The sequence below is a fragment of the Sorex araneus genome, chromosome 3 (genome assembly GCF_027595985.1).
Source record: "Sorex araneus isolate mSorAra2 chromosome 3, mSorAra2.pri, whole genome shotgun sequence".
NCBI lineage: Eukaryota > Metazoa > Chordata > Mammalia > Eulipotyphla > Soricidae > Sorex > Sorex araneus.
Genome location: NC_073304.1, coordinates 93,760,371 through 93,893,315, shown reverse-complemented (window position 1 = coordinate 93,893,315; position 132,945 = coordinate 93,760,371). Strand labels below are relative to the sequence as shown.

The 132,945-nt window shown below is 44.9% G+C and overlaps 1 protein-coding gene and 1 pseudogene across 2 annotated transcripts; one reads left to right on the top strand and one right to left on the bottom strand.

Annotated features, from left to right (window-relative positions):
- The first annotated feature begins 45,129 nt into the window (after positions 1–45,129).
- On the top strand, positions 45,130–114,451 carry SECISBP2L (SECIS binding protein 2 like). Of its 2 annotated transcripts, XM_055130498.1 has the most exons (18): positions 45,130–45,381; positions 56,703–56,881; positions 60,147–60,471; positions 63,595–63,730; positions 70,141–70,370; positions 70,642–70,666; positions 71,192–71,307; positions 81,646–81,780; positions 84,279–84,359; positions 85,029–85,196; positions 85,335–85,476; positions 89,848–90,020; positions 91,079–91,211; positions 94,954–95,116; positions 98,582–98,802; positions 100,865–101,019; positions 103,840–104,059; positions 110,236–114,451. In XM_055130498.1, the coding sequence occupies exons 1-18, from the start codon at positions 45,358–45,360 to the stop codon at positions 110,916–110,918; spliced, it is 3,309 nt and encodes a 1,102-aa protein (XP_054986473.1). In that variant the 5' UTR covers positions 45,130–45,357; the 3' UTR covers positions 110,919–114,451. The 2 variants fall into 2 exon arrangements, with proteins under 2 accessions (XP_054986473.1, XP_054986474.1); XM_055130499.1 differs by lacking the exon at positions 56,703–56,881.
- Positions 77,496–78,469, bottom strand: LOC101556809 (high mobility group protein B2-like; annotated as a pseudogene).
- Positions 114,452–132,945: the final 18,494 nt, after the last annotated feature.

Genomic DNA, 132,945 nt, shown 5'->3' with positions numbered 1-132,945 from the left:
CATGTAGCCATCCTACTTAAATGCATTGTTGGAGATTACAGACTGAGGATTTTGCAAATTCTTTAAAGTGGAATCTGAGAAAATGTCAACATTTCACAAGCTCCATCCTCCTAGTCAACGTCCTATTTTGTCTTTTTTTCCCCCCGGAGCAGACAAATTCCCCAGTTATGCCACGTTCCCAACCATCCTGCATTTTATTTAATTCGAAGGATGAAAAGCTTTTTTCATTGCACCCCCACAAAATCTGTTAAGCCAAGCACCACACAGTCACACAGAGCTTTGAGTTCACACAATGCTTGTGATTGTTGCCCTCCTTCTCAGCTTCTTGCCTTTTGTCAGGCCTGCAATTTGTACACGTTATCTCCTCTTGATGTAGATTTAACACCGATGTGTGGGGCAGTCACACCTGCTCCTGGTACTTCCTTCAAGGTGCTGGGAAGTTGTTTCTCCCGGACCAGGCCCTAGCAAGGAAGGAGAGCCCGTCATCTTTAAAGCCATCAAAGCTGGGGCCGGAGCAATAGCACAGCGGGTAGGGCATTTGCCTTGCACGTGGCCAACCCAGGTTCGATCCCCGGCATCCCATATGGTCCCCTGAGCACTTCCAGGAGTAATTCCTGAGTGCAAAGCAGGAGCAACCCCTGAGCATCACCAGGTGTGACCTAAAAAGCAAAATAATAAAAAAAAAAATCCATCAAAGCTGGTTCTGCAGAAGAGGATGGAAGAGGCTAGTTCAGGGCTCTGAAGGTAGTATAGCAGGTAGGGCGTTTGTCATGAACACCATTGACCCAGGTTGGATCCCCAACATCATATAGCTCTATAAGGAGGGATTCCTGAGCACAGAGACAGGAGTAAACCCTAAGGACAGCCAGGTATGGCCAAAGGGGGCGGGGGGGAAAGGTCACCTAAGCAAATACTGACCAAGTATTCTGAAGTCCCAAAGCCCCCTAATTGGGTTAGGCCATCTCTCCCACTGGGATCATTTTAGCTTAGTAACCACAAAGATTTTATTCAGTTGCCTCTTCAGGTCGACTCATGACAGAGAACTTATTTGGAAGGGATTACTTTAAGTTTGACACTCTGGGCTATTTCTTGTGTTCGCTTCTGTTGTTCCAATGAAATCTGCTTTCAAAATATTCCTCCCCAATGTTCCCTCAGTTGCGCTGCCTCAGGGCAAGGACGGCGAGGCTGTGTGTAGTTGGTATTAGCCCAGAGCTGAGGCAATGGGGTCCCCTCAGTCAGTCCTTCAGATCTGACCAGCCCGAGTGAGGGCGCTGCCACCCTGCCAGCAGGTGAGAGTTGAGTCGTGCTGCGTCACCTCAGTATGGACCCACGTTTGTCTCACAAGGTCTGTGGGCCAGGTGACTGGGCACATTGCATGGCCAAGAAGATGAGAACCATCTTTGAGGCCCGCTTCTGGGAAGCAAAACTTGAAACACCTGCACTCATCTCAAGGATTTCTTTTTTCCACATAAGAGAACTTTGATTAACATCAACACCAAGGGTTTGTCTGCAGAAACGGCTGGAGGAGGGGGCTGGGCCATGGGGCAAGCCCCAGTCCACATTGCAGGAGGTGATTATGAAGGGGCATCAGAAGCTGCGGAGCTTCTAGAAGCCTCCACCCCTTTCCATCCTTCGGAAATACAGTTTGGAAACTGCCATCCTGACGGTCACCGAAGCAATGGTGAGTCCAGCGTTGAAGCCCAGGATCCAAGCACCTGAGTGGCTTTTTCATCCCATTTTCCACTCAGAGTTTCCTTTACAACTCTGTCAAGCACATTCTGTTTTTGTAAGCTGTCCAGACATTTTTTTTTCTTCTGGAGCTAGAAGTCAATAGCACTGTTGCACTGTCATTCCATTGTTCATTGATTTGCTCGAGCGGGCACCAGTAACATCTCCATTGTGAGACTTGTCATTAGTTTTTGGCAATACACAGCTTAAAAGCAGTGTATCATTCCATACTGAAAAGAGAGTTGCCTGGGAACTACTCTGCCTGGTGGGGGTGTGGTGGCAGAAGAAGGTTCACTGGGGATGAAATCCAGAGTGCGTGAGAAGCATGTGCTCTGCCACTGAGCTCCGTCCCTACTGAAATAGCCAGAATTCTTACATTGATGGGAATAAGAGACTAAACAGACGACACAGATATAATATCTAGGACATCAGTAAAAAGTATTCAGCTATCTTAAAGCACAGACAGAGGAAGGCAGGCTTTGTTCTCTAAACAATTTAATCGCAAATTGTTTTATCCTGATATTTGAACATGTGGAATATTGTTTTGTTTGGTAGATTTTTGTTTATTATAGATTTTCTTTGTTTGTATGGGGACCATACCTGGTGGTGCTCAGAGCTTACTCCTGGCTCTGCACTCACTCAGGGATCATTCTTGGTGGTCTCAGGGGACCAACGGGTCACTGGGGATTGAACCTGGGTCAACTTGTGCAAGGCAAATGCCCAACCTGCTATACTATGGCTTTAGCTCCTGTTTGGGGGATCATCTAAAAGTTTAGATTTGCTTTGGTTAGGATGCTACTAAGATGTTTAGTGGAGGAAGGAGGAGTGATAACTGGTTATTGCTACTTGAATGATAGAATAATATAACTCATAGGAAAAAAAACACTTGTGTTGTGATTTTTTTGGTAGGGGTGGGGTGGGGGGTTATTAGGTTATATGCAGCCGTGCTCAGGATCTTCTCCTGGTTCTTTACTCAGGGGTCACCTCTTCCAATGCTCAGGAGACCATATGTCGTGCCCAGGGATTCAAATCAGAGTCAGCCACTTGCAAGGCAAGTGCTTTACCTTCTGTATTGTTTCTCTGCCCTCCAAAGAAGGCTTTTTAAAGATTATTTGCTAAGGAAATGGTGATTTGAGGGAATGTCTTGCAGCCAGATTAATGGAATAGTACTATCAAACATGACTGGCAATAAATAACATATTTCTATGCTTACAAATATATCCCTAGCATGTCTTACTTATATTGATATGTGGTCTACAAGTTACATAAAATTGGGTGACAGTCTGAAGGAGAATAAAGACTCAAGGCAAATCTCTTACTACTAAGCCCCTAACTCTCAGCTTCCACCTTTCATTCTTGCTGGCTCCCTTGGATGATGAAGCCCGGGTGTGCTTGAATTTAGATTGAATTCTATGTTGAGATTCACCAGCTGGTCTAGGAATTTAATAAAAGGTTCAAACTCTTTTGAGCATGAAGCATCTAGACCACATCAGGCAGAGGTAGGACTAATATCAATCTCAGAGCTTTTCATTGTTTTCTATTCTTTACCAAAATCTTTTCTTTTTTCGTGGGGGTTGTGGTATTTGAGTCACACTGAGCAGTGCTCAGAGTCTATTTTTGGCTCTGTGCGGACTGGAGCGATAACACAGTGGGTAGGGCATTTGCCTTGCACGTGGCCAATGCAGGTTTGATTCCTCTGTCCCTCTCGGAGAGCTCGGCAAGCTACCAAGAGTATCCTGCCTGCACGGCAGACCCTGGCAAGCTCCCCATGATGTATTCGATATGCCAAAAACAGCAACAAGTCTCACAATGGAGATGTTACTGGTGCCCACTTGAGCAAATCGATGAACAAGGGATGACAGTGCTAGAGTGCAGACAGTGCTGAAGATAGAACCCAGTTCTCCTGCATGCAAAGCATGTACTAAACCCTTTGAACTATCTTTGCAATACTTGTGACATATTAATTTGTTATATTACAGTGTTGCCCGCATGGGCAGAGCTTGGCAAGCTACCCGTGGTGTATTAGATATGCCAAAAACAGTAACGATGGGTCTCATTCCCCTGACCCCGAGAGAGCTTCTAATCATTGGGAAAGATGAGTAAGGGGAGACTGCTAAAATCTCAGGGCTGGGGAGGAATAGAGACATTACTGGTGTCCGCTTGAGAAACTAGACAAACAATGGGATGACAGTGATACAGTGATAACAGTGTTGGTACATTTTTTTGTTGTGTTTTGTTTAGGGGCCACACCTGGCATGCTCATGGCTTACTCCTGCCTCTGTATTCAGGGATCTCCCATGGCAAGATTCTGGGGACAATATAGGGTGCTGGGGATTGGACCTGGGTTGTCCGTGTGCAAGGCAAGTGCTTTTTCCACTATATTATCATTCCGGCTCCTCATGCTTTTGTTTTTTCTTTTTTCTTTTTGGGTCACACCTGGTGATGTACAGGGGTTACTCCTGGCTCATGCACTCAGGAATCACTCCTGGCAGGGCTCAGGGGACCATAAGGGATGCTGGGAATCGAACCCGTGTCAACCTCATGCAAGGCAAACACCCTACCCGGTGTGCTATCGCTCCAGCCCCCTGTTTTTTCTCTTTCTTTTTTTCAGTCTATTGATTTTTGTTGCTGTGGGAGGGCCACACCTATTAGTGCTTAGGGCCACTAGAGTCACACCTGGCACTGTTGGAGGCAGTGGGAAGGGGAAATATGGCTAACTAAGATCAAAGTCAGGTTCCCACACAGACAGGCTATGTGTTCTGCTACTTGAGCCACATCCGTGAGCTCAATTTTAACTCTTGGGTTTACCTCTTACTCAAAAAAAAAAAAAAGGAAGGAAGGAAGGGAGGGAGGGAGGGAGGGAGGGAGGGAGGGAGGGAGGGAGGGAGGGAAAGAGAGAAAGAAAGAAAGAAAGAAAGAAAAGAAAGAAAGAAAGAAAGAAAGAAAGAAAGGAAGGAAGGAAGGAAGGAAGGAAGGAAGGAAGGAAGGAAGGAAGGAAGGAAGGAAGGAAGGAAGAAAGAAAGAGTGAGAGAAGAAAGGAAGGAAGAAATTTCTGTTGTGTAAATTGACGTTGTGCAATTTTTTCTATTTCACAAAATAAATTCTCTGTAATCTTGTTATCTCTTACAAAATTTGCTAATGGTAGAACAAACAGCTTAATAAAGGTTTTGAAGCACAATGCTCAATCTCCTTTAGTCTCCTTCAGGCATTTTCATACAATCTAATTTTATTTCCAACCCTATCTTTCAGAAAATCTCAACTATGGCTCTCTCGGAAGAACTTCCAGTGGTCCTTTCATCTGCGGGCCCAGCATTTACTTTTGATAAAAAGGCAACATTTTCTTGGCTTTCATTACTTTGGCTCAGCCCATTAGCTGCACAAACAATACACTAATTGTCAGTGAAATCAGCCCTTTATCTGTCACCCAGTTGCCCTCCTTTTTCTAGCCGATTGCAGTTTGGCAAGGATCAGCTCTGCTGACTTGAAATGAATTATTTCTTCTCGAACCTTCGTTTTCTCTGCAAAAAATGACTACAGTGACACATCTTAGGCTTATTGGATAAAATGAGTGTAATTCCTCCCATAGCACTCAATAAACCTGAGTTTATTTGACCTAAGTCAGGCCATTTGCAGGAAACTAGCAGCAAAACGAAGTCCCTAGCAAGCAAGAAGTCACCTCTGGGTCTTGGACTTACGTCCCAGCTTTGGCTCCCAAACCACATTTTAAACCTCTCAAACAACTCTCAAACTTTTTTAAAAGTAAGTCCAAGTTGAAGCTTAAAACCAAGTTTTATTTTTTTTCACTTGGGGTAGGGTCACACTTGCTTAGGCACTACTCCTGGCATGGTCCCCAGGGATCCCCCCAGAACCACCTGGTGCCAGTGATTAAACTCAGGATTTCAGCACGTGCTCCAACCCTTGGGGCCGTTTCCCCCAGATCTTAAGTACAAGATTTTTTTTTGCTTTTGGGGTCACACCCGGCGATGCTCAGGGGTTACTCCTGGTTTTGCACTCAGGAATCACTGCTGCTCAGGGGACCATGTGGGATGCTGGGAATCGAACCCGGGTCAGTCGTGTGCAAGGCAAATGCACCTGCTGTGCAACTCGCTGTGCTATTGCTCCCACCCCTAAATACAACTTTTTAACTTTGTCATCCTTGGGGCTGCAGATATGGCCCAGCAGCACATATATACTTGGCAGGCACGGAAATTGCTTGGATACCTGACACCACCAGAAAGGAAAAAAAAAAGCTTTGGACTTAGCCATGGAGCATTTCCCTTGCATGTATGAGGCCCTTGCTTAGAACCCCAGCACAGCGGGGTAGGGGCAGCCAGAGGACACTTACATTTTTCTCTCTCTTATTTGATTGAGTCACTGCCTGGGGGGGGGGGGGGTTGGCTATACCTGGAAGTGCTTAGGGATCACTTCTGGCAGTACTTGGTGTCCATATGAGGTTCCAGGCACTGAACTGAGGTCAGCGGCATGCAAGGCAAATGCCTTACCAACTGTATTCTCTCTCCAGCCTTCTAAGTTATTTTAATTTATTTCATTTCATTTCCCCTTGCCTTCCCTTTGTTGTGGTGGTGGTGGTGTCCAGAGGCCACAGACTTGGTTGTAGGATTCACCAAGGGTCACACTCTTCGTTGCAGTGCTTGTACACACCAGGCTGTATTCCAGAGATCACACACTTCGTGGCGATGTCGGGGATCCCAGAGAGCAGAGCTGCATGAACTGCTCTTGGCACATATGGATGGTACCAGGGATCAAACTCAAGGCCTCACACTTGCAAGACAAACATCTTTAGCTACTGGGGCAGTCCGGAGGGTCCTTAAGGCCCTCTGGAATAGGAATTCACATGGAATCTGGACATGTGAAGAGCTGACCGCTGATCCTGACTTTTTTTTTTTGCACAATTTTATAGTTACAACTTCATAAAAGATATGAACTCATATTTTTTTTTTTTAGGATACTCAGTAACTGTTCTTAAAACACATCCCTAAAGAGCAGAATTCCTTTCAAGTTTCCTTTTGGGTCACACCCAGCGATGCTCAGAGGTTAATCTTGGCTCTGCACTCAGGAATTGCTCCTGTTGGTGTTGGGCACCATATGGGATGCTAGGAATCGAACCCAGGTCTGCTGCATGCAAGGCAAACGCCCTACCTCCTGTACTATTGCTCTGCTCCCCCCTTTCTAGTTTCTTATTCAAAGTGAAAAAATGAACATTTTCTACAACTACATTAACACATCATATTGGATTAATTAATTAAAATCTACCAAAAAATTGCTCTTAAAATCTGTAGTATGGGCCAGAATGATACTATAGTGGGTAAGGTGTTTGCCTTGCACATGGCCGACTTGGGTTCAGGCCTCAGCATCCCATAGCATCCTGAGCACCACCAGGAGTAATTCCTGAATGCAGAGCCAGGAGTAAAACCTGAGCATCACCTGGTTTGACCAAACAGAAAAAAAACAAGCAATCCAAACTTTAGTAGAAGTGCCTTCCATAGAGTCAGGCAGTGGAAGGTAGAGGGAGCTGGAATGTTGGGGGTGGCGGGAGGGAAATTGGGGTACTGGTGATGGGAAAGGTGTTAGAACACTGTATGACTGAAACCCAATCATGAACAGCTTTGTAACTGTGTGTCTCTCGATGATTCAATTTAAAAAAATGAAGTAAAATCTTCAGTAAGGAAGAGCAAAGGATTTTAATCTGTAGTAAAACAAAAGAAACAAACAGAAAAAACCTGGGACGGGGAATGGAAAGAATGAATAAAGGGTTTGAATTCTTCTACTGGTTTTTTTCCTGGTCAAGCATGGGGTGCAGCCCCAGGGTGGGAGCCTGAGTGAGATAGGATCTTCGGACAAAGACTGCTCTTTTTCCATTGTTTCTCAAGTCTTTACAAGCTGGGTTGAGGACCTACGGGGATGGAATGTACGTAGACTAAACACTGAAGCTGGGGCTTTTTCTATTTCAAATAAATTTCTAAAGAACATGAGATTCTTTAGCTTTGCCAAAGTTTGGGGGAGGGGCGGGGAGGAACACGTCTAAACTGAATCAGAATTCTCTGATTTGTGTACTTAAGCATTGCATTGGAAGGGCTGAAGAGATAGCTAGAAAGGCCTGGGCCCAGCATGCAGGATCCCCGGGGTTAATCCTGATACTGCATGGTCCCCAGAGCACCACCAGGAGGAAAACCTGAGCCTAGGGGCTGGAACAATGGCACAGTGGGTAGAGCATTTGCCTTGCATGCTGCCGACCTGGGTTCAATTCCCAGCATCCCATATGGTCCCCCAAGCACCGCCAGGAGTAATTCCTGAGTGTAGTGCCAGGATTAACCCCCGTACATTGCCTGTGTGACCCGAAAAGCAAAAAACAAAAGCAACAACAACAAAAAAACCTGAGCCTAGGGGCTGGAGAGATAACACAGCGGGTAGGGCATTTGCCTTGCACGCGGCCGACCCGGGTTCCAATCCCAGCATCCCATATGGTCCCCTGAGCACGGCCAGGGGTAATTCCTGAGTGCAAAGCCAGGAGTAACCCCTGTGCATCGCCAGGTGTGACCCAAAAAGCAAAAAAAAAAAAAAATCCTGAGCCTAGAGTCAGGTAAAATCCCTGAGCACCCAGGCATGGCCTAAAAACACCCCTTTTCCCCGAAACCCTACATTAGGTGCATGTGGGAGACACTGGGTTCCGTCACTCTGTTTCTCCTCTAGCTCTGCTGAGTGTAGCCCAAGCAGATGCCAGAGCACTGCTGGGTGTGGCCACCAATTACACAAGGCATCACTTTGGTGGTTCTGAAGAATACACAATCCCAGGGTGAGAGGCCGAGTGCAGGGATGGCATGTTAACCCGCCTGCCATGGCATCCTCATGATGACCAATGTGTCGAGAGACTTGATTTCCAGACAGAGTGAGCAACTGGCTTTCAGCAGACTCTCCACTGGTGTTTGCTTCTCCATCTCCCACCAGCCCGTGGCTGAGATTCCCTTCCTGTGCCTCCATCTGTTTCTCAACCAGCCTGTTCATAGAAGGTTCACGAGAGGAGGATGGTCCCCAACTTATGTCCCATGTCCTTGCCTCTGAGTCCTATCTCTCAGTCCTCTTCTGTGGAACTGCTTGCTTAAGATGGCCTCACGATGGTCTCACATATTTCGTTCATCCATTGTCCACAGGCCCCACTACCGATGTCTCTCCAGCTTTTTTGCCCTGGGTTTCTGCATGAGCCACAATGACTATCTGAGACAGAAGTGAGAGTGGGACGATGGTGGAGGCCACATCCAAAGAGATGTGGTCTAGGAACAATTAGGAACTAGGGTGTTTGTTTGTTTATTTCTTTTGGTTATCCAACAGTGGAACCAGCAGTGCTCAGGGCTCAGGGACCATTCCTGGTGGGTTCAGGGGTCCATATGGGGTTCGAAGGATCAAACCTGGGTCGGCAGCATGCAAGGCAAATGCCCAACCCGCTATACTATCACTCCAACCCCATTAAGACATTTTTTCTCCTTGTTGTGTCACACCCAGCGATGCACAGGGGTTACTCCTGCCTCATGCACTCAGGAATTACTCCTGGTGATGCTGGGTGGACCATATGGATGCTGGGAATTGAACCCGTGTTGGCCACTTGCAAGACAAACGCCCTACCCGCTGTGCTATCACTCCAGCCCCGTTAAGACATAATTTATGTTTTGGAAATGCTCAAATTCTAGAGAAAGTTGAACAGGTGAGCAAAACACCCAGCAGTAGTGAACACTGAGCACCAGGGCAGCTTCTATAAGGGAGCTGCTACCCACAGGAGGCCCATCCAGGCAGGTGAGCGAGAGTCCAGTGGGAAACTCTGGGCTAGCTGTCCCCCACCAGATGCACAGCAGAGTCCCCTGTTCATGCTGCAGGCTGGGAGCAAAACATAGATGGCTGTTGGCACCAAGTCCATGGGGATTATTGGGAAGCAACAGACAACTGGAACCAGGAGGAAATGAATGAGTCCCTCCAGAGAGCATAGATGTGTAGAACATAGTTATAACACAATGAATTATTATTGTTTGGGGACACTAGCAATGCTCAGGGTAACTCCTGGCTCTGCACTCAGGAATTGTTCTATTTTATTATTATTATTTTTTTGCTTTTTGGGTCACACCCAGTGATGCTCAGGGGTTACTCCTGACACTGCTCAGGAGGACCATATGGGATGCCAGGGATAGAAATTGGGTCAGCTACGTGCAAGGCAAACACCCCACCTGCTGTACAATTGCTCTGGCCTCACTCAGGAATTATTCTCCTAGTGTTAGGTGACCGTATAAGATGCTGGGTATCAAACCTGGGTCAGCCATGTGCAAAGCTACTATCTCTCCAGCCCCACAATGTATGTATTATTTTATTATTTTATTCTGTATCATTACTATCATGGCAGAGCCTGGCAAGCTACCCGTGGTGTACTCGATATGCCAAAAACAGTAACAACAAGTCTCACAGTGGAGACGTTACTGGTGCCTGCTAGAGTAAAATCAATGAGCAACAGGACAACAGTGACAGTGACAGTGATCATTACTATGAAAGTGTATAAGACACATTCTATGTTGAGACCTGTGGCATTTTATCCAGCTTGATCCTCCAGGAGCTCCTGCTTACAATTCCTGCCCTGCCACATACCTTTCCTCCTCCCCCATTGGTACTCATGGCCACCTGGACTTGTCGGCGGAGAGCCCAGGATCCCACATGTGGTCCCTCCCCCTGGAATGGCCGGCACTTTCCTCACTGGCCTTGCTGCTTTCCCATGATTCTTTCTTAACTACTCTCTTACCCAACAGCCAGAGACACTTTTGGGTTTGGTTTCAGAGCACTCTGTCATACTCAGCTGTCACTTGCAGAGTTGTTTAGGGGATCAGGAGGTGTTGGGGATTGAACTTAGGCCTCCCGCACACAATTTCACATGCACTCAGTCATTGGGCCATCTCCCCGCCCCCACCCCTGGATTGAAAAGTATTTTCAATGTAGGATGCCTGAGAGGTATACGGGTATTAAGGCTCTTGCCTTGAATGCGACCATTTGATCTCCGGAACTACATATGGTACCCACTGGGAGTGACCCTCGAGGATATGTATATATCCAGGAGTAGCTCTGGAGCTACTTTGGGTGTGGCCCCCCAAAGCAAAAACATAAAGCCAATTAAATCTGAAGCTTTGGATGGTTCCATGACTTTGAGCACCTGCCTGGCAAACTTGAGGGCTAGGGTTCAATTCCCAGGGCTGACCACATGCACAGAGCAGCACCACAACAAAAGGAGTATGACAGCTGATAGGCACCAGACCGAGTGTGTGAGCACTGCAGCTCCACGCGGACCTGGCAAGTGTCACAACTGGCATGTAAGCAACACAGCCAGCTGTGTGTGTGTGTATGTATGTGTGTGTGTGTGGGGGGGAGATAGAGAGAGCCCTTGTCACCATAACAACTAAGAGGCAGCTTTTAAAATCCAACCTCTTTTCAGTTTGTTGCCAGCTCCTGCCCATGGGAGAAAGTGCCAGCCCTAATGGTGGCATCCCATCCTCCACGGTCTGCTGGCCCCCCACTTCCTGGCTCACCATGCTCCAGCTCCTCTGGCCCGCCTGTATCCTACCTGCTTTTCTGCCTCAGCTCCTGGAACATTCTGTTCGCTGTTTGTGCCTCTTCACTGGGTTAATCCCTCCTCATCCTTCAGGCATCAACATAGATTTTACTTAGGGAAAAACGTCTGAAGAAATGAGAGTTTGCATTATTATTTGCTCGTGACTTTCTCCACAGATGCAGGGATGGTTTCTTTGTAACTTGCCTTGACACAAGAATCACACTGATTCGCTCATATGTATCTTGGAGGAATTTAGGGTCGTACTGGGGAGTGCTCAGGGGTTACTCCGGGGGCTGCTGGGGATCGAACCCAGGTCTGCCACATGCAAGGCAAATGCCCTACCCACTCACTGTACTGTGGCCCAGCCCCTCGTTGTTGTTATTGTTGTTGTTGTTTTAAGTAGTTTGGGTTTCATATGAAACAGAGCAGAGAGGCGGGGCGGCCCTTGACTGCAGATACTCTGGCTGCCCCTGGGTGGGTGTGGGGTGCTCTGGGGAGCTGCACACACTGCCCCAAGTCCAGGCTTGCGGCAGAGCCATTCCTGGTGCCGTACATTCGACGGGCTTCACCAAATGGACAATGACAGGCGTCCACGGTCCTCTAGCAAAGCTTGGGGGGTGGGGGGGTCACTGCTCGGGCCAGCCATCCCCATCTCCTCACACGCCTCTGTGATTCACTCACTTACCACTTTCCTCTCTTCAGAGTTTTGCTTTTTCCAGAAATCTTACAGTTGGAATCACAGTGAGGTCAGACTCCTAGCTATTTGACCAACATATATTCATTATTTGTTTCTTTTTAAAAGTTGAGGTATAATGATTTACTACATCAGTACTGGGGCCAGAGGTCCCAAGGCCTCTCCCTGTATGCCAATATACTCCCTACATACACACACACACACACACACACACACACACACACACACACACTTGCAGTCTTGCAGGCTCAGTTAGGTTGGCAGAATCTCAGAGTTGATTTCCACTGGCCATTGTCTGCCCCTGTTTTGTTTCTTTATACTCCACACATGAGTGAGATCATCTGGTATTTGTCTTTCTCCCTCTGACTCACTTTGCTTAGCACGACACTCTCCAGTTGCATCCAAGTCGTAGCAAAATGCAAGCATTCATCTTTTTTTTTTTCCTTCCCCTTTCTCCTTTCTTGGGTGGGGGGGGCCAGTATGGGGGGCTGGGGGGTGGAGGCACATTATGTAGTGTTTAGGAGCTACTTTCTTTCTTTCTTTCTTTCTTTTTTTTTTTTTTTTGCTTTTTGGGTCACACCCAGCAATGCTCAGGGGTTACTCCTGGCTCTGCACTCAGGAATTACTCCTGGCAGTGCTTGGGGGACCATATGGGATGCCGGGGATCGAACCCGGGTCGGCCGCGTGCAAGGCAAACGCCCTACCCGCTGTGCTATCGCTCCGGCCCCAAGGAGCTACTTTCTGCTTAGTGCTCAGGGGTCACTCCTGGCAGTCCTCAGGGAACCGTATGTAATCCCAGGGATCAAATCCAGGCCACCAGGCCTCCTCTTCATGCAGCTCATGTGTTTCAGTCGCCAACGCTATCTCTTTGGCCCAGCCTGCTTTTCTTTCCATCTTTTGTTTTACTTTTCTTTCCTTCCTTCTTTTTTCCTTACTGTACTTGGGATAGAGAGCTGGAGTGATAGCACAGCGGGTAAGGTGTTTGCCTTGCATGCGGCCGACCCAGGTTCGATTCCTCCGTTCCTCTCAGAGAGCCCGGCAAGCGACCGAGAGTATTTCTCCCGCATGGCAAAGCCCGGCAAGCTACCTGTGGCGTATTCCAATATGCCAAAAACAGCAACAACAAGTCTCACGATGGAGACGTTACTGGTGCCTGCTCGGGCAAATCGATAGTAACGGGATGACAGTGATATATATATATGTGTGTGTGTGTGTGTGTGTGTGTGTGTGTGTGTGTGTGTGTGTGTGTGTGTGTGTGTGTGTGTATCTTTGGACTGGATCGATAGCACAGCCGGTAGGGTGTATTCAATCCCTTTCTGCCAGGTCTTGAACCCGTGTTGGCCGCATTCAAGGCAAGCGACTTACCTGCTGTACTATCCCTCCAGCCCTGATATAGGCCATTTATGCTACTGTCAGGTGATAGCTCTTGATCATTTTGATTTGCATTTCTCTAATAATCAGCGGCGATGAACACTTTTCAATCACCTGTTTAGCCATCTGTATGTCATCCTTGGAAAGTGTCTATTTGACAGCTCTTGAGTTTTTCAGGGTGGGGGGGACTTCCAAGAATTCTCTGCCAATTGGGCTTGAAAGTCAGTGCTAGGGCCCTGAGGTACAGGTTCCAGGGATCACCCAGGCCCCTTGGAGGATTCTCGGGGAGCCTCTAGGTTCACACCAGTGATCTTGGAAAGCCATGTGCTGACAATAGGCTGCAGGCAAAGCGTATGCCTTAGACCCTCTACTATCTCTCCAGGCTCTAGGAAGCATTTTCCACTGAGGGGCAGAGAAGTCACTTAGCTGGGAAGGCGCAAGCTGAACTCAGTGACTGAAAGATGTTCTTAGCTGCTGCAAGATAAGCAGACCGTCAGAGTCTGCAGTGATCAAGTAACAGCTGATGTCCTAGGAATGCAACCCAGGAGGTGAGGAAAAGGTTGAACACCATTAATCGAATAAGGGGGTGGTGGGGGCGGGGAAGACTTGATGTGTGATGTCTGCCTGTCGAGAGCGAGCAGAAAGTTCAGTCCTTCCTACCCCCACATATGCTGAGCTCAATCCTGGCAACCCTGCTGTCTGTGATCCTGGTATAAAAAACTAATTTCCCCTTTCCCTCCTCTCCTCTCCCCTTCCCCTTCCCCCACTCTTTCCTCTTCTCCTCTCTCCTCCCCTTCTCTGCCCTTCCCTCCTCTTTCCTTCCCTTCCCTTCCCTTCCTTCTTTTCTCTTTTCTTTCTTTCTTTCTTTCTTTCTTTCTTTCTTTCTTTCTTTCTTTCTTTCTTTCTTTCTTTCTTTCTTTCTTTCTTTCTTTCTTTCTTTCTTTCTTTCTTTCTTTCTTTCTTTCTTTCTTTCTTTCTTTCTCTCTTTCTTTCATCACATCCAGCGATGAACAGGGGTTACTCCTGGCTCATGCACTCCGGAATTACTCCTGGCAGGGACCATATGGGATGCTGGGAATCGAACTCGGGTTGGCCAAGTGCAAGGCAAACGCCCTACCCGCTGTGCTATTGCTCCAGTCCCTCATTTTCATTATTTTATTTGTTTGTTGGGAGGGGGTGCATACCTGGTGGTTCTCAGGGATCACTCCTGGTGGGGCTCAGGGGACCTTGTGTGGTGCCATGGATCAAACCCTAGTTGGCTGCGTTCAAGGTAAGTGCCTCACCTACTACACTAACAGCAGCAATTTCTGGCTGGACCACAACTAATGGGTGCCACCTGTGAGGACCACAATTTGAAAGCTATATGGGCACTGTGGCCACCAGCGCCAGCCCCCTAGTGAGCATGTGTGTGAGCATTGAAGTGGCCCCGGTAAGCACTCCCTGAGTGTGGGGGGATTCCTCCAGCCAGCATAAAAGCCGAGGGGGGTGGGGGGTGGGGGGAGGGAGAGAGAGAGGAGTGTGTGTGTGTTGTCCCTACCACCAACAGACACCCCAATAGCGCGCAGCCTCACAGAGGCAGGGAATGGTACACAGTGAGTTACACAGAGAATTCCTGAGCCACAGCACATCCTGGGGCCCTGGCCCTGATCATCTGTCCCAGTTGGTGAAGAAAAACTGGCAGGAGCCCTCAAGCCTTCTGAGTACCATTTGGGAGGCACCTCCTCCTCCAATTAAATCAGAAAAATAAAAGTGACCACTATAATTCACTCTCACAAAATTCTAAGCTGTGCAAATGTAAAACCCGGAAGAGAGAGAAAAAGAGAGAGAAAAGGAGAGGTGGGAAGAGAGAGAGAAAGAGAGAGAGAGAGAGAGAGAGAGAGAGAGAGAGAGAGAGAGAGAGAGAGAGAGAGAGAGAGAGAGAAAATGTGGCGGGGGAGGAGTTGGGTGGTGGTCAGAAGCAAACTGGGGACATTGGTGCTGGGAAATGTACCCTGGTGTAGGAGTGGGTGTTGGAACACATATGACTGAAACCCAATCATGAACAGCTTTTTAATGGTCTATCTCACCTTGGCAAATGGACAGCATCCCTGATTATTGATCATCGGCAGAGGTTGGAACTCCAGATTCCTTCTCTCACTTGAGTGAAATGTGATACTCTAAACATAGCTCTTTCGATTCCTTCCTCTTTGGGATACCCGAATAGTGTTCTCATCCTGTTTTTGTAGGGCCCAGGTCTCTGAGGCATATGTTAGTGCAGGAAGAATGGTGGAGTCGAAAAGATGTGCCCGGAGCCGGAGGTTCTTTGTCCTCTTCTTCAATGCTCTTGAAGGTGTTCCACGCCAGTCTCTTCTTCCTGAGCAGCTCAGGTGCCAGGCAGTTTGTCATGTTGAGTTCTCAACCTAAGCACACATAATTGCTGTATTCGGAGATGTTCTATTTGTTTGTGTGAGTACTCGTCAAACAAACAAATAGATAAATAAATCAGGTGCAAATATCTCTAAAGGGATAGGAAAGCAGTCAGTAATGTGTGTGATAAGTGGTGGTTTGTTGACTTTGAAAATGAATTCTCTATCACTTCACTTTTCTGTCACTGCTGTTGTGATGCCTACAATGTGTTCTTTTCCTTGTAATATGGGAAGACGAATGGCTCAGCCCTCTGTGAGAAGAGTGATAATTACCTCCTCAGTACCTCCTAGGGAGCTGGGACCTCACCAATGCTCTCACAGGGCACTGTATTCAGTTCAGTCTTGTTCCTTTCATTCTACTCTACTTAACTTGGATATTTGTCTTTTTCTCTCCAGTGGACTATGAGTAACTATGGGTCAGAAATTGTGTCTTCCACGAAGGTGCTGGAATATTAAACACATTCACTAGATAAATTATTTGGGGAGTAAGTGCCTCAAGGATTATAGGTGTCTTAAAGTAGCCTCAATAACATAAGACTTCCCTTATAAAAAGTTCTTCCCTTCCCTTATAAAATGGCAGGGTGAATTGCACCATTGCCAAAGTCTCCAGATGTTGAAGCAACATTTTTTTTTCTCAGACACTTGATATGTTTGAAAAGACTTACAATTCCCTTAAGTTTTCCCAAGAACCCACCCACTGTTGATTTAAGCATCTCTGCAGCTGAGGAATGAATCTGAAATCCCGGAGACCAGGATCTCTGTGAAGCATTGAAAACTGCAAGGAGAGCAGAGAGGATGGGACAATTCTTTAGGGAGCTACATTACTCCTTTCAATTTAAGTCACTCTAGGTGAATGGAGCCAAATTTGAAAGTTATATATCTTATAATTCCATTTAAATAAAACGTCCAGGATGGGTATTTCACAGAGTCAGAAGGCAGTTTTGTGGTGTCCCAGGGCTGTGGAGAAAGAAATGGGGAATGATTATTTCATCACACCCTTTGTGTAATGAAAATGGTTTTGAGTCAGATAAACATGATAGTGAATGTTCCAAATGTTCTAAAAGCACATGTTAAAATGTACATGATTTTCAAGCTGGAGAGATTGTAAAGAGGTTGCCAGGAGGGATAGTAAAGAGATTGCATTGCCAGGCTTGATCCCTGAGACCAGCCAGCCAGCTATGGCTCAAAAACAGTAAGATTTATTTATTTATTTATTTATTTATTTGGTTTTTGGGTCACACACACCTGGCGATGCACAGAGGTTACTCCTGGCTCTGCACTCAGGAATTACTCCTGGCGGTGCTCAGGGGACCATATGGGATGCTGGGATTTGAACCCGGGTTGGCCGCGTGCAAGGCAAACGCCCTACCCACTATGCTATCACTCCAGCCCCTAAGATTTATTTTATATTTGTGAATTTTACCTCAGTAAATAAAATTACAGGTCACTGATAACTTTCAGCTAATCCAAAATTTATATCAATGGGTAAGGTCCAAAAACTGTGTGATCAGATATATGTCAAACTTCATTCTGATGTTAGAAATAATACGCTGGTTTTTTTTTTTTGCTTTTTGGAGGGTCACACCCATTGATGCACAGGGGTTACTCCTGGCTCTGCACTCAGGAATTACTCCTGGCAGTGCTCAGGGGACCATATAGGATGCTGGGACTCGAACCCGGGTTGGCCGCATGCAAGGCAAACACCCTATCCGCTGTGCTATCGCTCTAGTCGCTGTTAACCAAAAGTTAGTGAAGAATTTACTTAAGACTCTTATTTGCATTGAATTTATAGCTGTGAAAAAATCTCTTTATTAATAGGATTTAAAAACAATAATAAGGTCTAGGATGTGCTTCAGCTATAGAACATTTGCGTTGCATGTGTGAGGTCCTGGGTTCGATTCTAGAGATTGACAAGAAGTCAAAAAAAGATTCTGTGAATAGGAAGAAAGTTTAAGTTTAAGTGATGGACCTTGAATTTAGTCCCTAGTACCCCTAACTGGACTAGAGCGATAGCATAGCAGATAGAGTGTTTGCCTTGCACGCGGCCAACATGGGTTCGATTCCTCTGTCCCTCTCAAAGAGCCAAGCAAGCTACTGAGAGTCTCCTGCCTGCATGGCAGAGCCTGGCAAGCTACCCGTGGCATATTCGATATGCCAAAAACAGTAACAGCAAGTCTCACAATGAAGACGTTACTGGTGCCCGCTTGAGTAAATCACTGAACAACGGAATGACAGTGCAACAGTGCAGTGTGACAGTACCCCTAACTCCTGAGTAGGGCTAAAACTGGTTCCAAAGACAAAACCTTCAAGCCTGCATTGCCAGCAGTCATGCTATTTTAAATGGTGGGAAAGGGGCCAGAGAGATAGTCAACATGCTGAGCACATGCTTTGCATACAGAAGGTCCCCACACTACATGGCCCTCCAAGAACCTCTGGAAATGATCCCCAAGCATAAAGCATGGAGCAGCCCTGAGTACTACAAAGTGTAGTTCTTTTCCCCTGCCTTCAAGAAGGAAATGATGTTAATAATAATTGTTAAAATTTGTTGTGCACTATGTTCTATATATTCCTGTAACCACCAGAGTGTTGACTCATTTAATTCTGACTATAACCCTATAACCTTATAACTGTATACCCCGCCACAGCCATGCTCAAGGCCACTCTCCACACGTTCGGACAAGCCTCATGCATGAAGGAACTGGCAGAGGAACCCAGGTGTTTGGGACCTGGGCCCGAGATCTCCAAGGTTGTTAGGATCAGGACTGGGCCTTTTCCACCCAGATTCCCATTTTCCAGTAGCTAGGTGGTCACACCCAGAAACTGCCCCCGGTGCTGTGGTAATCCCATCAACAGCCAACATACAGAGACTATAAAGCCAAGTTCCAAGAAGCGTTCGGCCGCACCTGATAGCCTAGTTCTCCCTCTTGGAGAACGTGGCAAGCTACTGAGATTTTACTGCCCACACGGGGGAGAGCCTGGCAAGCTCCCCATGACATATTCATATGCCAAATACAGTAACAATGCTGGGTCTCATTCCCCTACCCTGAAGAGCCTCTAATGCGGCACCATTCAGATGGATGAGTAAAGAGAGGCTGCTAAAATCTTAGGGCTAGGATGAATGGAGACGTTACTGGCGCCCACTCGAGTAAATTGATGATCAATGGGATGACAGTGATAACCCTATGAGGTAGGTACTGCCACCATGCCCGTCTTATTTAATATTTTTTTGCAGTACTGGAAATAGAGTCTCACACACAAGACACACATCACTGAGCCCCAAGCCCAGCTCATTATTTGCATTCTACCTCCCTCCACTGAAGTTTGCAGCCCAGAGCAGTAAGTGACAAAGCTAAACTCAAAACTCTGACTCCAAGGAGGCAGTGAGAGGCCCTGTGTCTTACATAGATCTAAGTTCCTGGGTTTGAACTGTTGGTATCCCTTTCTCCCTTCATCAAACATAAATAAACATATACTCCACAAAACTCTGGCCTGGCTACTCAAAGCTGTGCCCTTTGTTGATGATCCTGGGCACTCACGGATCCAGCACAAACCTCTTAAACTCCCACATGGAGTCACAAACCTGAATGTGGGAGGTCACAGAAACATGTCTGAAAATAAATTTAGTATTTATAAACAGTAAGTATTTGATCTATACATGTGCTTAAATGCCCGGCACTATGTAAACACTATATTATTAGGGTAAAAGAACTTACAAGTATATATAAATGGTTTAAGAAGTCCCTGATATTATATATGATGATTTGAAGATAACTTATTTGATAAGATAGCTAAACTTTTTATGTTTTTCTTTTGTGGGGGGAGGTAGGCAGGGTTTCTTGGCTCACACGCAGTGGTATTCAGGGAAGACTCCTGGCTCTGTGCTCAGAGTTGATTCCTGGTGGTGCTTGGGGTACTAAGTAAGGCTGGGGCAGGTGCCTTACCTCCTGGACTGTCCCTTTGGCCTCTCTTACTATGTTTTTTTTTTTATATTAAAAGCAAGCATATACCTTTCTAGTTTCCAGGAAAACGAGCGCAGAGCATTGGGGTCTGGTTGTTGAGCAATAACCTTGCAGGAGGAGAAGCCAAATAGACTTGACCCAGTTCGACAGACAAAGCCAAACGAGCCTTCCTAAGCTCCCAGTCTCTTGAGAAATCCTTTGAGAACTCTGTTGACACCTTTTCCGTCAGGTTTCTCAGTGCCACAGATGTCCTGTCCTGGCTCTGGGCTGCTTCCCAGAAGTCCTTTAGAAAGAACAAGTAATTGTCTGTGCAAAGGTGCCCTCGGGGAACTCAGCTGTGCGAACACGGTCAATGTTGAAGAGGTCCTGGCTTCTTCAGGAATTCGAGCACAACACCTCATGAGAAAATATTATCGGCAAAACCTTTATTGATTATTGAAATGCCATGGCTGAGAAAAATCTCCGTTCCTATGTGCAGGGCTGTTTACTAATCCTGTTTAAACCCTCTGAAGTATCTGAAGTACCCTGAGGCGCAGGTCCTCAGCCTTCTGAATGTGATGCAATCCTTGGACCTCAGTGTTCTGTGAATAATCCAGATCATCTGATGTCAGGTGATGTGGCTCAATGGCATGGTACTGGGCTCCTAGCCAGAGCGTTTGCACAGTCTGCTCTCCCACAACGGCCTATCCTCCTGCAGAATCCCCACGGCCCATCTCTAAAAAGGATTCACCACGAACTCCCAAAGTGGTTAGCAGGCCTGAAGAGAATGAATGGGACATTAGGGCACATGTATTTCATATACTCCCCTGCTTCTATTGGCCAAACTTTCTATCGAGATGATGGTCAACATTCAAAGGAGTGACTGTGCTCATTGGTCCTTCCTTGCTCTCATTACTCCCTGCTTTTTTCTTCAACTAAGTCAGCAGAAGTGATGATTCCTTGTACTTGTGTTCCACTTGGCTACAATTGAGAAAAAAAACGCATAGTGTAGAATATTAGGAATCCAGGGTAGAGGACCAAGAGGGTCTGTTGGTATGAGCAAGATAGGGACTGAAAGGTGGTGGTCGTTATCAGATGATGGATGTATGAGTTCCTCTGAGACAGCGCTAGAAGACATCAGGGAATCTAGCAATTTGCATCTGCACCTCTGTTTCTGACAGTCCTTCTTTTGACTCGTGTGGTTTCCAAAGGTGCACAAACTTTTGGTTTCCTTGGACCTCTGCCTCATCTCTTTTTGTGTGTTTCAGCCTGTGCATTTGCTTCTTCCTCTCCTTTGCTCTGACTCAGAGGCTTTCTAAAAAATGGCAATAACTTGGGCACCTGTTTATTTTTATTGAGGCGACACTGGTTTATAATACTGTGTTCTATGTACAGTTCCCACTTCCGCAAATGTATGTTATCATGTCACACGTTGGGACTCTTTGTAAAGGTCAAGTCTTTACTCAGGAGGCACTGTTGTTCGGCTGGAGTGATATTACAGCAGGTAGGGCGCTTGCCTTACATGTACCTGACCTAGGTTCAATCCCTGGAACTATATATGGTCTTCCAAGCATGGCCAAGAGTGATCCCTGAGCATAGAGCCTGGAGTAAGCCCAGAGAATCACAAGATATGGCCCAAAGACAACCACAGAAAAAGGGAGGCACCATTGGAAAATTTGGTTTTGAGTTTCCCTAATCTAGGTTATACTTGAATATCTCACTAAGGCTTCCCTGTGTATCACATCAAAACAGAGAGCAGGGGTCTGTAATGCCCTTGGTAGGAGGGACTTCCTTTTGGGAAATTCACATCTCTTAACTGTTGACTTAGTAAACTTTGCCTTCAATCAGCTGCAGGTTTGCCTTACAAGTGCCTACTTGGCACCTGCACTTGAGTGCCCCAGGGGCAATCTTAAACTTAATTTTTGGCTACATGAAATCTGGGCTTACTATAGTCTTTCTTCCAAATGTTCTCAGTCTCTGGGTCAGAGAAATCATACAGAAGTTAAGATGCTTGTTGTGCATGCAGTTGACCCCAAATGGATCCTTGGCACCTCATTTGGTGCACTGCCAGTGTAACCCCAAAACAAAACAACAAAAATGTTTTCTAGTCCCCATAACATCAAAAAGTATAGGAACAACCAATGCTGGTAAGGATGTGGGGAGAAACGGGCTCTCATTCATCACTGATGGGAATGCTGTCTGATTCAGCCTTTGTGGAAAACAATATGGGCATTCCTCAAAAAACTAGAAATTCAGCTTCCATATGACCCAGCAATCCCACTTCTGGGAATATACCCCAGGGTCACAAACACACACAGCAGAAATGACATCTGCACTTCTATGTTTCTTGCAGCACTGTTCCTAATAGCCAGAATCTGGAAATAACCTAAGTACTGGAGAACAGATGACTGGTTAAAGAACCTATGGTACATCTATGCAATGGGATATGATACAGTCACCAGGAAAAATGAAGTCATGAAATTCTTAGAAATGGATGGACATGGAGAGTATCATGCTGAATGAAATGAGTGAGAAGGAGAGGGACAGACAGAATTATTGCATTCATTTGTGGGATATAAAAAATAGTATGAGACTAATGCCCAAAGACAGTAGAAACAAGAGCCAGAAGGATTGGTCCACGGTTGGAAGGCTGCTTCAAGTACTATGGGAGAAGTCAGTTATGATAGAGAAGGGACCGTTATGACAGTGATAGTTGGAAATGATCACTCTGGATAAGAACGGCAGGCTGAAAATAGGTAAAGAAACAGACATGATAACCTTTCAGTACTTGTATTGCAAACCATCATGCACAAAAGGAGAGAGAGAAAGGAAAAAAGTGTATGTCATAGAGGCAGACTGGTGTGTGTGTGTGGAGGGGGGAGGGTAGTGGTAGTTGTGGGAGGGAAATTGATGGTGGAAAATTAACACTGGTGGAGGGATGGGTGTTTGAACATTGTATGACTGAAACCAAACCATAAACAGTTTTGTAACTGTGTATTTCATGGTGATTCAATAAAAATCAAAAACAAAAATGTTTTTTTCCAGATCCATTAAATGTCTCTGTCACTCACCTATCATTCAGGCAGAAAACCTAGAGGTCATCTTGAATCTTCTTTTCCTCCTCTAACCCCCCAATCAAAATCTATCAAATCCTTTACTTCCTCTCTTCCTCTCTTCCTTCCTTCCTTCCTTCCTTCCTTCCTTCCTTCCTTCCTTCCTTCCTTCCTTCCTTCCTTCCTTCCTTCCTTCCTTCCTTCCTTCCTCCCTCCCTCCCTCCCTCCCTCCCTCCCTCCCTCCCTCCCTCCCTTCCTTCCTTCCTTCCTTCCTCCCTCCTTCCCTCCCTCCCTCCCTTCCTTCCTTCCTCCCTCCCTCCCTCCCTCCCTCCCTCCCTCCCTCCCTTCCTTCCTTCATTCCTTCCTTCCTTCCTTCCTTCCTTCCTTCCTTCCTTCCTTCCTTCCTTCCTTCCTTCCTTCCTTCTCTTTCCCTCCCTCTGACCTTCCCTTCTTCTTTCCCTTTTGCCTTCCTTCCTTCCTCTCTTTGTGCAGGGTGAAGGAATGAGTACACACCTTGTCTGTGCTCAGAGATCACTCCTAAAGATATTGGGGATTGAACCCTGGTCAGCCACATACAAAAGCCAAGTGCCTTACCCACTGTACTCTTTTCTCTGTACCCATGTCCTCTTTTTCCTATTTGCAAAATATGTCACATTCCTGAGCCCCCCCCCCCCACCTCCTTAACTTTGGCTTCTCTATTTTTGGAGGTGGAGGGGAGGTTTGGGCCACACTCAGAGGTGTTCAGCATTTTGGGGTTACTTCTTGCTCTGTGCCCAGGGATTGCTCAGGAAAGGTAACCTAGGTAAACTTCCTAACCCAGTACTCTCTCCAGCCCAACTCCATTTTCTCTAATCATCTTCCTTTTTCTTTTTTCCTTTCTTTTCTTTTCTTTTCTTTTCTTTTCTTTTCTTTTCTTTTCTTTTCTTTTCTTTTCTTTTCTTTTCTTTTCTTTTCTTTTCTTTTCTTTTCTTTTCTCTTCTTTTCTTTTCTCTTCTCTTCTTTTCTTTTCTTTTCCTTTCCTTTCCCTTCCCTTCTCTTCTCTTTTCTTCTCTTCTCTTCTCTTCTCTTCTCTTCTCTTCTCTTCTCTTCTCTTCTCTTCTCTTCTCTTCTCTTCTCTTCTCTTCTCTTCTCTTCTTTTATTTTCTTTCCTTTTTGCTTTTGGGGTCACACCCAGCGATGCTTAGAGCTTACTCCTGGTTCTGTACTCAGAAATTACTCCTGAAGGATCATTTGGGATGCCAGGGATCAACCCAGGTTGGCCGCATGAAAAACAAATACCCTCCCAGCTATATATATCACTCTGGCCCCTTTAATCAACTTTTTTCCCTGTTTCCACCCCTGTAAGTATATGCCTATGCAATATGTAACATATTCAGAGGCCAGTGATCTTTTAAAAACATAATCTGATCAGCCACTTTCCTGTTCAAATCCTTTCAAAGATTTTTTCATCACAGTTGCAATTGCCATCCAACTAAAACCATTCACGATGGCCCTGCATGAATCTGCTTACTTGGTCTGCCTTTTCCCATGTCTATACTACTGTGGTCATCCTTTCTGTGTGAGACTTCCTTCCCCAGACACTTTTTTGGGGGGTGGGGGTAATTTAATTAATTGTTTGTTTTTAGCTGAATCACTGTGAGATACAGTTACAAAGCTTTCATGATTGAGGTTCAGTCATACAGTGATCAAACACCCATCCCTCCACCGGTGTACATTTTCCACCACCAATGTCCCCAGTATCCCTCCCCTCCCACTGCTCCCCCTTCCTCTATGGCAGACAATTTCCCTCTTACTCTCTCTCTACTTTTCCTTCCCAGACACTTGCATGACTCATTCCCTTCTTCTTCTGGATCTGGTTAAACATTTTTTTTTTTTTTAGTGAGGCTTTTCTTGAACAGCCTATTTAAAACAACACTCCCACATTTTTGCTAGTTTTGTCTTTCTCTGAGGGGCCACCCCAGCAGTGTCCAGAGGCTACTGGGTCTAGACCTCACAGTTTTTGAGAGCTCATGCGGTCCTGGAGATCAAACTCAGGGCCTCACATATGCAAGGTATGAGTTCTATCACTGCAGCCACACCCCCAACTCCCTTCCTACATTTATTTCTTTTCTTAAAAGTTTTTCTGGGCGAGGGGGGAGGGCCACACCTAGCACCGCTGAGGAATTACTCCTGGCTCTGTGTTCAGGGATCACTCCTGGAGGATTTGGGGGACCCTATGGCATGCCAGGGATTAAACCTGTGGGATTGCCACCTGGAAGGCATGTGGTTTATATGCTGTACCATTTCTCGGGCTCCTTCCAACATTTTTTACCCCTTTACCACAATTTATAGTTTTTATCATCCCTGCCATGTTTAAATATGTATTGAAGGAATGAACTCACACTCTTATTAGCAGCATGTGTGACTTTTTTTTTTTTACCAAGTTTATGTTGTTCAGTTTTCTCTCTAATAGCAGTGCACCATGCCCCTTTGAATACAATATCCTTCCTCGGAACATACATTCCTCTGGCAGTGAACGGAATACCTTCATGCTTTGGAACTGAGTTCAAACTAATCATACCAACAGTTTGAAGAACACAGGGGGATAAACAAAACAAAATCCAAACCCCACCAAGCTAGACCTCAGAAGGAATTAGAGTAACAGCACTGAGTCATGGATTCCCATCGCACCATGAAAACATCTGTTCCTGCCAGCAGTAAAGCTGCAAGATGTTCCAGGAGACAGCTCAAAGGCAGCTGCAGGGCGCTGGGCGGAGTAGGCACAGCCTTAGGACAGAACTGCTCTTTTGGAAATGCCATCCATTGCTAATGCACAAGGCCAGACTTCAGTCCGAACAGGAACACTGAATGCATTGGTCTTAAAAGTGTTCTCTAATCCTTTGCCAGTGTAACAATGTTCTAAAGAATGACTTTCCGGGGCTGGAGCAATAGCACATCGGGTAGGGTGTTTGCCTTGCACGTGGCCAACCCACGTTCAATTCCCAGCATCCCATATGGTCCCCTGAGCACCACCAGGGGTGATTCCTGAGTGCAAAGCCAGGAGTAACCCCTGTGCATCGCCAGGTGTGACCCAAAAAGAAAAAAAAAAAGAATGACTGTTTCCCTGCAGAGAGCAAAGCAATCACAGGGTGAAAAGATAACTGGAGAGATTAAAAAAGACAGAGATGCAAATGTAAAAGGGAGACCTGGGCGGGAAGAACATTGTACCACTGTAGCACTGTCAACCTTGTTCATTATTTGCTCAAGCTGGCATGAGTAACGTCTCCATTGTGAGACTTGTCACTGTTTTTGGCATATCGAATATGCCAAGGATCAGGCTCTGCAGTGCGGGTGGGGTACTCTCAGGAGCTTGCCGGGTTCTTTGAGAGGGACAGAGAAATCGAACCCCGTGTGCAAGGCAAATGCCCTACCTGCTGTGCTATCGCTCCAGTCACTCCAGGAAGGACAGGAAAGAAAGAAAAGGGAACTTAGAGGAGAAAGATAGTACAGGGGTGAAGGTCCTTACCTGACCTGTAGCCAGCCTCAGCTTGATCCCTGGCACTGCCTGGTCCCCCAGCACAAGAAAAGGTTCGAACCCCGGAAGCACAGAGTCCAGAGTAGCCCTGAGCTCTGCTAGGCATGGCCCAACTCCCTCCCTCCCAAACAAGAAAAGGAGCTTGATGAGGTGGAAGGGGCTGGAAAGCTCCCCTCCTAACACCTCACTCTTGACTCCTGTGGGGCTGGATCTGCAGGGGAGCTGGGGGAGGGGGCTGTTGAGAAACCCCAGGGTTTGAGCCTTTGTCTCTGTTCTGAGGCTTGCCCTTATTGCCTTCATCCCCCTTCTCTTCCTCCTCCTCCTCCTCCTCCTCCTCCTCCTCCTCCTCCTCCTCCTCCTCCTCGCTCCTTCTTTTTTGCCATACTGAAGATGCTCCGGGCTTGCTTCTGACTCTCCTCTCCTGCCTTTGTTCCCTTAGGTAGATTCCTGGTCCCCCCTCCTGTCCTTCTCACAAAAACAATTTATCACCTAAGAGGGAGACAATAGGTTTTCCTTTCTTTGGGAAAATGTATTAACAGACTTAGGACATTTGAGTCTCTGGAGTAGCCTCACAATGAAACTGCTGTGTGTGTGTGTGTGTGTGTGTGTGTGTGTGTCCGCGTGTGCTTGCACATATGCATGTGTGTGTGCATGCATGCGCACACTGTCCCTCTTCCCTTTGTGTTGCTGTTGCAATGACCAGCAGTGGCACCCCTGGTTGCACACTGAGCACTGGTCCCATGGGGCAGAACAGGCAGATCCAGCCTCAAGCCCTGGAGGCAGGTACAGGTCCACTCCCTCAGAGCTCTCCCCAGGCCCCGTCCACTCTGCTTCCAGATGATTGGGATACCCCACAACCCCCTACCAGACCCCCAAGCCATGTCTCTGTCCTCCGTGTGTGAACTTGTTAAAAGAACCTTTCCCCTGGAGCCTGAGTTTTTCAGTTCCTCTTTTTCTCCCAGTCTGAACATTCACTGGCGACGTTTGCACAAGGGCACTGCTCCAGTCACAAACAGAAGGGTCAAGGAGCAGGGCTCATGCCAGGAAATACAGCCTTTTGCCTTGCCAGTGGGCCTGAGTGCCCCGCAAAGTGTCAAGTGCCAACTGTGTTAGTCTCACCATCAAAAAAGACTGGCGTCCTTATTTATGTCCACACTCCTTTGTGTGCAGAGTTCACATTCATATCCTGCCATCTCCTTCTCCTCCTCTTTCTCCTTGTCCTTGGCTTAGTCTTCTTCCTCCACCTCCTCCTCCTCTCCTTCCTCCTCCTCCTCCTCCTTCTCTTTCTTTTCCTCCTCTTCTTCTTCCTCCTCCTCCTCCTTCTCTGCCTCCTGGTTCCTTCTTCTATTTGCCATACTGAAGATGCTCAGGGTTTACTTCTGGCTCTGCTCTCAGGGACCACTCCTGGCAGACTCAGGAGACCAAATGAGAAGCTAGCGACAGAACCCTGCTCAACTGCTCACAAGACAAGCGCCTTACCCTCTGTACTATCTCTCCAGCACTCACATACTCCTTTTGTTGTGATCTTGGTTTAAGTTGCTCTAACTTGAGTTTCCGACATGTCAAGCACATGTGCTCGGCTAGTTCTCTCCAGATTATTATTCTTGAGGGTCAGGGGCTGCTGTTCCTAATAATTTGTCTTCAGTGATTCTGACCATGTCAAAGCCTATGGAATGTACCGGTATGGCTCCAGCATAGCTGAATCCAGAGTCCCCAGTCTTTCAGCAGGCAAATGAATGTCTGATCTGAAGAAATGAGGCAGCTCAGCCATAAGTCAGAAGACCAGGATGGTGACCCTTCAAAGTTCTGCCAGCTCAGATTCTGCAAGGCCTGGTGAAAAGGCTGGGGTTTTACCCACATGAATGAGAGAAACAGAGCTTTGATGGTGTATTTTGTTGTGGATGAAGGGTCTTTGAACCGGTCAAGCCAAATGTGCCACTTTGGCATGTGAATTATTTTGAGTGGATGGCAATCAAGGCCCAGCCAAGAGGGCTGAATGTCATCGCAGCCAGAGAAACTTTCTGTTCCTCATCTAGTCTTTCCAGAAAATCCAAGTTTAACTAATAAACTAATGGGAGAAAAAGTTCAGCAAGAAATATGTTGTTGGGGCTGGAGAAATAGCACAGCAGGTAGGGCATTTGCCTTGCACGCGGCCGACCCGGGTTCGATTCCCAGCATCCTATATGGTCCCCTGAGCACTGCCAGGGGGTAATTCCTGAGTGCAGAGCCAGGAGTAACCCCTGAGCATCGCCGGGTGTGACCCAAAAAGAAAGAACAAAAAAGAAATATGTTGTTATTGCCCCGCAGAGAAATGTATCTAAGCTAACTGTAAGAAGCCCATATTAGGGGGCTGGAGTGATAGCACAGCGGGTAGGGCGTTTGCCTTGCATGCGGCTGACCTGGGTTCATTTCCCAGCATCCCATATGGTCCCCCCAACACCGCCTGGAGTAATTCCTGAGTGCAGAGCCAGGAGTAACCCGCTGGACATGAACCAAAAAGTGAAAAATAAACAAATAATTTTTTAAAAAAGTTAGATGAGGGATCTGGCTAAGAAAGTCATTACCAAAAGAGAATTGGGGAGGTGAGGGTGGGGATTTTGCTGTGCTTAGGGGCTACTCCTGGCTCTGTGCTTAGGGAGCACTCCTGGGAAGACTCAGGGTGCTGGAAAGCCACACGTAAGGCAAAAGCTTCAGCCTTTATACTTTCTGGTTATAAGAAGATTTTTATCTTTTTTAAAAGTTCTCCCCCAAGAGGATAAATTCCAACAAAATTAGTGAGTCTGTGTTGAAACTCCAACAACAATAGTGAGTTTTGTGTTGAAATCTGGAATGTAATCAAGGTAAAGAGAAAAGGAAGTGAAATTATCAGTCACGCAGGGGGGGGTGTTGGGGGGTGAGGGGTGGGATGTATACTGGTTTTTTTGTTGTTGTTGTTTCTGTTTTGTTTTTGTTTTTATTGGTGGTGGAATATGGGCACTGGTGAAGGGACGGGTGTTTGAGCATTGTATAACTGAGATATAAGCCTGAGAACTTTGTAACTTTCCACAGGGTGTTTCAATAAAATAAATTAAAAAAAAAAAGAATAGAAGAAATACAAAAAAAAAAAGTTCTCCCCCAAGAGGAGAGAAGGGTGGGAGCCCATGCTCTGCATGTAGGAACCCTGGGTTTGAGTCCTATATTATCCCTAGAGCAACCTCGCAAAACAAAACAATTCCTCCCCAAATTAAAATGAGATAAAATACGAATTACCTCTTCCCTTTGTCATGGTTGTTGTGCTGACTGGAGATCACACATGCTTGCTGGTGGGACTCACAAGTGACAGTGCCAACTGAATAAGGCTCACATGTGTGTGTGGGCACGGTGAGGGGGGCAGTGCCCAGGACAGAGCTCGTGGCTTCATGCCTACAGCCAACTACTGAGTGGGTTGGGGAGGGGTGAGGGCAGAAGACAACTTTCTTATCTTTTCTTTGGGGGCCACATCCAGTGGCAGGGGACATGGGGCTCCGCTAGAGGGTGGGGTGGGGCCCGCGGACCACACAGGGTTGAGATCTGAACCAGACTAAGCATGTGTACCCGTGGCTCAGCCTATTGAGCTATCTCTGGGGCCCCAACTATTTTTTATCTTAGTGACCAACCTTCTAGCTGTGTGACAGGCAAACATTTGATTACCAAACGTCTGCTCTGCTTTCTCTTCCTCTGCGTTAAAGACCCAGGCCACCAGCTCAGCCCTGTGCTTGGGATGGCTTAGGTACTTCAGTTGGCCCAACTGACCCTTAAGTTTTCTGCTGTTGAGCTCCTTAGCTCACATGTGTATGTAGTGAATGTGCTTTTCTGCTAGGAGTCTGTATGCTATCAATGTACTTATTAGATCAGTCGGAAGAGCCTTGAGGAGAAGGCGGAGTGATAGCATGGTGGGCACAGTGGCTGCCTTGCAAGCAGCTGGCCCGAGTTCAATCCCTGGTATCTGATATAGTCTCCCGAGCCTGCCAGGAGTGATCCCTGAGCACTGAGCCGGGAGTAAGCTCTGAAAACCACCAAAACAAAATAAAAAAGAATCTTGAGAGCTGAAAAAAAATTTTTTCCTTTCCTTCATTGAGTATGTTGGTGGGTTTTAGGGGATAAACTCACCGCACACGTGTACTGTTGTCTATTCTATCTCTAACACAAATTTAGGATATTTTATTATAGTGGAGATATTATATTATAGTTGAGCCTCATCAGGAGTGATCCCTGGGCACAGAGCCGAGAGCAAGCCCTGAGCGCTACTGGGTGTGATCCCAAAATAAAAAATAAAATATTGAGCAATTTTATTATTATAGGTCTGGTTACACACTTGAACTACTGTTAATTTTATGGTTTTGATGTACACATTTGCCACCCCTCACCTCCCCCAAAGTTTCCAAGACTCTTCACCAGTGTGTCCTAGTACTGGGGACCCCTTTGTGGCTCCCTTCATGCTCTCCACCACTTTCCTTCTGACTTGTTACTCCCAGTTCTATAATCCAGAGCCTTGGGTTTATTATGTGATACTGTCCATTCTATACTAAGATTCTTTTATTAATGTTATTATTATTATTATTCTGTTAAGATGGTGTCCATATCCTGCCATTATTCAGGAGTCAACTCTATCACTGTATCACTGTCATCCCATCGCTCTCGATTTGCTCGAGCGGGCACCAGTAACATCTGCAATATGAGACTTGTTGTTACTGTTTTTGGCATATTGAATATGCCATGGGTAGCTTGCCAGGCTCTGCCATGGGGGAGAGTAGCTTGGTAGCTTGCAGGGCTTTCTGTGAGAGACAGAGGAATTAAACCTGGGTCGGCCGCGTGCAAGGCAAATGCCCTAATCGCTGTGCTATCACTCCAGCCCCAGAAGTCAGCTATATGACAATTTTGCTCCTAATATTTCCTGCTATGATGATGCAGGAGCCAGAGAGTTAGGCTGTATATGTTCAAATGTATATTGCCATTATGAAGATTCCAGATTTATTTCATGAATGAATCTGAGGCGTCGGGAGAAGCTGTTGTATTCTGGTGTCAGTGATAGTCTGTCCTGTGCCAGGCTGAGGGAGGCACATAGCAGGGTCATTGCTCGGTCTCTCTGAGTCCCTATCCCCCATCTGCCACCCCTCCCTTTCAGGCTCCGCACAACCTCCCAGATCTCACCGATACAGCCTCAAAGTGGGGCTAGTGATTACTTCCTACCTTTTTTCTAGAATCGGCAGATACTGCATAACACGAAAGGGCTGCTTCTTTTTGCCTCCATGCGACACAAATCCTCCTTGTTAGAAAGGTGACTAGGTAGGTGATTTTATTTCTTTTTTCAGTCTGCTCATATTGATGGGCTCTCTTGTGCGCTCTCTCCCTTCCTTTCCTTTCCTTTCTCATTCCTCCCTCCCTTCCTCCCTCCCTTCCTTCCTTCCTTCCTTCCTTCCTTCCTTCCTTCCTTCCTTCCTTCCTTCCTTCCTTCCTTCCTTCCTTCCTTCCTTCCTTCCTTCCTTCTCTGTTTTTGGGTCATTTCTGGATGTGTTCAGAGCTTACTCTTGCCTCTGTGCTAAGGGATCACACCTGGTAATACTCAGGGGACCGTGTGGGATGCCAGGGTCAATTGCATGCAAGTATGCCTTAACCCCTATACTATATTGCTGGCCTCAATCTTTTTTAAAAAAATTTTTATCAGTGAATCACCGTGAGGTACAGTTACAAACCTATGAACTTTCATGTTGGCATTTCAGTCATATAGTGATCGTTTACCTACCCGTCCACCAGTGCCCATTCTTCTCCACCAGTGTTCCCAGTATCCCTCCCACCACCCCAGCCTCATTCCCCACCACTCCACCCTCTACCTCTGCGGCAGGGCATTCCCTTTTGTTCTTCTTTTGGGTGCTGTAGTTTGCAATAGAGGTATTGAGTGGCCATCGTGTTCGGTCTACAGTCTACTTTCAGCACGCATCTTTCAACCCGAATAGGTCCTCCCAAAATTCTCTACTTGGTGTTTCCTTCTCTAGCTCAGCTGCCTTTCCCCCCACCAGCATGTGAGGGACTCAATCTATTTATGTGCAAACGTTTAAAACACAGCCATGGAGATAATATAAAGGGCTAGAACACCTGTGTGCCTGCAGAGGCCCCAGTTGCCACCCTTGGCAATGCAAGGTCCACTGAGCCTGTCTGGATAAAGCCTTGGTGGTCCCCAGCCTCTCAGGGCTAACCAGAAGAATAAAACTTCAGTCCCTCACAGCCAACCTGAGAATTGCTGATAATTTCTGGAAGTGGCCCCCAAACCCTCTGAGCACTGCCTGGGAGAACCCCCTCCCACCAAAGAACATTAGAAAAGATTATGGGGGGGGTGGTCATAGAGATGGCCCCTGGATCTCACTCAGGAGCCGTAGGTTTGATGCTCGATACCTCAGGAACCCTAGGTATGTACCCCACACTGAAAAAAAGAAAAAAATAATGTCTCATTTATTAGGTTTCTTTGGTTGTATTCTTTGGAGCAGTGATTTTTTTTCCCCCTGAGCCATTAGTCCTTCAGGTGTTGCTATTTAACGGGTAAGTATTTTCCCCCATTGAGAGAGCTTATAAATGTCTTGATCTGTCAAGTTGATGGGAAGTCCCAGGGAAATGTGGTAGCATGCCCAGGTGAAATTAAAGCGAGGCATTCACAGCTCCAGTCTCATTAATTCCTGGCTCAAAAAGATCAGGCCCTGGGGATGAAGTTGGCATACGCTGGTCCAGAACGGACATTCCAGAGAGAAGCTCTGTTAAGGATGTGAGTCACTGACTTGAACGAGGTAGATAGCTGACAAAGGTTTTCAAAGTTGAACCGAAGATGATTATTAGACTTAGATTATTTAGCACTTCCACATGAAGGGGCTGTGTCAGAGACTATTTCCATTACCTTATCTTGGGTTTTTTTTTTCTTTTTGGGTCACACCTGACTCTGCACAGGGGTTACTCCTGGCTCTGCACTCAGGAATTATCCCTGGCGGTGCTCAGGGGACCATATGGGATGCTGGGAATCGAACCCGGGTCGGCCACGTGCAAGGCAAACACCCTACCCGCTGTGCTATCACTCCAGCCCCACCATGTCTTGGTTTTTGTTTGGGGGCCACACCCAGCAGTGCTTGAGGGCTCCTCCAGACAGTGCTCAGCGAGGGCGTGATGGGGCTCAGGAACTGTGTAGAGCCAGAGGTTGAATCCAGGCCCCCTGCATGCAGAGCATATGCTCAGCCCTTTGGCTAACTCTTCGACCCCAACTTTCACTATCTTTGGTGAAAATAAAATAAAATTGTGTTTTGGAGAAGTTTATGAAACTGTCTCAGCCTGAAGGACATGGCATGAACCTGAGATGTTGTTTCCTGTTTTGAACTGAGTTGCCCTGAAGACCTCCCCAGTGTAAAAAGGAAGGCCACATCTAACTTTTCATCTGGCTCCAGACACATATTTGTGAAATATACTCATGTTTGGGTTTTGTTTTGTTTTGATTTTTTTTTCATTAGTGAATCACCATGAGGTACAGTTACAGACTTACAAACTTTCAGGCTTGTGTTTTGTTTTGATTTGGGGGCCACACCTGGCAGTGCTCAGGGCTTCCTGTGAGCACTGTGCTCAGGGTTCACTGCTGACAGGGTTCGAAGGACGATGGGGTGCTGGAGATCGAACCCAGGTCAGCCATGTGCAAGGTAAGTGTCCTACACACTGTGCTATTTCAACAGCCCTTCTTTCTGCTTTTGTTTTCTGAGCCACACCCATTGGTGCTCAGGGGCTATTCTTGGCTTGGTGCTTAGGGGTCACTCCTCGTAGTTCTTGGGGGGACCTTGTGGTACTGGGGATTGAACCTGGGACTTCTGTGTGCAAAGCATGTACTCTGCTCTGTGGACTCATCTGTCTGGCCCAGATACTTATTCCTTTTCAGGCCAGTGTTACCTAAAACAGATTCACAGAGCAGTTTATTGTGGCTGATCTTTTGTGTGTTTAATCTCCTCATCCACAAACCACTATTTATTTACTTGGGTTTTGGACACCTGTCATGGCCCAGAGATCACTGCTGGCTCTGTGCTCAGGGGACGTGATTGCTGGGGCTGGAATTCAAACCAGTATAACCACTGTAGCTGTTTGCAGGCAGCTCTCTTAACCTCTGTGGTACCTCTCCAGTGCCCACAAATCATTTTTGGCTCTTACCATCTTCTGTTTTACCTCCATGCAACCTATATTTTCAGGGAATGTGCCATATCAATCTACTATTTAATTATCTCGGTTCCTTCTTCTGATGACAGTGTGAGTCAGTTCCAAAGGCAAGCTCATTTGTTCCTTCAATAAACATCATTGAGTAACATTGTTCTCAAGGAGTGTCCACTCCGAGAGAGGAAATAATCGCATAAATAATTATACATAGTACACAAACCATTTAAGGCAGGACGTGATACAACAAGATAGAGACATTTCCAGGAGGATCCTTCTCATCCCGGAAATAAAGGAAATGAGCCCCAAGACCGGAAGGGCCTGCTAAGTAGGAAGAGCTGCAGGAGCAACGTTGGGGAGCTAGGAGGGCAGAGAACACATTGGGAGCAGGCAGCAAGCCAGCACTGCATTGAGGCTGAGAGAAGTGCATGCCCAGTGTCCATTTGGAATAGCAACAATAAACACAGACTTGCTACAGACAAGAGTATTCTAAGCAGTCCAAGCAGAGGACAAAACAAAGAAAGCAAATAAACACAGAGTATTTTTTTCTACTCTTCTTTATTAAACTATTTATTAATTGGGCAGTGTCCCATCTAACAAATGGCAAGAGACTGCCAATACATAGCATTTCAGATGAAAATAAGTGCTGTGAAGAAAAAAGCTAGGATGGGAAAAAGAATTTATGGATGGGTGACATCCGTATTATTTAAAACAAATTTTGTGGGGACTGGAACAAGAGTCCAGTGGGGTGTGCATTTGCCTTGTATGTGGCCGAACTTGGTTCAATCCCCAGCTTCCCATCTGGTCCCTTTGAACTTCACCAGAAGAGATTTCTGAGAGCAGAGCCAGGAATAACTTCTGAGCATCCTGGATGTGGCCCCAAACCAAAAAGCTATTTTCCGTGGTTTGAGACCATACTCCATGGTACTTCTGGCTCTGTGCTCAGAATTCCCTCTGACAAATGCTCAGAGGACAGAACCAGAGCCTGCGGCAGGATCTCTGCCATCTCTCAGGTAGCCTGGGAAAGTCACACTCCAGTGGCTGCCTACAGTAAGGACTGGAGTCCTGTGCACTCTTGTAACCAGGAAGAGGGCTCCTGAGGTGGAAACGATGAGGACAATGGCCTGCAGGCAGGAACAGTGTTAGAACTGATAAGAACAGCCCAAGGGGAGCCCTGAGGCTGAAACTGTGAGGGGGAAGAATTGGGACCCGGCTCAGAGTCAAAGGTTCCTCTCAGGACTTGGGCTTTTTCTTTGAGAGGGAAAGCTCCACTGGAGAGTTTGAAGAGTCCAAGGACAAAATCTTTAGGATAGTTTGATGATTACTGGGGCTGATGGAGAGACCATTTGCCTCAGAGATTCTGAACCAGTTGAAGGTGGGGTTTAAGTGCTTACAGGTGACCTGGCTGGAGAGACAGCTCAATGCTGAGTGCCTGCTTTGCAAGCAGGAGGCCCAGATTCAAACTTGGCCGCCCCATGACATCCCCCTCCTCCCTCACAGCTCTGCCAGGAGCAGCCCTTGAGCACAGAGTTTGGAATAACCTTCCCATCCCGCCAAAAAAGTGACTTTCAATGACACATGGGCTGTAAAACTTTAAAATGAAGTTCTTGACTTAGTCTAGCAGTGATCTTTCCATTATACCACTGATATTATTAATGAGACCTTCCTTTCCTCGTCAGTTTGCCACTCGTATATAGAAATTTTCGCGCAGATACTCTAAGTACTCGAGCAATTGAGGGAGGGGGTGGTGACTCGGGTCATCCCTGGTGGTGCATGACTGTTACTCCTGGAGAGTAATGCTCAGGGACTGATCCTGGCAGTGCTTGGGGGACGAAGTGGTGCCAAGCTTCCTCCATAACATATGCTTCAGCTGCCTGAGCTATATCTGGGGCCCACTTGAGCAACTTTGGTTAATACTACATTTATGCAGCTTTCATTCCTTAGTCTGTCACTTTAACCATCTTCTTACCATTTGATCGTATTATCCTGGGGAGGAAAAAGGAGGTATAAAGAAATATTCAAGTTAAGCTAAATTATTTAGCCACTTTCTGATATTCAGCTTGACCTTCAGTGTTGGCCTTTGGGAGGTCAAATGATTAAATCCCTATTTCACTTCTGGCAACTAAATTTAGGATGGCTCTCCCATCAGGCTATTTTTCTGGGGTAAGCAACATGATTGTGTTAGAGTCATTGAGCGTCTATAAATAGGTACTTTCAAATATAGGTAAATTATTTAGAGTGCTATGTTTTTAAATCAGTTAATGATTTTTGAAAAAAATCTAATTTTTTGTTGTTTTTAGGACATACTTACTGGTGAACAAGGGCTACTCTCAGCTCTTTGCTTGGAGGATTGTCCCCAGCAATGCTTGGGGTGTCAGAGAGTGTCAAGCATCCCCCAGACCTCCTCTGTCAAGCACGCATTGTAGCTCTTTGAGCTCTCTGCCTGGACCTCAATTAATAGTTTAACTATATAATACATTGCAGTGATAATGGTGGCTGTGAAAGCTGTTAATTTTATATAAAAACTTATTGAGAACTTTGAAATATCTATATAGATAGGACAATTGTTGGAGATGAATGCAATTGCAAGAAAGGTTGGCTAGGTAAGTTTAGGAAGTAAGAGGCTTTTGAGTCACAAATGTGGATAAAGGGCAAGCAGAAATAAACACAGAGGAACAATTACAATTCTACATGAATGTAATGATCACATGAATGTAATGAATATAAAAATATTCACAAAACATCTTCAGAGTACAGGCTTTAAGTCCAGAAATGTAGGACAGGAGTTAAGGCACCTGCTTTGCATCCTGCCAATCCCAGTTTAAATCTCCAACATTGTATATAGTCTCCTGAGCACTGCCAGGAGTTAATCCTGAACAAAGAACCAGGAATAACTCCTCAGTGCTGCCAGGTGTGGCCTTTAAACTAAAATAAAGATATATTCTTTTTTTTTTTTTTTTTGCTTTTTGGGTCACACCTGACAATGCACAGGGGTTACTCCTGGTTCTGAACTCAGGAATTACTCCTGGCAGTGCTCAGGGGACCATATGGGATGCTGGGAATTGAACCCGGGTCGACCGCGTGCAAAGCAAACGCCCTACCCGCTGTGCTATCACTCCAGCCCCTAAAGATATATTCTTAAAAGAGTAGAAATATCAAGGCTGGTGCAGTTCATGGGCTGAGCATATGCTTTGCACACAGGAGTTTTAGGTTCAATTCCTGACACCATGTGGTACTTTGAGCACCACCAAGAAGAACCCCTGAGCCCAGAACTTGGAGGAACCCCTGAACACCACCAGGTGTAGCTTCCAACCCTAAGCAAAAAAGCGAGTACATCATTCAGTTTCTAGAGGGCCTCAGTGAAATGAACCATTTTGAGATAAATGACATTTCACAGCGGTCAGTTCCCATTGGAAATGAAGGGAGGTGAATGGCAGGTGGTGGCATCACTCTCCAAAGTTCCATCCATCCGCAGAGTCAGCAAAGATCTCTTGCTCCTCATCTCATGTTATTTGAAACTGGTCTTTTAGGCAAACTAGTGTACAGTGTCGGCTACAGGAACAGGCAGGAACTGTGATGCTGAGAAATTGATCTTGCTTCATTTTAAACTTTTACATGTTGGACTATTAAACTTTTCTCTTTTTTTCTTTGGTTTCCCTGCTTTTTGGGTTACACCCAGTGATGCTCAGGGGTTACTCCTGGCTTTGCACTCAGGAATCACTCCTGGCGGTGCTCAGGGGACCATGTGGGATGCTGGGAATCGAACCTGACTATTAAACTTTTATATTCTCTCTCTCTCTCTCTCTCTCTCTCTCTCTCTCTCTCTCTCTTTGGTGTGCGGGGACACCCAGCAGTGTTCAGGGATTAATTATTTCTGGTTCCACACACAGAAATCATTCCTAGTGGTGCTGTGGGGAATCATATGGGATACTGGGGATCCAACCCTGGTCTACTACATGCAAGACAAGTGTCTTATCTGCTATACCATCACTCCAGTCCCAAATAAAACGTTTTTGTTTAAAAAAATTTTTTTTTAATTTTGGGAAGAAAGGGGTCTCTCCTGGGAAATGGGGCTGTTGCCAGAGATTCTCAGTTGACCAGACTGGCAGTTCAACGAGGGCCTAGCAGGGAGGTGGTGCTTGGGCCCTGTAGTATTGGGGGATGACCAAGTCACTCCAGCAGTGCTTGAGGTCTCCAGGGCTGCATCTTGTGGTGCTCAAGGGACTACGTGATGCTCAGAGTGGAACTGAGGTTCATAATGGGATTGGCCATATATAAAACATGCACTATACTGTACTATATCTCCAGCTCCCTAAAATCTTTTAGGATGGTCCACCGAGCACTGCCGGGTATAATTCCTGAGTGGAGAGCCAGGAGTGACCCCTGTGCATCGCCAGGTGTGACCCAAAAAGCAAAAAAAAAAAAATAATAATTAATTAAGTTAAATCCAAACTCCTTTTATTGTGACCCATGCATTTCTGAGGGCAAATGTGTGAGCTCTGTAACCTTCTGTGTGACCCTCAACCAGGACCACAGTAAATATGCTAGTTCCACAGCTAGATTTATGTATTGTGTGGGTGTATGTGAGGCACCACACACCATATTCCTTGAGCTGTGGGGCTTTCGCTTGTGCATGCCTATCATCACACTGTATTTGGGGGGGTGTGTTTGAACCCCATCCAGCCATGTTCAGCAGAATATTCCTGGCTCTGTGCTTTGAAGTGACTCCTGAAGACTGCCAGTGACTCTGTGCTCTGGGGGACTATATGCAGTGTTGGGGATCAAACTTGGGTCTATCGTGTGTGAGGCACGGTCACTGTCATCCCGTTGCTCATTGATTTGCTCGAGCGGGCACCAGTAACGTCTTCATTGTGAGATTTGTTGTTACTGTGTTTGTCAAATTGATACGCCATGGGTAGCTTGCCAGGCTCTGCTGTGTGGACGGGATATTCTCCGTAGTTTGCCGGGCTCTCCTAGAGGGGCAGAGGAATTGAACCCCGGGTTGACTTAGAGCAAGGCAAATACCCTACCTGCTGTGCTATTGCTCCAGCCCCCATGTGCAAGGTAAAGTGCCGTAATCCCTGTACTACTCCCACACATCATACTGTATCTGTTTATTGAGTTACCTGGATTAAATGGTAAATTTCATGAGAGTAGAGACTCTGTCTTATTTACTATTGTATTCTTATTGCTTAGACCAATTCTTGGCAAACAACCGGTGCTACACAAATATTTGTTATGTAAATGAACATGTAAGACCATATTTAGGGAGGATACTGTCTCACTTGGCTGGGTCCCTAAAGGACGACCCATTAGCTTTCAGTCCTCAAGCAGGATGTTAGTCTACCATGCAAAATATGCTAAGAAGTTTGAGGCCTTGAATTAATCATCACTCATAGGTCGCAGAAGGTGGGGAGGGAGGATAAAGACTTCGGGAGACTCGAGAGCATTGGAGATGGACACCTGATAGCTACCCACACCTCCCAGAGGACAGAAAGGGGATGCTTCCTCTTACCTTAGGTGAGGTGAGAGGAGCACTAGGGGAAACACTGGGAGAACTTGATACATGTCTTCTGGAGCCCAGGGAAATACAGAGCCCTGGGATCTGATACTGTTTTGAGAGAGCCAAAGACAGACTAGAGACACAGAGAGAGAAAATGGGAGTACGCTGGTCTATGGAGACATGAGGCTTTCCCAGGGGAAAGAGCACCGTTCCCTCTGTTCTGTGCAAGGAAGAAAATGGATTGATGGGCCAGTAGAAGGATGGCTAGATGGATAGCTATGAGTTACCGCTATCAAGTGGAGTAAACTGTGTTCACAGATTGGGGGATAGAGAATTTTGCCCGAGGGCTGTGGATGTGCCTCAGCAGTGGAGCACTTGGCTCATTCACATGCAGGAGACCTGGGTTTGATTCCTGATACCGAACCCTAAAAGGAAAAAAAAGGAAAAGAGGAAAGAAGGAAGGAAGGAAGGAAGGAAGGAAGGAAGGAAGGAAGGAAGGAAGGAAGGAAGGAAGGAAGGAAAAAAGGAAGGAAGGAAGGTGAAAAAGAGGGGAAAGAGAACTGTATTCAAAAACCACTGAAAAAGGATGCCAGCTAAAAAGTCTGTCGGCAGAAACACCATTTACACTTCTATGTTCGTTGCAGCACTATTCACAATAGCCCAGAATCTGGAAACATCCCAAGTGCCTGAGAACAGATGACTGGATAAAGAAACTATGATACATCTACACAATGGAATATGATGCAGCCACTAGGAAAAATGAAGTCATGAAATTTGTTTATGAACGGATTATCTTGGCAGAGATTTAGCTTACATAGATCTGTGCATTGGATAGCACCAAAGTTCAATATTTCTAGTGTTTTTAAAAATTTGGTTTAATTTTGTACATGTATAAGTCTTAAACATTTGTCTGTTGAATATTGACAAGCTCAGGATCATCAAACTGCCCACTTTCATGATCGGCAGGTAGCGTTGCCTCCTACCTCACTGAGTAAGAGAAGCCAGTAGACAGACACTTCCCCAATCAAAGTATCTAGTCATACTAACCTTTCTTCCTGTTACACTGGGCATGTCCCTAAATGTCTCTACTCCCAATACAGGCCAATTTCCTTTTCTAGGTTTTTTTTCCCCCTGCATTTTTGAGTCACACTTAGTGGTGGTCAGAGGCCACTCCTGGTGTGTACTTGGGGGATCATGTGGCACTAGGGTGGGAACTAGGATCAAAATACCTCTAAAGCAGGGGCTGGAGTGATAGCATAGCAGGTAAGGCATTTGCTTTGCACGCGGCCTACCCGGGTTCGATTCCCAGCATCCCATATGGTTCGCTAGGGGTGATTCCTGAGTGCAGAGCCAGGAGTGACCCCTGTGCCTTGCTGGGTGTGACCCAAAACAAAACAAAAAAACCAAAAAAAAACAAAAAACAAAAACAAAAAAACAACCTCTAAAGCAAGTGGTTTAAGCACTGCATCTCTCCAGTCACTGTTTCTATTCTTTTGGGGGGTGAGGGGGATGGAATGTGGGCTTCATCCAGAGCCCAGAATCAGGGGAGAGGGACTACTCCTAGCTCCATATGACTAGGAAGCCATGTGGAGTTAGGGATGGGACTTAGGCCCCCAGTTGCAAAGCGTGCTGCCTAGCCCTTTGAGCCATCTCCCCGCCCTTCCTCTGGTTTTTGTTGTCCTCAAGCCTGCTGAGAGACCTTGCTGCTTCTACTGAATTTTCCCTCTCATCCTGTAGTCTCATTGTTTTTCTTTTTTTCTTTTTTATTTTTTGGTCACACCTGGTGATACACAGGGGTTACTCCTGGCTCATGCACTCAGGAATTACTCCTGGTGGTGCTCAGGGAACCATATGGGATGCTGGGAATCAAACCCGGGTTGGCTATTCTTTTTTTTTTTTTTAATTTTAATTGGGCTGTGCTTTGTGTGGTCTCTTATGAAAGAATTTGATTCTCTTACCTCAGCATTCTCACACATGCCAGTTCTGATTCTCGGAACAAACTTCCTACTTCTCCTTTATTGATCATAATCCCTAATCTCCCTTTAGGTCTGTGTTTATTTTTACTTTTCGGTTTTTGGGTCCCCTCTGGAAGTGCGCAGGGATGTTTCTAGTTGGGTCCTGGAACCACACATGGACCTGGGAATAGAACTCTTTTGCTATGTGCAAGGCAAGTACCTTACCCGCTGTACTATCTTTCCGACCCCAAGTCTCTGTTTAGGTGCAACTTACTTAGATATGACTTCCCTGGTCTCCCATCCCACACTATAGCAGAGCTAACTGAACTTCCTTTTGCATAATACTTAATTCACCTTAATTTGTTTGTTCTGTATGTCTTGCCCATAAGACAAACATGGTCGGGGCCCACATAGTATCTTGTTAATTGTCCAGTACTTAGCATAGTACCTTGGCACATGAGTATTTTTTGTTGAACAAATAATTAAAATACAATATTATCTATAAGATGAAGTACTTTTTTAACTTTTAAAAAATACAGTATTTTGAGGGTTGGAGCAATAGCACAGTGGGTAGGGTGTTTGCCTTGCACATGGCCGATCTGGGTTTGATTCCCAGTATCCCATATGGTTCCCTGAGCACCACCAGGGGTGATTCCTGAGTGCAGAGCCAGGAGTAACCCCTATGCATCACCGGGTGTGACCCAAAAAAGCAAAAAAAAAAAAAAAAAAAAACCACCACCAAAAACCAAAAAACAGTGTTTTAAAATGTCTTTTCTTTTTGGATTTAAAAAGTAATGCTATTCTGAAACCTTCATAAATTTGTGTTAGTAAATAAAAAAGACACTGTGATAATTTAAAATAATTTCTTATATGTTTATTCTTTTTTTTTTTTTTTTTTTTTGCTTTTTGGGTCACACCTGGCGATGCACAGGGGTTACTCCTGGCTCTGCACTCAGGAATTACCCCTGGCGGTGCTCAGGGAACCATATGGGATGCTGGGATTTGAACCTGGGTTGGCCGCGTGCAAGGCAAACGCCCTACCCGCTGTGCTATCACTCCAGCCCCTTATATGTTTATTCTTAAAATTAAACGTCTTAGGCATGGAAGGTTCTTTTTTTTTTTTTTTTTTTTTCTTTTTGGGTCACACCCGGCAATGCTCAAGGGTTACTCCTGGCCCTGCATGCAGAAATTATTCCTGGTGGTGCTCAGGGGGACCACATGAGATGCTGGGAATTGAACCTGGGTCAGCTGCGTGCAAGGCAGATGCCCCACACACTGTGCTATCGCTTCAGCCCCAGCATAGAAGATTCTTGATAAAAACTATGTCATAGTTATGAAAGCCCAGAAATGTGAAAAGATCCACATTTTCTCAGGGCATCCCTTAGGGAAATAAAAAGTAAACCAAACTACTATAGCATTTTTATGGCTGCATTATTACTGTATATGATGTATCATTTTACTCATATGGGAGGATCACACGAATAAAAACCACCAGTGTGGAGATATTCTGAAAATTCAGAGCTCTTTTATCTTTCGATAACAGAGAACAATCATCTGTTAGTTTACATAACTACATCTTATAAATAGCTCCATTTTTCTAAGCAAATTTAAATTCATTCATTATTCAATGATAGGAATTTGAGCCCTAACAATGTATGGGTGCCTCATTCATGTAGCATTTATATATCATATGTGTGTGTGTATAATATTTGAGGCAGAAGAGTTAGTAAAACTAAATAAATGAGAGATCACTATATACAAGTATAACTGTTTCTTCTTTCAAACATTCAGTCAAGCTGAATATGGTATTTTCGTTGTTGTTTGGTTTTGGGGCCACACTCAGCAGTGGTAGGGCCTGGGTGTAATTTCCTAGCACTGTGCTGGGCAGTTGCTGGAAGGAGGGCAGGGACCCCTAATAGAACTTGGGCCTCTGGCTCCTTTATATATATGTTATTGACAATATCGCTGCCTATACCAGATCAAAACTATCTGCTGCTGGAGAGCTAGTACAGGGGTTAAGGCACTAGCCAGGTGGTTCACCCCAGGTTCATCCCTACTTTGAATATGGTTCCCTTCTCCCCACAAGCACTGCCAGGAGTGATCCCCAGCACAGAACCAGGAATGATTCCTGAGCACAGAGCCTGTGGGCCCTTCTCTCATCCCCCCAGTGCCCATACAGTATCAACATAAGAACATTTTAGAGCTTCACAAACCATGAGGAGTCTTGTTCAAATAAAACCACACCAACATTCTAGACTTACTGAAAAGGTAGTTCAGTTTCCACAGATGTCTCTAAAAGCATGACAAAGCAATTTTTAAAAATGATTTTCTTCCAGCTGTCAGTTACCTGCGCAAAACCTTCCTCCCCCCAGTCATCTCTGTTCTCTTCCTTCTCTTCCTCCACTTATGCCGGATCTAGCTTTTATAGCTTTTCATTTTCCTTCCTAGTCTCGGAGCTGACCCTGGAACTTCTGGGGAGTGGGTTTGTGTTGGATATACCTGTCAGTCTGTCTGTTGAATACTCTTTGCTAACCAAGTGTCCAGTTTCGTGGGCATCTCTTTCCTCAAAGACCTAATGAGCTGGAGAAAAGGAATCAGTAAGTACAGCTGGGGAAGACATCAGAATGTGTAATTACCTGCTGGGCGGTATGACACAGACTCTAGGTGAAATGAAGGGTTAGGAACTAGGTGAGCTCGGCTTGGAGGTGAGTCTAGATGTGACCCAGTCCGGGCCTGGCAATGAGCTCCTTGGCATGTGTGCAGTCTCCTGACTCGTTCCCTCTCCGGTGGCCAATGTGTGGTGTCCCCCCTTCTAAACGGGTTTACCAGGAAGGATCCACAGGCACAGTGGGCAGCTAAAACTTTTCCAACATCGCTAAGGGCTGGGATCATAAAGCAATGACTCAGTTTGCCTCCAGGTGTCCCGAACACTCCTGCAGTTTGAAAGTCCAGAGGGCCAGCCGAGTGTCCTTCCAAGCAGCTCTGTGCAGTGGCAAGCCCCTACTCCCTGGCCTTTGCACTGGGTGGATTGGCGGGCCCGGGGAAGCCGTGGCCCCGCGGCCGCCCGCACTCGCCCCGCCCCCTGGCCTCGAGGCCCCGCCCCCTCGGCCGGCCCTTCCGCGCGCCTCCATTTCCGAGTACGCCTGCCGCCTATTTAGGCCCTCCTCGGCTTCCGTCCCAGATGATCCCTCCCCGAGCCTGCCGCCGCCGCCGCCGCCGCCGCCGCCTCCTCCTCCTCCATCTCCCGGCGCTGGAGCCGCCTCCTCGGCCAGTGGCGTAGCCCGGACTCGGCGGCGGGCAGCGACGGCGAGGGGCGGAGGTCCGAGCCCGGGGTTAGCCGAGCGGGGGGCCATGGAGAAAGCGGCCCGAGGCGCTCTCCACCGGGACTAGCGTGAGCCCGCCGCGGCTGCCGGCGCCATGGACCGAGCCCCCGCAGAGCAGGTACGCGGGGTCGGGCTGGGCCGGCCGGGCCGGGCGCCGGGGGGTCGCCGGCTGCTGCGTCTCCGAGCGGGGGCCCGCCGGACCCGAGGGTTCGGGTTCCTCGGCGGGGGGGGCGTCCATCGCGCCCCTCTCCCCACCCCGGCCCCGGAACCTCTCCCGGCGCCTACTCGCGTGCATTGTTCCAGATGCTGCCTCAAGCTCGGGGGCTTCCCCACCCCACCCCCCAGCTCCTGGCTGCCCCCGGCACCCGCCCACCCCGGGCCGCGGTGGGGGTGGGGGGCGGACGACTCGCGTCTGCGCCTCTTCTCTGCCTCGCTGAAAGGGGGCCCGAAGTCTCACAAGTTGTCCTCGCTCACCCGAGAGGTTTATAACTTCCAGTGCATCCCCCCCCCCCCCCCGGCACCCCACACCCCGGTCACCCCCACCCCCACCCCCTGCAGCTCTGGAATGTGTTTTCAAGGTGGAACGGGTCCGGAAGGCTTCTCACCCAGAAAGACGGTCGGAGGATGTGGGGTAGCTGCTGATGCAGGGACGCGGGGCGGCAGGGGCAACGCCAGGGCTTGCCTTCTATTTTATCATTTATTTATTTATTGGAGCCGTGCATTCTGTTAAGCGGAGCTTTATTTATTTATTTATTTATTTTTTTGCCGGGGTTTGAAATGCTTCAGTTTCCACTCGGCCCTTCTCACCAAGATTTTAGCAAAAACCCAAACTGTTTTTCGAAGAATCGAGATGATGTTTTTCTTTTCTTCTTCTTCTTCTTCTTCTTTTTTTTTTTTTAAAGGGATAGGGCCTGAAGCACGAGTTTTATTTCCGAGTCAGTTTTCCGAGTCACAAAATGGTCCCACGGAGTGTTCCCGTTTTGTTTTTTCACGTTTGCATCGGATTCTTGATTGTCCGTGCTGGCGGAGCCTGGGAGGCCAGGGGTGCTGCTGCGTAGAAATAAAGTCCTCGCCCCCCCTCGTTCCCCCCACCCCCCCAGTCCCTGCCCAAGTTTTAGCATTTTCCGTTCTTGGGATCTCTAAAATGAACTAGTTCATTGGATGAAATCGAAGTTGTTTCACTGTTCCGTCCCCCCCCCTCCCCAGTTGCAGGCCTTACCCAGTGGTGAACTAGGCAAATAGATCAAGGAAAATTTGCTGAATTATTTTGCCAATGGATGCTTTGCCCCTAGTTAAATGAGACAAGATCCCCAGATTTCTGGAGTTGTGCATATCTCGCGAGTACCTTTTGATTTTTTTTTTTTTTTTTTTACGGGGGTTGTGGGGGGTGGGGGACCGGCAAAGTGCAGCTTCCTTGTTGTGTATGTTTGTTTTCGCAGAAGCTTTTTTTCTATGTGAGTAGGAACTGGGAACGGGATTGAGTTTTTCTGAACCCTGGCATGGATTTACCAAAACGAAAGTAGCTGAAGTCTTTGGTAAACATATACAGACTTTAGCTGTTGGCTGTGAACCCGAGCGTTCTGTATACGATTATGTACCCAATTGGACAAAAACCGTTTTTGAAGTCAGGAATCAAAAACGCCCACTTGGCCAAGCCCGACAGCCAAATTGGAAATAGTTTTGAACGATTTTCTTGTTGCGTGTCTCTAATGAAAGGGTTAAGCATTTCAGTCCTTGAGGATGTCAGAACTGTAACCAGTAGTGCAGCCATATGTATACTTATGACCCCTTTCATCCTAGGGGAAAGATAATTAACTATTTAGAGGGTAACTTTTTGCACAGCTATTTGTATGATTTCTTTGAACAAATACTCTTGGGTAAATTATTAGAACTAAAGACCTTCTTCCTCCCATCCACAAATGTTAAAATGCTTGTAGAAGTGTGAGGTGTAGGGGGAAAAAATCTCTAAAGGTTTTCAGTGAATTTTTCTCTTTTTTCCCCCTGCACCTGTAACTTGCCTTTTTCCCCCAGCTAATCTTAGGTGAGGGAATAATTTGAGCCACTTTCCCTTTTGCAACACTGGGAAAATGGAGTTACTGTAGGTACTTCATACTATAGTGAATTAATTTAGAGGCCCCAAAATGATCTGGAAGGAATAATTTGTTTTTATATATATATTAGCACTTTTCTGGTACAAGATTCCCCCCCCTTTTTTTTTTGTCTTGGAAAAAAGGCTGATTAAATTAAATAAAGGGTGGAGGCTAAGCTAGAAAGATTTCATCTTTTGGAGTCCTGGATTATATCCACTTTTTTTTTTTATATGTTTTTTGGTTTTTGAGCCATACCTGGTGATACTCAGGGGTCACTCCTGGCTTTGCACTCAAGAATTACACCTGAAGGTGCGTATGGGATGCATATGGGGACCATATGGGGTGCCAGGGATCAGACCCCGGTCACACACTTGCAAGGCAAACACCCTGCCTATACTGTCGCACTGGCCTTATTTCCACTATTTTGTTACAGCTTTTCCAGTTTATCTGGAACAAAAATATAAAATACCTTTATAGCTAATGAAGTGAACTTAAATAGGTAAAAAGTAGTTTAAGAAGCAGACCTTATTTGTTAAATTTACATTTTTCAAACATGTTTTTTCTCCTTATTTTAACCAATGTTGGTTTGTATTCAGATTTTATGAAAATGCCCAGGGCTTTAAAATTTATGTTTTAAAACTTATGTTTAATTATTGTATTATTGTATTAGTTAGCAATTCACAGAAGTGTGGTTTTAAGATAAAGCAGTACTTAATGCAAACTTTCTGCATTCATCTTAATGAAATTCTTTGGAGAATTGCACAAGTATAACTTAAAATCTGAGCCTTTTTTCTTTGATGGCATTCATACTGCTGTTTTTGAATTACTTGTTTTTAAAAATACGTATCTTTGTATAAAAGAATAAATCGTGTCAATGTTGATCAACGTAGTAAAAGGAAATTAGTTAAATTAATGGGAATATCTTGCTGAAATTGAGCATCTTAATTGCATAATAACTGAAGGACTTTGAACCAGGACAGTATTTCAGGAGTATTGTTTTTCAGCAAGATTGTATTAAATCAAAACAGTTTGCTGAATTTTAGCTGCAAGAGTGAGGTATTCTAAGAAAAAAATTTGACCTAATGCTGTTTTTGGAAGGGATGGCTTCTTTTAAAGTGATGTAAAGGGATGTGAAGATAAAGTCATGAGACACGTTTGTTTATAGGAGACAGAATGTTTCTATTTTAGGAAATTTAGGACAGTTTGATTAAAAAAAAAATAAACTAAGGCCTTAGGAGTGACAACACATTGGAAGTTTACACATTCCATACACCAAAAACAGTAACAAGAAGTCTCACAATGGAGACGTTACCTGTGTCCATGGTGCCCACTCAAGCAAATCACTTGCTAGACAGTGCTACAGTGTATTATTTCACTTGATTTTAATATTTTAGCATATCTTCCCATCATCTGCTTAGGCAACTGCTGTATGAAAGCTAATTCCCTGGCACTTGCATTAGATACATTCTTTTACAAAATTACTGAAATTTTGGATTTGTTTCTATATTTTGGCCACACCTGGCATTATTCAGGATTTCCTGCTGGCTCTGCTCAGGCATTGCTCCTGGTTGGACTTGGGGGGACAATATGTGGTGGCAGGGATTGAGCTCGGGATGGCTGCATGCAGGGCAAAGCACACTACCCCCGTCCATTACTCCGGCCTCATAATTAGTGATATTAAAGACTGGTCTTTAATTCTTAGAAAAACAAACATGTAATACATACAGATGACTTCATGCATAGTTGCTGTTCACTAATAAAGATGCTACAGGATCTAGCTTATAATTCTTTCCTTTAATTTATAAACTTTAACAACCATTGCAAACTAAATATTGTAAATAATCTACTATAAAATTTTTTTCCTTTAGAAATACTGTTGGTGTTTATGGAAACTAAATGGTCTATGAGATTAAATTAAATACTTTGGGGGCTGGGATGTAGCTCTGTTGTAGAGAACATGCCTCACATATGTAGGTCACAGTGAGGTCCTAGGTTTGATCCCTGGGCACTACAAAACACCACCATCACCATCACCACCATCATCATGCACACTACCAAAAAAAAACCCTTCAGTGAAGATACCATTCAGAAGCTTAAAAAGATATTTTCCCATAAACTCTTAAAGAGAAAGTTAAAATAAAATGATAGGTTATTGAACAAGCAATAAAACCTATGGGATGTGGCTGAAGCTATATTCTGAGGCAAATATTCAGTGATAAATGCTTAAGCTGGAGAATTTAAGAGGAAAATGAAAATTAAATGTTCATGGCAAGAATCTCTGGGGAAATCCTGTCAAAGCAAGAGGAACAAAATATGAAAAGTTGAAGCAAAAAATTAGATGATTTAAAAACTAGTTTTAAATCCAAACTACTGTTTTTTTCTATTTGTTGATTAGTTTTCTTCACCTAGCAGTGCTCAGGGCTCTCTTCTGGCTCTTCCACTCCGAGGTCAGTGCTGGCAGGACTGGGTGACACCACATAGGGTACAGAGGATTGGACCCAAGAGCCTTGCAGGATGTACTGTCTGTCTAGCCCCCTGGGTTTGCTATTTTAATAGCATTAGATTTTGGTTTTTGTTTGTTTTTGGTCCACACCTTGGTGCTTATTTCTAACTCTGCTCCGGGGATGGCTCCTGGCAGGGCTTTCGGGACTATATATTGTTTGTTTATTGTTTTTTTTAAGATGATGTCATTTTTAATTATCAAAGTGTTTATTGTTTGTTTTATTATAGTTTTACAAAGTAGTTCACAGTATTTTATTACATTTAATATTCAAATACCAATCCTATTGCCATTACATCTTCCCATGATCATATTTGGATGTTCCCATTCAGAACCCCAACCCCTGTCCCAAAGCAGAATCGAAATAGTTCATTCATTCTGTGTTGTTTGTTGTGAATAAACCACTGAAAATGCCAAAGAAACTTTTCTTAGAGGAGAGTGTGTGAAGATTATTGTATTTCACCTAGGGCCATTCAGCCCTTCTTAAGAGATTGATAGTATGGTAAGGGGTGAGCCTGTGTATGTCTGTATCTGTAAAAATATATTTCTCTCAAAGATCGGCTGCCTTCTACTTTAAACCCCATCAAATGTGGTGCGCTGCTCTTGGAGTATGAGTTGGGTGAGGTATGAGATGTCCAGGGATAAGTTCACTCATGGGTGAGGCTCGGCCCAAGTATGTGGAGAGTACAGCGGTGGTTGAGTTTGGCTGCTGGGGCTGGGCGGGACCTCACCTGCCCCCCCACCCCCTACCTCTGGGGCACTCAGGGCCATATTTTGTATCGAGAGTCAAACCTAGGTTAGCCATGTGCAAGTCAGACACCCTACTCTCTGTACCATCACTCTGTCCTGTAGATTCTGTCTGCTTTAAGAAAAAGGGGAAAAAATGTATGACTAGCAAATCAGATGTGCATGGGGGGGTAGCTGTGGGGTCGGGGGCACCTGCAGTGATGCTCAGGGGTTACTCCTGGCTCTGCACTTAGAAATTACTCCTGGCAGTGTGTGGGGGACCACATAGGATGCTGGGGAATCAAATCTGGGTTGGCCGCATACAAGGCAAGCACCCTACCTACTGTTGTAGTGGTCTGTCTGGCTCCTCATGTGCATTCTTAAGTTAAATATTTTTAACTTTTTTCTTATTTTTAAAACTTTTGCAGAATATGTATGTATATGCACATCTGTATCTGTCAGTACACACTCATATATATGCATATATATATATATACACATATCTCTTAAGTATCTCTTAAGTATCCCTTAGGTATCTCTTGAGTATCATGTAATTGATTCTTTCAGAAGACATTTGAATCTTTGGTCATCCAATGTAAAATACCTTAATGTTTAATTTGTCATATTTTTACCTTAACATAGACTGTGGAAGATTTCCACATTCTGTCCCTGTAGGTGTGTGGCACAGAATGAATTTCACTGTGGGAGAGTGCCTTATTATGTTCAGCTTCAGTTTTGGTTTTAAGTGGGTGTCATTTTTCTATTGCTTCATCTGGAAAAGTTATTTGCACTCTTGTGGAGGTTCTGTCTTGAAGTTTGGTGTGCATTTCCTCTTGATGTGTGGTTAACGGCAGTGTTTGCCCATTTTTCCTAAAACGGTCTAGTGCGTTTTCCAGAACTTGTACTAAATGCTTATTGTTGGGGGCTGGAGTGATAGCACAGCGGGTAGGGTGTTTGCCTTGCTAGCGGTCGACCTGGGTTCGATTCCCAGCATCCCATATGGTCCCCTGAGCGCCGCCAGAGGTAATTCCTGAGTGCAGAGCCAGGAGTAACCTCTGAGCATCGCCGGATATGACCCAAAAAGCCAAAAATAACAACAACAAAAAATAAATGCTTATTGTTGGCTCATATATATATATATATATATATATATATATATATATATATATATACTCAGTGATCTATCTACATTTGTCTAATAACTATTTAAACAGTTTAGTGTTCTGATAATTGCTTGGGATTTTCTAGGTTGTTTACAACGTAATGTCAGCTCTTACAGATATGTTTCATCTATTATTTTTTTTTTATATCAGAACTGGTGGTGCTGTTTGGGCTTGATTATATGGGCTTGATTATTTAAACTTTAGTAGTTTGGGATTGTAACAGTGCTTTTCAGAATAATAAGATGTATATTACACTTGGTGGACTCCAAATCACAAAACGCAGCTTTTGGAGCTATCCAGAGTTGTAACTATAGGAGAAAGTTTGCCAGTCTGTTCCTGCTAGTGACATCTTCTGTTTGTGCAGCTGTTGACTACAGAAGCTTCTCTTTTTTACTAACAACAAAGGATCATTTCAGTGGGATTTTTGTTGTTGAACCCTGATATCTTGGATTGTACTTAGAAGCCTTTATGGCTTTTTCTATTTACAGACATAGTGTATATGTGCAGACATTAGTTTTTAATTACATACAACATCTTTTGAATGGTGGATTGTCTAAGTTTACAATAGGTATAAAAAATTGGTTGCAACTTTTGAGTTAGAATTTTGCAATTTGTTGTTACTAAATTTTTGAGCTGGCATTATTTTGGGATCTGTTATTTTCCCATTTTATTGAGATATCATTTTTAAGTTGTCTTAACTCTATAATTAGTATTGTTTCTTATACTGAGGATGTAGCATAAAATTTACGGAATTTTAGCTACCCATGGCGTATTTGATATGCCAAAAACAGTAACAAGTGTCACAATAGAGACGTTACTTGGTGCCTGCTCGAGTAAATCGATGAACAACGGGATGACTGTGATACTGTGATTTTTTGGTTTTGGGGTTCACACCTTATGGTGTTCATGGACTCCTCCCCTGCTTAGGAGCTGCTTCCAGCATTGCTCAGGGGACTATATGTGGTGCTGAAGGTCTAACTTGGGCCTCCTGTTTGCACATCATACCCTCAGCCCATTGAGCTATCTCTCCATCCAGTTCCCCTTCTATAAATACTGAGTTCTTAGAACTATTACAGGGAAAATTAGTAGCATATACTATTATAATGCATTGAACCTTTGTTGGAATTAAACCACCTTGAGGTCACAAAACTTCAAAACTATTACAAAACACAAAAGTATTACAGGGAAAATTAGTAGCATATACTATTATAATGCATTGAACCTTTGTTGGAATTAAACCACCTTGAGGTCACAAAACTTCATTAAGGCAGTTACACTATTTACTTCAGATCTGATTACTTGTGCAAAAGTATACTTCAGAGTTAAATCAGGTAGGGAGGAAGGTTATTGAACTCATACTTTATAGTTCTTACCTCTCTCCCCCGTCGGCCCCCCGCCCGTCCCCCGCCCCCTGCCCCAGAAGCATTTCAGAATATTTACAGTGGGCTCTGTGTTTTGGTGGGAGATACTAGTAAATGCCACTCTAGTGTTCTTGGGGAAAAGTTCTGGTTAGGACTATTGCTTTTAGGCAGTTGATTTTAGAGTTTGAAATACTGTATTATATTTTAATCGCAGATTTGATTAAAAAGCTTCTAAGCTTCTATTTTGGGAGGTGGGTGTTACTATGCCGCACCTGGTTGTGCTCATGGCTTGGAACTTTCTGTGTTCAGGAATCACTTCCTGTGGGGCAGTGAAGGCAAGGACCCTACCTACTTTACCATCTCTCTGTTCCACTAAGAATCTTTTAATGGGTGCTGGAGTGATAATATAGTGGGCAGGGTGCTTGCCTTGCAATGGCCAACCTGGTGTTCCTGGCACCACATGTGGTCCCCAGAGCCCCTCCAGGAGTGATCCCTGAGAGCAGAGCCAGGAATAAACCCTGAGCACCACCAGGTGTGGCCAAAAAAGAAGAAAACTTTGAATAACGTATCTTTTTAGATTGTAGTGTTAATATCCTTAACATTTTCCTTTAACATAGCACTGTAGCACTGTCATCCCATTGTTCATCAATTTGCTCGAGTGGGCACCAGTAATGTCTCCAATGTGAGACTTTTTGTTACTGTTTTTGGCATATTGAATATGCCACAGGGAGCTTGCCAGGCTCTGCCGTGTGGGCGGGATACTCTCAGTAGATTGCAGGCTCCCTGTGAGGGACACATCTTTATATTTACGTACATGTATGTAAATATAAAAACCTAAAGGATATTCGAACCCTAAGAAGGGAGGCTAATGGGCAGCAAACCATACTGGTCACCTTTTAGCCTGTTATGGCCTTTAAACAGATCTGAATCCTTTTTATCATTCTGGTGACTACTAGATTGATGGGACTTTGCTAATTCCAAATACAATACTTAATTTTTGATCTGATATTATTGATATTATTAATGATATTATTATTGATATTTCTGATATTATTATTTACCTAGAAGTCAAATTAGAGTCTATTAGCGGAAAGCTAGAAAATGTTCGTATGAATGTTTCTAATGCTTGCTAATTAGCAGGCCAAAGGAACAGAATAGTGAGCTTCCGTGTAATGCTGTAGTGTGGGCCTTCCCATGTTGCAAGTCGGGCCGACAGTTCTTATTCTCTATTAGCATCTCAGTGTGATCCTGTCTACGGGAGCCTCAAACAAGCACAGAACAGTTTCCGCATGAATATTAGGTGTGATTAGGTCACAGACTACATCTCTTTATTTTCAGCAGTAGGTAGCCTGTGGATTTTGTATGTCTCATAATAACCACAGATACTGTTCTTTAGCTTTGAAGGGCAAAACAAATTACAACCGTATTTCACTGTGAGTGTTGTAAGGGAGAGCGACAGTTGAGAGGGAGTTGTGTAGGGAGGGCCAGTTTTGTTCTTATGTGTGGAGGCCCTGCTCTGTGGTCATGCTAGACCTGTCGGGGCCACCCGCATCTCCTGTATTATATTGACTGAGACACACTGGTTATTTCCATCTTCCTTTTCTGCCTCCTCTCAAGGCCAGTGTTTCTCAAAGGACAGAACAGAAAATTTGAAAGTACCGAACCCCAGTGAATCCCAGAATCATATTTTCCTTGGGGCAGAGTGTTTTCTGTGGCTTTTCCTCAGAGACTAGTCCTCAGAGAACTAGGAAGCAGGGAGGTGAGGGAGCAAAGAAAAGGACAAGAACCCGTGTGTCTTCACCCTCAGAGCAGACGCCGCTGCAGCTTTGTAGAAGCATGCCAGCAGTTACTAGTTCACTTGCTTCTGAAGAGCTAAAAACTAGAGCAGAGTGATAAGGCCTGGAGATTGCTGGAAGAATTTTTGACAAATTTGCAACTTTTCCTGGCCTGCTTTGGCAGTTATACAAATATACATTGTTTATATACAATACAAATACAAATATACACTGACAGTGTTGGGGATATGGGTCAGCTCCCCAGGCCCCCCACATCCAAGCAGGCTGTTCCATTTACCTGTGATTACTCACAAGGTTGTCACATTCCTGGATCCCACCCGTCAGTTCAATAAGATCCTTTAACATAAATGTCTTTTTCTTTTATAATTATTTTTAATGTGTTGGTAAATATAAGTAAAACTCTAAAACCAGTGTACAATTAAATGCATTTTTACAGGATGAATAATACCTTAAGTATCACCCTTTAGGATATAGAAGTTTGTCAGTTCCCATCTATGTGTGTGTATGATGATTTTTTTTTTTTTTTTTGCAATTCTGTATAACATAGGCAAAGTTATTTAAAGTCAGTAAGTTTGTGTTGAAGTCATTTCATGTTTTGAGTCCTCGGGTCCTTCACTATGTATCGTCTCCAAGGTTTGAATTTTTCTTTTTGTTTGATTTGGGGCTACTCCTGGCTCTGTGCTTAGGCTTCACCCCCAAGAGGTGCTTGGAAAACCTTAATGTGGTGCTGGGGATTCAACTGGGGTCGGTTGCATACAAGGCAAGTGCCTTAACTTCTCTCATTTGCAGGCAAGTCCTAACTCTCCAGCCCAAAACTTGAGCCTTCATCTACAAAATGTCCTTAAACAAGAGAGTAGGCACTGATTAAAACTGTCCCCCTGCCCCCAGTTGGGGGCCCTGGGGTGCTCACAGCTGCTCAGGAGAAACAGCACCACCTGTGAACATGGCATGCCCAAAGATTCAGTCTTTGGGCACAGAGTTCTGTCTTCCCAGTAACAGTTCCCTTTTTCCTAAGATCTCTTGATTTTTATGGGTTTTAATTCTTTTTTTTCTTTCCCATGATTTCAGCACGTGCATGTGCACGTGCATCCTTAAATACTATAGTTTTAAAAGACTTTCAGAAATCCCTGTAGTTTCATTGTAGGACAAACTTACAAAATAAATGAAAAAGAAGTAGGTATTAGAGATTAGTTTGTTGAACGTGTTTACTGAGAAATAGGGCTCATTCTGCCCACCCCCAATTTAACTGAACCAGAATTTTTTTCCCCTTTAAGTTTAATATTTTAAAAAATTCAGCTAAGACATTTTCCTTCCTTTTAATTTAATGATAGTAATCTAATTTCCTGAAGTAGACAGAAATAGAATGTTTTTTAGACTGTTCAAACAAATATAAAATAATTATCCTTCAGAACTCTGTTTAATGATTTTTCCCCATAACAAACTTACTTAAAAACACATTGTTTTGTCTGGAGAGTTGGATTTCGTACTCCTACTTTATTTTTGGACTCTGAGGTCTCACTTCCTTGTACTCTTGATTGTTTTAACAGCTTTCATTACACAAGAAATGATTTCATTGAAATGTACTAACCTTTGATAAGATTTTCCCTATTTTTATTAGTTAGTTGACTTTAATTTAAATAACAATCATGTTCAGTTATTTAAATTGACATTGCTATTTTTTGGGGCATTTTGTGAATTCTGAGAAGAGAGACAATTGCTGCTTTGTAACTTGTGTTATTCGATGATGAATTTGTGTTATTTAAGTTTTTTTGCTCATTAATATGTTTCACTTTCTTTTTAAAGAATGTCAAGCTGTCAGCTGAGGTAGAACCTTTTATTCCTCAGAAGAAGAATCCCGATACATTTATGATCCCTATGGCACTCCCAAACGAGAATGGAAATGTTTCTGGTGTAGAACCAACTCCAATCCCCAGCTACCTGATTACTTGTTATCCATTTGTACAAGAAAACCAGTCTAATAGGTAATTCATTTATTTATTTTTCAGGGGGGGGGCACGAAGGAGGCCTGGAAATAGCAAAGTTGGCAAAGCATGCTTTTTCTCTGGTAACTTTAAAACAGTAGCTATTTTTCTGGGGCTGGAGCTATAGCACAGCAGGTAGGGCGTTTGCCTTGCACTCGGCTGACCTGGGTTCGATTCCCAGCATCCCATCTGGTTCCCTGAGTACCGCCAGGAGTAATTCCTGAGTGCAGAGCCAGGAGTAACCCCTGTGCATTGCTGGGTATGACCCAAAAAGCAAAAAAAAAAAAAAAGAAAAAAAAGAAAAAAAAACAGTAGCTATTTTTCTATTTTAGGAGGATTACAGAGAGCCCAGTGGTGTAAAACTTTGAAAATTGTTGACTTAGATTTTTTTCAAGTCTTTTCAAGAAAAAAAGGAGCTCTTCATTTATAGCTCTTAAAATATTCATTGAACTTTCTTTGAAATAAATTTACTCAGAAGGGTGGAATGAATGCAGAAGGAAGTGATGCGAACTCTTTTAAGATCAGGCATCTCATCACATTGCTCTTAATTGCCAAGACAATCTGTTATAAGAAAATACAAAAGATAATTCTTAACTTTGAAGCTTTTATGGTTAATTGACATACCTTTTAGACCAATTCTGTTTAAATTTAGCTTCTATGCTATTATCACAGGCTGGAGTGATAGCACAACGGTAAGGCATTTGCCTTGCACATGGCCGACCCAGGTTCAATTCCTCTGCCCCTCTCGGAGAGCCTGGCAAGCTGCCGAGAGTATCTCGCCCACAAGGCAGAGCCTGGTAAGCTACCCATGGCGTATTCAATATGCCAAAAACAGTAACAAGTCTCAAAATGGAGATGTTACTGGTGCCCGCTCTAGCAAATGGATGAGCAACGGGATGACCGTGACAGTGACAGTAGCTATTATCACAAGGTGATCTAACAAAATGCAGAGCAGATAATGTATGATCTAGTGGTTAGTGTATATGTAATTTATGGTAGTTACTATAGTCTTTCTTTTTTTGACTCTTTGGTTTGTTTTGAATGACAAACCAAAACTTGGGGTCACACTTGGGCAGTGCTTAGGTGGCCATATGTAGTGCTTGGATTTGGAACAGATTTGAGGCTGGAGCCACATGCCAGGCAAGTGCCTTAATCGTATTTCTGGCCCACTAGAGTCTTTCTTACTATGCTTAGACTGTTCAAATGACTAGTATTTCATTCTTGTAGTTCATTTTATTGTGGTTAAAAATACTTTACAGTGGGTAGGGCTTTTGCCTTGCACATAGTCAACCAGGGTTTGACCCTGGCATAGCATTTGGTCCCCCAGTACTGCCAGCAGAAATTGCTGAGTGTGACCCAAAAATAAAAATTTTTTTAAAAAGTAAGCCTTTTTGAAGCGATAGCACATACAAAAAATAGTACTTACCCTGCACTCGGGGATAAGTGGATGAGGTAGCTGGTGGCTTCACTCTCTAAGCAGTCAGTCCTTTCTCCACTTCTGTCACCCATTACATGAAGGTGAATGTGATCACTAATACAGTGTGGAAATGCAGTCATCTGTAACCCACTGTAGTTTCCTGGTGTGCCAAGACATAATCGCTAAGATGACTAAACTGTCTCAAATACTAAAGCATATATGAATAATCTGAGTCTCCTACTAGCTTTTCAATAAATATTGAAGCTAGGGGATCCTCAATTGAAGTTATCACTTATATTAAAAATCTTTAGTCTGTATTGGACTATGTTCAAGGGATTTGTAAACCACATTTAATGATACATTTTTGTATTTGTTAAATGGCTTAGTGTACAATATTAATTTTGGGCCACATCCAGCATTGCTCAGGGCTTTACTCCTGACTCTGCTCTCAGGGACCCCTCCTGGTGGGCTCGGGGGATCGGATGGCCACCTTCAAGGCAGCACCCTACCTGCTGTACTATCTCCCCAGCCCCTTGAATTCCTTTTTTTCCCCTTAAAAATAGTCTGAGAATTTGTGAAGAAACGAATCAGCCAATGATTTAAAATTATTTTTATCTTTAGAGTGATGGCAGAGACCTTTTTCTGATTTGCTCTGTTTGGGAGTAGGGAGAAAAGTCCTTTGCTCTAGCCCCCCTGCAGCCTTCGACAGGGAGGGCCGCGCGGGGACAGGAAGAGTCTTGCTGGTGCTTTTTAGGAACCGTGTTAGCAGAAGTCCAAATGCTAGGGATAAGATGGCAGTGGACAGACTTACCTCTTTCTTTTCTTTGGACCTTGGTCCTGCTTTCATTGCCAAGGAGGGTAGCCAGGAAAAGAGCTGGACTTGGCCAAGTGGCTTAGAGAGTATGGGAGAGGAGTAGGAGGCCCGGGAGGGAGCTGAAGAGGAGGAGGTGGAAGAGTCAAATTGCCCATTGCAGTGATCATCTTACTCAGAGATACCGTGGGCTGTTTTTTATAGACATCTGTCCCAGTTGTTAGCATGGGTAGAATTTTGCCCCCCCCCCCTTTATTCCCAGATCCAGCAGCAGGTGTTTAATTCTCAGGCAGAAATATCTAGAAGGAAGTTGAGGACAAAGTGACAGATAATAGTACGGGGATGAGACTGAGTAGTAGAATACTTGCCTTGAGAGGTGCAGTCCTGGATTTGATGGTCCTGGCACCCTGAAGGAGAGAGGCTGTGGATATAGCTCCGTGGTAGAGCACTTACTTGCCTTGCATATGAAACCCTGGATTTGATCTTTGACACTGCAATTAAAAAGCAGACAAACAAGTCTACCAAAGTTTGGGGGAGCCAGTACAGACATACCATACAGCATGATCAGGAAAACAAGGTGGCAGGAAGATGGAGGTGTGGGGAAGGAAACAGGAGATAAGGGTAGAGGGACTTGAAACACCGGTGGAAGGGTTGTGTGGAGTAACACCCACAACATGGTACCTTCAGTCAATTGTGATAGCTCAGGAGCAGACTTGGTCGGGGCCGGAGAGACAGTACAATAGGTGAAATGTTTTCCTTGCACTTTGCTGACCAAGGTTCAGTCCCTGGTACCTTGTAACACTGCTAGGGAGGATCCATCCCCCACGACCCTCCCCCCAACCCCCCAATAATAAAGTTTCTGAACTAATAAAACTGTCTGGTTAGATTATTTGATATTGTTGCTTAACAAAAATTATTTAGAAGTTAATAATTGTATTTTTTCCAGAATCATTGTTAAATCATTGTTTAACAACGATTTCGCTCCAGCATTACTTTAAGACTTACCAATTTGTTCTTTTTCTGGCTTGCTTTTGCAGACAATTTCCATTGTATAACAATGATATACGATGGCAACAGCCCAGTCCAAACCCTGCTGGACCATACCTGGCCTACCCAATCATATCTGCTCAGCCGCCTGTTTCTGCGGAGTATGCCTACTACCAGCTGATGCCTGCTCCCTGTGCTCAGGTTATGGGCTTCTACCATCCTTTTCCTACACCTTACTCCAACACCTTCCAGGCTACGAATACTGTAAATTCTTTAACCACAGAATGCACTGAGCGTCCAAATCAGCTTGGGCAAGTCTTCCCATTGTCTAGTCATCGGAGCAGAAATAATAACAGGGGACCAGTGGTACCAAAAGTAAGTGATTGATTTTGATTGGCTTCTGTGTTTGAGACATCTCTCTCTGTTTTTTTTGTTGTTTTTTTTTTTTTTTTTGCTTTTTGGGTCACACCCAACGATGCTCAGGGGTTACTCCTGGCCTTGCACTCAGGAATTACTCCTGGCGGTGCTTGGGGGACCATATGGGATGCCGGGGATCGAACCCAGGTCGGCCGCGTGCAAGGCAAATGCCCTACCCGCTGTGCTATCGCTCCGGCCTCGAGACATCTCTTGATAATGCTAGCATGAATAATTTGTTACTTGTATTTATTTTTGAGATTTTCTTTTGGAGGGAGCACAGCCTCTGGTGCTTGGGGGCTGCTCCTGGCCCTGCGCTTAGGGGCTTGCTCCTAATGGTGCTGGGCACAAAACCCAGGCTTCTCACATGCAGAGCAGACACTCAGCATATCAGACTCCCTTTGTGGCCACTCTCCAACCCGCCTTTTTGTTTTTGGGTCATGCCTGGGGTTATAAGCCTCTGCTCCGGGATCACCCCTGGTAGCATGGGGGGGACTGTTTGGTGCATCAGGGATCAAACCTGGGTTGGCTGCAAGCAGGCTAAGTGCCCTTCATTCTTGTGTTTTGGATCTCACCTGGAAGTGCTGGGGACACTGCTTGGCCGGTTGCTGCTCTGGTGTCACTCCTTGAGGTGCCAGGCAGGGAGAAGCTTCTGATGCCAAGCGTGTGCTCTTACCCTTTCAGCCATCTCTATCCAGCCCTCATTCTTTTTCACTTTTGGTTTGAGGCCATATCTACCAGTGGGCAGGGGCTCTTCCTCATCTTCTGGGGGACCATGTGGTGCCAGGGGTCGGACCCAGGGCACCCACACGCATTCCAGCTCTTTGATGGCATTCTTTTTCTTCTTCTTCTTTTTTAAATTGAATCACCATGAGATAAAGTTACAAACTTTCATGTTTGAGTTTCATTGATACAGTGACCGAACACCCATCCATCCACTGGTACACATTCTCCACAACCAATGTCCTCATTATTACCCCTCACACTTTTCAGCCCTCCTCCTGCCTCTGTGGCAGACAATTGCCCCCATACTCTCTCTACTTTTGGGCATTATGGTTTGAAATACAGATACTGAGAGGCTATCATAATTGGTCTTTATCTACTTTCAGCACACATCTCCCATCCCAAATGATTCCTCCAACATCATTGTTCTTAGTGATCCCCTCTCTATTCCAGCTGCCTTTTCCCCCAGCTCATGAAACAGGCTTCCAACTGTGGGGCAATATTCCTGGCCCTTGTGTCTACTATCTTTGGGTGTCAGTCTCATATTGTGTTATTTTACATTCCACAAATGAGTGCAGTCATTCTATGAATATCCCTCTTTCTGACTCATTTCACTTAGCGTGATACTGTCCATGTCCATCCACTTATAAGCAAATTTCATAACTTCATCTTTCCTTACAGCTGTATAGTATTCCATTGTGCAGATGTACCAAAGTTTCCTTAGCCAGTCATCTCTTCTCTGACAGCCCTCTCTGTAGCTTTGTTCTTCACTTTTAATTGGTAACTTGATTTATAGTTCTTTCAGTTGACACAAAGGCCATACAGGTATTCAGATTCTTCTAATTTAGCAACAAAAATTATACAGTGATAGTTGTTAATAAATTAATAATGGCTTATTTGAATCCTGAACTAGCTAATGCACTGTAAAATTTTTCAGGCTTCAGAACTAAATGGGGAATAAAGCATAGAAAAGAACATTTGTGATTCATTGAGTCTATTCACTCAGTATTGTGAAAATTTAGTAGGAATAGCACTTTGTTATTTCAAGGGAATTTAGCTGTTATTTGATCACAGGGTCTCTGGGGGCCGAAGGAGAGATGAAAGACAAGTATGTAAAATTCACAGTCCATATTTAGATCCAGTTTTTTGACTAAGTAAAACAAAAGACATGAAAACCTTGAAATCGCATGAGAATTAGATTATTTTAAGTAGCTGCTTCTTATCTAAAAGATTGCTTTTATATTGAGGCCTAAGTATCAAAGCAAATGAGGAAAACAACTCGGCAAGACTGAGTTGGCAAAAAGCATTGTGATTTGTTAGGTTGTGACTGACTCATCAGGGCCTTCATACTTTCCTAGATTCCATTAGTCGACTGGCTTCTTCAGTGAAAGACTTTGCTGTGCTGTAGCATGCTAATTATAAGTCAGAACACAAGCAGCAGAGATTGCTGGGAAATTAGCCTTTATTCAAGGGAAGGACTTCAAGGAAAGTCTTGGGTCAAAGGGTATCCTTGTGGGACTTTGAGAATGAGAAGAAATACATACTGAAAATGAGACGGTGATAATACATACATAACTTTAAAATGTTGAAGGAATATAATTTCTCAGAATTTGTTCCCAGCACTTGTATTTAGCTTTTTAGGGGTGTTAAGAATACCTTCCAGGCAGTGCTCAGGGAGCTGGGGCCAGGGGTGGGGGAAACGTGGAGATACACCTGGTAATACTTGCCACCCAGGACTCAAGGTTCAGTGCTCAGCCTGGCCAGTGTGGTGCTGGGACCACCAGGATCACCATGGTTAGGGCTTGTGGGCCTTTGGAATAGTCAGCAATGCTGGGGGGTGGGTGGCATGTGGTGCCTGAGGAGCAGGCTTGGATCCGACAAATCTAAGACATATGTACCCCTAACTCCTGAACTATTTCCCTGCTCTCCCTACTTTTTTTTGGGGGGGGCATGGGTGGTACCAGGAATTTAACCCAGGGTCTCCTGCATAGAAGGCTTGTACCTTACTCTGCTGAGCCACAACATTAAATTTAGGAATTTAAATTTAGGGATTTGTTGTATAAATTACAAAAATGAATGTGATGCGATACCCTTCCCCCCCCCCCCATTGTTTTGTTTTGGGCCACATGTAGCTGTGCTCAGGGCTTATTTCTGGCTCTGCTTAGGGATCACTCCTGGCCGTGCTCAGGGGACAGTATATGCTGGCGATTTGACCTGGGTTGTCCCTGATCCGTAATACTTTTTAAAATGAAGGAGGGATTATGGACTTGGAATATACACATATACAATAAGGTATCTTTTATAGTGGATGTATATTTCATAATGTTTAGATAATTATTCTTTTTTTAAATCTTAAATCAGCAACAGCTTTTACAGCAGCACATAAAAAGCAAAAGGCCACTGGTCAAAAATGTAGCTACTCAGAAAGAGACGAATGCAGCAGGTCCTGATAATCGATCCAAAATTGTGCTTCTGGTAGATGCATCACAGCAAACAGGTAAGACAGAGATTCTTGCATATATACATATATATGTATATAAATATATATGCATCACTGATTGTCTACATTGACTTCTTAATTGTGTACTATGCTACTTAATTAGGATTCACCCTTCAATGTACTGTACCTGCCCTTTTTGTAAAATTTTCTAGAAAGGATAAAACAGTTCATGTTCTTGATATTCTTTCCAGCTTGCTGGCGTAAATGTAGTTTTGAGCAGTTTGAATGTTACCTGCTGCTTTTTTCTTTTTTGGGGATGCTCATCTGGTGGTGATAAGGGCTTACTCCTGGCTCTGTGCTCAGTGATCACTCCTGGCCTGGGGGACCGTGTGGGTATTGGGGATTGAATCCAGGTGCCATGTGCGAGGGAAGTGCCCTACTTACTATACTATCATCCCTGCACCAAAGCTTTCTCTGCCTTTTTTTTTTTTTTTTCTTTTTGGGTTGCACCTGGTGATGCACAGGGATTACTCCTGGTTCTGCACTCAGGAACCACCCCTGGCAGTGCTCAGGGGACCATATGGTATGCTGGGATTCAAACCTAGGTTGGCCGCGTGCAAGGCAAACGCCCCACCCGCTGGGCTATCACTCCAGCTCCACTTTTCTCTGCTTTTTATAGTTAGTGGAGCAGTTCCGAAATTAGAAGGAATTTTGTAGACATTGTTGAAACTTATTGGACTCATTTTTGTCAGGAGTCTATTTGTACATGTTTTTGTATTTAGATTAAAACCCATAGTGTTCTAATATGCTGTAACATCTTTGTTTCTGCCATACTTTTGTTAGGGTAGATCTGAAGCAAAATTGATGACATTTAACAAACTGTCATACAATTAAAAGTTTTAAATTAGTTAGTTAGATATTTTGTCTAAAGTTTCTTGGGGCTGGAAAGATGGTACAGTGAGCAAGGCTTGCCTTGCGGAGGGCTGACCTGGATTCAATACCGGCATCCCATGTGGTCCCCGCAAGCACCACCAGGAATGATTCCTGAGTGCAGACCCAGGAGTAAGCCCTGAGCATTGCTGAGCATGGTCCTCAAACAAAACAAACAAAAAAAGTTTTTAGGGAGCCCTGTAAGTATTAAAAAGTATTGTTCTTGTAAAACTATCATTGTCACTGTCATCCCTTTGCTCACCGATTTGCTCGAGCAGGTACCAGTAATGTCTCCATTGTGAGACTTATTGTTACTGTTTTTAGCATATCGAATATGCCACAGGGAGCTTGCCAGGGGAGCTTGCCATGGGGAGCTTGCCAGGCTCTGCCGTGCGGGCGAGATATTCTCGGCAGCTTGTGGGCTCTTCGAGAGGGGCGGAGGAATTGAACCCAGGTCTGCTGCATGCAAGGCGAATGCCCTACCTGCTGCGCTATCCCTCCAGCCTTTGAAATAGGCAAATATTAAGAACTGCCTTATAGCATTCTAACTATTTTCTAGTTTATATCATGAAATTACAATTTGTGTATCTGGTCTTGGCTTATAGAAGAGATGTCTCTCCCTACCCATTGTTATTCTAGTAAAAAAAAAAAAATCCTTGGACCAGAGCAATAGTACAACCGGTAGGGCATTTCCTTGCATGCAGCCGACCTGGGTTCAGTCCCCTGCACCCCATATGGTCCCCTGAGCACTGCCAGGAGTAATTCCTGAGTGCATAAGCCAGAAGTAACTCCTGAGCACCTCTGGGTGTGACCCAAAAAGCCAAAAAAAAAAAAAAAGAAAAATCCTTATTAATGAGCTAAGGGCAGGAATTGGATCTGTTTCCACGGCTCCTCTCTAGATGATCTAAGGGCACAACAGCTGCTTTTCCTGCCTAAGTTTTGCTTGAATGTGGTGGAATGGGTTGAACATAGTTTGATGGTATATCTTGTTCTCATTTTGGTATACCTTTTCCTTTGGACAGCTCTTGAGGTTAAGTTGCTCTTATTAGGAGCAAGAATGGATCTGGAATCCTTGAAAAACAGTCTTGTTGATAGTATAGTCATTATAGAGGCAAAGCATTGAGATTAACAGACTCAATGAGTGATTAGATGATTATGGAAAAGAATCAGAATTTGATAATGAGTTTTGTTGTGGCCCTTATCTGTATTCCAAAACCTGGGATTACCTTTGAAATCTTTTTTAGTTTCCGCATTAAGTAATCACAAGACCAAAATCTTCTGAAGCATATCAGACTATGATATCTGGTCCAAGGTGTGATTTGGGTAGATTATACAGTCTGTCAGTGTATTTATTTTGCAAGGGGCTTAGAGGTTTGGGCCACACCAGACTGTGCTCTGGCTTTACTCCTGACGCTGTGCTCAGGGAGTACTCTGGGAAATACTCAGGAAACCATAGATGGTGCTAGGAATCAAACTCGGTCAGCTAAGCACTTGCGAGCACCTTCATGAACCCCCTGTACCTCTGTACCTCTGTCCCCTGGCCCCTCAGGAGTCTTATTCTTTCTTAGCAGGGACCTTCCAAGCAGTGCGGAACACTCGTGATCAGCAGACCGGCGGTTCCATGCCTTTGCCCAGGGCTGTGGTGTTTCTGGGGCCCTGCCATGCTGCACATTTCTTGAACTTCCCTGGCTGTGCTCAGGGGTCTGCAGGGCTGCATCTTGTGTTGCCCGGGGAAGGAGATACTGGGTGCCAGGGATCTAAATGACGTTGGCTGCATGTCAGACATGCTCCCCAGCCCCTGTATTGTCTCTCTGGCCCCGTTGTTCTTAAATTTGGAGGGTCATCCATCCTGTCTATACTTTGAGTCATTAGTTTTTGATCTGAGGGTTAATTAATATTGGTCACTGATAGACTGAAATGCTATTGTTTAAAGGAATTTGTATCAGCTTTCCCTTTCATACTTCCCCGGAGCCCTTGCTGACAGTCCCCATCCTGCCTGCTGGCCTTCTCTGCCGCATGCCAGTGCAGTGCTGCTCAGTCAGGGATGCTGGCGGCCAGCAGGGCCGTGCCTGGAGTGGCCTGGGGGCTAATAGGCTGTTGGGATGGATCTCAGGGCCTCATGCATGCCAGACGCGCACTCCAGCCTTTGGAACTATTCCCCGGCCCCCTCAGTTTTCACTCTGGAACACAAGCTTATATTGTTTCGTAGATGGCAGAGGAATTAGGCAAGCATTAATTACTTTTCAGAGTGATCCAACAGACAAAAGTTAAAATGCCATTTACGTTAGAAACAAAAGAATGTTTGGACATCTTGTGAAACTAATTAATTCTAAAACAAAGATGTACTGGTCTGGGGGCTGGAGCAATAGTACAGTGGGCAGGGCGTTTGCCTTGCACGCAGCCAACCTAGGTTCAATCCCCAGCATCCCATATAGTACCCTGAGCACTGCCAGGAGTGATTCCTGAGTGCAGAGGAGGAGTAACCCCTGAGCATCGTCAAATGTGACCCAAAAGAACAACAACAAAAAAAAAAACCTGAAAACAAAAAAACCAAAACAAAAAAACTGGTCTAAGAACAAGGACATATTTGAAGAAGAACTTTTCTAGATAGAAGACTTAAAAACCCCTTAGTCTCAACAGATTTAGAATATATAGCAGTTAAACAGGACCTAGAACAAAGCTCAGAAACAGCTCACATGTATATGAAAATACACATGGAAAAAGACAGTTATAGCATTACAGATTCCCAGTTTAGATCCCCTGTGAGTCTTCCCAGATGGATTAAGAATGTAAATGGGAAAACTACATATGAAAGGAAATGTAGGCGAGTAATCTTTATGACTGCAGGAAGGAAGCTATTTCTGAAATTTAGAATTCCTATGAAAGAACTCACTTTATCTTGGAAAAGAGATTTTTACTCTGTGTGTAACCGATAAAAGATCGGCATTAGGACATATAAAGAGCTGAGATGAAACTTTGAGGAAGTGATCCCACCTGGCACTCAGTCTCCCGGACACAGTGCCAGGGAGCTAGAACAGCTTTCTGGGCTGGTAAGAATAGTACTTTGAGTTTCTTGTTTGGATTCTGCAAATATATCCAGATGGTTTCTCCCCCTGAGGAGAGAAAAAGGATTATTTGACTAAAGCACATACACATTACAGCACACCAATACAAACACTGAAAAATTCTCTGTGTCAGTAACAGGTGTTATGCCCAGACAGTCCAGGGCATTCACTCAGTTGAATGGTATGGAGCCTTCTGACATTGTATTTATGAAGAACCTGGGACACAATAGTAGCACAAGTCAGTATAAGTGCTTTATTGAAAATTACGTATGGTCAAACTGAGAAAAGGGGAAATTTGTGATTTGTTGGGTTAGGAGATTTTATAAGATTCAAAAAACCCCAACAGTTCTTAAAATACAAAAATTACAAAAAAAAAAGTCTAGTCAAACAATTCAAAGAGTAAAGTTGAAGAGAATATTAGTGATTGAAAACATTGGGAGAGAGATGTTCAGTCTCTTTAAGCAGGAATTGCAAATTAAAATTTGTGATGAGCCATAATTTAATACCCAACAATTGGCAAAAATTAGACCCTGGTAGAGTTATTTTTAAGTATTTGGTGACTATGTGGATTAGTGGAGTTGTTTATATCCTGCTGTTGGAATGTAAACGGTTTTATCTACCTCTGAAAATGACTTAACTTCATTCAGTCAAGTTGAATGTGCCATCCCCAAGGTGCAATGGTATTCCCCTTAGCGACACTTTCATATGTACACATTATCTGTGTAGGAATGTTTATGACAGTATTCTCCTTAAGAGCAAAACCCAGAACAACTCGAGGATTCCATCCACATGCAAAGACATAAATACCTTCTGAGAGAGGCTGGGGTGTAGGTCATCTGTAGAGCACTTGTCTTGTCTGCATGATGCCTTGTGTTCAATCCTTGGCACTGAGAAAATGCAAACAAAAACCCCCCAATACACGAGATACGTCTCTTCATAGGTATTCTCCATTCTGCTCAGATTAATGAATTAATCACCTGCATCAGAATCTTAAAACAAATGTTAGGGTGAGAGGTAGCAATTCACTTAAGAATATGGACAGTATGACTTCATTTTAATTTTTTTATTTTTTACTATTTTTATTTATTTATTTTTTTATTAGTGAATCACCATGATTTACAGTTACAAACTTGTGAACTTTCATGTTTGCATTTTGTTTATATCCCTCCACCAGTGCCCAGTCCCCTCCACCAATGTTCCCAGTATCCCTCCCACCCTCCCACCCCATCCCCCAGCCCTCCCCAGTTTTTATTTTTTTTAATAATTGAATCACAGTGAGATACACAGTTACACAGTTGTTGATGATTGTATTTCAGTCATATGTTCCAACACCCGATAATGACTTCATTTTTAGGCCAGAGAGATAGCACAGATGTTAGGGCCCTTACCTTGCATGCAGCAGACTCTGGTTCAAATCTCTGGCACCATATATGGTCCCCCAACACCTCCAGGAATGGTCCCTGAACACTGTTGGGTGTGGCCCAAACACTAAAAACAGAAAAAGAAAAAAAAAGGACAATATTATTTAATTTTTGGAAGTTAAAACTATAAAATTACATAATTTATATATAAGGAATACAAAAATCTGTGGTAGTGCTAGACATGTAGAGGGAATAAGTGTAGAATTCACAATACAGAGCCTCTGAGGGAAGAAGAGGACACAGATGCAGAGGGAGCATACAGAGAACTTGAGTGGATCAGTGATGCTCTACTTAAGTGATGTAGATGATGATGATAGTGGTATATTATGTTGTCTTTTTTTTTTTTGAGAGAGAGAAATATAAAGGATCAGTCCAAGGACCTTAAATATCTGAAGCTTACACTCTACCAGCCAGCCTTCTCCCCAGCCCTTTACCATTTTATTTTTCTTCATTATAGCACAGTGGGTAGGGCATTTGCCTTGCACACAGCCAACCCGGGTTCAGTTCCTCCATCGTTTTCGGAGAGCCCGGCAAGCTATCAAGAGTATCCCGCCCACATGGCAGAGCCTGGCAAGCTACCCATGGCGTATTAAATATTCCAAAAGCAGTAACAACAAGTCTCACAATGGAGACGTTACTGGTTCCTGCTCCAGCAAATCGATGAATGGACAACAGTGCTATTATTGTTTTGCTGTTTGGGCCATACCTGGCAGTAGTCAGGAACTACTCTGGGGAGGCGGGGGTTTAGGCTCAGCAGGGGATCCCTCCTGGCAGTGCTGGGGAATCAGGAGTGCAAAGCAAGCACTCAGCCCGCTGAGCTATTTCTCCTGCCCAGCCCCTCTGTTCTCTTTCCTTAAGCACTTGCTGTAAAGCTACTTATCAGGAACATCCTAATTTCTGAGGATCCTTTAAAAAGGCTTTCACTTATTCTCTTTAATTGCAAAGTTAGATATCTTTGGGGTTTGTTGTTGTTGTTTATAATAATTTGGTGATTATTGTACAAGAGTTAATCAGCTTGGTAAGGGACAGTCATGTTTCCCTCATCTTCTAGATTTCCCGTCAGACATTGCTAACAAGTCTCTCTCGGAGAGTTCTGGCACGATGCTCTGGAAATCCAAAGGCAGGAGGAGAAGAACTTCCCACCCTACTGCTGAATCCTCTAGTGAGCAGGGGGCTAGTGAAGCTGACATCGACAGCGATAGCGGCTACTGCAGCCCCAAACACAGCAACAACCAGCCTGTAGCAGGGGTTTTGAGAAACCCTGATTCCAGCACCGGGAATGTGAGTAACCTTCCTTGGTTTCTTGTCAGTCATCATGTCGGTGTTACCTTTATGTCCTTTGCCAAAGTTTCTTTTCATTAGCAGTTCATATAGTAAAAGTGGTTTAAAATGTACCTTGCATAATGTTATTATGGAAATTTTTAGTACTTATGAGAGAGCGTTTTTGCTAAGATTGCAATAAGCATGCTTCAAACTAGAATAAATTATGTAATGTTTTGCAAATTGTTGACTTTCAGGCTAAAAATAATTGTCTCTTTGTTTCTATTTTTAGCACATGGACTCATCTATATGTGCAGGTATTTATTTTCTGCATAGTAACTTTGCTACACTTTTCTCCTTGGTTTATGTCAAAGTCTGCTTTATAGCCCTTGTAGCAAGAATCTTGCTGATGCCACCAGAAATTTAGAAATCGTTCAGAGGTTCACTTTGATTTGAAAATACGGTTTTGCTGGTAAAATGTAAATGTAACTGCAGTTACTTAGAACTAGAATACCACTCAAAATTTTCTTTTTGTTTTAGTGAAGCAAGGTAGTTTTTAATTGAATGAGACTTACTTAGAAAAATGTGGGAATAGAGAAATAGGGGAAATAATGTGTTCAAGAGAGAACTCCATCTTCTCCAAAGTGGAAATAAGCAAAGAAATAGACAAGCAAGGAAAATACGTGTTCAAGGGAGAACATGGGCTTGAAGAGCAAGTGTAACCACTTAAAATTTTAGTATTACATCTATGGTGACTGAATTTCAGTACATGAAGTTAGAGGACAATGTAGGTTTAAATGTTCTTTAAATAAATCATACTCTTAAAATCTCATTTATTGTAGGTGGAGTAAATTGGTCTAATGTAACTTGCCAGGCAACTCAGAAAAAACCATGGATGGAAAAAAATCAGGCATTTTCTAGAGGTGGAAGACAGATGGAGCAAAGAAATAATTCACAGGTAGTTTGAATTTGGTTAGAGAAGTTTGACTTGCGTGAGATGTTATTGTAAATGGTATATAAGTGGGTTTGAGGGGCAGTTTCTTTTATTTTCTGACATCCTTAAAGAGTAAATTGATTTTTGTCTTTGTAATTTTAAGAGCCGGGGAGTGGGGGTGAGTGTTGTTAGCGCACACCTGGCAGGGCTCGGGGGCTGGCGCTGACTCTGCTCAGAGGTCCCCGTTGATTCTGCTCAGGCCACCACATGGTGCTAGGATGGACTCCAGGGGCCCTGTAAGCAAAGCTCGCCTTCACACCCTTGGAACTTCATCTCCAGACTCTGTTGAATTATTTGGAAGTTGAATATATCCATGACTTTGAAGTGGCAGGACCAGGGATGTGGCTCGAGTGGTCGACTTGTGTCTTACTCCCCGGTTGCTTCCCCTCCGGCACTGGGGGATGTCGCTCTCACTGCACTGTTGCACTGTTGTTCCGTCCTGTTGTTCATTGATTTGCTGGAGCGAGCACCAGTAATGTCTCCATTGTGAGACTTATTGTTACTGTTTTTGGCATATTGAATACGCCACGGGGAGCTTGCCAGGCTCCGCCATGCGGGTGGGATACTCTCGGTAGCTTGCTGGGTTCTCAAGAGGGGCGGAAGAATCGAATCTGGGTCGGCTGCGTGCAAGGCAATACCCTACCTGCTGTGCTATCGCTCCAGTCCAACCCCAGCAGTATATCCCCATCACAATTTTAGAATTCCTGGAGCTCAGGGCGACACCTTCTACTCCTCGAGGAGATCCTAATCAGTACATCGCTGATGTACCAGGAGTAGCCCACAACACTGGACGGGATGTAAAGCAGAAGGCAACCAGTCTCGATTAAGAAAATATTAACACATAAAACTTAACCTGCAATGACATGTTAGTAATCTCTTATATAAAAAGAACTTATTGGTTCCAGGGTGAGATACAACAATCTTTATACACTTCTTCCCAAGAAATTTTTTTTTATCATTTTTAGTGGATTTATTATAACAAGCAGTTAAAAGTAAATCATTCTGGGCCCGCTTTTGGAGCAGGTTTGGGTGGTGGTTGGGAAAATAGGAAATAATGGTGGTGTTAATGATGGTAGGATTGGTATTGGAATATTGAGTGCAGTAAATTACTGTGAACAATTTTATAAAAATAAAATCAAATTTAAAAAAGTAAAATCAAATTTAAAAAAAGATCAGTACTGGCCCATGGTACACATTTTTTTTCTTTAAATATATATATATTTTAAGCACTGCTTTTAAAAACAGTGCTAGGAGATTTTCCTGTGATAACAGAAATGTATACCTGAGTTTAAAAGATTGGAAAATTCACAAATCAAAAAGTCATAGGACACATTTGTTTTTTGATTTGTTGCTTTCACAGCAGCATATATTTAAAACAAAGAAAGGGACTGGGAGATGGCCCAAAGGAGTGAACTTTGTATGAGGAAGCCTTGGGTTGGAGCCCTGGCTCGCATCCCTCAATAAAGTTACATAATGAAACAGTAGCAAAGTGTGAATGTAGGCGGTCTAGGTGTAGCGATATACCATCTGGACCTTTCTGTGATGAAATGTATTGTGATATTTTATTTGATAAAAGAGTACCCTCCAGTCTTGCTTCATTTGCAATGACTAGTCTCTGTATAGAATTTTTTTTTTTTTTTTTTTTTGCTTTTTGGGTCACACCTGGCGATGCACAGGGGTTACTCCTGGCTCTGCACTCAGGAATTACCCCTGGCCATGCTCAGGGGACCATATGGGGTGCTGGGATTTGAACCCAGGTCGGCTGCGTGCAAGGCAAACGCCCTACCCGCTGTGCTATCTCTCCAGCCCCTCTGTATAGAATTTTTAAAGCTTTTCATTCTTTGTGTTTTGATTGATTTGGGATTTTTTAAGACGTACCCAATGGCGCTCAGGGCTTACTCCTGTACAGGACTGGGCATCAGACCTGGATCAGCTGTGTGCAGGCCAGGCTCCCTCCTGCCATTCTAACTCTCCAACCCCCAAGAATCAGTAACATCTAAAATAAGTTTAGGTTCAGGGATATAGGTCAGTGGTACAGCATAAGCTGCTCGTGTTTGAGACCCTGTGTTTGATCCGTGGCACCACAGTGACAAACACGCTCTACTGTATAGCTCTTGCCTTTCCTCTGCTCCTCCACAATAAATAAATAAGTAATCTTCGTTATTACTCATCCCCACATTTAGCTTTTTAGGTATTTTGCCACTTTCAAATGGAGTTTATCTTTCACAGAAGCAAGTGGCGGTGATTTCCTTTAGCTGTTTTCCTAAAAATTTCTTTATTCTTTCTTCATTGGGTAGAGTCTTCTTGGTTTTGTTTTGTTCCCCCCACTCCCCCGTCCAGCTTTATGTATATACCTCACCATTCATTTTTGGCCTGTAGCACTGTCGTCCCCTTGTTCATCGATTTGCTCGAGTGGGCACCAGTAACGTCTCCATTGTGAGACTTGCTAATGATTTTGGCATATCAAATACGCCATGGGTAGCTTGCCAGGCTCTGCCATGTGGGCGGGATATTCTTGGTAGCTCTCCAAGAGGGTTGAAGGAATTGAGCCCAGGTCGGCTGTATGCAAGGCTACCCGCTGTCTACCCGCTGTGCTATCACTCCAGTCCTTTTGGCCTGTAGAGTTTCTTTCCTTTCTTTTTTTTTAGGGGAGTGGTATACATCTGGTGATGCTCAGGGATTACTCCTGGCTCTGCATTCAGGAAATCATTCCTGGCAGTGCTCAGGGGACCATATGGGATACTGGGGATTGAATCTGGGTCAGCCACATGCAAGGCAAGTGCCCTGCTTGCTGTACTATAGCTCTGCCCATGGCCTGTAGAGTTTCTATTGAACAATCTTATGGGGGTTCCTGTACATGTGATTTTTTTTTTTTCTCCGCTCTTGCTGCACTTAGAACTCTCTTTCTTTGACTTTGTGGTCTCATTGTAATCTCTCTTGGTCTGTATCTGTTTGGGTGTGACCTTTCTAGTTTTGGAGCTCCTGTGATGTACATATTCTTCTAGATGCTATTTTCTATTGTCATTATTTTTAATTTCTTTTTTCTTTGCTGGTCGCTGGGAAGGTTTTCATCAACTGTTTAGAGTCTCTAAAGCTCAATTTCAGATTCTTCCATTCTGCTTTCAGCTTCTCTTACTGTATTTCTATTCTGTAGCTGCTCTATTCTTTAGCTCTGAACTCTCTGTCATACTCTCTCGACATTTCCTCCCTCATTTCAGTGAGTACTCTAGCAAGTGCTTTGATTTCCTCTTTCGGTAACTCGCATTATTCGGTTGTGTTAGTTCTCAGGCTGTTGTCTTGATGTATCAGTGGCGTGGATTTCCTCCATGACGTCCGATGCTCCGAGAGAGGCTGTACAGGACCAGGGACCTGGGTTGTTGGAGTCTGGTGCCTGGCCTCAGCTGTGGCTTTGGGTTAAGCAGGACCGGGTGGCTGGGAGTGTTCTGAAAGCCTGGCATCAACTGTAGCACCTGGTCAGTGACTGGGGGGGTGACAGTTATCAGTGCCTGGGCTCAGTAGCAGGAGGCCGAGGCAATAGCCAGAGACTCAAGATCACAGGTGGCTCGTGGCAGCTTGGGGAGCAGTTGAGGGTGTGTAGCTGGCGTGTTCGAGGGCAGCTGTGTGAGGAGTCTGGGCGGTGACCAACGGGACAGAGGTGGTGTACCCAGCAGCACCCCTGGGTCTGGTGTGAGCAGGCCCAGGTCTCAGCTGCCTTCACCATTGTTGGGTAACTCATGTAGAGATGGATGTTAGAGGAGCCTGGGGCTTCATTCCCAGCTCGTGATGGTAAGTGAAGGGAGCAGAATCTGGCCGTGGGCTTGCAAGGAAGACCATGAGGCACTGGGGCGCCCTTTCTAACCAACTCTGGGAAATCAGCATGGCGCTTTTTTTTTTTTTAAATTGAGTCACCGTGAGATACAGTCACAAAGCTTTCATGCTTGAGTTTTAGTCATACAATGATTGAACACCCATCCCTTCACCAGTGTCCCCAGTATTTGCCTCCCCACATCTTTATAACCCTCACCCTGCTCCCATGGCAGTTTCCCTCATACTTTCTCTGCTTTTAGGCATTATGGTTTGCAGTACAGATACTTCGACGTTACCTTATTTGGTCCTTTATCTACTGTCAGCACACATCTCCCATCCCAAATGATTCTTCCAACCATCATTGACTTAGTGATCCCTTCTCTATTCCAGCTGCCCTCTCCCCCAGCTCATGAGATAGAGTTCCAACTATGGGGCAGTATTCCTGGCCCTTGTCTCTACTGTCCTTGGTTGTCAGTCTCATATTAAGTTATTTTATACTCCACAAATGAGTGCAGTCCCACTATGTTTGTCCCTCTCTTTCTGACTCATTTCACTTTGCGTGATACTCTCGATGGCCATCCACTTATAAGCAGATTTTATGACTTCATCTCTCGTAACAGCTGCATAGTATTCCATTGTGTAGATCTACCAAGGTTTCTTTAACCAGTCATCTGTTCTCAAGCACTCAGGTTGTTTCCAGATTGGCGCTTTCTTTTTTGAGGCTACGGGATATTTGGGGCTACCTGGTGGTGCTCAGGGCTTACTCCTATCCCTCTGCCCAATGATCCCTGCCGGTGATGCTTGGTATCAAACCAGGATTAACTGCATGCCAGGCAAGTACTTGCCTTAACCTCTGTGCTGTTTCTGTGGCCCTCGGCAAGGTGCTTTCAGTCAATGGGGAGGGTATGATTTGTTGACAGCACTCAGATATGGACTGGGAGGGGTCTGCTCAGTGCCTGGAGTGAGCACTCTTAGTAATTGTCTTGCAGTTCCAGCTAGTTCGTTTTTTTTTGCTAGGTGGGGCTCTCCTTAGGAATTTCTTGTTCAGAGTCTGTCTGGGGGAAGAATGAGATTCAGCGTGGCCAGGAGCACTCCACCAGCAGGGTTTTGAAAGGGTCTGGCATGGCACCTGCTAGCAGCTCCAGCTCCTGGGCGTACCCTGTAGTGTTCTGGCCTCCCGTCCCATTGAGTGTAAAATAGTAGGGTTGGATGATGAACGCTAGGCACAAGGAGTTGTATATTGATCAGCAGCTTCCCTTCTCAGTTTTTGGATTGCTTTCCTGGACTCCTTTACTCTAATTAAGGAATTGGAGCTATTTGAATTGACCTATGGCTGAACTGAAATAAGAATGTATCCAATGGATTAAATATAAATACACTAAATACTTGCTGCCCTGAAGTCATGTACACTAGAACCCTCACATTAGACTGTCACGAAAATGAGCTGAATAATGTCCTCTTTCCTGTGGCAGACGTGAGTCATTGTTTATGGCAGGCATGTGAAGTAGTCTCGTTTTATTTCATAAAGACAAAAGACCTAAATCAAGAATTGTTTACATAGATTAGATAATCAGAGTCCGCAAAATAACCTCAGCACTGAAACTTGTGTTCAAAGTGTAATTGCTAGGCCCACCAAACTTAACTTACTGTATCAGCACTGTTGCTCTCATGACCTGTAACCCACTGGAGGGAAACAATACAGATGTGGAAACAGACTTCATTACTAGTTAGGGATAATAAAGTAAAAAAAACAGGAAAATTATGCAAATACATAGAGTACATTAAATTTTACTTTTTTTAGTGCAAGTTCATGTTCCTTTAATCAAACATTTTCCTTAATCATCTTTAGAGAACTATTGGGCAGAATTTTAAGTTAGTATTGCTCCACAGGTGTCTGGGGTTTTTAGTAAGTGAAAGCTAATTTAACATTTAAGACAAACATAATAGAAATAATGTACGTAATTTGATTACAAATTTTTTTTAAAAAAACAAAATGCAACATTCTAAAAAACCCAAAATTTACTATCATACTAATTCCTACAAATTTGCTGTGCTGCCATACACAAGTCAAAAAATTAAAGAAACCATTAAATATTTAAAAACATTCAACATCAGAAGCTTTAAAATCTTTTTTTTTTAAATCTAACTATGTAGTAGCCCCTCAAAAAGCTACAGCCTGCATTTTTTAAAAAAGTATTTTCTCTACAAAGAATTTTATCAGCTATACAAAAATCTGTACAGTTTTTATACTGAAGCTAATATTGAGCTGCACTTGAATTCACATTCTTAGCAACACAATTGCCTGAGCACACACGCACACTCCATACATATTACAGGATAGCCATTTATTCCTCCTCCTCCTCCTCTTCTTCTTCTTCCTCCTCATCCTCTTCCTCATCTTCTGGCTCATTCTTCTTCTTTGAGCCTGTTGGCCTGTGGGGACCCTTCTTTCCTACTTCACTTTTGCCCTTGGCGCGGTATGCAGCAATATCCTTTTCGTATTTCTCCTTTAGCTTCGCCGCTTTCTGCTTGTAGGGCTGGTTATCCTTGGCCGACTGCTCGGACCACATCTCCCCCAGCTTCTTGGCCGTGTGCCGATGGACAGGCCCGGGTGCTCGCTCTTTATCTTGGGGCAATACTCAAGCAAAACAGGAAGAAGGCAGACAGGGGCCTTTTCGGCACGTTGGGGTCTTTCTTCTTGCCCTTCTTGTCCACTTTAGAGGGCACATAGCTCTTCATCTCTCTGTCATAGCGGGCCTTGTCACTCTTGGCCATGTCCAAACTTGGACTTCTCTTTGGCCAACATGGTCTTCCATCTCTCCAAGCACTTCTTGGAGAATTCGGTGAAGTTGACCAGTCGAGTCAGGGTGCTTCTTCTTGTGCTCCTCCCGGCACGTCTGCACGAAGAAGGCATACGAGGGCATCTTGCCCCTCGGCTTGTTGGGGTCTCCCTTGCCCATGATGACGGGACGGCGTCTCCCAGCTTGCTGGCCTATCCTCAGAGTGCGCCGAACGGCCGTGTCCGCCTCAGCCGCTGCCTTGCACAGGCTCCGGCATGAACTGGTTTCTCCTACTTTGTATTTTGAGCCAGATGTTGAGCACTTGTTTTCTGCTTCTCATGAGTTCTTTATATTTGACTCAGTACGTCTGTGAGTTTTGGCATTACAGAGTCTTTCTGTTAATTCAGTATATATCTCCTCTTCTGTAATTTCTTTCACTTCCACGCTAAAGTCATTTAGAAATCAAATACTCAACAGTTTTTCTGACTTTTTTTTCTTTTTCTAACTTTTTAGCAATACATTCTTACCTCTGATTTGTATGTAAGTTTATTAATTACTATCTAATATTATGTGCCTCACTATTAGATTATTTTTTAATCTGTACCATGCTGTTGGATTTATAATAATTTTTAAACATTTTATTAGTATTTTAACTCTTGATAGGGCATAGCCTGTATATTCTGACATAGCCTTAATTCTGAGCCCAAATCTGAATTTTACCCCGCAGTGCTTGGTCTGGTGGTGGGGTGCCACGTCGTCGAGGAGGCCTGCTATGCTGCATGCACGTTATTTGCCTTGTCCTGTCTCCCAGGCCTCTGTGTTCATTTGTTTTTTTTAAAACTTAATTTTGTTTCTGTTTCAAGAAATTTAATTTAATTTTTCACAAATTTTTGTGGGTATGGGGTACATCAGTAGTGCTGAGGGCTTACCCCTGGCTCTGCTCAGGGGTCAGTCCTGGTGATATATGGGGGACCATATGTAGTACCAAGGACTGAGCCAGGGACAACTGAGCAAGACAAATGCATTAACGCCTCTACTATGTTTCTAACCCAGTATGTTTTTTGTTTGGAGTCACCCTTCTGGCAGTGCTCAGGGGAGCATATGCAGTGTCACAGGGATCTAACCAGACTTTAACCCTCGCATTATGTCCTTGCCCTATTTTTGGCTTTTTCAGGGTCACTTCTAGCAGTCGTGGGAGGTATGCAGTGCTGGGTCCTCAGGATGTGCTCTACAACTTGAGCTATCTCCTTGGCCCCCAAAAAGTGATTTTATATTTTATTTGAAAGATTGAGATCTCTAAGCCTGCTCGGATTGGGACTGGGGCTCCTCCACCCAGACCCCCCATTTTCCAATAGCTTGGCAGCCACACCCACAAACTGGCACCCGTTCAAGCAAATCGTTGATCAACGGGATGATAGTGATTTATTTATTTTGAATTTTATTTGTTTTGTATTTTGGATCATACCCAGCAATTTTAAGGGGTTCCTCCTGGCTCTTTACTCAGGAATTACACCTGGTGATTCTGGGGTACCATATGGGATGCCAGGGATCGAACCCAGGTCAGCTGTGTGCAAGGTAAATGCCCTACCCACTGTACTATCGCGCTGTCCTGATTTTTACATTACTTCTGAGTCTTGAATCATACTTAGAAAATACCATCTCTGGAGGATTATGAAGAAGCTTGTCGGATTTCCTCTGGCTTGTTTATGTCTGACCCTGTGCCCCCTGCTCCAGCCCAACAGCTGAGTGATTCTATTTGGAGGTCAATTTATTTTATTTTATTTTTTTTCTATGTGGTATTTATCTTATTGGATGCTATGAACAGGGGCTTTAGTTTATATTTTCCAGGTGGGTGGCAAACAAATCACCTAATACTACTTTCTTACCAGATTACTCACTGAGGTGACATAACCATCTTTATGTCCTAATAAAATTCCCTTATACGTTGATCTCTGTTTCTGGGCTTTCAGGTTTTCCTTTTAATTGTTTGTTAAGTTAATTTGCCAATTTTGGGGGAATAGATGACTACTTTGATATTAAATCTTTCTGTGCAAAAAAGCTGCACATCTTTTGTTTTTTGAGTTTCTTTTTCAGTAGTTTGGTTTTCTGAAAACTACATATTTCCAAATTTCTGTAAGTCTACATATTCTTCATATGCTAGTTCCTAGATTTTTTTTTCTTTTATTGAGTAAGTGGGTTATGGAAACTTGAGTCCTCTGATCGTTCTCACAGGATTCTCCTCTGGAGACCACCATTCAGCCACCATTCAGAGTCTATGGAGAGATAGTATAGTGGGCAGGGCACTGGCTTTGCATATAGCTGACCCAGGTTCCATCCCCAGCATCATATGTGGTCTGGGAACTGCAGGGACTGATCCCTGATATAAAACCAGTAGTAAGCCCTGAGCATTGCTGGTTGTAGCCCCAAACCAAAAAAAAAAAAAGTTTAAGAAGAATTAAATTTGCCTTCCGACATTGATAATGATGCCATATAGCCTACTTTCTAAGAATAGAGGGATTACTCGGTGGTCACAAGTCTGAGTCAGTATGTTTGATATCCTAGGGTCTGTGTACCAGCATCGCAGTCTAGGGCTGTTTCAGGCTCTGTTTACTCGCCTCGGTCTCCCTGTCTCTCGGGGTGCTGTGATTTTCAACACCATTAATGATGATTTTATGCGTATATTGTTCCAGCACCACGCTCAACACCAGTGTGCCTGCTGCTTTTTCCCGATAGTTTCCCAAGAATGCCCCCAGACTTCCCTGCCCTGTAGTCTACTTCTAGAATTAACTCTTCAGCTCACTCAATTTTTAGGTTCTGTTTAAAATGTTAAGTTTTGGGTAACTGGTTCTTCTATATTAGGAGTATAAAGTTATCGAAGGTCGACTTTAGGGGAGAGACTCTCCAAACAATAATAGTGAGTTTTGTTGAAATATTGAATGCAATCAAAGTGAAAGTAAAGTGAAAGTAAAGTGAAATTTATTAGTTACGCAGGCGGGGGGCTAAGGGTGGAGGGGCTAGGGGCGTGGAGGGGACTAGGGGTGTGGGGGTGCGGGGTGGAGCTATACTGGGATTCTTGGTGGTGGAATATGTGCACTGGTGAAGGGATGGGTGTTCGAGCATTGTATAACTGAGACTTAAACCTGAAAACTTTGTAACTTTCCACATGGTGACTCAATAAAAAAATAAAAATATTAATGATATATACTATATATACTAAAAAAAATAAAGTTATCAATGGTGACTATAAGTAAATAATACTTGTATTATTATAATATAGCAACACATAACTAATAATTTTGCTTTATATAAAAAAATAGACTTGTTCACTTACTGGGCCTATGAGGATTCACCTAGGTCCTTGGGATTAATAATTGTTTATTCTTTTTTGGTGACTGTTTATTGTTCCATAGTATGGTGTACCACAAGCTCCCTAGCCCTGGTGCATATGAAGGGCCTCTGGGTTATTGGCAGCTCTGACTACTTATGAAAATGCGTGTTAATATTTACCTTCAGGGAACTAAGCATCTTGTGTTAATTGTCATGTTTGTATTTTTTCCTTATAATGGCTTTACCAAAAATCTTAATGTTTCATAGCAAATTATGCTCTTCATGGAAATTCTAGTTGTATACGTAGACTTTTCTGCAAATATATTGTACTTGAATAAAACATTTTCTTGAAAATAATATAATCCTTTTCTATCTGGGCTTTACTTAGGTTGGTTTCAGATGCCGAGGGCACAGCACTTCCTCAGAAAGAAGACAGAATCTGCAAAAGAGACAAGATAATAAGCAGTTAAACCCCACTCAGTCTCACAGAGGCGACCCTAATTCTGAGTCTTTATATTTTGAGGTATTGCTCAAATTCTGTTTATAAACTGGTATGGCAAAAGTTTTCATTTAAAAACTTGATTTGTTACATTGTAATCAGCTTACGAAAAGTACTTGCTATGTCTTTTATAAAATTCTGGTGATGAAGAGGTTCTCCCAAACAGTGCTCAAGGGACCTGAAGCCACTCCCAGCAGTCCTTGACCAGCCAGGCCAACTGGTTGAATGTTACAGACAGAGGATGTAGGGGCGGGGTGGGGGCACCAGGCCATATGTGGTGGTGCTCAGGGCCCTACTTTTTATGTCTTGATATGTGACTCTTCTATTACATTATAAATTACTTGTCACAGTATTAAGTGTAGTCTCTTTTCTGTTGTTTGGTCTGTCAGGTTTTTTGACTGGTTGACTATCTCAGCTTAATTTGCATTGCCAGTCAGGGGGAGAATCTTGAAGAAAAAGAAAAGAGGTTATTTCACTTTCATTAATTGGGAGTTTATGCCCTGATTGCAATATTTCTGTTTCATTATTCTACCACCCTCTGGGTTGCAACCTATTCCCTGTGTAAAGAGTTCTGAATAATTCAGAGGTGGAAGGACGTGTCCCCCGGGTGGCTGCTGTGTCAGAGAGAGATAGGAGACTGGTCACGCCTAAGCCTTGCTCAAGCATAGCCCTGAGTGGAAGGAGGAACAGGTCACTGAGTTTGGGGCAGCATAGAGATTACAGGGTTGATTTTTTTAAAGTGGGTAGAATTTGGTTGTAATTAATATGGTAAGACACTCAACTTCTTTGAGTAACTTGTGTTGATCGGCTAATAGTTTCTATAAAATGGCTTAATAAATGGAGCTCAGCGTGAACAAGAATGGAGATGAATATCATGCTAAATAACCATAATCGACTTAAAAGATTTAAACATACATCTCGAGTATAGTTTATGTGCGGCCTGAATGTATTGGTGTTTGATTGCTGGCATCAAACAAGCGCGCGCGCGCGCGCGCGCGCACGCACGCACACACACACACACACACACAGTACATACATGTCAGGGGGTTATTATTTGCATTTCACCTTATGATTGGTTCCATACATACACTTAGTTAGAGATACAGTTTTCATTGTTGGGAAAATATTGGCCAGGAAGTTTTTGTGAGGGGCCTGCAAACAGCTCGGGTAAAGCCTGCCTGCTGTGTAGTCACGAAACCGTGATTCCGTCCTCAGCACTGCCGCCTCTGCCTGGTGTCATCCTCTCTGCATTACCCTGTGTGATCTCTGGTGCCACAACAAAGCACCAAGTGTCTGCTGCAGCACGGCCTCGTAACCCCCAGATAACAAGATAGCCACCCACGTGTCAGAGCACCAACTGCAGCCTCTGATCGTGACAGCTGCCACCACCTCAGGGGAGGGAGGGGAAGATGACAGCAGTTATGCTGGCACATTCTTTCTTTGTACTTTGGGTGTGTGTCTGGGCCACACCAGGTGGTGCTCAGGAACTATTCCAGTTTCTCGGCTCAGGTTTGCTCCCTATGGTGCTTGGGGGACCATGTGGTGCTGGGGATAAATTAAGGGCCCCGGCATGCAAAGCATGTGCTCTGGCCCTTTGGGCCATCTTTTGTCTCAATAAAATCCCTTTTGAGTCTCTTTAAGTTATATATATGTGTGTGTGTATATATATTTTATATATATATACACATACATCTAAGGTGAGGATTTTTACTAATGTATTTGTAGATGAAGAGATCCAAAGATGAACATTTTTGACCTGTCCCTGTTGCTAATTACATTTAATAGGAAAAAATAGATTTTTTTTTTCTTTCCTTGTTTTTTCTTTGCCATACCTGGTCGTCCTCAAGGTTTATTCCTGGCTCTGTGCTCAGGGATCATGCCTGGCAAGACTTGGGGGATGATGTGATGATACAGGTACCGTAGCCCGCTGGAATTACTCTCTCTCTCTCTGGCCCAGCGAGATTACATAATCTTTTCACACTGATTTAAGTCTGAGGGGCAGAGAACAGGAGCCATAGGTATACATAAGACCCTGGGTGATCCCCAGCACTGCATGGCCCCTGAGCAACACTGTGGGGAGGGGACCTGTGCCCCCCAGCACTGCAGGGCTGTGCCACATAGTATTTTGGTGTCCTAACCACGAACCATCCAGCGTGGTTGGCCAAGTACTGCCGGGAGTGGCCCCCAGAGCTACCTGCACACTTCTTAGGAGGCCCATCCAAAAAAATAATGACTTAAAATACCAGTATTAAAAAGTTAATTCTTCCCCCAGTTTTCACTGCTGTTAATTAGAATTGTTGTTTTTCTTAAAAGTTTGTTGCTTTGGGAACTGGAGAGTCAGTAGGGTGCTTGCCTTGTGTGCACCCAAACTAGATTTGAGCCCTGGCTCCACATAGGGTCCCCAAGCCCTGCCAGGAGTAATTCCTGCTTGCAGAGCCAGGAGGAAGCCCTGAGCACGATCAGACAAAAAGAAAGTTAACTTCTCTAAATTCTCTTTTTACTTAAAATGTGATACTTTTCAGGATGAAAACAGATTTCGAGAATTGAATGAAAATGGAACTGCTAAAGATGAGAATATTCCACAGAAACTTTCTTCAAAAGTGGTGAGTAACTTTTGGGTGAGAGTGGAAGCAGGTAAGGCGCGTGCCTTGCACAGGGCAGACTCGGGTTCAGTCCCCGGTTTCCCATCTGTTCCCTGAAGCACCACCAGAGCGTGCTCTCTGAGCATGGAGCCATCAGGAAGCCTTGAGCACCTCTGTGTGTGGCTCACCTCCCCCCCCCAATGATGAGTGACTTTTAAGAAAAATGATAATTAGCAAAATAGAACATTTAAAAAACTTAGTTGAAAAGAAATACTAAGCACAGATGTGGGGAGAGCATGGTCGAAATATTAAGAAACAGTTCAGTCCTTAATATTTCCTATGTAGAATGAAAACACAAACTCTGTAGTTAAAAGGTAAACACAGAACCATTGACATGCCACAATAAAGTCTGTACTAAAATACTGCTGATTTGGACAAAATTTACTTTGGAGCAGAGTTGTTTTGTGTTCAGTCCAGGATCCAGAGAAGCGTCGCCTATATGCCTTCTGCTCTCTTCCTCCTCTCCCTGGCCTGGAACTGGCCCACAACTCCCTCGCTTCTCTAAGGCATTGATCCTTTGATGAGTTTAGTCAGTTACACCGCCAAGCAACCCACAGTTTGAATTGTCCTCCCTTATGGTTGAGGTTCTAAGGGATCTTGAACATATTTTTCTCTGTTTCTCTTACTCAGTTGGATGATTTGCCTGAAAACTCACCAATCAACATAGTGCAGACTCCAATTCCCATTACAACCTCAGTTCCTAAACGTGCAAAAAGTCAGAAGAAGAAAGCGTTAGCAGCAGCCCTTGCCACAGCTCAAGAATATTCTGAAATAAGTATGGAGCAAAAAAAATTACAGGTATGGATTCATTTATATGAACCAGTATCAGTTTACTTGGTAGGCTTGGACCATTGGTTGAAAAAGTGAGTCATCATAAATTACCACATTTTCATCCTATAGCAAAAAACAACAAACGTTCTGATTGTTGCTTTGCAGGAAGCTTTATCAAAGGCTGCTGGAAAGAAGAATAAAACACCTGTTCAGCTAGATTTGGGGGACATGTTGGCAGCTCTGGAAAAGCAGCAGCAAGCCATGAAAGCACGGCAGATCACGAACACCAGGCCTCTGTCTTACACAGGTAAGCCCGCCAGAGAATTTGCTATTAGGCTTGGCTCATGTATTTTGGATATTGCTAACCTGAATTGTATTTAAAAGCAAGAATCCAGAGTGTAGCTCCTCACCACCTCTGACCCGTGGCCCGGGAAGCCTCTGTTGTCGTGCTGCATGGCCTGCTGCCACACCCCCACCCCACTGCCCTCCCTCCCGCTCGGCCTTCCTGAAGGGGAATCATCCTTTAGAGCAGACACCGTTGCTCCAAACCTTCTGGGGGCTCCTCCTGTCACAGGGGGTAAAGCCAGACCCAGGGGCTCTCTCACCCACTACCCTTCCTGCCTTCCCTGGCCCTTCTCCCGCACGGACTGCTCTGGTCAGTTTAGCTCCCCCTGCTGTTAATGCCATGGACTTGCCCGACGTAGTGCTGACTTTCTCCTTGCTCTTTCATGCTCCGGGGAGTCTTCGGCTCTCAGTATTGGTTGTTCTTTCAGGTCCTCTGTTGAAAAGGCAGTGGATTGTGTTTTGAGCAACCAAGATGTTTTCCTTCAAAGTTTGAATTAGAAATCATAAATAGGACCAGGGAATGTAGCTCAGCAGTGGGTTCCCGGGATTGATACCACCAAAATGTCCTAAGTAATTTGATTCTACCTCTCTTAAATTATCCATTTGAAAGCAAATGGGAAACTTAGGAGCTTTGATAAAGTTGCGTATGTGTGGGTGAGAGAAAATGATTTTGGCTTTTTACCCACACAGTAATTTGTATTTTATCTAATCTCACAGCAGCTCTAATGTGCTCCATTGTCTCTTTTTATAGTCTGGAGAGGATGAGGGATAAGATAAAAGAAAGGGAAAGACTCCAGTGTAAGCTCTGGTGCTGGAGAAAAATTGAATTGTCTCTTTTTGCTGTTCTTGCTGCTTTTCTTGCAACAGCAAAGTAACATTAATACTTTGCTGCAACATCATGTAACTTTAGTCCATCTTATAAAGCATTTAAGCTTATGGTTAGTTGCCCATTTGGAATGAACATTAATTCTAAGAAGCCGTTGGTTAAAGCATTAGTGGGGGACTGGACCCTGGCATAGAAGGGTAGAGCACGTGCAAGGCCTTCATGTGCACCCCCCTCCCTCCCAGCCTCCTGAGCAGCACTGGGTGTGGCCCCAGTGGCCTCCTGAAAGCACTGGGGTTATGTAACGTTATTGGTAGAACCCAGAAGTGCCAGCCATGAGCACCGTACTGTCAGGCCGATGTCTCCTGATGCCACTGGCAGTGTCTCAGCCCCCACATCTCACCCCGTGCTGGTGTGGCTCCTGTTTGAAAAAACAAGGTAGTGCAAGCAGAGTGTGTCAGTTATAATATCTCAATAGATATTAAGTATTATGGGAAGAGATAATCCTGCATATTTTGAATGGCTTAATGTTACAACTTTGACTCTTCTAGAAAATGTTTATATATGTGTGTGTACATATATATGTATATAATATATATGTGTAAGTACATGTAGAGCAGGGTGTTAGGAAATTGTAGAATGTTATTAAGATGTTATTGTGATCTGGTTTGGGAGATTGGCTTATACACAATTGGCTTATATATAGTTGTTTAGGGAAGAGCAGAGTTTATGAAGAGAATGAAGTATATTGACAGACAGATACAAGGAGGGTCTTAGAAATGACTTCATGTAAGATAGCATTTGGATTGGCTTTGAATGGGAGTAGGATTCTTGATGGATAGACTGTCTAATCTTTCACCAGTACTTGTTTTGGAAAGTGTTTATTGGGCAGGCATTAACCTTCTTGAGAAGTCCAAGAGAAAAATGAGGCCGTAGACATGAAAGAAGGATTGTAAGGTAGAGACAATCCCAGAATGATTCCAGTCTTACTTGGAGGAGGGTTGTGATAGTGAGAAAGACTGTGATCATATTGGACAAGATAAGGATCCTGGAAAAAGTATTTCATTTAGAGAATTAGATGTCTTGCCTTGTATTTGAAGTGTTTCTTATGGAGATCTGGTTATTTATTTATTTTTTATATATTTAGGGTCTCCCAATCAGTGTGCAAGGTTTGGGGGCCACTCATGGTGGTATTTGGCCAACCAGCCTGGTAGTTGGGTGCTGGGAGGTGGTTTTTCCAGGGGCCCTGGGAAACTTGGGGTTTCCAGGACTGTAATCTGTGAAGCTCGGGACGCCTTGTGGAAGCAGAGATTGAAGCCAGGTCAGGTAAGTGCTCTAACAACCCTGCAACTCTGCTTTCTCTCTAATTCTCATTGCTTGTTCCTACGTAGACATTTACTTGTTCATTCATTTGTTGACCAACAACTCCATTGAGAAGCGGGTAAAAGTAGGGCTTGGAGAGATAATACACTGGGTAAGGTGCTCTCATGGCTAACCCAAATTAGAGCCCCAACAGCCCTTTGAGCTCATCAGGAGTAAACCCTAAGCACAGCCAGGTGGAAAAACCGGGGGTGGGAGGAAAGGTAAAGAAAAGGGGGAAGCTAACTTCATCTGTCCTCAGTGTAGCTGTGGAAATAGGAATGATTGTCATGGAAAGAAAACTTGGGGGAAAAGGTAATTAGGGATAAAAGCTGTGGAATATTCAGGCTTAAGGCTCGAAGAAGAAATCAGAAACAAGGAGAGTGCAATATCACAAACATTAAGGCATGGATTGAGGGAGAAGCTGTTGCCTCTGAAAATCACTGGAGTAAAGATTCAGAGCATTAAAATGTGGTAGCCGTGGTGGTACATGCCACCTTGACACTGGTGGTGGGAACCGGTGATGGGGAAGAATTGACTGTGTAACATGTTGGCTTTGGAGCTGCAGTTTGTGTTAATTAAACTGCATTGAAGTGTTAGTCACCGGTGGTACGTGCTGGCTTGTTAACAAGGAGGGAAAGGCAGCTTAAGGGGAAGGCCAGAAAAGAATTTTGCTGGTTGGCCGTTATTCTCTGAGGGGTGGAGGTGGTTGGTTTCAGTGCTCAGGGCATCCCTGCAGCTCTCGTTGTCCTTCCATAGGGAGGCAGTTTCTCCAGGGCTGCTGGGACTGTTCTGTGCCTGGCGTCAAGTTCAGGCTCCTGCTGAGCACGCACGCCAGCTGTTTGTGCCGTCTTCCAGCCTGGTTTGCCTTTTCCTTTTCTTCCCTGAGATATAAGCTTGTTGGGAACCGACTCAGTTCTAGAGGCACTTGAAAGGTGCAAGAGGAAAGGAATAGGAGATCAGTCCAGATGTGGGCGAAGGGCAGCATAGACTGGGGCCAGGAACTACAGAGGCTTTTGGGGTTTTTGCTTTGTATGTGAGAGGCCCATTTGATCCCCAGCTCCATATGGGCCTGCCTCACTATCGCTGGAGACCCCAGAGTGCAGAGCTCGGAATAACCCTCAGAGCGCCACTGGTTGTGGCGACAGAACCTAAGAAAAAACAGAGTAGAGGATGGACAAGAATTGAGTGCTGAAAGTAGGTAAAGGGAGATACGTGATACCTTATAGTACTTGAACCACAAATCATAATGACCAAAATCTGAGGAGGGAGGGAGGGGAGAGAGAGAGGGAGGGAGGGAAGAGAGAGAGGGAGGGAGGGAGGGAGGGAGGGAGGGAGGGAGGGAGGGAGGGAGGGAAGAGGGAGAGAGAGATGTCCTAGAACTGTGTGGGCATAAAAGGAGGAAAATTGGGGACATTGGTAGTAGAAAATGTATGTTGGTGAAGGGATGGATGTTGGAACATTTTATGACTGAAACTCATTTATGGACAACTTATAGATCGATGAGCCTTGGACAGTAGTAAGGATTCCTATTGTCTCCTCTTTGGGGGCCTTTACATTTATATTGGACGGTCTGCTCGGGAGATAGCAGGAAAACAGCTCTGCTTAAGTAAGAAGATTGAGCGTAGAGAGAGCTTTCCGACTGTCGAGGGTTGGAACTAACAGGAGAAAGAGTATCAGTTAGGCATGAATAATTGCTCTGTGGTATTGAGAATGGCCCAGAGGGGGAGTCATAATTCTCTACTGACAGAGAGAAATTCGGAGAAAGATGCAAAAGGAAAGGAATAGAAGAGCGAAGTTGGGTGGGACCAGGGGGATGATCATTGTGTGGCACATTTAATAGGAATAAGGAGAGTTACGGGTTTGGACGATTCAGAGTGTAATGGTCCTGGCTGGGAACCAGATGCAAGAACTACCGTGCTTTGCGGATGCTATAGTAGACTGTTCTGATTGGGGGCCTCTAAGTTAGCGGTGCTTTATTTTAGGAAGGCAAGAAAGATGGATAAAGGCTATCTGAGGGACACTGTATAGCCATGATGTTCTGTGGCATCTGTTTTTTCCCGTGAGAAGATACGGTTCTTATTACTAGAAATTTTGGAAGTTTTTGGTGGTGACTATAATAGTGTGACTAATGTTCGTGTTTGTTTCCAGTGGTTACTGCAGCTTCGTTTCACACTAAAGATTCTGCCAATCGAAAGCCTTTGGCCAAAGGTCAGGCCTGTTTGACATCCTTTAATTCTTTGGACATTACTTCCTCTTCGAAAGCAAAAAAGGGGAAAGAGAAGGATATTGCAAAACTAAAACGGCCCACAGCACTTAAAAAGGTAAGCCAAAATCTGTGTATATTTATTTTTCAAAATAACTTTGTTTTGTGAAAGTAGTTGTGGCATTTTAGCAGAATTCTGTGGAATGGTTACAGTCATGCAGCTTTATGAGAATCAGTTCATACGAGGCTGGGGGAGTCATCAGCATCAAGTACCATTCTGTGTTGAATAAGATCCTGGAGAATGAATTCTTAAAAAACATAACAGGAAACATTGGATCTAGTTCCCAAGAGAGCTCAACCAGCTAAGAGTCTCTCGCACTGTTGGGAGCCCCTCCTGCATGCACAGCACCACCGGGTGTGGCCCAAGACACGAACCCTAACAGTTCGAAATCCTGGATTTAAGTAATGTGTTAGGTATTTGCAGGCAGGTAGTTTTCGTCCTCATCTTGCCTGTCTGTAAGTCTGGAATAATAACTCTCTTACTCTCCCCTCACTGTTGTTATAGGAGGTGCAGAAAGAGGTATTCTGTCCAAATAATTGAAAACTACAAAATGTCAATCTAATGTGACTGTATGACCTAGTTTCTAAATCTTTCATGGTACATTTTATTATTGTTATTTATTCTAGTATGTTACCCAGGATTTGAAGTTTTAAAGAATTGCTTAGGGATGTAATAGATGAGTTTTGACAGTTACCGGTTTGGGGTGTTTTGGTTTTGGTTTTTGGTTTTGGGGGATTTTTTTTTTTTTGACAGTTGTAGGGTTCTTTGGTTCTGTTGTGGTTTCAGTTTGATTTTTGGGTCACATCCTGTAGTGCTCAGGGTTTACTCCTGGCTCTGTGCTCAGAGGTCAGTCCTGGTGGACTATGGGATACTGGGGGTCGAATCCAGGTCAGCTGTATGCAAGGCAAGGGCCCTACCACTGTAGTAGTGCCTACGTTCATTTGTTCTTTCAGCCACAGTGTCTGTGTTAAATCAACAATTTTGCCAGTTGAATACTATTGTAGCCAACTAAACATACCCATATTTGAATGAAATACCGTAACTATGTAAGAGTGAATATTTTATCATTTGGCTTAAAGAATGATCAGTAATTAAAGACTGGCAATGACTTTTAGGTTATTTTGAAAGAAAGAGAGGAAAAGAAGGGTCGTCTGACTGTGGACCATAATCTTATGGGACCTGAGGAAGCAGTAGAAATGCACTTAGATTTTATTGATGATTTGCCGCAGGAAATTGTTTCCCAGGAAGGTAAGTTCATCCTGTTGCTTCTTTGCACAGAATGGCTGAGTATTTCATTTGGTAAGTAGGGTATCAATCTTTCTGTTCCTAAGAGGATCGGTTTCATATTTTTAAAAAATTGTGGTTTTGAGTGGTTTCTTTTGAAGATGCTTCCTTTTCTTATTTTAAATTTTTATTGTGGTTTAGGTAAAAAGATTACAGTAGCGTTAATGTTTGCGGTTTTGATGTTAAAGTTACTGCACCTTTACCACCACTACAGTGCCCAAGACCCGCCACTCTCCTTTAAAAAAAAATACATTCAAAAAAGCTTATGTCCGTATTTACAATAGTACAACACTATTGTTTTATGCTTGACGTGCTGTTACTCCGTGCCCACCAGATGCCAGGATCCATTCGTTATCTCCAGGTCCCTTTTCTCTGCACCCCCTCAAGCACCCTCAGTTCAGTTTCTTCTGCTTGATCTCGCCTGTTTCCACAGGGGATTGTCTAAAATTCTTGCTTTGTTTCTTCAGACTCACGCATGAGTGAAATCATCTGGAGTTTGTCTTCTTCATTCTTACCGAAGATGAAACAAAATGAGCAAGGAGGCAGGTGCAGTTTATAGTAGGCCTAGGTACCATTTTTGAGACTGAAGTCCTGAGTTTTCCCGACTCCTTATAATAATGACCTCACCAGCATGTGAAATCTCATCTGTAATTTTACACACAAAAAATTTACGTGTTGTCTTATTCAGAGCACTATTAACTGTCTTTGCAGGGCTGTTTTTCTTTGAGTCTTTCTTGTTGATCTTTGTAATGAACCTTATTTTCTTACCATTTCTTGCCCCCTTCTGCATCATTGTTGTTGTGATGACAGGAGTAGGGTATGGGTTGCACACGTACCTAAGTTTGGCTGTGGTACTCACCAAGGGTTATAGCTGGCACACTTGGCTCGCTGCTTATTGTGTTTATGCTCTTCTTTATAAAATTTTCACTCAGTGGTTTAATTATGAATTGTGTTGTTTGTATTACATCCATCTTCCCAATACTATTAATAATAGCTTAATGCCTCTCTAAGTCTGACTCCACACCCACCAGAGTCGCTGCTTCTCTTTACCAGTGTCCCAGCAACCCTGTCCCATCCACTCCCTGGCCCCCTTTGGGTTTGTACTCTTATTTATGGTGCTTGCCAGGACTCTCACTCTTAGTGGAGACACACAAGTTGTGGTTGTGACACTCACATATGTACTTACAGAGATTGTACTTCCTGCCTTTGTGCTTACTTGTGCATATAGTTGTGGTGCTGGCTGAGTATGCACCTTTTCTTGTGGTGTTCACACACACCTGGCTGTGGTGTGGCCAAAAACCCCTTGTGCTGACAGGGCAGGCGGCCAGGATCAAGTAGCAGAGCTGCCCTGTGAGTGTGGGACATCGGGGATTTGTATTTATGGCCACACACTTGCAAGGCAGGAGCCCCGAAGCCACTGCACTCATTCTACGGGCCCCTTTATTGATTTTCTTGCCTCTGTGAGATGAATAAATAGGCCACACTGAAGAATCACAAAGCCCAGTGCTGTGCAGAGTCCAGCTGGTCGGTTAGATTCGGTTGCCTTTAAGGAGTTAGCATGTAGGATTCTTGGTGGGACTTGTGCAGAACTGTGTGTTCTGTCAAAGCTGTTGTGGAAGAAAGGTTTTTAAGAGCAACCTCATTTTCTTTTTCTGCAGCCATATGTTTATTCCTCAATCTTTTGCAAAATAAAAAAATCACATCTAATTTACCCACAGACTGTTAGTATTCCATTGTGTTTCAAAAAATGAATTTACTTTCAGCTAAAACAGGCTTGTTGTTTTGTATTTTTTTTTGGTGGTGCCTGAAATCACATGCAGAAGGGCTGTTGTCAGGTCAAATAGCAGAGCTGCCAGAATTGTGCTGAGTGCATGTGGGAATTGGGGATTTGAACTGATGACCATGTGCTTGCAGGGGTGCGGGGGGGGGGGGGGGGGTTGCTTTCAGCCACTGTGCTGTTCCTCTAGGCTAAAATAGACTTTGTTGGGATTTCCCCTAACTGAATTAAATATGAAGGCTTGTTAGTATCTTGGTGTATCTGTCTGTCCATTCAGCAACTGTTTATTAGATACCTACCTCGTGTATTTTGGTAACTAGGGGCGGGGTGGAGAGGATGAAATGTAATAAAACCAAAATAACACTGCAGTAAGACTGGGCCTGCTGCAAAAAGCTTACAGTTCAGTGGGGAGATCTTTTTAAAAATGTGTGTAATTTGCTAACTCATGGCCTAGATACAAATATTAGCTTTTTAGGAAGGAAGCAGGAATTGAAGGAAGTCGCAAGGCAGAGATAGCATCTGAATGAGCAGCTGCCTGAGCACAGAAGCAGAGCCCGAAGGAGAAAGAGGCAGAGGAGTGGCTGGACAAGGAGGGAACTGGAAAGTAGAAGTCATCACCCGCAGCAACACCGGGAATGTCTATATACTGCGGATGTGTGACATCATTTGTTATTGATTTTGGATTTTTTTCCCCATCATTTTTAATTTGTTCTCCTCTGACTCACTTCACATAACATGATGCCCTCCAGTTCCAATACACATTGTAGCAAAAAAGATTTCCTTTTTTCTTACAGTTGCCTTATGTTTCATTGTGTTTTATACCACAGTTTATAAATGCATTCATCTTTTGTTAGACATTTGGGTTGTTTGTATAGCCTGGCATTGCGTTTAATGCTGCTTTAATAAAGGTGCACATACATTTTTTTTCAAATGAATGGTTTATTTTTTTTTGGTCAGGAAGTGGGAGTCAATGGGTCATGTGAAAGCTCTATTTGTACTTTTTTAAAGAAGTCGAGATACTGTTTTCTGCAGAGGCTGAACCAGAAGATATTCTCTCCTCCCCCCCTTTTTTTAATTGAATCACCATGTGGAAAGTTACAAAGCTTTCAGGCTTAAGTCTCAGTTATACAATTATCGAACACCCATCCCTTCACCAGTGCACATATTCCACCACCAAGAACCCCAGTATACCTCCCCTCCCACCCCACCCCATCTGTGTAGCTGATAATTTTCACTTTACTTTCTCTTTACCTTGATTACATTCAATATTTCCACAAAAAACTCACTATTATTATTTAGAGTTTCCCCCCCAAAATCAGACCTTCTGAAAAGGAAGCATTTGATAAATTTGTTTTCCACTGCTGAGAATAAAGAGATATGAGGATTTCTGTATTTTAGTAACTAAGTCCAAGGAAATTTCTGCCAGAAATTGCATCATTGCAAGCTTGTACCTCTCTTTAGTGGTCCTTATAAGATGGTGGTTGCCACGCCTTCTCCCCCCCCCCCAGAAAGGAAAAGCTGAGAGAGAAAAACCTTTCCCCTTGTGGGGCAGCCTGGGGCCGTGGCTTAGTTCACAGTCTAGAGACATTTCTGCAAGAAGCTGCTGGTATCAAAAGTAGTTTAGCTGGCCTCTGGGATCATGGTCATCCAGCAATGGAGAGGCTGCACATGGGCGGCCACTAGGGTCGTATCTCGGTGGAGAGCCTTCCCCCCACCCTTTTTAAGGTATATATATTTAAAAGTATAGGAAAATTTCGATTTTTGTAGCGTATAAGAAATGTTTGTGAAATGAGTAATGCCCAGTTTGTTAAGTTCTGGAGAATTTGAAAGTGATATAAATGACAACTGACACCCGAAATTTTGATGAATATAGAGCTTTTCAGCACTTTAGGTTCCTAAATTATTTGTTGTTTCCCCACATCTCTGCAGATACTGGACTGAGCATGCCCAGTGATACTTCACTCTCTCCAGCAAGTCAGAATTCTCCATACTGTATGACACCCGTGTCACAAGGCTCTCCAGCGAGTTCTGGGATAGGGAGTCCAATGGCATCTTCGACAATAACCAAAATCCACAGCAAGAGATTTAGAGAGTAAGTTTTATTCTTAGTCCTTACAAAGTTTGGTAGTTTGAACTTTCTCTCTTTCTTTGACTGTCACACCTGGCAGTGCTCAGGGATTACTCTTGGCTTTCTGCTCATGGGTCACTCCTGGCAGGGCTCAGGGGCCAATGTGGGGTCAAACCGAAGTCAGCCACATGCAAGGCAAACACCCTGTTATCGCCCCAGCCCCTTCTGTCAACTGTCAGTATTCATGTGAAAGTGATTTGATGGTTACGTACTCTTTATGTTGGATAGTAATTTTTCCCTGGAAATTTGTCTCATGCATAAAATGCTATATTGTGAGGGTTTTTTCCCCTACAAGTGTTTTTTTGTTTTATTTTATTGGCTCTTCTAAAAACCTCTTAGTTAGCAAGTTTCTAAAATTCAATATATGGAGTGAGTCTATTACATAACATTTTAAACAGGCTTTTTTGTTTTTGCTGTTGTTGTTTGGGATCAGACCTAGGACTTGTACATACAAGCTGTCCTCTTGAACCACGCCCCTGACCTGGTCTAAGTGTTAAGATGCCCGTCTACCTGGGGCCAGAGAAATAGCTCAGCTGTAGAGCACTTGCCTTGTATATGTGAGGCACTGGGTTCAGTTCCCCACCTGGCAAAAATGCTAAGATGCTAAGTAAACTCATGAAAATTTCCATCTAGAAGAGAGAAGGCTAGAGGGTCAGGGCTAGGTGGATGTGAAATGGGATAAAGGGAAATGCAGACTCTGAGTGGTGCACACCTAAAGGTAATGTTGACATGTAGTGATGCTTCAGTAAAAAATATCCTTAAAAAAAGCAAAAAAAAAAATAGTTTGTGAAGAAAAATAAGTGGACAGTTTTTGCTGTGAAGGATTTGCTAATTTTTAACATCTTTATAGATTAATTGCACCTTTAAAAATGACATAAAAAAAACCCAGGAGTGAAATCTATGTGAAATCTGTTAGATCTTTGAATCCAGACCACATTAATAGTTTGTTCTGTTCTTTTTCTTTATACCATTGTTTTTGAGCAACTGCTTTTTACTTAGATTTGGGAAGTTAATTAAATGTCAAATAACAGATGTGGAGCAAATGAAACGCTTGGAGAATAAAATGCTGCATATGTATGAAATAACAGCTTGAAAGAATCAAAGAAGTTGCATTTTGATATATCTTAATTGCATTCTTTAGTTTTGTATATACATTCTATTATGATAGTTAATTTTTCTCGAAGTTTATTCAATTAATAATAGTACTTCTTCTGAAGAAGTGTCATACTCTTAAATTTTTTTCAAACCTGTTTTTGCACTCGAGAAGGGTATGCTTATATTTTTCCACAATATAATGTTATTTAGAAATGAAAATTTAACAGCTTGGCTATTCCTTTATTAGAAATAGAACCAGTTTTTCTAAGTACCTGGCTCCTGATAGAGGGATGAGAAGTAGCCAAGTAGAGCATGCAAAGAATTTAGTAAATTTGACTGACTTCGTATCCTGAAATGAAGTACTATAGTGGTATTATAGTTACTTTCTTCCTGTTTTCTGCATTTTCTGAGTTAAACATGAACTCACAGCCTCATTCTATTCCTTTGCCTAATGTAAAAGCATATGATATTTTTGTCTATTTTTTGGATATTAAACTGAGGGCCTCATAAATGTAAAATGTATTCTGACATTGAACCTCATCCATGTCCACATGTGGTTTTTAATTTAAGGCATCTTTCATTTTGGTTTGATTACTGAATTCATTCTGCATAACCATAATATTTTCAGAGTTAAAAGAACCCTTTTTCTTTTTCAATTTTATACATTTTATTTTCATAAAGTAGTTCACAATAGTTCATTACAGATAATATTCAAACACCCACCCCACCAGCGAGCATCATCCCACCAAATAAGAGGGAAGTGTGTGAAGGTTGTTGTATTTCATTCCGAAGTCATTTAAGCCCATATAGAAGAGAATACAAACAAGTATGTTAAAACCAAACAAATGTGTACCTTAGGTACATCAGTGGGCTAGAGTATAAGAAGTTGCGTGGCCACAAATGTGGCTGCATGCTCCAGGAAATACTGCATCACTCTCTTCTGGGAACTTTATTTTATAATCTCTGGGTTTTGCCCATTGATGAGATTACATGGTTCTGGTGGCAGTTTGTGGGTATGAGTACCAAGCTACTGGAAAATGGGGGATCTGGGTGGAGGAGGCCCATTTGAGCAGGCTTGGAGATCTCAGCCACGGGTCCCGCATACCTGGGTTCCTCTTTTGGTTCCCTCATGGGTGAGGCTCGTTTGAGTGTGTGGAGAGTGGCCTTGAGCATGGCTGTGGCTGGGTTCTGGAAGCTTTTGGCTGCCAGGGCTCTGCTTGGGGCAAGGAGGGAGACTCAAACCCGCCCCCACTCTGAAGTGCCCCAGTGAAGACAACCTGGCGCAGGGTCAGGAGATTCTGCGAGAGCTAGAAGAACCTTTACTAATGGGGTCATCTTATTTATTTTTATGGTATACTCCCTATAACTTTCATCCCTTTGGGGCCTCCCAAGTAGCCCAGGGAGCCTATAATAGTCCCATTGGGTTTCTCAGTTCAGTGCTCAGACCCAGCAGTGCTAGGGCTCACTAGCTATACATGCAGGGGTGCTCTGGGGACCTGGGGGGTTGCCATGCTATGCATGGATTGAACTCAGGTCCCTGACTCTGGGGCTGTCTTATTTTCTCAGCCTCTTATTTTATGATTGAGGAAGACAGTGCCCAGATGCTGACTTATTTAAGCATGTAGGATGAATGTCAGGTAGCATCTGTGAAATTATATTTTTCTATCACAGTTATAGCCTGCAAGCTACCCATGGCATATTCGATATGCCAAAAACAGTAACGATAGGTTTCATTCTCCTGACCCTGAAAGAGCCTCCAATCGTTGGGAAAGATGAATAAGGAGAGGTTGCTAAAATCTCAGGGCTGAATGTTATAGAGATGTTACTGGTGCCCGCTCGAGTAAATCGATGAACAACAGGATGACAGTGATACAGTGATATTACAATTTAGTGTTTGTTGGGATGAAATAACTATATACACACACATTTACCAAACATTTTATATATATTTTTTGGTTGTAATTTTTGGGGTTTGCTTTGTTCTTTTTAGCTGCACCCAGTGGTGCTCAGGGCTTCCTCTGGCTCTGTGCTCATGAATCATACCTGGCAGGGCTTGGGTGATCATCTGGGATGCTGAGGCTTGAACCTAGGTCTGCCACATGCAAGGCAAGCTCCTTACCCTCTGTACTATCACTCCAACATTTTATCTATTTTTCAACTGCAGGCTAACATTTGATTCATATTCTTAGGAATTCTGGTGTAATTCAGAGGAATTGTCTTGTTTTTCTAAGTATAAGATTTTAAAGAATGAGCAGGTGTATTTTTTCTAAGACATTTCACAGTTAAATAAAAATAAATTAGCATGCACTTAGCTCTTTTTTATTTTCTTTACAGATATTGTAACCAGGTTCTTTGCAAAGAGATTGATGAATGTGTGACTCTTCTTCTCCAAGAGCTTGTGAGTTTCCAGGAACGCATCTACCAAAAGGATCCTGCAAGAGCAAAAGCAAGGCGACGACTAGTTATGGGCCTGAGAGAGGTCACCAAACATATGAAGTTAAATAAAATCAAATGTGTTATAATTTCTCCAAACTGTGAAAAAATTCAATCAAAAGGTATGAACATTTTTCCTTTGATGCATTTGGACATTTAGCCTAATTGTAAGACATACAGTGGCTTTGTGTTTTTATTTTTAGGCCACACCCGGCAGTGCTGAGGAGCAGCTTCAGTTCAGGGTGGGGGGTTGCTCTCAGTGTAGGTCTGGGGACCATGTGGTGCTGGCTTGGATTGAGCCCACGTCTCCTGTGCGCAGAATATGTGCTCAGCTTCTGTGAACTTTCTCTAGCCCAAGGAGTAGTGAATTTTAGATTAGAAACATACTAGAAACGTGAGATACCAATTAACCATTTCTTAGTAGGATCTAACTATATAACAAAATATTGAGCATAAGGAAGGAAAATGAAGTCTTTGGTACCTGAAATTAAGTAGTAAAATTGAGGTTGGATTGTAAAGAAAACCCCATCTGTGAACATTAGTGGAGGATTTAAGTTAACCTACCTACGAAGCGTGCACTAGTAATGTTTATTTCTTTAGCCAGGACACACAAAGTACTTTGTGTTTTATCAGGAAGTGTGTGTGTGTGTGTGTGTGTGTGTGTGTGTGTGTGTGTGTACTTTGTGTTTTATCAGGAAGTGTGTGTGTGTGTGTACTTTGTGTTTTATCAGGAACTGTGTGTGTGTGTACTTTGTGTTTTATCAGGAACTGTGTGTGTGTGTGTGTGTGTGTGTGTTTTGAACTTGATTCCACTGAGCCACATATTTAGCCCATACCTATCCGTTTTCATGGAGGAGCCCCTTCAGATCATGATAGTAGACCAGTGTATTAAGTAACAATAATAGATCTATTTTTCACAATGGATAAATAACAATAACATAACAGTTGTCATGTGTAATCTAGACAGTTGTTTTCAAAGTCGATGATACTTTGGGGCTGAAGAGGTAGCCTACAGGGATGAATGCCTAGCTGGATGGTCAGGCTCAACCCCTAGCACAAGGTGGTCCCTCATGCACTGCCAGGAGTGACCTCTGAGTATATAGCCAGGAGAAGCCCTGGCGCATCACTCTGTGATGCACAAAACCCAAACATTAAAATTTGTTTTAAAATGCAGTGGTGTGCACTCATCACCACTAATTCCAAAATACTTTTCATCATCCCCAAAGGAAATGTAGTGAGTCATGAAACAAGTACTTCCCATTTCTCCTTTATCCCAGTTCCTGGTAGCCACTAATTTGCTTTCTCTCTTAATTTGCCTACCGAACAGTAAATGAAATCCTGTAGTACATGGTATTTGGTATCTCAGCTTCTTGCATTTCATGCTATTAAGATTTACCCATACTGTTGACAGAAATGGCACTTATCATTTTTATGACTATTACATGAATTTGCTGATAAAGTTTGTTACCTTTATATTTTGACTATTTGTGTTTGATGTCGCTATAAATATTTGTGTACAGCACTTTCTTTGAACACCGGTTTCCAGTTCTCTTGAGCACATGTATATATATATCTAGGAGTGGAATTGCTGGCTCATTTGGTAGTTCTGTTATAATATTTTGAGAAACCTTAAAAAAAGTTTTTTATTTACATTCCCTCTAGCAGTGTATGAAAGGTACATTCTTCTCTGCACCAAGAATTGTCATTTTACTTTTGGTATTGTTATTGTCATGGGCGTAACATAGATATGAAGGGTTATCTTTTTATGGTTTTGATTTCCCTAATAACTAATAATGTAAAACATCTGTTCCTATGCTTATTGGCTAGTTAAATAGCTTCTCTGGAGAAATGTTTAGTCAAGCCTTTGTTTGTTGTTGTTTTTTTTTGATTGAGTTGTTATATCATTTTTAAATCTATTATGCAAGCATCTCTTCAACTCCTCAGGTATGTAGATTGGTTTTATCAGTATTTTGGTAGGTCATTTCCTATTTTCCATTAATATTTTTCGCATCCTCATCCTGTTGATAATTGCTGATGTGTCTAATAGCAACATAATCACTAACTAGAAAAGTTCAGTGCTCTGTTTTATTCTGTAGCCATCGGATGCCTAATCAGCTCTATTTGGGAGTTTATTAAGTTAACACGTGTGTGTGTGTGTGTGTGTGTGTGTGTTGACTCTTCTAGGTGGTCTGGACGAGGCGCTCTATAACGTTATAGCCATGGCCCGGGAGCAGGAAATCCCCTTTGTGTTTGCCCTGGGAAGAAAAGCTCTTGGTCGCTGTGTGAACAAGCTGGTTCCTGTCAGTGTGGTGGGCATCTTCAACTACTTTGGTGCTGAGGTAAGACTTCAGGGGGCACACACTCCCCCTCTGTGCTCGACGCTGCTGATGCCTGTCTGTGCCAGGCTGGAGCATTCGAAGAAGTGAAGACTCCTCACTGTCCATGAATGACTGGGAGTTTCGTGGCGATTACACAGCCTTTCTTTGTGTGGAAACACTAAGTCAGCTGGTGGGAAGTAGCCCCACAGCATCTCAAAATTTTAGCTGCTTTTCCTGCCATAATGTGTTTTTGCTTTTTGAGTTTAACTGTGGAATATATGGGAATTTACTGATTTTCTTCTGTCTGTATGTTGGTGATAATTTGTACTTTTCTAATTTATGGAAGAAAAAAAATCTTTTAGTATTTTTTTTCCCTTTTGAGGGTGAGGGGAGGGAGTGGGGCCATCCCCAGTTGTGCTGGGGTACAATATGTGGTGCCCAGGATCAAGCCAGGGCCAGCTGTGTCTGAGGTAAGCACCTTGCACACAAAGACCTGGTGTTTGCTTTCCAGCTCTGAGAATCCTTTCATGGGAGATTTCCTGTAGGAAATGAAATTCCTAAAGCATTGTCTCTACCCACGATACCTTTGTCTCTATACCACGATAATCTTCTCACACTTGGTTTATTAGTAAAAAAAAAAAAAAAAAACTGCCCATAGAAGCTGCTAATGTGCTTCAAAAGTCACTCATTTGAAATACTAAATTATGATACTCTAATATTTTTCATGAAGTTGGTTCTGTGATACCACGACCCACTGTTTTCCTTTTCCTAAGTATAGTGTTTCTGTCTTTTCCTATGTGGTCACCATGTTTTCATACCCCTCATTCATCTGTTTATTCAGTTTCTCTTGCACCAGCCATGAAATTAATTTTGCTCACCTATTTGTTTAGCCTTTATGCTACTGTAATAGCCCGTGCTTTTCTTGGTTATAAATACCTGCCTTGTTAAAGTTTTGTGTTTTCTTCACTTAAAAATTACTATGAATGCATTGAGGGCACTCACTTGTCTTTATATTTCTAACATCTGTAATCTTTCTGTGCATAAGCAGGGATTAAATGTTTGTTTAGCAAATTGTATGGTATCTACTAAATCCTGTATAAATTATTTGAGACAGTGGCTCAAAATTCTTGTCTTTCTGGTGGTTAGAAATTTGGGTCTTCACTGAGCCTTGTCATAGTTACTGGAACGCGACTCCAGTGCTACATGGCTCTTGTGTGATACGCACAGTTGTTTCTACCCTCTCACTGTCCTGTTGCCCGTCACTGACGGGGCCACTGGGGACCATTTAGCTCCACATTTCGACCGTTTTGCTCTGCATTTCAGTCCTTTATTTTAAATTTTCATCCTCTGTCTTTGTTTCTGTCTGTCACATGTTATATCTCCATCGTTTCGAATGTCCTGGAGGCCAGATTATTTGACTTCTCTTTTGGCCTTTGCGTCCTTCTGTCAGGGGGGACCTTTTCCTTCCCACGGAGACTGCTGTCTTCTCTGTCCTCAGACCTCATGCTCCACACGGTCATTCTCTGACACTCTGCCCCATACAGCGCCTTACTACTCCCCAAACTAACTCTGGACTTTTTTCACTCTGCACCTTTATTTATAATTTTACATGCTTATTTACTGTGCTTTATCTCCACTTTTCCTTGCTTTTTCTTTTGGGCTGCATCCAGCTGTGTTCAGGGGTAACTCCTGGTTCTGTGCTCAGGGGTCACTCAGGAAACCCATAAGTGGGGTCGGCCACATGCAAGGCTAGCACCTTCATCCCTTGCTATCTCTCTGCCCCTTTAGTGCTGCTTTTCAGAATTTCCCCTAGTTTCCTGGCCTGTATTACTAGATAAATCTCGGAAACCTTGCTGATGCCCAGCAGTCAGAGTTGATGTTCCCTCCAAAAGACTGTATCTGCATTGCGAGAGAGACTCACACTTGCAAGACAAGACGCTACTGGCTCCCACTGAGCTTCTCTCCTGGCTCCCCAAAGTCATAGTACTTTGTATGCCTCAAGGCCTTTAAGGTAGCACGGATTGAATTGTATCTGTGGTCATTCTTCAGCCTTACTGAGTTTCCTTGGGAACAGGAGGTTTTTCTTTCAATCTTGTTATTTTTACGCATTGTAGTGCCAGATGCTAAAGGGTACAGTGGTTGAGCTAATGAATGGTGCCAAACAGTTGGACAGCATACTTGCTCACATTTCTTTTTTTTTTTTGCTTTTTGGGTCACACCCAGCAATGCACAGGGGATACTCCTGGCTCTGCACTCAGGAATTACCCCTGGCAGTGCTCAGGGGACCATATGGGATGCTGGGATTTGAACCCGAGTTGGCCGCGTGCAAGGCAAATGCCCTACCCGCTGTGCTATTGCTCCAGCCCCATTGCTCACATTTCTTGAATCGAATTTCATCAAGGCTTGTCACAATTAAACAAGTAATGTGTATAAGCTGCTGATATTTTGTAAGGTTTTGTGGTACGTATATCAGTGAGATCTTGTGCTAATTGAAATACGATTCTAAAACTGTCACTGTTATCCTGTTGCTCATCGATTTGTTCGAGCAGGCACCAGTAACATCTCTCATTGAGAGACTTAATGTTACTGTTTTTGGCATATCCAATACGCCATGGATAGCTTGCCAGGCTCTGCCGTGCAGGTGCGATACTCTCGGTAGCTTGCTGGGCTCTCCGAGAGGGGCGGAGGAATCGAACACAGGTCAGCGGTGTGAAAGGCTAACGCCCTATCGCTGTGCTATTGCTCCAGCCCATGATTCTAAAACTAGAGATGATAATTACTAAGAATTGGAATTGAAAACTAGAGTAAAGTGCGGCCTAATGACGATCTCCGTATTTCTAGAGCCTGTTCAATAAGCTGGTGGAACTCACTGAGGAGGCCAGGAGAGCGTACAAGGATATGGTTGCAGCCATGGAGCAGGAGCAGGCCGAGGAAGCCTTGAAGAACGTGAAGAAGGTGCCACACCACATGGGGCACTCTCGGAACCCCTCTGCGGCCAGCGCCATTTCCTTCTGCAGCGTGATTTCTGAGCCCATCTCTGAAGTCAACGAAAAGGAGTATGGTAAGTCTTTGCAGACCCATTTAGAACAGCCGATTGGAAAATCATTTTGAAAGTGACTTTCCGTGTTACCCTGGTGTTTTTTTCTTTAATCAGATTTCGCTCAAAACACTGGTCTAGAAAATTCCATTAAATATGTTATTAAGGATCAGGAGTGTCATTCAGTATTTCATGAGGCACTGTGGCACCCCCACCCTCAACCGACAGCTTTAGTACCAGTCAGGCTATTTGGAGCTGGGGCTTACTGAGACCTTAGAATTTATTCATAGTTTTAAAACGTTGTTGTTATGGGCTTGTAATTATGGGGTGCAAGGAAGTAATCCCAGGGGATTCACTCTGCCTGAGATACATGCATCCTAGTGTTTATTAAAGCCAAATGGCTTCATGACATTATCCAAAATGTTAAAAACAAGCAACTTTTGGCCAGACCTGTGGCTCAGAGGCTCACTGCGTTCATGAGACCTGGGTGTGATCCCCAGCACGGAAAAAAAAAAAAAAATCTGAGCACAGAGCCGGGAGTCAGCACTGAGCAAAGCCTGGTGTGGCACAGCCCCACCCAGACCCTCCAGAAAATGGGTCTCAGACATAAAATGCACTTACTTTGTGACCTATAACTAAGTCCTTGAGTGCTTCTTTATTTCTGTCCTGGGCCACTTCCAGTGATGCTCAGGGGCTATTCTTGGCTCTGTGTTCAGGAGTGAGCCCTAGGTCGCCTTAGCAACCACATGCAGGGAAAGTGTCTTACCTCCTGTACGGTCTCTCAATTAGTAACTTTTTATTTACTAAGGAAGTGAAAGACCTGAGGTCTAAGCTTATAAAAGTCCTAGACCTGTAACATTTTTATTGTCCTTGTTAATTGGTGCTGGGGCTTCCCCACTGACAGGGTTTGGTGTTAGGGCATGGCCCCTGGTGGCAACTGTGGGGTGGGGGGTTTCTCAAACCCGGGACACAGCATGTACAAGGCCTGCTCTCTGTCACAGTGCCACATCTCTAGTCCCTTGTGATATTTGTTTTTGCATTAAGTCTGATAGTAATTAAAAAGATATAATAATTAAAAAATTTATGTAGATTATTTTAGCTGTTATAAAATTTAGAACATAATGTTTTAAATAGTTTCAAGTGCCGGAGAAATAGTACAAGAGGTAGGGCACTTGCTTTGCCTAGGCCAACATAGCCACACCCAGGTTCAGTTCCTCAGTAGCATGTGCAGTCCTCTGAGCACCACCAGGGGCCATTACAGCCCCCCAGCATTACCAGGTATGACCCCAGAATAAAACTCTCACTGTCACTGTCACTGTCATCCCATTGCTCATTGATTTGCTCGAGTGGGCACCAGTAATGTCTCCATTGTGAGACTTGCTATTGTTTTTGGTATATCGAATACACCATGGGTAGCTTGCCAGGCTCTGTCGTGTGGGCGAGATCCTCTCGGTAGCTTGCCAGGCTCTCCGAGAGTGGTGGAGGAATCGAACCCGGGTCTTCCGAGTGCAAGACAAATGCCCTACCGCTGTACTCCAGCCTAGAACAAAACAAACAAGATTAAGAAACAGTTATGGGCGGTGACGGAAAGAAAGCATAGGGGGTGAGGCACTTGTCTTGCACACAGGTGCACCAGGTATGTCCCCCAAGCACCACCATCTGGGATCCTGAGCACTGCCTGGTGTGGACCCAAAACCAAAAAGAAAAGAGAAATAATCATGTTTAAAGAACCATCTTTTTTGCTCTATCTTACAAATTCACATAACTGGTTTTTCTAGTTTCTTTTCTGTTTGTTTTTGCTTCGTTTAGGGGCCACACTGAGCATGCTTGGGGGGATATTCTGAGTCAGTGCTCCATGTCCTTCATGTGGTGCTGGGGGACCATGTGGTACCAGGGTTGAGCCTGGGCCTTCCGATGCAGATCATATACTCCGGCCCTTTCAGCCCTCTCCTGGGCCCTGTTTTTATCATTTGAAAAACTTCACATTATTATGTTTTCCACTTTGTTGGTATCGTTTCTGGTTTGTATCCTCTTTTTCCCCCTCTTCCTTTTAAAAGAAAGAAGCTACACCCTTCAACTTGACTCCTTGTTCATCTCGCTGCTCTTTTTAAGCTCTCCGGAAGTCAGTCCAGTAGAGCACCACCTAAAACTGCACATGTTCAAAACCTGAACTCCGGTTTTCTTCTCACACTCCCATTCCTGGTATTCTGTCTGTGATTGTAGTTGATGTTTGGAATGCTTTTTACACAAGGCTTTTTTTTTTTTTTTTAACAAAACTCCAAAACCATAGGCACATTAAGGAAACTATTTGGAGGGTAAGTCCTGACTTAGAGATAGACATGCTAGTTTGTCCAGAGAAAATGCCGGCTCTGTGAATGAGATCCAATCTCTCTGCCTCAACTGTGAGATCTGAAAGTCAGACTGCAAGATAAATTCATACAGCTAGGGTTTGCGTAAATAACTGTTATCTTCATTTGCATTAGAGAAAAGTTACAAAAAGAATCTTTCAAAGATTTAGGAAGTGTTTCCAAACAAGCACAGGATTTACAGTATTCCAAGATTGGACTCTGTTTCATACTTCCTTGGGACTTTATGCATAATTGATTAATCATTGGTCTTTCTATTTCTCCCTAATAAAATGAGGAGAGTTTGTCTGAATCATCTGGAATGTTTCATTCAGAGCTAAACTTTCATAAGCCAGGCTGGGGAGGCAGCTCTGGTGGTGCTTGGGGACCAGGTGGTGCTGCCATCGCCCCCATCTCATTGTGCAGTCTTGTCTCTCTCCAGCTTAACTCGGCTGACCTGGGAAGGGGACCTGCTCCATCACATTTTCCTCTTTCCTCTTGTCAGGGGAGAGGTGGAACTTTCCCCAACACCCCAAGTGAATGCTTTTGGTACTTTTGTAGATGGGAAAACAACCATTGAAATAAAGTACAACTATGCATCTAAAAATTTTTTTGGTGGTGTGGGTTTTGGGCCCGTACCTGACCGAGCTCAGGATCTACTGTGCTTAGTGTTCTGTTCGCATGGAACACACCTGGTGGTGCTGGGGGCACCGTATACGGGACTTGGCCTTAAAACTGGGGTCAACTGCAGGTGAAGCAAACACCTTAACCTTTGTGCTATTTATCTGGCACATAATTTTTAAAAAAATGTAGCCCTTTTTAAAGATTTTTTGGTGCATAATTTTTTCAGTAGATCTTCCTCCCATCCCTCCTCTCCCCGCACGTACTGCATATGCCACCAAGGGTAGAAATGCAGAGATGAGCTTGAAAGTGAGGAGAGAGCAGAGCGTGAAGTGAACCAGCAAATAAGAAACAAATGCATTTTTAAAAAATTACTTGTGAAATATATATTCAGAAGTGATGTGGGAGGTCCAGTTAGTGAATCGTCTCTTAGGAATGGTTCCCAAAGGCACTTACATTTCAGCATGATTATTTCTGGATCAGTAGAATGTGAAAGGTAAAGTAGGAGATGAATCTTTTTTTTTTTTTTTTTTTTTTTAATTTTTTTTTTTTTATTTTTTTGCTTTTTGGGTCACACCCAGCAATGCACAGGGGTCACTCCTGGCTCATGCACTCAGGAATCACCCCTGGCGGCGCTCAGGGGACCACACGGGATGCTGGGATTTGAACCCGGGTCGGCCGCATGCAAGACAAACGCCCTACCCTCTGTGCTATGGCTCCAGCCCCAGTAGGAGATGAATCTTGTATGGAAAGAACAACTTAGAGTGATGAGTTCAGTATATGGTAAGGGAGAAAGGTAAAATCAGTGAAAATAGACCCTACTAGAAATGCTCCCAAGACACATTGTAATTAGAATAACAGGCTAAAGCCAGAGTCAGATTATTGAAAGCAGCAAGATCATGGGGTGGAGTGATAGTGTAGTAGGTAGGACGTTTGCCTTGCATGCAGCCAACCCAGCATCCCATATTGTCCTCAGAGTCCTTCATCAGGGGCGATTCCTGAGCACCACCAGGTGTATCGTTCCCCCCTCCCTCAAGGTCAAAGAAAGAATGCAGTGAAGGAAAGCCTATAAGATTCATAGCAGAGCTATCAAATAAAGTAGTGTGGGCCAGAAGAGAAGCATGGGATATGAGAAGAGAAACATGGGAGATTGGGCCAGGGGTGGGGTGGGGAGGGGGCCTCAGTGACATCAGCCCTCACCAAGAATACTTAATTTGGCTAGACTGTCATTCATATTTGAAGGAATAATGCTTTATGGACAAGCAAAAGCTTAGGATGTTTGTGACCTTGAAACCTGTTTTGTTAGAGGCATTAAAGAAGCTGCTGTGAAAGAAAAGACAGGACAAACTTGACAAACACAGTAACTCCACAAAATGGTGGCAGTCAGTGTCTTCATCTCAGTCTTCTAACTCAGCATCAGTGGCCTGAACTCACCAATCAAATGATGGGCGGGATGGGTCAGAAATTGAACATGACTTTCTGCTGCCTACAGGAGACACATCTGAAGAGTCAGGGCAAACAGAGGCTCAAAGTCAAAGGCCAGGAAGCAAATGAGTCCCTTAAAAAGGCCAGAGTGGGGGCCGGAGTGATAGTACGCCAGATGTGGCATTTGCCTTGCATACGGCTGACCCTGTGCGCCGCCAGGAGTAACTCCTGAGTGCAGTGCAGGAGTAACCTCTGAGCATGGCCAACTGTGACCCAAAAGAGAGGGGGGGGAAAGCCAGAGTGACCATATTCATGTCCTACAACATAGATTTCAAATGAAAAAAGTAATTCAGGGGGCTGGCGAGACAGTACAGTGGGTAAGGCACCAGACCTCTGGGATCCTGTGTGGCCCCCTGCACTTGCCAGGAATACGTCCTGAGCACGGCCCGGAATAAAACTCTTGAGCACTGCCAGGTGTGGCCCCAAAAGAAACAAATCAGGTTATCACCATTGTATCATAAAATAGCATCTTTTAGCCTGCCCCATGTATCTTAAGTTTTCTCATGAGTTTTATTTTCTCTGGAGCTTTTAGCTGAGTAGCACTGTGGCGTTTGGCAAAAATAATTACCTTAAAAGGAAGAAGAAAGTGGTTGATCTGTGGAAGATTGGTGTGACGTGAAAGTCCCACAATGTTCAGTGTACGAAATCCTAGAAAAACACTTAAGTTGTGAGAACCCAAGGAACCCAAGTTGCATCTCATGGCCTCCAGGATCATGTTCTTGAAATGAGTCTCACTGCTGTGCAGACTGATGAAATTGCAGTTAGAGAATTCAAGCTAATTACTGAAGATGCGTGGGGCCAAAACTGCCTGAGTAGTTTCTGTGGCATGGACCTTACCCATGAGAAATGGTCCAAAATGGCAGCCCGTGCTTGAAGCTCATGTCGATGTCAGGACTGTGAATGGATGGTTGCTTTGTTTGATCTTGTCTTGTTGGTTTCACAAAAAAATGCAGCAGTCAGATGAAGGAGTCCTCTACCTTGGCACTGACCCGTGCACTGAATCTGGAGATATGGTGATCCAGGTTATGACACCACAGATGAAAACAGTGGATCACTAGATTGGGGAAGACAGTGTATAAAAAAATGCAGATATTGTGACGGTACTTAGGAAGAAACACTTCCTATTTAGAAATGATAAAGGATGTAGCTCAGTGACAGAGCGCTTGGCTCACATGTCTGTGGCTCTAGAATGGATTCCTGGCACCTCCAAAATGATATTAAATCATTACAATAATGCTTTTTTTTCCCTGCAAAGAAACCTGATAAGCCAGGCCACATATATTATAAAACAAAATTTTTAACCAGTGTCAAGAACGCATGGATGACTTCTTTGTTACTAATGGAAACGAAGTTCCTTTGTAGGCCAAAAGATGATGCTTAGGTCATTTGCTGAGGGAGCATGAGAGACCTGTTAGATGAGAACTGTTTCTGGCTCTGTGCCCTGTGGTTTTTATAAATACATAAATTATACATGTTTGTATGAATATACGTATTTGAGTACAACTCCTGTATAAGATCTTTCATATTCTGGGGCATTGATACACTTGTTTTTGCCTTCTTACATGTCTTGCCAGAGCACATTTTTGTAATTTTCCTTTCTACCATTTAAACTAGTATTAGAATAGACTGAGCTCTGACTTTTCCAGTCAGTTGGTGAGCCATCAAATTCCTGTTGTTCTTTCTTTAAACATTTCATGATTCCCAAGCAGTGTTTTGTTTAAAGGGAAAAAATCTGTTTGATATTTGCAGAAACAAATTGGAGAAATATGGTGGAAACCTCAGATGGACTGGAAACATCAGAAAATGAGAAAGAGGTTTCCTGTACGCACAGCGCATCCGAAAAGCCCAGTAAACTCGCCCTTGACTCGCCCGCCGTGGGGAAGCCGCCGTCAGCAGTGGGCGCGGGCAGTCCCGCCTCTGCTCCTGGCCCGGGGAAGCCAGTGGCCGGCGAGAAGGAGGACGTGAAGCCCGATGACCTGGAGTGGGCCTCGCAGCAGAGCACAGAGACGGGCTCTCTGGACGGCAGCTGCCGAGACCTCCTGAATTCCTCCATCACCAGCACCACCAGCACTCTGGTGCCCGGCATGCTGGAGGAAGAGGATGACGAGGAGGAGGAGGAGGAGGAAGACTATGCCCACGAGCCCATATCTGAAGAGGTTCAGCTCAATAGCAGAATTGAGTCTTGGGTCTCAGAGACCCAGAGAACGATGGAGACCTTGCAGCTGGGAAAAGCTCTCACCGGTTCTGAAGAAGACAACGCAGAGCACAGTGGGGAGGAGGATGCAGAGGCAGCCGAGGCACCAGAGCCCGGGGCGGACAGTGAGGCCTGGACTGCTGACCCCCCGGCCAGCCAGGAGCCGCCCAAGCCCAGCCCCTGCAGCTCGCCCAGCAAGGAGCGCCCTGATGCCAGTTGTCTGCCCCCCAGCGTGTGACTCCGGGACGCCCCCGCTGTCTCGCCCACTCTGCTAGAATCTGTGCTTCATCTCGACATTTGCACTGTCCAGTATTTAATATATGTATTTAATTCCTGACAGAGATATTTTTGTAACTGTCTTTTCCTTGTTATGATCTATGGCTTAGCTTTTAGTTAGCATCTATGTGTCTTTTTAAGAACTGTATAGAAAATTCAGAGTTGTTTGAGCTTATTTTGTAAAGGAAAATAATGACTGAAGAAGAAATGTGCCTGGCACACTTTTTAATTTCAAATGCCTATGTAGAGACATTTTGCAAGGTAAAAGTTAAAGTTCTAAAGAAAGGAGCGGTTTCCAGTGTTTGCTTCAAGACTCTGCTTCCCTTACTTGTAATTTGTCTGGCCAGAATGATGTCCGGGGCTTCTTTAAAAAAAGAACTGGAGGTAGAGTTAGAAAATAAATTATAGGCCGAGGCTAAATCCACAGAGTGTGTTCCCAATTGGTGCAGCTTTCATTTGAATCCCAGATGTTGGTTAAGAAGCCACTGGCCCTTAAGATGCGTCAGAGTTGGGCTTTGCTGAAGCACAGCCTCCAGAATTGAGGCCAGCGGAGTACCCGCGTGCCTGATGGCAGCTGATCGTGGCCAGTGAGCGACACATTGCTGATCCATAAGTCGCTCATGGTGGGACCATTTAGGTGCTGTCTCATGGTTGCTCTGACTTGCCCCAAGTACACTTGCACATAGGCTTGGTCACATCAGGTGACACATTTTGACAGGTGACCGGCTGGCCACTTGTATGACTGCAGCACTTACGAGCAAGCCGTCTGGAAATGGTCTGACCTGTGGTGGTCTCAGGCATGCTTCTGATTTGGGACCCCCCTTCATTTGAGCTGTGCGTTGGTTTGGCTGCCCAGACCTGTCCTGAGGAGACTCCATTCACTGTCTTAAATGCATCTGAGTTTTTTGCCTTAGCCTTGAACACCTTCTCCAGAACATCAGCTATAGTGATTAATAGGAGGTCAAGGAAAGGAACTTTATACACTTTATAATATGTATCCCCATAAGCAAGATTGGGAAAAGCAAGTTTCAAAGAAAAGAGAAAGTCGTTCTAATTGTGCTGAAACTATTAGATGATTTTGAGTGTACGCAGGTACTTATCTCTGCCCTTTTCTAGGAATGCGTATACTTGTTCGGGAGAAGTTAAATTAACTACATTTTATTTGCTAATCAGTCACCACCAATGGTGGCCTCTACAAGGTGTGATTGTTAGTGGGAGAATCATGCATTATTTTTCTGTGCTCCCTCCAGTCTCCTGTGACCTATCGTCCATCTGAGCACAGCCAGGCACATGCACCCATACACACATACACGCACGTACACTCATGCATGCTTGATGCTTAATCTAGCTCACATAAGTAGGCACAAAACCAACCAAGGAAGGAAAGAACTGTTTCTCTGCCCGGCTTTTTTGTAAAGGCCAGGGTTTTGCCTCTCAGCAGCCAGAGAGAATAATTGGGCAGATCCTTTACTGAACTCATTTGGACTACTGAAGTAGTTATAGGTTCTATAAAGCTGGCGTTTTATTCCTGAAGTGGATTCTTAGTTGATAATTTAGTGTTTGTGAATTTTTAAAATTTAGAAGCATTGCTCTATAGAAAATGTCTTTCAACTTGGTCATTTTACTGAAAGGGGTACTACTGTTACTTTCCTGTGTAAGCTGGTCCCCAGTACCAACTTGAGTACCTAAGTACCTAGATCTGAAAGAAACGCAGCGGCAAGGAATGAAGCCCCTGGAAGAGTAATCATGGAGTGAGATGTGGCAGATTTGAAATGTTGACACATTTGGAAATGTTAGTTGGTTAAAAGAAATGATAGAGGTTTTGAACTACTGACAATCTAAAGAGTAAATTTCAGAAAACCTTTCATACTTTTTTGGTGTATATGTCCTTTGCTTGCTGTCAGTAATTCACAGAACTCTTGATCTTGAGGTAACGGCTTTTCAAAGGTCTCTTGTATTTTATATCTTTTTCAGAACGAGACTTGTGTCATTATAGGTTTTTTGACATTTGTATAGAAAAAGTTGAGAAAATCTCCAGAACACCAGTCTTTTTTTTTTTTTTTTGCTCTGGACTTTACAAGTGTTCAGCTATGTGTACTCTTAATGCACTTGAACTTGGAGTGCATTATGCCAGCAACGTCAAGGGACCACACAATCTTTTGTATACAAGACAGGTCACCTTTAGAGGATGACCCAAAATTTATTCAAGGAAATGCTACTATGTTGAAAATAGGCTTGAATAAGTATTAATAATGTCTTTCTAATTTGTTTCTGTTGGGTACATTCGGGGCTTTGTGTGTATTATATGTAGGAGTTGTGACAATTAGAAAGTGGTTTATTTCGGAAGAGGGCATGAGTGTCTCTTTAGAGACCTACACAGAGGTATCACAGGAGGGGATCATCATCATCAAGAAATACAGGCCGGAGTGATTTTTTTCTTAGTGTGTAAAGGTTTTACTGGCAATAACTAATAATTAGATTTCTATTTCAGTACATCAGCATATGAATTACAGTATGAATCGTACTCTCCAAACTAGATTTCTGCTTCAGCAGTTTTGGTTTGTTTGCTGTGGAGATTACTTCACGCACAAGACAAGTGTTCATAATAGCTTAATTTTGGTTTAAATATGTTTGTAAATGATGTAATATATTTCTTTTGACTAAACCTGGGAAAAGTAATCTGTTATACATTGAAAAGTTTTTAAAGGCTTTCACTGGACGTCATTTTTGCAGAGATGGTATTTTATATGCTTCTAGTATTTGGAAAAGAGTTAGTCAAAAGGAATGGACATAGTTTAAATATTGAGAAATTAATATCCAAATAATGTACTTGTCTGATTTCTTAATAAGCTGGGGGTGGTGGGGTGTGGAAATTGTAATGTGCAAATGAGTAGTGAACAGTCTCATTTTTCAGCTCTTTAACACAAAACTTAAAAACTTAATACATTGTTACTTTAATATATATATAAAGAAGTATTACTATTTGTAAAGCCACTCTTTGCTTACTCCTGTCATTTGAATATTTTCTGTACATTGTGCCAGCAGTTTAGAACATTAACTTACTTAAAAAGTTTGTTTTTAATTTGAATTTAAAATTTTTCTGTGAAATAATTTATTTACAACTTCCTCTTTCCTTATTCCTTCCAGTCTTTATGTAGTCACGGAATCAACCAAACTCTTAGCCTAATCTGAAATATGAATCTTAATTAATGACACAGACTTAAAACCGTTGGCACATCACACCTTAAAAGTATTTGTATTATTTTGTAATTTAATTTCTAAATATATCACATGGATTTATAATTTAATGTCTTAATTTTAATGATCTAATAAAGAATTAGCAAAATGAATATGAATTGCAACATGAAGGGATTTTCATTTTGTTCTTTTGCTGTATGAAGGATTGTTATATCACATTTTAGGGGTAATAACAGTTATTGCACTATGTAAATAATAGTGGAAATAATTCTTAACTAATAAACTAATTAGCTATGACTCCGTCTTTTATTCCAAAATAGATGCATAATTTTTGCACAGTATCGAGGCTTGAGTAAGGAAAAGCCTGGCTTGTGGTATTGCGTAGTGTTTTCACCTGTGTTTGCCCAAGAAAATGGTGAAATAGTAATAAAAATGAAACAGTAATAAAAATGTCCACTTTGGGAGCTAGAGAGTACAGTGGGCAGAGCTCTTGGCTGACCCTGGCTCACTCTCTGGCACCCCATAAGGTCCCCTGGCCCCAAACACTTTAGTTTGGTCCTCTCCTTCCTCTCCCATAAATCGATTGTTGGTGTTGTCTGTGAAAATAGGCTATCTGGGCAGAGCCCTGGGAACTGGCTAGCATATATGGGCTACTCCGAAATTGGGCATGATTGTGCCCCAGTCAGCCCAAGAGGGCCTTCTTCAAAGGTGTCTCCTCAATGGGCCATGGATGTAGTTCAGCAGTAGAGCACTTGTCTTACATAGGCAAGGCCCCGAGTTCAATCCCAGGCCCTACACTGCACCAGAGATAAAGATTCTCCCTGCTACTTGTGATAGCAAACTGCTAAAGAGGTACCTGGAATACAATTTAATACGAAAAGCTCTGGACCTGCCCCATAACCAGCTTCCTTCTGGCCAGTTAGTGGACCTCTTCAATGATCCCTGAAATAAACTCTTCTAATTCAACATTTAAAGAACAGTTGCTTCTAAATACTATAATGCGGTTTGTTTTGTGTTACTGTGAGTTTCCTTGAAATCGGAGCAAAAATCAAGATGACAAAACTGCTCATGAATTTTAACTTGCTATAGGGGTCAGACCCAGAGGAGCTTGGGGTCTGGTGCCACGGCAGGCAGTGCTGAAGACTGCAAGTGCCATACCAGTGAGGGGGACATGAGTGCCTCTAGCAGTGATGCCGGGAACAGGGGGGCATGTGTGCAATGTTGGGAATCAAACTTTGGGCCTTGCACGGGCTGGGCATCTTGTCTACCTCTTGAACTACCCAGTCCCGAGGCATTTCAGACAAAGTGTATAATTTAAAAAACAAACCAAAGAAAGCATTTAGGGATGGAGTGATAGTACAGTGGGTAAGCTTGCGTGTGGCTGACTCAGGTTTTCTCTCCCCACCCCTCCCACCTTGCTAGGAGCTATCCATGAACTCAGGCCAGAGTAGGTCTTTTTTTTTTTTTAATTTATTTTATTGAATAACCATGTGGAAAGTTACAAAGTTTTCAGGCTTACATCTCAGTTATACAATGCTCAAACACCCGTCCCTTCACCAGTGCCCATATTCCACCACCAAAAAAAAAAGAAATAAAAACCAGTACACCTCCCACCCCCCACCCCCACCTGCATAACTGATAAAATTCACTTCATTTTCTCTTTACCTTGATTACATTCCATATTTCAACCCAAAAACTCACTATTGTTGTTGGGGTTTCAACACAACTCACTGTTCTTGAAGTTTATCCCCCCAAAATACGGCCCTATTGACAAGGAAACTTTTTTTTTAATTTTAAAACAATTTTATTTGCCCCAACAGAAAGCCCAATTTATTAGCAGTTAATTCTCACACACCCTGCCCCAAGAGTCCCCAATCCATTTTATGCTTTCATAAATTTGATTATTCTGGTCATTTAATATAAAGGGAATTATATAATATGCAGTTTTTGTATCTTCATTTTTAAAAAAATTTTTATTGAATCACCATGTGGAAAGTTACAAAGTTCTCAGGTTTATGTCTCAGTTATACAATATTGAAACACCCATCCATTCACCAGTGCCCATATTCCACCACCAAAAACCCCAGTATGCATCCCCCTCCCCTGCCCCCCATCCCCAACTGTATAACTGATGAATTTCACTTCATTTTCTCTTTACTGACAAGGAAACATTTGATAATTAGTTCTCCACTAATGAGAATGAAGAGGTAAGAGGTAGGATTTCTGTGCTTTACTAATTAAGTACATGGAGATTTAAGTGGGAAATTTCATCATTTCCCTTCCTGGGGCAGCATAAAGCAAAAGCTTAGTTCACATTCTGGGGACATGGCTGCGAGCACTTGCTGGATTCAGAAGTAATCTAGCTGGCTCTGGATCTTGGTCGTTCAGCAGCAAAGCGGCCGTGCAAACGCATGGCCACCCGGTTTGGATCTCGGCGGAGCATGAGCCGGAGCCGGTACCGGCCCCAGCCCGAGCCCAGTCAGATGTGGCTCTCAAAACACACCCAACTTTGAAAGGAAATCCGTATGAGACGATGACCTGACATCTTTTTTGTTTGGCTGGGCTGACCCTTACTTCATTGTTGGTGTTTTTCCTCTTCCTCTTCCTACTAGCTCCACCAGGGGATTCCCATCTCTTACTTGCAATAAGAGCAGTAAGACCCTGAAATCACTGGCTGGTTTGGGTACTTTTGGGGTGGGAAGGAATACAGGTGTAAGATACACCCAGCAGTTCTTGGGGCCTGCTCCCCACTCTGCTCTGGGGTCACAACAGACCAGGTGCTGCTGGCGACTGAACTGGGTCAGCCATGTGCAAAGTAAATACCTCAAGCCGTGTACTGCCTCTAGCGCCCCAGTCTAAGAACTCTTAGTAGTTATTTCAGGCTGGGTTAAGTTATTTCTCCTTGAAATTTTAATTTTTTTTTTTTTTTGGTGGTGGTGGGATTTGGGGCCCAACCCAACAGTGGTCATTGGCTATTTTTAGCTCCACACTGAGGGAATCAGTTACTCCTGGTGATGCTCAGGGGACTGTGTGGTGCTAGGGACTGAACCAGGGTCAACCATGTGTGAGGCAAACACCCTTAACCCCTGTACTCTTTAACTCCTGGAGATCTCCAGGTTTGGAACTAAGAAACACATGCTCAGTAGGCTATGGGGGCCTGCGTTTTAAGACCAATGCCACCAACGAACGCCTGGGTGGTCACACAAATAAGCAAACTCTCTATTGCACAAATTTTCTTAATGTCAGATGTTTTAGTACTCTGTATTCTAATGCTTCTTGACTGTCCGTGAGGAAAAGAATTATGGTGTGTCAGGCAGCCTTTTCCAGATTGGGAGGATGCCTCATGGTCTCTAGTTCTCCTGAACACAAAGCCTTTTTTAAAAGTCTGTCACTGTCACTGTCATCCCATTGCTCATCGATTTGCTTGAGTAGGCATCAGTCACGTCTCCGTTGTGAGACTTGTTACTGTTTTTGGCATATCCAGTATGCCACGGGTAGCTTGCCAGGCTCTGCCATGCGGGCGAGATACTCTCGGTAGCTTGCCGGGCTCTCCAAGAGGGGCGGAAGAATCAAACCCGGTTTTCCCGGTTAACCCCCCTCCACCAATCTCTCTCTCTCTCTCTCTCTCTCTCTCTCTCTCTCTCTCTCTCTCTCTCTCTCTCTCACACACACACACACACACACACACACACGCACACACACACATTTATTATGCACACAGGCTTGAGACCCAAGAAGGAGGCTGTGTCTTCAGCCATCAATTGGATGGCACAGGCTGAGAGACTGTTTCCGATGTTCCAGGGTGGACGCGGACACATCAGATTTTCCTGGAGAAAGCAGGCCTCTCCCCCTCCCCCACTTCCTGGAGGAGGTACGGTCAGCTCACATGCCAATGCCGCAGCCCACATCTCCCACTGTCTCCCGTCACATGGGCGGGCATGTGAGGAGCAAAAGGACGGGGAGGCCCCTCTGGCCAGGCTGCTGGTGAATATTCCAGAAAAAGCACGAGTTGTGGGCTAGCAGAAGGCCCTGCCCCTGAGTGCTTCTGGCCCAACCACACAACTGATGCGGGCTTAACAAGATTAAGATTGTGTCTCCTAACACTGTCAGGGGCATCCACCCCCGGCCCCCAGCTCCACACAGACAGGCTTTTTGCAGGTTGTGGGACATCAAGGGCTTGGGGAGGCCTGAGCAGCTGGTCCGGAGAGGAGAATGGAACACAAAAGCCATTGTTAATTTAGTTATCGCAGCCTGTTTTGCCCACCCAGGAAGGGTTCCCAGGAGTGGGGCTTCCTTTTAAAATCCAGACGCATCAAGGAGGCGTGAGTCCCCTTGCCGTTCAAGATAAAGACAGATTAAGTTGCCGTGTGAGGCCATTTGAGTGTATTTTGAGTGAATTCCTGTCGCTGCTTGTGGTGCCCTGGCTGAGTGAGGTGCCCCCAGGCCCCTGGATTCGGAAAGCTCACACACAGGTGTTTGCTGAGAGTTAGGAGCCTCTCAGTTGGGAACTCAGGACAGTTTCCCCAGCAGCCATGACATGGACTGTAATTGAAGCTGGAACTGCACACAAGCCCTGCGCAGAGATGCTGCTGCGTCACTGCACCGGGTCTGCTGCGCTGAGTTCTCCTGCTCTCTAGGAGAAAAGTGTGTAATTCACCAGGAGACCACCTAGGGCCACCGTGTTCTGGCCCCCCAACTAACACGTACTAATGAATGGTGTGGGTGAGGCCGGGTGGCACAGCCCAGGTCATTCCCCAGATGGAACGTCTCTGGTGTGGAGAGAAACTCAGCGGTAACTGCACCCGGTGCCCTCCCCGACAGCTGAGCAGCAGGCCCCAGGCGCAGGCCGGCACTACCCCAAGTCTCATCCGTTTAGGGAGGCATGGCAGGGAACCCAGCTCTTCCAGTCTTCGTGCTTTTCCATTCTGCTCCTCAGAACCTTGAACCCACAGCCCCAACCCCAGTTCTACCTCTTATTCTTTTTTCTCAGGGAGGAGCAACCCTCCACAAGTCTCAGGAGGCTCCCCGGACCACTTTTTTATGATTGTCAGCCTAAGAATCCAGGGCTCAAATGTCTGGATCACACTGGGTGGTGCTTGCGATGAGAATTGGGGGTCAAACTCAGGACCTCCCACAGGCCCAACATGTGCTCTTCCAATTGGGCTCTCTCCCTTGCCCCCGATTTGACTAGCTCTAGGTAAGCTATAACTGTGCTTTCGGGGTGTGTGTGTGGGGGGCGTTATAGAGCTCTCGAGACCAGACTTAAGGGCTACTCATGCTGGGATCTTCCTCTAACCAAGCAGAAACCAGCCCCAGAACAGCAGCCAGCATCAAGGAGAGCAAAGTTCCTCGCAGGTTACTGTTTAGCTCCGCCCACCGGACAGGACCCCCGCCCTGTGCCTCTGCCTGCTACTGAGAACCAAACAGCTGAGCGAATCCCTCCTTCAGGTTTGTGACGGTGGAGGAAGCCTAAAGGCTTGGCAGGAAGATTTGATTCTGGGGCTTCCTGCAGACCCAGCCCAGAAGTCCAGTGAGGACTGAAACCTCTTTCTGTCCTGGACAGGCCAGCGCTCTCTCTCTCTCTCTCTCTCTCTCTCAAGGTGGCAGCGAGAGCATCTTCTGGGACCCCAGCCCTGCAAGCACCTCCCTGAACCCTGGTTTCCCCTGGGATGTAGTTCTGGGCTGGTCTCCCTGCACCCCAGGGGAAAGCATTCCTACACTGATTTTTATGAGTGGGGAAGCAGAAAAGAAAATGGATCCTTCTCCACCATTATCCAGGGACAGAAAAGCGATGAGAACCTGGGTCTTTGGTATCCAGTACCTCCTACCCTCTACTCTTTCCCTCCTCCCCCAACACACACAACAGTCCAGCAGAAATGAAAAATCCTAGTTTTAAAAATAAGCACTTATCTACATGTGGCACAAAATTCCAAAGATAGAGCAAAAACTAAAAAAGAAAAGAAGAGGGCTGGAATGATAGAACAGTGAGTAGGGCATTTGCCTTGCATAAGGCCGAAAAGGGTTCGATCCCCAGGATCCCATATGGTCCCCTGAGCACCGCCAGGAGTAATTCCTGGTGGAGCAAAGCCAGGAGTAACCCCTTTGCATTGCCGGGTGTGATCCAATAAGAAAAAAAAAAAAAGAAAGGAGAGAAAGAAAGAGAAAGAAAGAAAGAAAGAAAGAAAGAAAGAAAGAAAGAAAGAAAGAAAGAAAGAAAGAAAGAAAGAAAGAAAGAAAGAAAGAAAGAAAGAAAGAAAAACGGTAAACAGGGAAAAGCAAGTTACCTCTGTGCTTCTTTACCTTTGCCAAAGCCAGCTTCGTAGCACACAGCTTCCAGGGCTCATCTGCTCACACCAGCTGTGTATACTAGGATATAAACGTGTGTGGGAACAGAGAGGAGACTGTCCACCAGACCTGCCTGCCCAAAGGTGAGTCCTCGTGTGGGATTGCAGAGGATGGTATCTCTAACACTTCAGCACATCCTCCTGAGCCTCGCGGTGGTGGGGATTGATGCAGGCTTGGCTACGTGCCAGGCAGGTTAAGCCTGCTGCACTGTCTCTTCAGCCCTCCCTGAATAGTTCTGATGCAATGTCCTTGAGGGCCTCAACGACTTGCACTTGACCTCATGCCCTCCAGTTTACCCAGGACTTTTGGTTTTATCTGTGGGTGTTAATTTGAGGCCACATCCAGCAAGGATTTGGGGCTACTCCTGGCTCCGTGCTCAAAGGACCACGTGATGCTGACATTGAATTCAGGCTTCCTGCCTGCAAAACATGTGCTCTGCCCATTGTACTCTCTCTCTGGCCCTTATTTATTTACTTTTGTGGCCCTTTCTCCCCCAAGCAATGCTCAGGAGGTCAGGGACCCCCTCCTGGAGATTCTCAGACCGACCAGGTCCACGGTTCAGTGCTAGGGCTGGGGGAGGCCGGACTGTCACTCATGTGAAGAAATGAGTGCGTGGGACTTGGGCATCTGCTTCCTTGCAGCTGTTCCTGTAAGCCACTGGAATTAGGTCATTCAGCCAGTGGCTTCGGCTTCCCCCATCACCTGCTGGCAGATGCCAACCTCCTGCCGGCTTCTGATCGCCCAAGAACTACGCAGAGGTCAGCTGTGGGTAAAGCTGCCTTGAACCTTCCAACACCGACTTTCTCCTGCTGCTCTTTGTCCTTGCGGCCCGCCGTGAGGTCAGAACGACCCGAGCTTCGAGCTTCGAGCTTCGTCTCTTTAGGGAAGAGGCAGTAGGGCCGTATTTAGGGGCGGATAGATTGATACCCGCCTCCTCTCATTTCCTTTCCGCCCCTGCCCCACCACTGCTCCCCCCGCCCAGAGTGAATTCTTACTGCTCTGGAACCCATTTTCCCGGGGGACCCCTCCCAGCGCCCCTCCTAGGACCCTGCACGTACCACCACCCCCTCGCCCCACTCGCTGGCCCCGGCCAGAGGACGCGGCTGGAGGCATCAGCGCTGCCCACTGTCCCAGCCAGCGGGCGAACGAGCACGTTTCTATTTTCATCTGGATTCCCAGCATCTTGGGGAGGAGAAGAACTTGGCCGTGTCTGTGGACCAGACCCCTGGCGCGGGCGGAGCGCCTGCAGGCTTCTTCGGTAACCTCCCTTTGACTTGGCCTGCGAAGACAAAGGTGACGTTGAGGGCCGCGGGGACACAGCCGCCCTTTATGCCGCCCCCGGGCCCCCGGGGCTGCGCGTCTCGGGCACTGAGGCCCTTTTGTGCCGGCGGGGCCCCCGCGGCCTGACTGCCCACTCTGTTGCGGCGCGGTTTCAGCGCCCTGCCCCCTCCCCCGCCAGCGCTGCGCCCCCCGAGCAGGGCTTGGGAGCTGCGCTCGCCAACACTGGCCCTTTTCTTCCCCGGGCGCCTGCAGCTTTGATGCTGCGCGCCTGGCAGCCTGGCGCGGCGCGGCGCGGGGGCCCTTTGCAGCGGGGCCGTGCGAAAGCGAACCCCGAGCGCGCCCGATCCGGGGTTGCCGCTCCCACCGCGCCCACCCGGGGGCTTCAGGGCTCGGGGCCCGCCTGCCCCAGCCCCCGCCGTCCGGTCGGGCCCGAAAAATCCATTCTCCAGTGCGTGGCTCCGCGGGGGGCGGGGCGCATCCTTCTGGAGCCCCGCAAAGCTACTTCTAGAAACGTGCTCTAAGATCATTAGGAATGCGTAGGAAGTTATTTACATTTTTTCCTCTTGCAAATATATATATTTTTTTTAATTTTTTTTTTTTTTTGGAGGGGGAGGTTTGTTTGGGGCGGGGAGTGGTTGGGCCACATGGCTGTGCTCAGAGCTTACTCCCAGCTCCGCGTTCAGGGATCCTGCGGGGCTCAGGGCAGGGGTGCCGGGAATCGAACCAGGGGCCACCGCATGCAAAGCAATTGCATAACAAAAATCCCATCCCTCCCGGTTCTCCTTCAGATCTGACCGCAAAAACATTTCAAACACGCAGTAAAAGTGGAGCAGTGGATATGTAGGGTACAATGGATATGCATTTTACACACTGTATATTGACTTGTTTTGTTTGGGGTCCACATCGAAAGTGTTGGGTGCTACACCCCCTCTTGGTGCTCTCACACCACTGTCTGTCTTGCTGGAGGGCCAGGGGCTGCTGGGGATTGAAGTCACAGCCTCGGCACTGAGGCTCCAGCCTTTTGAGCAATGTCCTGGCCCCACAATCCATTTTTAGGGTGGGGGTAGGGGGGTTGCTCACTGGAAACTTGGCAGTTGCTCAAGAGCTATTCCCTGCTCTGTGCACTGGAGTGATCCCTGGAAGTGCTCAGGGGACCCCTATGTGTTGCCAGAGTCAAACCAGGTCAGCGGCATGCAGGGCGCAAGCTCCTTACCACTGTACTCTCTCTATGACCCCACAATGGATATCATAATACCTATTACAGACTCTCAATTAGCATGCTTTTGTGCATGTTGATAATGATGTTTTGGTTTGGGAGCCAGGCTCAGTGGTGCTCAAGTTTGATTCTTACGCTCTGACCATTGGACGAGCAGTCTGGCACATCTCCCTAGGTTGAGATTGAAGTGTTGGCAAGTCTACATTCCTCTCTCCAGGCTCCAGAGAAGGATTTGTTGAGCTTTTGTTTTGGTTCTGCCCCCCTTTCCAGTTTGGGTTGTAATTATTCCATTTTGCTCTTGTGACTCTGAGATCTCTGTTTTGTTGTTTTGTTGTTGACTGTCAGCTGAGGACCCCTGTGCAACTTTGTTGACTTGCCTCTTTTCTTTTTCTTCCTTCCTTCCTTCCTTCCTTCCTTCCTTCCTTCCTTCCTTCCTTCCTTCCTTCCTTCCTTCCTTCCTTCCTTCCTTCCTTCCTTCTTTCTTTCTTTCTTTCTTTCTTTCTTTCTTTCTTTCTTTCTTTCTTTCTTTTCTTTCTTTCTTTCTTTCTTTCCTCTTCTCTTCTTTTTTTTTTTTGCTTTTTGGGTCACACCTGGCTATGCTCAGGGCTTACTCCTGGCTCTGCACTCAGGAATTACTCCTAGCAGTGCTTGGGGGGACCATATGGGATGCCAGGGATTGAATCCGAGTTGGCCACATGCAAGGCAAATGGCCTACTTTCTGTACTATCGATCTAACCCCTGACTTGCCCCTTTCAGAGCAGGTTAATTCCTAGTCCTGCTTCAAATCTCCTGTTTCTGTTCCAAGTCTCTCTGCTTCTACTACAGCTGGAACATTTTTTGCTTGGAAGGATGAATGTGACTGGACTGGGTCCACTTAGTCTTCCCACCTCAAGCTCTTTTATGTTTTCCACATTTGCACGGTTTCTTTTGTTTCCTCTTCAGTAGAAGGGCAGGGCTATCTGTCTCCCTCTCCTGTCTCACACTGGAACCCAGGCTGGTCTGAACTGCATTTGGACTTTCTCTTACCAGACTCCAGAGCATCTTTTCATGACTGTGCAGAAGCCTAGTTTGTCTTGTACTCCTATTTTCTGGGGTATGAGAGGAGGGTGGACTATACCTGGTGGTGCTACTTCTGGTCCTGTGCTCAACCATGACTCCTGGGCTTCTCAGGCAATCATATATGGTGCCAGGGATTGGATGGCGGTCACCCACATGTAAGGCAAGGACCTTACCCCTTGCATTGTTTCTCCTGCCCCTCTACTGCAGGTCTTCTCACCCTATTTGTACTCAGTAGATGTCTTTGCATCCATAAGTTGAAGGTAAGCAAGATAGCTGAGGGATACTTGCAAGGCTTACACGGAAGAAGGTTTCTTTTTTCTCATGTAATGCTATTTCTAGAGGTGGTTACTGGCCTTGCTTCAGGGATTCAGTGACAGTCGAGACTGGGGAAGGGAGTTGAGTGGGCAGGGGCGGGGGAGGGTAGAGGTTGGGAGGGGTGGGGAGGTGGGCTACCTCCACCTTCATCTACCTCCTCCATCAGGAAAGCATCTTCCCAACATCTCTCCCTTTGAATGACTGTCAGAACATTGGAGACTCCAGAACTGGGAGGCATGCCCCTCAGCCCCCAGCCCCTACCCCAGTGACAGTCTGCCCGCACAAAGGGAGCATGTAGCTTTGTCTAGTGAAGGTGGTCCAGGGAAAGAGGATCAGGAGTGATGTTTGCATGAGCCAACTTGTGGGGGCCAGAGTCTCCCTCGTGCAGCCCCCCCCCCCCACCCCTCTCTCTTGGCCTCTTTCTTATGCCAGCCTACAATTAGGACAGGAACCTGGTTTCTGAGTCAGATGCCCCGGTAACCGTGCTGACCACCTGTCCCACACCCACTCACACTGCCTTTGGAGAGCTCTCCCTGACCCCCATTTCCCTCTCGGCCTGCCATCTGCGGTGGCCTAGATAGACTTCCTTTCGCCACCACTGCCGGCCGGCCCTGGGAGTCCCTGGCCAGCTTGTGGAGCCCTAAATACTGCACCCCAGCCAGTATCCCTGCAGATCCCAGCCGCTATTCTGACAGCACCTGAGTCTGCTTGGGGCGTTTCAAAGCTTTGTGTGTGTGCAGAAAAAAAAAAAGGCACAAAACTGGGCCACATTGACCAAGGACATTTTTATCCTGCGCTCCCTTCAATTTGTCTTAGGTGGAAGGGATTCCAAATATATACCATGACAGAGATGATGATTGTTTACAGTAGTATTTATTCTCTTCTTCCCCAGTTAAAAAAAACCACTAATTGTGTGTGTGTGTGTGTGTGTGTGTGTGTGTGTGTGTCTATGTAGCTGTCATAAACCCAGACAAAAGCTGCTTTGTTTCTCGAGGGAGAAGGTTCCATTTTCTTTTACAGCTAGGTGCAGCCATGTGACTGAGTTCTGGCTAGTGTTATGTAAGTGAAAACTCTATCATGCTTTTAGGCTGTTCCTTTCAAGAGCCTGGGCAAGTCAGTCCTTTTTGACCCTTTGATTCATTTTCTGCCTGGGATGCAGAAGCAATGGCTGGCGCTTCCTCAGCAGTTTTGGTCTCTGAAAAAGATCTACTCTATAGAAACTATCAATAGCTGACACTAGCCCTGAACTTCTTCAAGGACATTTTAATTAATTTTTAAAAACTGAGTTGACATGGGTCTACAAGGGTGCAAATGGGTTATGTATTTGCGTGTGTGTGTGGGCAGGGGGTACAGTTCTCCCTGCAAAGTGCCAATATCCTTTCATGACAACTTATTGGAAATTAAGTTACTGCTCTCAGATTTTGTGTGTTTTTTCATTTGGTTGGTTGGTTGATTTCGTTTTGCAGCTGACCCTCTAAGTAATCCATCTTCTTTAACAGCAACGAACGCCTAACTCTTCACAGAGCATATTCGGAACTTTATCTCATTTACAAATAATAGGAGGATCTTTCCCGAGCAGTTTCTAACTTGTCCTGGTTCCAGGAAAGCCAGTTAGGGCCAACCACGATCACCAGAGAACTGGTGAGATACTGATCCATGTGGCCGTGCAGGAGATCACGGGAAACACTTGTCTCAGAGGGGCAAAGAAGGGGTGCCATGACTCCCCTGTCACCTTTTCACTTCTCCATCCTTAAAATGCTACACTGAGCTCTGTCAAGAGCTTTTTATAAATATTGTCGGGTAGGAAAAAAAAACTTCCCTCATAGAGCTCTAATAACGCTTTCCCATTCTTTTCTGGGGACGGTTAGACTCATCCTCCGCCTTGTCCCAGCAGCCAGTGGAGCGCTTCAGGAAGTCTGAGAGAAATGGAGGCGGCAGGAGGGGTCGGTGAGCTACAGCCTGATGACACCTGTTCCAAAGGAGCAATTGGCCCACCTCCACCCCGCAGAGCTATTCCTGTCTTCTTCTGTGTCCACCTCCCCACTTTCTCCTGCACACCCTTCCTCCACCCAGGCCCTCGCCAGATTTGCTCTACACACTGCGCAGCCACTCTTGCTCCTGCCCCCTCCTCTGCTCCTTGAAGAAGTCCTAGCAGGGCCTGATTATTCTAGCCATTTTTTTTCTTTTTTTGGGTCACACCCGGCAGTGCTCAGGGGTTACTGCTGGTTCTGCACTCAGAAATTACTCCTGGTGGTGCTCGAGGGACCACCGAGGAAGTGGGATGCTGGGAATCGAACCCGTTTACAAGGCAAAGGCCCTATCCGCTGTGCTATCTCTCCAGCCCCCTAGCTGTTCCTTCAACCGGCTTGTTGTATGCAAGAAGTCCAGCCACGGCAGGCTGTCTCTTAAAACCTTTCATGTCAGCTCAGAGCACTGGAGTGTGAGCTCTGCATGCAAGAGGACCGGGTCCCATCCCTGATACTGCATGGTCCCCTGAGCACTGCCCAAAGGCATCAAAAACAATAACAAAAAAGACCCAACTAAAACAAAATATATGTTTATATTGGTTTAGAATAAACCTTGAAGAGGATGGGGTATCTCAAGCCAAAAGAACCCCACTTTCCAAAGGGGGTGGTAAGAGCTATGGTACTTCAATAATAATTTTTTTAAAAATTTGCAAAGTATTCCTTCCTTCCTTCCTTCCTTCCTTCCTTCCTTCCTTCCTTCCTTCCTTCCTTCCTTCCTTCCTTCCTTCCTTCCCCTCCTTCCTTCCATCCATCCTTCTTTTCTTCTTTCCCTCCTTTCTTTCTTCCTTCTTCCATTCTTCCTTTCTCCCTTCTTTCCTTCCATTCTTCTTTTCTTCCTTCCATTATTCCTTCCTTCCTTCCTTTCATTCTTCAATTCTTTCCTTCTTCCCTTCCTTCCTCCCTCCCTCCCACCCTCCTTCCCTCCCTCCCTCCCTCCCGCCCTCCTTCCCTCCCTCCCTTCCTTCCTTCCTTCCTTCCTTCCTTCCTTCCTTCCTTCCTTCCTTCCTTCCTTCCTTCCTTCCTTCCTTCCTTCCTTCCTTCCTTCCTTCCTTCCTTCCTCCCTCCCACCTTCCTTCCTTCCTTCCTTCCTCCCTCCCACCTTCCTTCCTTCCTTCCTTCCTTCCTTCCTTCCTTCCTTCCTTCCTTCCTTCCTTCCTTCCTCCCTCCCTCCCACCCTACTTCCCTTCCTTCCTTCCTTCCTTCCTTCCTTCCTTCCTTCCTCCCTTCCTTCCTCCCTCCCTCCCACCCTCCTTCCCTTCCTTCTTTCCTTCCTTCCTTCCTTCCTTCCTTCCTTCCTTCCTTCCTTCCTTCCTTCCTTCCTTCCTTCCTCCTTCTTTCCTTCCTTCCTTCATCCCTCTCTCCCTTCCTCCCTTCCTTCCTCCCTCCCTCCCACCCTCCTTCCTTCCTTCCTTCCTTCCTTCCTTCCTTCCTTCCTTCCTTCCTTCCTTCCTTCCTTCCTTCCTTCCTTCCTTCCTTCCTCCCTCCCTTCCTCCTTCCTTCCTTCCTTCTCTTCTCCCTCCCCTCCCTCCCTCTTTCCCTCCATTCCTTCCTCCTCTCTCTCCCAAAGGTTGCACACTGAGACCACACACTGCTGTGGTGCCAGGGTATCCCTGGCATTGGCACTGGGATGATGCTTGGCACGTGTGGGCCAGTGCAGGGATCAAATATGTGACCTCAGCCTTGCAAAGTCACTGCTGTGCCCCTGAACTCTTGCCAGGCTCTAATAATGTTTCTTTTTGGGGGGGGGGTCGGGTAGTGGGGGTTAATGTCTATTATGTAGGTTCTCCCCTGGTCATTTTGTGAAGTATCTGGCATGAATGTTACCACTCTGCTCTTTGAGAAGAGGGAAACGGAAAGCTGACAGTTCCTGAAAGGCAAGGATTGGATTCATTTCTTCACTGTGCTGGCTGGTGCCACAGCAGCTAAGAGTATGTAGCCGGAACAAGTTGGCCGTGTAGCCCTGGCCGTAGGGGCTGTGGGCCTGGAGGAACTAGATGTCCAGGGTGGCTCTGAGCCTCGGTGACCTCGGCTGCAGTACAGAGACTCTCTGCAGGCGCTTTTGGTGTCTTGGAAGGCAGCAAACACATTGACACTCGGCACTGGCTCTGCCGTCGACTGAAGGGACCCCTCCACCTGGCCCTGGCCTCGTCACTATGCCCACAGCTTGAAAGCAGCGCCAGGAACAGCCCCAAGCACCTCGAGTTGGTAGGGTGGTTGGATGAGAACACCGTAACTGTCTTTTGTTCCATAAACAGTAGTGTTTTGGTTTGGGTTTGGTCTGGGGGCAACACCCAGCCGCGCTGCTCAGGGTTCACTCCTGGTGGGACTCAGGAACTGTATGCAGTGCCGGGGATCGAACCCTGGTTGGCTGCATGGAGGGCAAACACTTGACTCACTGTACTATCGCTTCAGCTTCAGTGGCTTGTGTTCATATGATTTCCATGAGTTATTATTTGAAAAGGATGTTCTGATACCGGGAGAAAGCAAGTCGTAAAGCCTTGCGCACCTCCCGCCTGGGCTGAAGGCTTTGGGACAGCTGCTCAGCTCCTGTCTTTTGCCTTCTGCTCCCCTGTCCCCCCATACTTTTTGCTCCCTACTGCCTAGCTAGGACGAGAGTGATAGCACAGCGGGTAGGGCGTTTGCCTTGCACATGGCAGACCCGGGTTTGATTCGTCCATCCCTCTCAAAGAACCCGGCAAGCTACCGAGAGTGTCCTGCCTGCACGGCGGAGCCTGGCAAACTACCCGTGGCGTATTTGATATCCAAAAACAGTAACAAGCCTCACAATGGAGACGTTACTGGTGCTCGCTCAAGCAAACCAATGAACAAAGGGACAACAGCGCGACAGTGTTACAGTGCTACTGCCTAGCTGCTAATCTGGTTTCTTTCTTTCTTTTTTTTTTCTTTGCTTTTTTGTTTTGTTTTGTTTTGTTTTTTGGGTCATACCTGGCCTCTGCACAGGGGTTACTCCTGGCTCTGCACTCAGGAATTATCCCTGGTAGTGCTCAGGGGACCACATGGGATGCTGGGAATCGAACCCGGTCGGCTGCATGCAAGGCAAATGCCCTACCTGCTGTGCTATCGCTCCAGCCCCTAATCTGGTTTCTTTCACCCTCCCTCAAAGGCGCTGGTAGAATCCCCTCAAAGAGGTCTGCTTGGCTTTATCTGCTTCTTCGTGTTTGTGTTGGGCTAACTTTTTTAATGGCTTAAGATGGCACTGGAGAAAAAGTGAGTCTGAATCGCAGCTGAGGACAGGGGCCTGGGTTCGAGCGTTCTGCATGTACCTAAGGAGGCAGGCACTGGTGGGACGCGTTGCTGAGCCCTTGCTTCTTGGGAATGACCCCCCAGAGCATGCCATGAGACCCCTGCTCCAGGCAGACAGGAGGACTCGCTGCTGGAGGAGGGGAAAGGAACTACCCTGGGGCAGCAAGGGGGGGGGTGGGGAGGGGCTTGAGGGTGAGGAACAGAGCAGGGCTGAAGGGGAAGAGGGAGGAATCAGAAGCTCCAGGTTGGCTACTTCGCCGCTGTCTTGCTCCCAGATATATGGGGTTAAAGCTCCTCAGCCACTTCCCTCGCTTTGCCAGGAGGAGATGTGGGGATCATGAGGAGAGTGGAGGGGAACCCTGATTGTAGGGGGAAGTTTTTGCAGATACAAGAGGGTCTTACCCAAGAGAGACCCAATCTAACAGTTTAGGTAGAACAGGCTGTGAAAAAGGCTTCCTTCTTCCTTCCTTCCCTTCCTTCCTTCCTTCCTTCCTTCCTTCCTTCCTTCCTTCCTTCCTTCCTTCCTTCCTTCCTTCCTTCCTTCCTTCCTTCCTTCCTTCCTTCCTTCCTTCCTTCCTCCCTTCTTCCCTTCCTCCCTTCCTCCCTCCTTTCCTTCCTCCCTTCCTCCCTCCTTTCCTTCCCTTCCTTCCTCCCTCCCTCCCACCCTCCCTCCCACCCTCCTTCCCTTCCTTTCTCCCTTCCTTCCTCCCTCCCTTCCTTCCCTTCCTTTCTCCTTCCTTCCTCCCTCCCTTACTTCCCTTCCTTCCTCCCTCCCTCCCACCTCCCTCCACCCTCCTTCCCTTCCTTTCTCCCTTCTTCCTCCCTCCCTTCCTTCCCTTCCTTCCTCCCTCCCTCCCACCCTCCTTCCCTTCCTTTCTCCCTTCCTCCCTTCCTTCCTACTTCTTCCTTCCTTCCTTCCTTCCTTCCTTCCTTCCTTCCTTCCTTCCTTCCTTCCTTCCTTCCTTCCATCCTTTGTTCCTTCCTCCCTTCCTCCCTTCTTCCCTTCCTCCCTTCCTCCCTCCCTTCCTTCCCTTCCTTCCTCCCTCCATCCCACCCTCCCTCCCACCTCCTTCCCTTCCTTTCTCCCTTCCTTCCTCCCTCCTTTCCTTCCCTTCCTTCCTCCCTCCCTCCCACCCTCCTTCCCTCCTTTCTCCCTTCCTTCCTTCCTTCCTTCCTTCTTCCTTCCTTCCTTCCTTCCTTCCTTCCTTCCTTCCTTCCTTCCTTCCTTCCTTCCCTCCTCCCTCCCTCCCTCCTTCCTTCCTTCCTCCTTCCTTCCTTCCTTCCTTCCTTCCTTCCTTCCTTCCTCCCTCCCTTCCTTCCTTCCTCCTCCTTCCCTCCCACCCTCCCTCCCACCCTCCTTCCCTTCCTTTCTCCCTCCCTCCCTCCCTCCCTCCCTCCCTCCCTCCCTCCCTTCCTCCCTCCCTTCCTTCCTTCCTTCCTTCCTTCCTTCCTTCCTTCCTTCCTTCCTTCCTTCCCTCTCTCCTTCCTTCCTTCCCTCTCTCCTTCCTTCCTCCCTCCCTCCCTCCCTTCCTTCCTCCCTTCCTTCCTTCCTTCCTTCCTTCCTTCCTTCCTTCCTTCCTTCCTTCCTTCCTTCCTTCCTTCCTTCCTTCCTTTCTTCCTTCCTTCCCATCCTCCCTCCCTCCCTCCCTCTCTCCTTCCTTCCTCCTTCCTTCCTTCCTTCCTTCCTTCCTTCCTTCCTTCCTTCCTTCCTTCCTTCCTTCCTTCCTTCCTTCCTTCTACTTAGCGCTTACTCCTGCCTCTGTCTTTAGGGGTTTCTCCAGACTTCAGAGACCACATTCCTTCCTTCCTTCCTTCCTTCCTTCCTTCCTTCCTTCCTTCCTTCCTTCCTTCCTTCCTTCAATACAGAGACCACATGTATTGCCGAGAATCAAACTAGCATCGACTGAGTGCAGAACAAGCATCCTACCTAATATCCTCAGTCTTGGGCCCCAAAGGCACCTTCTTTCTTTAGGGGAGCGAGTAAGAAGACCCTTTGGTTACTCCCAAGCAAGCACTTAATTCTGAACCTGTGTTCGGATGCCAGCAAGTCTGAGGAGGCCCGTGTCGTGAATACACATGACCCTAATGCAGCCAAGAGGAAGAAGCACAATGATTGTGGAGACCCTGAACCCAAGCCCCTGGGCATGTCCTCCTGTCTGACTTCATGAACAGTTTCTGGTGAGAGAGCCTTGATCCCCCCTCCTGCACTCCCCGCCCCCCCACACTCCCAGTAAGGTCACCTTTAGCTGTGCCTTCATCAGTGACATCCACATCCCTCCCCTGTCTCAGCACTTTCCTCTTCTCTGCTCCTAAAGAACCTGCATTTCCCTTTCCCGGCTCCATTCTCAGCTTCCTGTGTGCCCAGACTCTTGCACTTGTCATCACATCTTCAGGATGCATTTAGTTGGTACAGGAAGTTGCACCAGATGGGAGATGGAACCAGCAATCAATAAAAAAAAAAAGAGCTATGTTTCTAAGAAAAATGCCATCACTGCCTCCCTCAGGAGTAGTGTACCATATGTCCTAATATCCCTGGAACAATGGATCTAATTTTTAGCTCTTCTGCTGGGCTTTCCCCGCCAGCTCAACCACGAAAAAGAATGAAAGGGTTGGGGCGGGGAGTAAGAGTTTTTAAACCTGCTTCTCCCCAACTTGCTGATGATTTATAGTAAAGATGGCATTTTCTTTTAACCCTTGCATGGGCCATCAGAAAAACAAACAAACAAAATTCTCTCTTCCTCTAGCTTTATTTCTCTTGGCTACTAGTTTAGTATATTTATGGTGCATGAGTCATCAGGCTGCCGCCTGATTGGATAAAAACCGAGCACCCTGAGACCATCAGTCAGTTATAGCTATTCTCAGCTTCATTCACAGATTTATGAGCCTGCACACATACAGAAGGAGGGGAGGGAGGGAGAGGAGAGAGAGAGAGGGAGAGAGAGGGAGGGAGGGAGAGAGAGAGAGAGAGAGAGAGAGAGGAGAGAGAGAGAGAGAGAGAGAGAGAGAGAGAGAGAGAGAGAGAGAGAGAGAGAGAGAGAGAGAGAGGAGATTCATTCAGCAAAGTTCATTCATAAAAATTTAAACACTGCTTCTCCCCCCGCATCCCTCAGCCTCCTGCAGGCGGATGGAGTCCTGAAAGCAGCTCGGAGCCCGTCGGGGAGGGAGGGCGCGGGCAGCGGGGCGCGCGCGAGGGGGCGCGGGCGGGAGGGGAGCCGAGGAGCCCCGCGGGGTAGGGGGGACACCGCCCGTCTTGGCAAGGCCGCGGAACCGCGCCGTTCCGAGCA

Excerpts from the sequence above, each read along its gene's own strand:
- SECISBP2L (XM_055130498.1), top strand. The coding sequence starts at position 45,358 with ATGGACCGAGCCCCCGCAGAGCAG. Across the intron at positions 90,021-91,078 it reads GGCCCACAGCACTTAAAAAG|GTTATTTTGAAAGAAAGAGA; the intron begins GTAAGCCAAAAT and ends AATGACTTTTAG. Across the intron at positions 91,212-94,953 it reads GGAAATTGTTTCCCAGGAAG|ATACTGGACTGAGCATGCCC; the intron begins GTAAGTTCATCC and ends ACATCTCTGCAG.